This window comes from Zootoca vivipara, chromosome 3 (genome assembly GCF_963506605.1).
Source record: "Zootoca vivipara chromosome 3, rZooViv1.1, whole genome shotgun sequence".
Lineage (NCBI taxonomy): Eukaryota > Metazoa > Chordata > Lepidosauria > Squamata > Lacertidae > Zootoca > Zootoca vivipara.
Window position 1 is genome coordinate 30,135,486 of NC_083278.1, and position 118,374 is coordinate 30,253,859.

At 44.2% G+C, this 118,374-nt stretch overlaps 2 protein-coding genes across 2 annotated transcripts; both read right to left on the minus strand.

Annotated features, from left to right (window-relative positions):
- Nucleotides 1–19,233: 19,233 nt before the first annotated feature.
- Nucleotides 19,234–32,032, minus strand: GCM1 (glial cells missing transcription factor 1). Its single transcript, XM_035110606.2, has 5 exons — nt 31,852–32,032; nt 28,592–28,844; nt 26,967–27,079; nt 24,713–24,832; nt 19,234–19,968 (listed from the first exon to the last, which is right to left on the minus strand). The coding sequence occupies exons 1-5, from the start codon at nt 31,951–31,953 to the stop codon at nt 19,234–19,236; spliced, it is 1,323 nt and encodes a 440-aa protein (XP_034966497.1). The 5' UTR covers nt 31,954–32,032.
- Nucleotides 32,033–49,157: 17,125 nt separating this feature from the next.
- ELOVL5 (ELOVL fatty acid elongase 5) lies at nt 49,158–110,989 on the minus strand. Its single transcript, XM_035109795.2, has 8 exons — nt 110,824–110,989; nt 70,577–70,642; nt 68,689–68,876; nt 62,998–63,075; nt 55,694–55,865; nt 54,752–54,876; nt 53,788–53,922; nt 49,158–51,705 (listed from the first exon to the last, which is right to left on the minus strand). Exons 1-8 carry the CDS (start codon nt 110,879–110,881, stop codon nt 51,574–51,576), a joined length of 954 nt encoding a protein of 317 aa, XP_034965686.1. The 5' UTR covers nt 110,882–110,989; the 3' UTR covers nt 49,158–51,573.
- Nucleotides 110,990–118,374: the final 7,385 nt, after the last annotated feature.

Here is a 118,374-nt window from a genome sequence, read left to right on the forward strand (position 1 = left end):
CAAGGAGAAGTGCTCAGGGTCAGTTTTTTTGACCCATCCTCACATTCAAACCAAGCAGACAGAAGTATTTGCTCAGACTGGAAAAAAAAGTCACTGTATTTTTTAACAATGTTTTGCTCTCTTGGTTGTTAATTTAGAACCAATTTCATGACAAAGGGAAATGTATCCCTGTTAATTCTCCTTGACTTCTCAGCGGCTTTCAATATTATCGACTATGGTACCCTTCTGGAGCGACTACAAGTTTCGGGCACTGACACCACTTTGAGGTGGTTCTGCTCCTGCTTGGACGTTTCAAGAAGGTGATGCCCTTCTGCCCCATGAAGCCTTCAATGTGGGGGTTCCTCAGGGTTCGAGTTTATCACCTCTGCTGTTTAACACCTACATAAAACCACTGAGTGACGTTATCTAGAGGTTTGGAGTACGTTGTCAGCAATATGCTGATGAGACAAAGTTCTACTTTACATCTGCAGGTGAGGCAGTGGATGTGATGGACCGTTGTTTTGCCTCAATCATGGATTGGATGAGAGCCAACCAACTCAAGCTCAGTCCATATAAAGCTTAGGCACTGATAATGGGTGGGTCCCTAGACTGAATGGATAGGAGGTTGCCTCCTCTTCGTGGGGTTACACTTTCTCTGAAGGAGCGGGTGCGCAGCTTGTGGGTACAGTACTTCTGCATCCTTTGCTGTCACTTGAGGCTCAGGTGGCCTCAGCGACGCGGAGTGCCTTTCATCAGCTTCAGTTGGTGGTCCTACACCCCTGTCTGGACAGGGATAGCCTGTTATTTATGCTCAGGTAACCTCTAGGCTAGATTGCTGCAATGTGAAGACTGGAAATTCCAGCTGGCGCAGAATTCTGTGCCAGGCTGCTCACCAGAACAAGAAAGTTTAAACATGCTACATCAATCATGGCCCAACTGGCAATCAAAGTGAAATCAGATCAATTCTGCACAGTGAAAAAGGGCTGTGCTGTGTTATAAAAACACACCTGTTCTAAAGAAGAAATTTGAAGCACTTGAGTTGTACAAATGTATTCCTTTAAAGTGGAGCGTTTTAATTGTGCATGAGTGGAACTGACTTCTGCTCATGCAATGGGACTCCTCCTTTTCCTCCCCCAGCCACTCCTTACATGTCCCCAAAACAGGCAGGTTGGGGCATTTTCTAGAGTAGATTTTGTAAGAAAGAATGGAGAAGGAAGTCCTGTCTGTTCATACATTGGATTCCACCCTAAAAGTAAACATAGCATTTGGAATTAGGCTTTCTTAACGTTCAAGAATAATAGTAGTGGTACTCATCTGTTTTCATTGCATAAGCTGAAGAACTTGAAAAAGCAAGCAAGTAGACCAGTCTTTGAAAAGGGATCATAATAGGATAGAATGTGTATTTACCATTTAATAGTGTTTTCTAGCACGTTGCCCTTGGGATAAGTCTGGTTCTCTCTGATGATAAAATAACTCATTGTGCAATACCTTATCTGGAGGAAATAAACCAATAAATGCTGTGCTGTAGAATTTATTGTTGCATTGAGAATGCAGCCACAGGGCTGTTAACTATGCCCTGATTAAGCTTTTTATCGTGGGAAATTGCCCTGGAAAATTGTGATTTATTTTTATGGATGTATATTTGCTAGGTTGCAAAAAAGAACAACTTCAAGCTACTGTATAATTTAAAAGGCGTCCTTGTAAGCTGTACATAATGTGGAACATACTAGGCTTACTTGAAAATTATAGGGCACTGTTCATCAATTAGTTTTGATAGCAGGCCATGGTGACAATGGAATAGGAAGTCCGTGCTCCACACCTCCATTGTCTGGATGGACCTGCGGTAGCCATCTCAATATTCCAGGGTTTGCCCTTCCACACCCTCCTTTGATAGGACCAGTTGAACTCCTGACTAAAAGGCTGCCAGTTCCTGATCCTTGTTTTAGACTTGAGGCAGATAAAGCCTGCCAGAAAGGATTTTGGTATACCCAGTCACAGACAAGGTATCTACTGAATGACGGAAGAGCTAGAGGGTAAGAAAATGAATGAAGGGTCTATGAAGAGAACTAAGAAGCTTCATTTACAACCATGGACTCAGCTACATTAGTAAAGAAACAACTATTTGCATGCACTATAAACATGCAACACCAGGTGGGGCCAGAGAGCAGGAAAAAACTACATTTTCCTATAGTTTTTTATTTAATTTTGTTATAACTATTTAATTTCTGACTTATTTATAGAGGGTTTTCCCCCCTGTGTTTAGATCCTCCCTATGCCATAGACCAGAAAAATCAAAGCTTTTTCACAAAGTTTTGGCTTTGTGAAGATTCCAACCTTAAGACGTGTTTTTACTGATGAAGAATCTACCGCCAACATTCAAGGTATAAAAGGTGGTGGTTCGTATGTGAAAAGGAACACCTTCCAAGATCAGCCACTGTATCCCTGCCATGACAAGTGCTGCCCCCAAGGCAGCAGTGATAATGGTGTATCCAGTGTTGCATAATAGAGTGTTGGACTGTGAGACCAGGGTTCAAATCCCCACTCAGCCATGAAGTTCACCAGTTGACTTTGGGCCATTAGCCATTAGCTGTGTTCATCCAGCAGTATGAACCAAAAATAGTTTTATTCAACGTTACATGGGGCAAAAAGAGAGAATTTTCTAAGGAAAAACTCTAGATTTTCATCTCACTCCCAAACCACAAGTATTTGGCAAAGTGCCCCATTTAGATTTAGGTAGGTGATTTTTGCTAAGCCCTTAACACTTTGTGGGTGACGTTAAAAGGAACCTTAAAAAGAGTTACGGGGGAGGGGGCCACAGGATGTTTTCCAGAAGCTGTAGACTACAATTCCCATCATCTCTGACAATTGTCTATGCTGTCTGGGGCTAGTAGGAATTGTAGTTCCAGACACTGTTGGCTGCTCCTGCAACGGAGGATCTGTTTTTAAAAACAAAGCCCACGTATTAGGGAAATAAAACAAGAAGCTTAAAATAGAATGTTGTCAAAAGGAAAATGCAAGTTTTGGAAGATTAAAATAGTTTCCTAAAAGAGGGCAGAGAGGAGGCCTGATGGAAATACTGTATAAAGGAAAAGAGTATAAGGAGCTACAATAGAGAGAGCACCCCAAAGGAGAAATGGCACAAGGAAATGGAAATTTAGAGAGAGAGAAAGGTATTTGATTAACAGACAGAATGAGGAGGAAGAATAGTGAACAAGCATGTGGCAAAATCGGAGAGAGGCTTTGTCATTCAAAGAAGTTTGAGTACAGTCAGCAGATAAAGGTGATGGAAAGAAACGAGGTGTAGGGTGATTGTTGTTGTTGTTGTTGTTTAGTCGTTTAGTCGTGTCCGACTCTTCGTGACCCCATGGACCATAGCACGCCAGGCACTCCTGTCTTGCACTGCCTCCCGCAGTTTGGTCAAACTCATGTTCGTAGCTTCGAGAACACTGTCCAACCATCTTGTCCTCTGTCGTCCCCTTCTCCTAGTGCCCTCAATCTTTCCCAACATCAGGGTCTTTTCCAAGGATTCTTCTCTTCTCATGAGGTGGCCAAAGTATTGGAGCCTCAGCTTCACGATCTGTCCTTCCAGGGAGCACTCAGGGCTGATTTCCTTAAGAATGGATAGGTTTGATCTTCTAGCAGTCCATGGGACTCTCAAGAGTCTCCTCCAGCACCATAATTCAAAGGGTGATTAAAGAGTGAAAATGGCATAAACAGAAGAGCTGAAAATAGAGGCCATGCATATGAACAAAGAGACTGGAAGACTAGCAAGCAAAACAGGGGCACAGATGTGTTTGGGTGTCATAGAGGAGCTGTTTTGTCTTGAACGTTGAGTCTCTTTTAACCTGAGATATAAATGGAAATACTTCTTCCTTGCCACTAGGTGGCAGTTGATGATTTGAATATCTTGTTTATTGGCTCACTGAAAATGGAAGACTTATTTTTGTCTCTGGTGGCTGACATCGATATTTAACGTGGAATTGCCTCCTTGGTTCAGTCACATCAAACAGAGCACACACCACCACCACCCAGTGGGTTTTACCTGTGGGTCTTTTCTCAGGCTGCGGAAAGCGTAACCCCCCCCCCCCAAAGAAAGGAAGAGCAATGTCATTTCCATAGCTGTAAATGACACAAGCGAATAATGGGAAATGTTTTTCAATACCCCAGCACAAAAGGGATTTTTGGAAAGCTCTGCAAATCATGCTTGTGTGTGTGTGAAATTAGCAGAATTTCAATTGTTGGGTGGGCATTATATTTTAAATCTATCGAGGGGGCGAGGGAAACAGCAGAATCAGAGTACAGTGGTACCTCGGTTTAAGTACACAATTGGTTCTGAAAGTCTGTACTTAACCTGAAGCGAACTTTCCCATTGAAAGTAATGGAAAGTGGATTAATCCGTTCCAGACGGTCCGTGGAGTACTTAAACTGAAGCATACTTAACCTGAAGCAAACGGGTATTGCAATTTAAGTTGGATTTAAGTTGAATATATGAATTTAATTTTCAAGTTATATCCTTATTGTCAGTATTGTTCTATTTTGATTTTTTTTATTATATATGATTTTTTATGTTATTATTATTATTTCAAGTGTGTGTATGTGTTTATGTACGTGTTTATCTTAATTTGAATTTCAATAAAGTTTATTTTAAAAAAAAGAACTTTCCCATTGAAAGTACCGTAATGGAAAGTGGATTAATCCATTACAGACGGTCCGTGGAGAACTTAAACTGAAGCATACTTAACCTGAAGCGAACTTTCCCATTGAAAGTAATGGAAAGTGGATTAATCCATTCCAGACGGGTCCGCGGAGTACTCAACCTGAAGCGTACTTAACCCGAAGTATGAGTGTAATTGGTTCTGGAAGTCCGTACTTAACCTGAAGCGTACTTAACCTGAAGCGAACTTTCCCATTGAAAGTAATGGAAAGTGGATTAATCCGTTCCAGACGGGTCTGCAGAGCACTTAAACTGAAAGTACTCAAACCGAAGCGTACTTAAACCGTGGTATGACTGTAAAACATTTACTAAGCAGCTATACTGCAAATAGGCCAACTTGATTTGTATCATTGTGCTTCTGCAATGGGAGGGACATGTTTAAAAAGTAATGAAGGTTGCAATGCCATCCACACATACCTGGATGTGACCCCTATTGAACTGACTTCTGAATAGTCACACGTAGTCACACTGAGTCATTTGGAATGGAAAGGTACCTATGGAAAGGTACCTAAAATCATGAGTGGTGGGGACTAAACAGAGAATCTTGTCCTTTGTCCTTACTTCTTGCTTGTTAGGCAAATTAATTGACAGTATTGGTTTCTGCTTTAAACTCACATTGAAGCATTCTTACTTGGGTCCTACTGAAATAGACTCAGGGTGTTGTTTTGTCTAGCACTCAGTGTCGTGAAGAGCAAACCCTGAAAATAAGACAAAGATTTCCACTTTTTTTTCCTGGCAGAACCACCTGCATTTAACAGCTGCATCAGAGGTAAAAATTCAGCAGGTGCTGCTTTCCTCAACAGAAATACACAGAATAGGACATTCTTCTTCTTCTTCTTCTTCTTCTTCTTCTTCTTCTTCTTCTTCTTCTTCTTCTTCTTCTTCTTCTTCTTCTTCTTCTTCTTCTTCCTCCTCCTCCCCCTCCCCCTCCTCCTCCCCCTCCCCCTCCTCCTCTTCCTCTTCCTCTTCCTCTTCCTCTTCATTTTTGCCTGTCATTAAGCCATTAAATTGTTCAAGAGCCTTGAGGCAAGATACCAGGTTATTGGTGCTAATTAATCACAAAGGAGAAAAGTATACAATGAACTACATATGAAAGGTATGTCCATCCCACCAATTACCACACTTGTGTATATCACAACATCAACTTAAATGTGAATCTGCTTGCCCCCTCTTCCTTTCTGATCCTATCTACAAGCACTTATTGAAACCGTATGCACTGTATTATCCTGGGTGCAACCAGACTGACTACACACACACACACACAGGTGAAACTTGGAAAATTAGAATATTGTCAAAAAAGTGCATTTATTTCAGTAATGCAACTTACTATTTTTTATTTTTCTTTTAATTTTTACAAATGCTTTCTTTTGGAAATTCCACAGTAATAAAACAAATACGGTAGTTACAATAATACAAAAATAAAATAAAATAAGCATCACTATTACATTTCATTAATTACATTTCATTTATAATTGACCCGCCTAATGACAAATAATTACAATTACAACAAATAAAGGCTTGACATACCTTGCTTTGCATGTCATGCATCTATCTCATATATTGGTTTCACCTTTTAAATTGTTACAGGTAGGTAGCCGTGTTGGTCTGAGTCGAAGCAAAATAAAAAAATTCCTTCAGTAGCACCTTAAAGACCAACTAAGTTTTTATTTTGGTATGAGCTTTCGTGTGCATGCACACTTCTTCAGATACATCTGAAGAATACATCTGAAGAATACATCTGAAGAAGTGTGCATGCACACGAAAGCTCATACCAAAATAAAAACTTAGTTGGTCTTTAAGGTGCTACTGGAGGAATTTTTTTAATTTGCTTTTAAATTGTGTTACTGAAATAAATGCACTTTTCGACGATATTCTAATTTCCCGAGTTTCACCTGTACTAGATTCTTGGCCCTGGTCCCACATTTTCTTTTAATCTTTCTTGAGACTGAGATTCATCAGAAGCGATCATGCCTCATTCTTTGGGAATTCCTATGCTAATTATTTGAGGGAGCAAATATAAATGGGGGAGGGCGGAAATAAAACCGCAATCCTATATTTTTAATCAGGAAGAATAGATAAGGACTATGGAACCATTGTCACTATCTATGTGTAATAACAGCAAGCGATTTTTGGGTACTCTGTCAGTTTCCAGATATGCTCCTCTTTTGTACTCAATATTCAAAGAGGTTTGATGCATATATCCCTTGATGCTCTTGATGCTTTTCATCCAGTTTCTCTTTAAAAGGCATGATACTGGAAGGAACATGACCTGCCATCGAATTTTCCTTTGTCCAGAAGCATCTGCATTTGCCACACAGCTATTCCTCATCAATCTAGCCTTGGCTATCTTCCCTTTCAAGAGCTTCTCTCCATTCTCTTGCATCAGCTGACCTTGTCCCCTCACCTCCATGAGCTCAGCAGAAGATTGACAGAAGTCTTTTGTACCACACACTAGGGATGGAAGGATCTGCCAGTGGCTGTTCTCGTTTTTCCAACTTTACATTCAGTTATCCACATTTCTGCAGCAATTTGTTTCTTTTTAAATCCTCATGAGAATCCTCCAGCTTTTTAGAGCAAATTTCTCCTAATGAGCACATATGCAGTTTTGATGAACATATTTTTATTTGCAAGCCATTTCTCCTAATACCATGCATTTGTGTGTGTTGTCTTTTACCAATGAGTTCATTTTTATGCATACCTTCCCCCTAATATATGTATTTGTGTATTCAGTGGTACCTTGGTTCTCAAACTTAATCTGTTCCGGAATTCCGTTCCAAAATCAAAGCGTTCCAAAACCAAGGCGCAAGAGAAAGTAATGCAAAATGACTTAATCCGTTCCAGACTTTTAAAAACAACCCCTAAAATGGCAACTGAACATGAATTTTGCTATCTAACGAGATCATTGATCCATAAAATAAAAGCAATAAACAATGTACTGCAGTCACACAATCAATCCATCAGTAGGGTTGCCAGGCTCAATAGAGGACAGGACTTCTGTGCCTTTAATTGCCCTGCTCTCTTTTGAGTCTGGAAACCTTAAAGAGAAACCAGCAGACCCTTTGCTTGGAAATTAAACAAATGGTCTGCTGGTTTCTCTTTAAGGTTTCCAGACTCAAAAGAGAGCAGGGCAAGTAAAGGCACAGAAGTCCTGTCCTCTATTGAGTCTGGCAACCCTATCCACCAGGAGCTGACCTGGGTTCCACACAGTCACACACAAAAAAGCCAGGAAAACAAAAACGCAAAATAAATAGCAAAAACAGACAGACCTCTGCGTAACACTCGAAACGGAAGTGTGGCACTCAAATCGGAAGCAAAACACTCAAAACGAAGTACGTTCGGATACCGAAAATAGTTCGCAAAACGGAACACTTCCGGGTTTGCAGTGTTTGGGTTCCAAGTTGCTTGAGTACCAAGGCGTTTGAAAACCAAGGTCCCACTGTACATTGGTTGGTTGGAGAATTGTATCACAAAATTCAGATTTGTACGAATTTCAAAGGTTGGATGTGTTTCAGTTCTCCCCTTGCTTCAGAAATTGTGGATTTGACATGTTCTGCTTTAAATGTAAGCTGAACTGAATTTCCTCCCTATCCGCACTGCACACACAAGTTGTGACAGAGCAATTGGACACCACCCAGAGGACAGGGAGGAGAACCAGTGGGCACAGCCTTGTTTACCTTCTGCAAGTTTGAGGCGTGTGGAAGGAGATGAAAGGGGCTATTGTTTCCCTGAAGCTACAGTGATACATTAGTTCTATACCAGTTTAAATGTTGCTACTTCCTCCAAAGAATCATAGCCATTGCAGTTTGGTGGCTGTGATGATATAATAATACTAGTGTATTTCAGCCCGTTCAATAACGGGCGCTAGAATCCTGGGGTTCGGAGAAGCGCTTGCGCAGCGCTTCTCCGAACCCTGGGACCTGTCCTTGTTGTCGGCGGCAGGGGGGCAGGAATGGAGGAGGAGAAAGCGCTGCTTTCTCCTCCTCCGTTCCTGCCCCCCAGCCGCCGAGAGGAAGGAGACATCCCAGGGTTCGGAGAAGCGCTTGCGCAGCGCTTCTCCGAACCCTGGGACCTGTCCTTGTTGTCGGCGGCAGGGGGGCAAGAACGGAGGAGGAGAAAGCAGCGCTTTCTCCTCCTCCGTTCCTGCCCCCCAGCCACCGAGAGGAAGGAGACATCCCGGGGTTCGGAGAAGCGCTTGCGCAGCACTTCTCCGAACCCTGGGACCTGTCCTTGTTGTCGGCGGCAGGGGGGCAGGAACCTTCTCCGTTCCTGCCCCCCAGCCACCGACAGGAAGGACGCGGGACACAAATGCCTACCTCGCCGCCGCTGCTTCGCGGCCTCCCGCCGTTCCTCTTACGGGCCAGGGAGGGTTGTGAGGAGGAGGTCTCTGCCGGCCTCCACCCTCGCTTCCCTGACGTGCCCTGCAGTGAGGCGGTGTCCGGCCGGGAGCGGCGGTTGGAGGAGGCAGAGGGGCGGGGAGAGTGCGCGCGTGCAGTCTCTGCTGTCCAATCCCTGTGTCCCTGGGGCACATGCGCAGTAACCCAGGGACACACGGAAAACTTGGACGCAGAGACACTTGCATATTATTATATAGGATACCTTTAAGTACAGTGGTACCTCTACTTACGAATTAAATGTGTTCCGAACGCACATTCGTAAGTCGAGAATTTGTAAGTCGAATCCCATAGGAATGCATTGGGAGAAAAAATTCGTAAGTCGAAGCAACCCTATCTAAAAATTCGTCTTCTAAAAGTCAGATAGTTGTTTATTTCCTTGACATCTGATGGGGGCATTCCATAGGGAGGGCGCCACTACCGAAAAGGCCCTCTGCCTGCTTCCCTGTAATTTCACTTCTCACAGTGAGGGAACCGCCAGAAGGCCTTCAGAGCAGGACCTCAGTGTCTGGGTTGAACGATGGGGGTGGAGACGCTTCTTCAGGTATACTGGGCCAAGGCCATTTAGGGCAGGCATCCCCAAACTGCGGCGCTCCAGATGTTTTGGCCTACAACTCCCACGATCCCTAACTAACAGGACCAGTGGTCGGGGAAGATGGGAATTGTAGTCCAAAACATCTGGAGGGCCGAAGTTTGGGGGTGCCTGGTTTAGGGCTTTAAAAGTCAGCACCAACACTTTGAATTGTGCCCAGAATCGTACATAGCCTCTGAAGGTTTTTTAATATCGCAAAGCATCTCTTTTTGTGCTGTATCTGGACCCCAGAGGATTTAATTCCCTGCTGTATGATCTCATCGGCCCAGATCTAAACCTCTGCCCGGAACTCTGATGGACCAGTTTGCATCACCAAAGCACTAGTACTCGTGACCCAAAGAATATTCTTGAGCATAGATGCAAAGGGCCTTTGGGAAGCGAAAATAAAAACTCTGCAACAGTTGTCCCTGGCTCTCCATGATGCTGGCTTTCTCAGGAACTGTCAACTTCAGCTGAAGTGAGGAAATCTCCTTCTGAGTCCTGACTAGGTTCTGCTTTCAGCCCTTCTTCCAAAGTTAACTATGGGAAGAATTCAAATAGGAAACTAAGTTTAAGGTGCAGCTGATGTTCCTGTAAGGGCCTAAATATTTAAACATGCATTAAAAGTGAGGATATTGTTCCTGCATCTCCCATGCAATGCCCACTTACATCTGAACATGCAGAAAGGTGAAGAAGAATAGGTTAAAACCTCTCTGCCTCCAACCCTGATTTCATCAACAGTAATAGATAATGAAAACAGAGTTGCTATCCTTGATTTCTGATGAGTCTAAATGGAAAACATATCAAATTAAAAAAATAACCAAACTACTTTCCTCTTGTGTGTAGGATTGCCTTCTAAAGACAAATCTAGTTGAACCTGAAAAGCTATAGAAAATATGACGACAGAAGATGAATGCAGGACAGGGAAGATCTCAATCTGGTTTTTCCTCTTTGTTTTGAAGGGGTGCTAATTAAAAGAGCTTTTATGAGTGAAAGATCACCAACTAGATAGTAAATGTAAATGCATATGATTAACATGCTTCTTGGGTGTAAAAATTTCCTCCTCGGGGCAGTTTTTTTTAAAATGTTTCTCTGACTGGGATCTTGAAGTTGAGAAAAACTGACATTTTGACTTATTCCGAGTTAAGAATTGACATCCATTAGCTGTCGAAGTGCAGTTCTGCCAAGGACATTCATCCCCAGTGTCTCTCTGGATGACACTCCTAGAGCCCATTGGTTCTAATGGGACAGTTTCTGACCTTTTTATGTACATTTGATGCACATTCCTCTCCCTTCAAGGAATTCTGGACACCGTAGTTTGTGAAGGGTCACCGGAAATCACAACTCTGTGAGGAGTAAACTACAGTACCCAGAATTCTTTGAGGGAAAGAATGTGCTTCAAACATGCTTTAAAGGTATGGTGCATATCCAGTCATCAACGCGTACTTAAATTTCTCACTAAAATCAATTGAACCTAAAAATGCTGACCTTTGGCAGGATTGTGCCCAATATTTCTTAATAAGGAAGATAATAAATTCTTCGATAAGCATTTGTTTGGCAACATTTACTGGTGACTCCTTTATGGGTGGTATTCTTTGGAATACAAATGATTAATAAGCAGAGTTAATTTATTGAACTTTAGATCACTCATGACACATCCGGTTTAGGTACAGCTGTCAACCGAGAAAGTATATTCAGTAATGGTGACAAGGGCTTTCTTATGCAATGGATGTTACAATCCAGATCCATTTAGATATGTAAAAATTTTGCCTTTGACCTCAGTGGACACTGGCATGAAGCATGTCTGCATATCAGTATATACAGATTCTGATCTTTATAGAATCTGGTAGACAGAAATGTATCTGGGTAACTTCTTACATGAGAAGCCTGACATCATTAATGAAAATACTGTCAATTTAGAGTTAAGTCAAGCAGTTAATTAAGCAAACTCCTTTAATTTGTTGACTGGCCTAATGCTTCTAATCATGCTATTACTAATTGCATTAATTACTTTCCGTACAAAAGCTAGCAGTTCAATGTGTTGCATGTGTCAAGTTCTTCTGTTAATCTTGCTATCATGGTCTGACATCACATCTGGGATATGAAGAACACAGTCTTAATTGGAAACATTTTGGAAAAATCAATAGCATGGTAATACAGGGAAGGTAGGATGATAATAAAGATTAATGGAGCTGAACTCTCAACATCTATTTGTCAGAACCTGTGAGCCGTGGAGTTGACATGCATCCATCTGGTATTCTTAGCAATGGCATAAGAGATCATAATGCTGGCTTAATGTCACGAGGGATTAGTCAAGAAATTGACATAGCATTTCTCCCATTGTGAATCCCAAACATGGGATCGCAAGGTGGAAGTGGAACAGCCAGCCTTAGTCGTCTTTGCTCGAGTGCGAGGAACAGCATTTTGCTATGTAGTACATATGGCAGCCAATGCTTGGTAAGTTGGTCAAGAACAGAAAGTTACCGGCTGTAAATACAAATGATTTTATGTCCTCACTAATTTCTGTTTACGATGGGTTGTCCTCAGGGAAAGAGTACATTGTGTAAGGTTGTGTTTCACAATAAAGAACAATCCCCTTATAGCGTGCAATGAATGTGAGTAATAAACATGCTGGTTGGGGGAAAGGTGCGACTGGTTATGACAACACAATCCAGACATATAAATGAAGCCTTTTGATAGATATATTGCAAAGCATTTTTAAGCTATGGGTTCCGCACAATGACGAGCTTTTCCTTTTGCTGTGGGGAGTACAATAATGGGTATGTACATTCAGCCCAGAAGCAGTGGGACCCCTCCCCATAAGAGGGGACAGGTTGACCTACAGGCAGGGGCAGACCTTGGCAATATGCTTGGTAATATGCTGCCCTGTGCAAGGCCAACATTTGACACCCTCCCCGCAGTCATCTCAGCGCTGGCTTACACAGGGCTTTGGGAAGGTGGTATTTGCTCCGGCGGGGTCTTAGAGCCCTCCTACCTCCTTCCCAAAGCCTGGTAAGCACTTGCCTGGCTTTGGCAAGGGGGAAGGAGGCTGCTAGGACCCTGCCAGAACCCTCCTGCCTCCTTCTCGAAGCTGGAGAAGCACTTTGAGAAGGCGCCCTCCTCAGCTGCTCACTTCGCGCGGCCACACCGCTTGCACTGCTCTAAATCTGCCTGTGCTCCAGGGGTACCAGCTATGACCTGCAATTATGGTTAATCTAAAGGCTCCTCCAAACAGCCTGTTTGTCAAACATTCGTCCCGGTTTGCTTACACGATTCTGCAGAGGTTAGATTATGCCCCGTGCTTACAGGATATTCCTTCTCATTTGTCTGCAGGCTGTTCATATGACAATGAGCATTCACCCTGAATTGCTTGCAGGATCAGTAGCATAGCAAGACTGGGGCAGGCGGGGGGGTGGGGCTGCACTGGGTGCCACGGGGTATTCTGGGAGACTGATGGGCGGCACTGGAGCTGCCAGGGCACCACGGGAGTTGATTGGCGGTACTGGCACTTCAGGGCTGCAGAGCCACTGTCCGCCGCTCCCAAAAATTTCAACAGCAACTTTTGTTGATTTCATAAAAGAAGCTCAACAACTTTGGCAGATCTCCTTAAAAAAAGCTCTGCCCCGGACGCTGCTGTGCAGGGTGTTCTTACTTCTATTTTATTGTAGTAGGGCGACAGAGCAAATTTAAATTATTTTTATATGCCCTTGAATCCTTCATGCAAAATAGCGACAGTCTGGAGGCACTAGCAGTAGGTAGAGCTGTGTTGCTCTCCCTTCTTTCTAATGTTGTGTGTTGATGTTGCTCACCGAGAGGGGCAGGGCGAGCTCATTGTGGTGTGGGCGCAGTGGCAGGAGCGCTGGATTGGCTCTGCCGCTGGGCCTACACTGCATCAAACCCCAGCACCCTTTCCCTCCCCCCCGTCTCTCCCAGGAAACAGAGGGACGTGTGGCATTGGGTAGATTGCAGGGCAGCACAGCCGCACCCGCACAGCCCCGCTGGCCACCACTGTCTGGAGGCACCCTAAGAATAGTAATTACCACTAAATAGTGTTCTTTCAGTGTTTCAAGGGCTGCACATTTGTTCTGGCAGCAATCCTGCAACAACCATATAAAGTGGGCCAATGTGACTTATCTCCATGTTACGAAAGGAGTCCTGAGGCTAAGATATTGTGGCTCACCTAAGGCCTCCCGGTGAATTTGTGCAGCAGGAGCAAGCAGCTAGTCTTTGAGGCACGCCCCTCAACCATCAGTTTTGCTCCATCATATTTCAACACCAGTTCCTTGAATGTCGCTTCTTGGACTCTCCCTGAATAGATTGTGATTTAAGCATGGCAGCCAGCAGAAATTGGAAGCTGCTTTTTGGTGACTTGTTTTAAGATGGCGAGAAGGAACTGACTGCCACAGCATTCTCTCCACTCGCAAACCGACATCTGGAGTCCTGCTGCCACCAACAGTTGAGGTGGAACGTAGCCCTCAAGGCTAGCGGAGTTGGATAGCCTTATTCTCCATGAATTTGTGGACTCCTCTTTGAAAACCATCTAAGTTGGTGGCCATCTTGTGGGAGAGAATTTCGCAGTTTAATCGAGGACTGTGTGAAGCAGTCCTTTCTTCTGACAGTGGGAAAGAGAGCTCTGACCAGGGACAGAGCAAACGGGGGTGGGGGGCAGTCCGCCCCGGGTACCGCCCTGGAGGGGGGTGTCACTCAGGGCCATGTCCCCGCCCCTGCACGGCAGCCCTGGGGGGGGGGGAAGCTGCAGGTGCGGCAGCCGAGTGATTGGGCACCGTGTGGGTGCCTGCTGGGGGGGTGGCACTCAGGGCCGCGCCCCGCCCCACTATTGACGCCTGAGCCTGGACGCTCTGTTTAGGCTCCGTTTGGAAGTCACGGTGTGCCGCTATCCCCCTCTACTTGGCATGCATGTGCAGCATCCCGATGCATATGCGTACAACGTGGAGGGGATCGCACCCCCCCCCCCCGTGACTTCAAAACTGAGCCTAACCGGAGTGCCCAGGCTCCAGGCAGATAGCCCAATGGTGCGGCAGGTGCTATCTACCTGGAGCCTGGACGCTCCGTTTAGGCTCCGTTTTGAATTCACAGGGGGGGGTGATCCCCCTCTACGTAGCGACGCATGCGTTGTTATGTAGCGATGCCGCACCCCCCGGGGGCATGGCAATTTGCCGCCCCGGGTGTCGCGGCACCTCGCTACGCCCCTGGCTCCGACATCAAGATTAGTTGTCACTGATAGTCTTGAGCTCGTCGGCTCAAAAGGTTATATCCCAAATAAATCAGCAGCACTACCCTGGACTCATAGGAGCCAGCTCCTAGGGGCTGAGGGGTCTTCGGCTCCCCCTGTAAAATATTAGAGGGGGCCAGGCACCCCAAATTAATGGGCATTGCCATTCAAATGGTGTGTGTGCACTGCATCATGTGGTCAATTTTGCAGGGCAGGGCTTACCTGCCCCCCCCCTCCAATATGTTATTCAAGTTAGCATCCCTGCTTGGACTGACTTGAATTTGTTGCTCTACCTCCTATTCTTCAGTTAACTCACAGACATCCATGTCTTTGAAAAGAGATGAATGAGGTAGATAAACTGAAGTAATAAGACCAGGGAAATACAACCGTACTTCTTAAAATACAGTGAGAGACTCTCAGACCTTTCCTAGCCGTGCACAAGAAAAATGGTAGCAGCTATAACTTGTTCATGCAGCAATATGACATGACAAGCCATACCTGTCTTCTTCAAAGGGGCCGGAACCTGTTATCTTATGTTACTTTGCTCTTTTCCCTCTGGGATTGTCTGTGCGATGGACTATAACAAGGGTAGCCAAGATGGTGCTCTCATAATATTTTGGACTGCCACCTCCCATCATCCCTGACCATTGCCCATGGACTGATGGGAGTTGTAGTCCAACAACATTGAGAATGCATCCCATTGTCTACCCTGGACTGTAAGAAAGGGCAGAAATATCACCATGTTGGACCTATTAAATTTCACTATGCACTGAGTTCTGCAAAGCTTCTTTTTCACACCATTTCCTTTCAGGCTTTTACAGTTTTCAGAAAAGTGTATTGAGTGACCTGATCAGCTTTGTGAGTATCAACTCATATTACTACTGTCTTTTATTAATTTGATCCAACTATGTGGTGGCAAAGAACTCTAAAGGGCAGTTGTCCTTTTTCAAAACTATGCTCCCTGTGTTGCACGCTGATTTTTAGTGTGTGCTTTCTCGTTGTGGAGTTAAGTGGGAGACTGAATAGTTTTCCTTATTCCTGTTACAAACCATCAGTGATAACATTTAGGCTTCTCATATCTCACTCTTATTTATAGCCCAGCTGTTGGAGCTCAAGGTCGCACAGTGTTCTTCTGCTTCTTTATGCCACACAACAGCCCTATGAAGTGGGTTAGACCAAGAGAGAGACTGACTGCCCAAAGGTTATCCAGTTAGCATAGCTGCCAAGTTTTCCCTTTTCTCGCGAGGAAGCCTATTCAGCATAAGGGAAAATCCCTGTAAAAAAGGGATAACTTGGCAGCTATGCCAGTTAGTTTCATGGCTGAGCAAGGATTTGACCCCTGGTCTTCCAGGTCATAGTCTACACCCCACTGATGTTTCCTCTTGTGCTGTGTCTCAGTGTAGATGAAGGTCATCAAAGATGTGTCCTTGGTAGCTGTTGAACTATGTTCAGTATTCATTAATTGAAATATCATTTGTGTCAGGAGTATGGGCAGGAGTCAGGCTCTGGGGCCTGTAGTGCTTTGCAGGACTGGGGCCTGCCTCAGCTTGTGCTGGAGAAGCAAGGAGTGGTCACTCAGGTGAAGACCTCAGCTTGTGCTGGAGAGGCAAGGAGTGGTCACTCAGGTGAGGCCACTTGATACCTCACTGCACCTGGTGGCAGGAGCTGGGAGGGATAAAAGCTCAGCATTTCCCTTCAGCTCTTTGCCACAGCAATGCTATCCTTGCCTCTGGCCTTTTGCTCCTTGAACCCTTGCCTTGCCGATGCCTTGATCCTCGACCCTTGGACCCTTGCCTTGCCGATGCCTTGCTCCTTGTACCCTCATCTTGCCGACGCCTTGATCCTCAACCCTTGGACTTCGCCCTGCTGACGCCTTGCTCCTCGACCCTTGGACCTTTGCCTTGCCGACGCCTTGCTCCTTGACTCCCAGACCTTCACCTCTGCCTTGCTCCTTGACCCTGCGACTGCCTGCTGCTGGACCCTTAGCCCTGCACCTGTTCCTGCTTCTACATCACCATCTTGCCTCTGGTCCTGACGTCCCCAGTCAGGGCTTCAACCGCCCGCCGACCGGACCGTGACAATTTGCTGGGGTGGGGTGGGGTCCTATCCCTTCCCCCAACAAATCCCCAATACATTGGTTTTTGAACAGCTTAGTTCTCAAACGTTTTGGCTCCCGGACGCTGCAAACCCAGAAGTGACTGTTCCGGTTTGTGAACTATTTTTGGAAGCCGAATGTCCAACGGGGCTTCCATGGCTTCCGGATGCCTGCAGGAGCTTCCTGCAGCCAAATAGAAGCCGCACTTCGGTTTTCGAATATTTCAGAAGTTGAATGGACTTCTGGAACGGATTCCATCCAACTTCCAAGGTACAACTGCATTCGTTTTCTTATCAGTAGCATCAATGCATTTAACAAAGAGTATTAGATGTACTGCTGGATAAGTGTTTGATGGTTCTTGCATTTGTCTAAAAACCAATAAAAATTTGTTATAAAAAGGTGTTTTTAATTTGTTTATTCAATTTAATTATTGTGAGTGGTATCCAACATTCATGTTCTGGTAGTGCAAGAGGTTTTAACATTTTTGGACCCACACAGTTGCAAACGTTTTCATGAGTGGTGGTGTTGGCAAGGGACATATTCGTAGATTTCACAGAACAGAGGAAATTTCACAAAATGTGAGGTTATCTGGAGCTGAGGCATAAGTTGGCAGACTAACCTACATTTCCCTGTGTTGACCTATAGCTAGGAAAAGCCACTGTCACACTGTGAGGCACCTGTTGTAGTTGTGAAACCAATTACAGGCTTGCAAATTGCCGTGAAAATTTTGAAATATCCCATAAATCCAACTTAGCCGGCTCCTGCCAATGTCACTAAATGCTACTCTTGCTGCTGACAGCGTGGTTCCCATAGTAACAAGGTACTTTGGGAGGGAGGCAAAGGGGATCTAAGAAGGCAGAGACCGGCAAACAAAAGACAAATTGTAGTTGACTGAGCCCAATTGAGAACAGCCAAATAATAGCACCCTGTGAGGTACTATAAAGTAGTTTACTGCTGCAAGGTCTGAAACACTCTCATCCCAGACTTGTATTAATAAAACTTTATAGCGTGAGCACACCTCAGTTTATTTGAAAATAGGTATGGTTCCAGAAACTGGGGGAGTCTGAATCTCTTCAGGATTTGAAATGTGCAGCATTTCCAAACCCTCAGAAGTGATTCCTCACAGAGCTACAATTCCTGGCATCTTGAATGAACAACAGTTCTCAGAATTATCTGGGGAAAGTAGTGTGCATTAAATGTGCATTTAATGGATGCACTAGTGGTATGGGAAATGCCCTCAATGTAATCTTGTTCTAACAAAGGGGCTAGAGCATAGTCAAGCTGAAACTGGAAGGAAATTTCAGCTAGAAAGGGCAGTTTCTGATGACGGGGAAGGAGAAACCTCTGGTGGCAAAAATAAAAGAATGGATCTCTCATGCAGTGGGATCTGTGGCCTCTTAAAATCAGGGGCTGCAATCCTAAACTCACTGTCCTGGCCGTAAATCTCTTTGGACTGAAGTATGGGACTTACGTCTCAGTAGACACGTCTAGGCATTCACTCCATATATCCAAACTGATTTAAGGTCATCACACGTTTGTTCGCTCAGCGTAGTTGTGCTTTCTGTGCATATTATTGAGAAGCGAGAATATCTATTTTAGTAAAGTGTGTTGCCAGGTCAGCTCTTTTAAGATCACCACTCAGGTCAAAATAAGGACAATTGTACTGGTTTACATGGCTCTGTTTACGAGCTGCAGTCGGCATTTTCAGTAGCTGACCCAATGTGCTGAAACCATGCAAAACATTGCACCCAAGAGAGGAATGTAAGCGAGGGACTTCACTGGTCCTGCCCTCCAGTACATGAACCACTGAAAAGGACCTGAAGAGCCAATGTATACAGAAGAGCAACTCTCTCTGAGTGTGTTACGCATCTTATAACAGGAATGTGCCTATGCACTGCTATGCAACCTTTGGAGAAAAGGTTTCCTCTATATAGGAAAGGGGACCTGTTCTCTGATGTGACAAACCCAAACCGCCTTCTTTTCTATATAGTGAAGGGAACAGCACTACAACATCAGCAACTTTATTTGCCTCAACTATAAGGATGAGTTTGACCAAACTGCGGGAGGCAGTGGAAGACAGGTAGTGCCTGGCGTGCTCTGGTCCACAGGGTCACGAAGAGTCGGACACGACTAAACGACTAAACAGCAACAGCAAAGCATAAGTAACCACCCAAGGTTCAGGATAGCAGACAATCCGTGGCACTGCCGAGAGGTACAGAGAAGGTGAGCAACAATGGAAAGGTGTCGGTGTCATCGCAAGGGGAATAAGTTAAAAAACATCTCATTGTTGCATTGGTCCAGATTGGTGTATTTCCTTTCTTCTTCAAAGTGCCACTCGTTTCCTTTCAGGGGCAAGGAACTCTGGTAATAGTGGTGGTCAGCATCTGCAAGGAGGCAGGGCTCCTCTGGAGAGATCGGGCAGCAGGAGGAAGGAGCATGGCTGCTGTTATAATGCAGGTGCGGCTTTCCTTCACACATGCCCTCTCCTCCAAATGTGCCCACGTTAGATCTGAAGGACTGGTAGCCAACTTTTGCCATCGGGTCCCACTTGGTTGGGGCATGCTGGATGCCTGCATCAACCGCACTTATGGAAGCCAGGGTTTCGCAGTGTAGACCCGCCAGGGCTGCCGGAGAGGCACTGCAGCATTTCTCTGCCAATGGGTTTCTTCCCAGGCCCATGGTCTTATTCCAGGTTTGTTGCTCTCTGTATTCAGAATATGCAAATACTGAGGGTTCAGCTGGGCCTCTGTAGCTATATTCTCTGCTTCTGATCTGTTTGCACCTGTCCAGGTATTTGCTGCAGTCTACGTCCGGAGTGTGCTCTATTAGATAAGAGGATTTTCTCGAACTGTACCTCTTGGCAAGAGACAAGCAATCGTTCAACACCTGCTCTTGTCCCAAGAAGGTACTTTGTGACATAAGGTCTTCCTGTTTGGAGACTATTAATGGCAAAGTGTCCTGGTTTGGCTTCTCACCTGTCAGGGACTTAAGAGAGAAAAATGCATCATAATATCATGCAGCCAAACAAAAAAGCCCTTTTAATTTCTCAGATTGATACTGTTGAACTAGAAGGCTGCAGCTAAAGGACTTTAGCTGGGTTGTTCAACTCTGAAATCCATCCACCTTGTTTCCTCTTTGCTTCCCCCTTTTTGCCCCCTTGAAGTTGCCAGGTCACAAAATAGCAGACTTCCCTTAGCCCAGGGGTCCCCAAACTTACCCGGCTTTGGGCCGCTTTCTCCGGTGCCGATTGCATGGCAGGCCAGAGGGCGGGGAAACACGCTCCCATACATATGTGCAATCGCTTTTTCTGGCGCGCTGCAGTGCCAGAAATTGCTTCTGCGCATGTGCATGCACGGCACCAGAAATAGCTTATGCGTGTGGGAGCGCGTTCCCCCGCCCTCCGGTCTGTGCGTGCGCACAAGCTATTTCTGGTGCTGCGCCGACCTGGAGATGGGCAACCGCACCATGGTGCACCGATAAGAGCGGGCAGCGGGGGACGCACAATTGGCTCGCATGGGCTGCATCCGGCCCCCGGGCCTTAGTTTGGGGACCCCTGTCTTAGCCTGACATGCCTATGCAGGGCCATCCCAGGATGTTCTACCACTTGAGGCAAAATAGAAAATGGCGCCCCCCGCGCTACTTCCTTCTCTACCCGGAATCATCCACCTCCACTGGAGGCGACCGGAGGCAGCCCAGGGAAGCCCTGGTGAACTGAAGGTGGTGGGGGGAGAAAAAAGGAGTCCAGAGAGGAGCAAATGGAACTGGGGAGGTAGTGGCAGAGGAGGCAGGTGAGAAATGCAGGAGTTAGCAAGCTGTGTGCTCCTCAGAGGCCTGGATCTGTGACCCCTCACAGCTGACCTTAACCTGCCACTGCCTCACTGAGCCTCAGGGGTGGGCCAGTCCTGTCCCTATGTCCTTATGGTTTTCTCTCTTGCAAACCTTATGGTTCTCAATCTTGCAAACAGTGCACAACTCCTCCTATCTCTTAGGCCAAGGATGGGGAACCTGAGCAAAGTAGGCAGTAGCTCTCCAGATGCTGTTACACAAGAGTGCCATCAACCCCAGTCAATAGGGCTAACAGTCAGGGATAATGTAATTCAACAACATTTGGAGGGCCACTCGTTCCTCCTCACCCCTGTCTTCATCTATGGGAGTTTTGCTCCACTTCTACTTGGCCCCTCTCTTATTTCATTTCATGTCTCTGCTGACTATTTTTTTCCTCAGGCCACTGCCTACTTTGCTCAACTGTCACTTAGTAGCTGGGACAGTTGACCAGTTCTTCTAGCACTCTGTTTTCTCTCCAACCAAACCACGCAGCCCCTTCTCACTTTTAACACAGTCATGTTTATCCAGCATCACCTCTCTGTTTTATTAGTTCTTCCTTGCCTTCAAACCCTTTCCTTAAGCTTCATTCATTCTTTCCTTCAAACTGCCACCCCCCCCCCCAATTCCTTTCATTCATTTTCCTTTTCTCTGAGCTCTTTCTTCCCTACAGTGGTCCTTGTTCATCCTCTGTGTGAGACGTTTTGACCTAAATGTATGAAAAGAGACAAATGTCTCACTGCGGCTAGAAACCCGTGTCTGGATTAGGGATAGCCAAGCCTATCAATTTCAGTTCTCATTTTTCTCATTTTTCACATATTTTGCATCTTCAGTTCTCCACATTTCAGGGCAGTCTATATGGTTTCAACAAACACCAGTCATTTGCTAAATACCTCTCTTGGGCACAGAACAATGAATTTGCTTTGATCACCACAGCTGTAGGGTTATAACTGGGGAGAATTTAACCCCCCCACCCAAAAACACACACACATTGGGCCACTGTTAAGATACATGTGGCTATTTTGTATTTTTATTATCATTATTATTCAGTATCAGTGTATTTTGATAATTAGTAGTAAACTACTGCTTGCAGAAGACATAGCGAAACACACTTCTGCTGTATGGGGACTTTGTGAAGACATTTTGCTAGTGGCAAATTCTTTAGAGACCATCCCTTTCTGAGTTAAAAAGTAATGTGACACTCCAAGAAAAATGTTGAAAATCCATCTAATTTTAGCCTGTTCTTTTTTTAGGTCATGAAACATACTAGGGTAGTCGCCTTCCTTGTGCATAATTTTGGGGTGATTTCCCCCACTCCCTTTCCTAAGTTGCTCCACATCGGAAGTCAGTATTCTCTCACTGTGACAGCATTTACCGGTAGATGTCAGAGCGATCGCTCAACTTGCTGCAGGTGCATTAAAGTGCAGTAAAATCCCATTGAAATCAACATAAATATAGATCAACGGGACTGAAGTTAGGTAAAATAACTTAAAACCTGCAGGCAACATATCTACATTGATACGGATATCTTTTTGTCAAGGCATTTGCTATACAGAAACATTTTCCTTCCTTCTCCTCCTGACTGTCTGTCACAGGTCTAAGGAAAGACTTTGGTAGGTTGGAAATGACACGCTGTTTTCACAAAACCGAATTCTCAAACCCAGCCTATAGCTACGCCTAAGCCCGTGTCACTGAAAAGCCAAGTAGGCTTAGTTAGATGTAGGTCAGCCTTCGGCAAGCTGGTGTCCTCCGTATGTTGTTGGAGTCTAGATCCCCCAATAGCATCATCAATGGTCAAGGATAATGGAAGTGGTAGGGTCGTGCCATATCTTTAAAGCACTCTTACACCACCGAAACAGTCGTGGCTGCAGTTTAAGGGTGCTGCCTCCTAGACATACAATTCCCAGCACCTATAACAAACTACAGCTCCCAAGATTCTCCATTCCTGTTAAACGTTGTCCAAGAGTGTTGTGGAGGTGACCACCAAAATTTGGAGGGCCACAGCTTTCCCCACCCCTACTGTATTGCTTCTCTGTTTACCCAATCACTTCTCTTCCTCCGTTGTTTCTCCAGTGTCTGAATTTAGAGTCAAATTTTTTTTAAAAAAAAATTCCTTCCAGTAGCACCTTAGAGACCAACTAAGTTTGTCATGTGTTTATATGTCCTTTATATTGTGCTGTCCGTAAGAATTTATTGCTCCCACTAATTCAAAAAACACCCCGGGCATCTGGAAGATTCTCACTTTGCTTTTTTATTGCAAGACACAAATCCGTTTGCAACTCTACTAATGGCAAATTTTTTGACTTCTGTTATATACAACTTGAAATTCTTTTATTATATCCTTATCTAATTCTGTATACCCTTTAAGCTATTTTACCTTTTAATTGTAAATCAAATCGTGCATGTTTCTGTTCTTGTTTTAGTATGTCTTTGAGCTTAAAGCTGAAATAAAGTGATTTGGATTTGGATTTGTCATTGGTATGAGCTTTCGTGTGCATACACACTTTTTCAGATAAACAGACAAACTTAGTTGGTCTCTAAGGTGCTACTGGAAGGAATTTTTTAATTTTGTATTTCTCTGGATTTCTTTTCTTTTTTCTTTTTTTCTTCTTTTTTCTTTTAGAGTGTAAGCCCCTTGGGGCAGGGAACTGTCCTCCTCTACTCTGTCAATGATTCACAGTTCTTGCACTGTCTATACTAGTATAGGACCCCCAAAAGTGAAGTAATAATAAAACTAGAAGACAAAAAGACACAGATACAAATTGAAATTGCAGATATATGCAGGATACTGGCTTTTATTATACAGGAAAAAAGCTAGTATCCCAACATATATCTGTATCTACAACAACTCTCCAGTGTGACCAAAGAACAGAACCCAGGAAAGGCCTATGGAGAGTCACTAGGGCAGTGATGGGTAACCTTTTGAGCTTGGTGTGTCAAAATTCACCAAAAAACCGAGCATAACTCGGGTGGTGTGTCACTTCGAGAAAAAAACCCATAATTTCACGATATTTATAGTTTAAATCACAAAAATGTATAATTGTAATATGTAACTGTATTCAATAAACCAAAAACTAATTATTTAACCTAACCAAACCAAAAACCCCTTATTTATCACAAAGTGCCCAGAGATGTTGAGCTTTTGGGGGAGAGCTGCTGACCAAAGTTTTGGAGTTTTTTTGGGGTGTGTGTGCAAAAGTTGCTTTGCTTTTTGGGGGGTGATGCCCCAAAGCTGCTGCGCTTTTTTTTGGGGGGGGGGGAAGAGAACAGAAATAAATGATGAATAATACCTTTGCTGGAACTAACACGCAGCACCGACATAGTCTGCCAAAGCGCAAAAACCCCCAGCACAGAACGGGTTAAAAAATTAATGCTGTTACACCCAATCATAGTCTGCCAAAGCGCCAGAAAATAAAACAGCACAGAAAGGGTTTAAAAAACCAATCTCTGGCTACCAGCAACAACAACAACAAAAAAGGATCTGGGTTTTAGTCTCTAGCGGAGACAAGCTGTAGGAGGAGCGGGAGAACAAATGGGTGGGGGGGAACAACAACAGCGCAAATGGGCCGATGGGGCACGTGCCAGTAGTGAGGGTACTGCGTGTCACGTCTGACACGCGTGTCATAGGTTCGCCATCACTGCACTAGGGATAGAGAGCCCTCACTCTACCCCAAATTGCTATTTTCCATATGAATGAATGGTTACTATTCATTCAGATGAGGGAATAGTACACCACTGGGGTTGGGAGAACACTGCTTCAGTGAGGGAGAAACCTGCCTAGCCCTCATTGACAGAGATTCCTCAGGTGAGGTTCAGGCGTTCTTACAGTCTGCATTACCCTCTTTCAAGCCACCTGCCATAATGGCAGACATTTTGCTGCTAGTTTTTTAAAAAACCAAGCATTTACCTCAGCATCTCTGCTCCGTTTAAGTCTCGGAGAACTTGGGGCGTGTGCTTTTTGTATTGATCGTCTTGCTTCGGCTTCTGATTTCGTTTCCGGCTTTGGATGATCGTGAGCCCCCTTGGACTTTATAACAGCAAATGAAGAAGGCATAGGGGCATAAAACCACAAGGTAGTTTTCAACACAATGCTCGCTAGACAAGGGGTGTAAAATCCAAAATGGCTTGCTTGTCTCATTGGAATGCATAGCATAGTCTTTCTTCAGGCAACGCATTCCATTTTAGATTAAAATTTCAAGTTAAATGGAAGTGGATGGCCGAATTTGCTGAAATGGCAAAACCATCTCAAAAGATCCATGCATAGACTATGTTATTCTGCAGGGAAAATCTGGCTTCATAGACTAGTCAAAATTGGTGATTTTATCCTGATACTGGTCATTGACTGCAATAAAAACAACTTTATACTTTATAATTAGGGACCCAGGTGGCGCTGTGGTTAAACCACTGAGCCTAGGGCTTGCTGATCAGAAGGTCGGCGGTTCGAATCCCTGTGACGGGGTGAGCTCCCGTTGCTTGGTCCCAGCTCCTGCCCAACCTAGCAGTTCGAAAGCACATCAAAATGCAAGTAGATAAATAGGAACCGCTACAGCGGGAAGGTAAACGGCGTTTCCATGTGCTGCTCTGGTTTGCCAGAAGCGGCTTTGTCATGCTGGCCACATGACCTGGAAGCTATACACCGGCTCCCTCGGCCAATAATGCGAGATGAGCGCGCAACCCCAGAGTCGGTCATGACTGGACCTAATGGTCAGGGGTCCCTTTACCTTTACTTTATAATTAGTCAAAATTAAGAGCATGGTCACCTATAAAGGCACAGGAATGATAACCTGAGTTTTCTATTTCTATTTTTTACTCCTATTTTCCCCAAAAGGTTATGTGACTAAATTCTGACATAACTTTTTTTTTTGAAATTCTATCTTGCAGGAAAATGCTATCATGATTCCCATGATGAGTCCTATGTGGATGTTTAGTTGCCTTCTAAATATCAATAGTTCATTTTTGCCTGTTTGTGGCTGCAGTGCTCTGCATGCCATGGTGTTGACCTTTAAAGCTCTAAACAACCTCAGCCCTGTGTACCTAAAGGAGCGTCTCCACCTCCATTGTTCAGCTTGGACAGTGAGGTCCAGCTCCAAGGGCTTTCTGACAGATCCTTCATTGTGAGAAGTGAAGTTGCAGGGAACCGGGCAGAGGGCCTTCTCGGTACCGTAGTCATGCCCGTGCTATGGAACACCCTCCCGTCAGATGTCAAGGACATAAACAATTATATGACCTTCCGTAGATATCTGAAGGCAGCCCTGTACAGTCGTACCTTGGCTTTCGGACAGCTTAATTCTTGAACATTTTGGCTTCCGAATGCCACAAACCCAGAAGTGACTGTTCCGGTTTACGAACTGTGTTTGGAAGCCAAACATCCGACCAGGTTCCTGCAGTTTCCGATTGGCTGCAGGAGTTTCCTGCAGCCAATCAGAACCCACGCTTTGATTTCCGAATGTTTTGGAAGTCGAACGGACTTCTGGAACGGATTAAGTTCGACTTCCAAGGTACGACTATATTGGAAAGCTTTTAATGTTTGATGTTTTCTTATATGCTGTTGGAAGCCGCCCAGAGTGGCTGGGGCAACCCAGTCAGGTGGGTGGGATACAAAATAATAATATGTAATACTAATAATCCTAATAACGGTTGTTATTTTATTTATTTAAGAGTAAACACCATTGAACCCAGTGGGACTTACTTCTGAGTAAATGTGTAAGGAATGGAATTGTGACATGTGCTATGGACTTGACCATCTGGTTCAAAAAACTGAGGCAGATGTTTTCCTGGATTCAGCTGAGAATGTTCTACGTGCCTACTATTTTCATGTTTCTCTTTCTTAGTTCTTTTGCAGTTGGTATGGTTTAAAATGGTTGTTTTTATGCAGTGCTATTTTTCTAGAGATGCCGTAACTCATCATGAACACCTCTTAGTGTTCTCTTAGAATGGCAATGGCACCCACCTAAGAGGTGGAAAGAAGGCTTGTTTTTATGTATAAGCATGGTCAACTGGATAACCTTTGTGGATCCCCTTACCTGAGGTGTCATACCTCACTAACAATTTAAATACTCTCTTTAGCTCAGTGTGAAACATTTCCTGGTTTGCTCATCTTCCAAGCACAGTTCAGCTTTAACAGCAGGCCTGCCTTGAATAGATCAGATACTGTTACCAACCTGAAAAAATATGAATGGTCCTTCATGTCTCCAGAAGTTTGTTACAGGGTATCCACCATGACCTCGACAGGGAATAAGCTTCAAGGGCCCATAGCAGTTGGGACATGATTTTCCTGAAACAAGTGTGCCATTAAATATTTTATTTTAAATGAACTTAGTTTTAAGATTATGTCATGTTAGATGTTCATTGTGTAGGGTACAATATACTCTTTTCATGTTGGGTTATTGACAGCAGATGTCTCTGCTTTGTAGCAAAAGTGACTTCCAATAAAAGCAATGGGACTTGTGTCCAGGTAAACTATCTTTGGAAAGTGAAATGTGCTGTGGGCACAAATGAATGATGAAACATAAAACCCAAACCTGTCTAAGGCTGTGAACCTATGTCCCCTTACCTGGAAGTACAGTGGTACCTCTACTTACAAATAACTCTACTTTTGAATTTTTCTACTTACAAATGGAGCTCCGTCCGCCATCTTGGATGCGGTTTAGATAGGATTTTTTCTACTTACGAATTTTTAGATAGGGTTGCTACGACTTACGATTTTTTTTCTCCCAATGCATTCCTATGGGATTCGACTTACAAATTTTTTCGACTTACAAATGTGTGTTCGGAACACATTAAATTCGTAAGTAGAGGTACCACTGTAAGTCCCATTGAACTCAATGGAACATATTTCTGTGTAGAAATTAGATTGCGATGTAGGATTCTCAGCTTCAAATTGTAATATAATATCTTGATCAACCTTACTTACCTCTACTTGAAATAAAGTCCCATTTGATTTTATTGAGATTTTCTGAGTGTGCTTATTACCTTAGACTGTAACCTCTTATGTTTGTTATTACACCATCAAAAATATATACATGTTCACTTAGCCTGAATAATTTTGGTATTCCTCAGTAAAGGACCAATATATGATCCCTCTCATTAGATGTAGATACAATATTATCCTTAGTGGAAGTAATTCACTTTCCACCCCAAATAAATTGCATTCTTTGGGGAAAGTTTCCATTTCAAAGATTGCATGAATATTCTCTCCCCAAAACTTCATCCAATAATTAAGACTTCCAGAAATTAATATATCTTCTATGAGTGTCACAATCTTTCTTCCATGATTGTCCTAATCTTTGTCCTAATCCTTACCTTCCAGGTACAAATTCTATTCTGTACACACCTGCAGATCTGTTTTACTGAATTACACGGGGCTCACGTAAGAATACTCAGGATCAGCTTGTAAACTAGGCTCACTTACGTTAAAGTAAACTCAGTGTACTTTTTTAATTTTTAAAAAGCACATATATTATATATGGGGGAAAGTGTACTTTAAAAAATGCATCCATTTGTGAAAGAAAACCACTTGCAAGATGTGTTTATTAGGGGAAATGTGCACTGGAAAAAAGAGAAACAGAGAAACATAATTGGCCATATCTGTCCATCCCTACAATTATATGTATGTCACGATGTGATACTTCCAACATGTGGCTGGAGATGTACTAGTCTAATGCAAGTCATGTTCTGAACCAGGATTACCCAGTAGATGTTTTTTGTGGCAGCACAATTCCAAACGGAAACCCAAATTTAACTGCAAGAAGTCTAATGTAAGCCCTTTTCAAAGAGGCATACTTACTCTGCTGTTTTTGCCTGGCCTTGTCACATATAGCCGGCCTCAGATACATCTTTCCGCCATCCGAAGTTGAGCAATCATTGCTGCAGACCACGACTCCGAGGCAGGACTTTTTTAAGATGCGCGAGTTGTGATTGTTGGTGTTCCTCATTGCCCAGCTACTTAGGTGCCTCTGAGCATTTTTGTCATCAGAGCTATAGATGCATTTCACATAGGAATCTGGCCATTCCTGAAACCAATCTGTTTGTTTCACGTCCTGTAAGGAACCCAAAGAATGTGATGTTTCAAACCTAGGAAACAAGTCCCCACCACACCACCTCAATTCAAAGACAATTGAATCAAGTCTGCAATACAGAGCTGCCTTATTTGTTTGCATTTATTAAGTCTACTTTACGTTTATTGCAGAAACAATTATCTGCTACCCTCCACCCTAGCAAATATATTAACCTGGCTGAATATTCTTCTATATTTCATGGTAGATTCCACATGACAGCGCATGACCCTTATTTATTTACAGTGGTACCTTGGTACACAAACGCCTTGGTTACCAAAAACCTGGAAGTAAGATTTCCAGTTTTGAGTGTTTTTCGGAAGCTGAACATCCAATGTGGTTGATTGTTACTGGGGTGCCTGCACCAATCAGAAGCCGTTTCAAACATTTCGGAAGTCAAACGGGCTTCCGGAACAGATTAAGTTCGACAGTGGAATTTGCTGCCAAGGAGTGTGGTGGAGTCTCCTTCTTTGGAGGTGTTTAAGCAGAGGCTTGACAGCCATCTGTCAGGAATGCTTTGATGGTGTTTCCTGCTTGGCAGGGGGTTGGACTGGATGGCCCTTGTGGTCTCTTCCAACTCTATGATTCTATGATTCTAAGTTTGGCACTTTTGTTTTTGCTATTTATTTTCCTTTTTTGTTTTTGAGGCTTTTTTGGTTAATTTGTTTTGTGACTGTGTGGAACCCAGTTCAGCTACTGATTGATTGACTGATTGTGTGACTGCGGAAATGTATAAAAGCCCCCCATCCAAACAATGACAATCATCGGTGCAGGTATGAAAAATATTTATTTTTAATTTTTATCATCTACAATACTGTCTTCTTTATTTTATAGTACAGTTCGATTATTGCTTTCGTATTATGGATTAATGGTCTCATTAGATAGTAAAATTCATGCTAAATTTCTGTTTTAGGGGTTGTTTTTAAAAGTCTGGAACGGATTAATCTGTTTTGCATTACTTTCTATGGGAAAGTGCGCCTTGGTTTTGGAAAGCTTTGGTTTTGGAATGGACTTCTGGAATGGATTAAGTTTGAGAACCAAGGTACCACTGTAATGAATTTGGAAATATTTCTATACTGCTCAATGAAACCGCTCTTGAAGAGATGTGCATAATAATACTGTAGACGAAACACTGAAACCCACAAAACTATAAAGAAAACAATTACACATAAAATAATTATCATGCAAAGACAGACACAGTAAGTTAAACTTTCCAAACGAAGGTAGGTCACTAAATTATATGTCTGGGTAGACTTTGCTGAAATTAGAAAAAAGTCTCAGAAGATGTCTAAAATAACATATGGGGGTCTCTGCCTAATGTCAATAAAACTTTATAAACGTTCAGGGCTGATGAATGGCTGAAGGTACATATTTTAATTAGAACAGAATGGAGGAGGATAACTGAGGCAGATAAGGGCTGCGTATACACTCTACCTTTAAAGCATAATTCTTTCTATCAAAGAATTCTGGGCACTCTTGAGGGTTGCTGGGAACTGTAACTCTGTGAGGGGTAAACTACAGTGCGCGGAATTCTTTGAGGGAAAGAATGTGCTTCAATAGCAATGCTTGCTGTTTGGATGTGCACATTTGCATAACACTCTCAACAATTTGTGCCAATGAACCAAAAGCCTAATTCTAGAACATCAAAGATGTCTCCTGGGACAAAACTGATGATTTTCCTTCAATAGGAATGTGCTACAGCTGATCATATATTCTAAAGGAGAGCAGATATGGAGAGCAACAATGCTTGTTGGTGGTTTGTGGATATTTGCATATTGTGCATGATTTGTGCTGAAGGTTACATGTATAACATCAGTTATGAGCAGTTATGGGTGGTAGGTTTTCATGCGCTTCATGCGCCACAATGTCCAGAAGTCCCTGGTGGGATGCGGTCAAAGAAGGTAACACGATATATGTGCTGAATGACCAACCTTTGGTGAGAATCTCATTCAAGCTACCGCCAGACCCATTTTGACCAAATGAATTCAACTCAGTGAAAGGCAGTTGTACCCACCCTATAGCAGAACAACCTGCCCACCAGAATCCATTAGGACTTGTTGCTCTTTCCTTTTAGGTAACAGGCAAAAATTTGAATCTTCAAAAACTTTTCATGAATCTTTCCTTTTCTAGCCTTTTATAAAGCACAGTTTGCCTTTTGACTGGTTCCAGAAATCGTCATTGTTGATGTTCTGTTATAGTAACATGGGTTTATTATTATTATTATTATTATTATTATTATTACTGTTGCAATAAGTAAAAGTGGGTGGCATACTGGGTGGCATGCAACTACATTTTACTCACTCAGAGTAGACCCATGAAAACTAATGCACACAATTAAGCTAGGCTTATCCATTTCAATGGGTCTGCTCTGAGTAAAACTTAGTTGATGACCACCCATGACTTTTAAACATTGAATTGCTGTTGTTTCGCTTTGTTTGTCACCTTGATTTTCTTTTTAAAGGTGGATATAATCTTTAAAAAATCTTTTCTTGGGTTTTATGATAATTCTTTTTTTGTTTCATCATCCCGTTGTCTGTGGATTTTAAAAAAATGTACACCACTTGGAGTTACAAATAATTTAGCAGTATACAAATAACTTAAAGAAATAAATAATATAGTAAAGAAATGAAAACAGTAAGTAATATTGTTATCAACTAGTCCAGCCCCCTGAATATGCAGCTGTCCCACACAGGGATTGAACTTGCAACCTTGGCATTATCAACACCATGCTATAACCAACTGAGCTATCCAGGCTGAGCTAATACTGCTGAACTTCTGACTTAAGTTTCAAGAGTTTTCAACTGCAAGGGAATTATAAAGTACAATAGCAGCAAAGAGGTATCATCTGTTGTGCATACACTGATGGAATTATGCAAATGAATGATCAAGTAAGCAAATCAATAATATATAATAATATATTATAATGACACAATATGATGGTTTTTAGAATAGCTGCAATTTCTACAAAACTCTTGGAATTCTGTATACCTACCTTGGGGAGCTTGATGTCATTGATGTCCCAGCTGACCATTTCACCACTTTGAGAACCCAAGGCTTCCTGTTCCATGCTGACATCCTCTGCAGCTCTCAGCATTTCAAAATCCCTTCCCTAGACTTGGCAACAGCAGTCTCTACTGCCAGCCTTTGAAGCTGTCTGTCTGGCAGCCACTCGGCTCGCAAGTGTTTAGAACCAGGAAGCTGTTTCCTGAAGCCAAATGATAGGCTGCTCAAGCACCATTAAAGATAAAAATCTGTATTCTTTTGCTAGAAAAACTCGTTCCATCCAAAGTTTTGCAAGCGGCAACGATAATGGAAAGTATAGCTTCAAGACAACAAGAGCGTGGCCTTCTGGAGATGTCTGTAGCAGAACTAAAGCAAAGCCCCCCCCCCCAAATGCAACTCCTTGTCCTCGTTCTGAAATTTATGGAGCCAAAGCACACCTGTTTCATTCTAGTTAAACTTTCACATTGTAGTCAAAAGAAAGTACACTATAAAAGGACATTTGTTGTTCTGCTCTGTGCTAGAAATATACCGTAAGAATTTAAACAACAGTTATTTACTCATTCCCTCTGGGTGGGAGGAAATGTTTCACATGCTGGCCTCAATGTCCCGAAAGAAAATTGTGACTAAGGCTACAGTCCTGACCGCATTTACCTGGAGATAAGCCCCGTCGAGTTCAATATGATTGTTGTTATTATTACTCATTGAAGTAATATCTGTGTATCCGAAGAAGTGTGCATGCACATGAAAGCTCATACCAATGACAAACTTAGTTGGTCTCCAAGGTGCAACTGGAAGGGATTTTTTTATTTTGATTTATTAATGGTATTCTATGCAATCATTCCAAAGCAATTTACATATAAGATTATTGCAAGCAGTTAAAAACACAAATACAGCAAATATACTTAAGAGAAGACTAAGAACCTAACAAGTAGAAACTCATGGTAAAGTCCCGTTTACCATCTGGGAAAGCCTGTCGGAATGACAATAGAAAAGTCTTCAGTTGCTTCAGGAAAGTTCAGATAACGGGCATCTGTCGCATTGTGATGGGAATGCTATTCCACAGAACAACAGCAGCCACAGTAAATGCCCTGAGCTGGCTTTGAATCTTTTAGGGAATACTGTCCTACATATTGCAGCAATCTACTGGGAGCATGAGAGATAGGGCAGTAAGTTGGCCCCAAGCTGTAAAAGGCCTTCAATATTAGTCCCGAAATCTTCAACTTGGCCTGGTAGGGAGAGTGGCAGCCCGGGTGAATCCTGCAAGCAAGTTGTTATATGCTGGTGGTAGTAAGCTCACTGTATGTTCTGCACCAGCTGTAGCCTCCCAAACCAACCACAAGGGTAGCCCTACACAGGGTGCACTGTGGTAATCCAATCCAAACTATGGCCAAGGTGTCCTCGTCTAGGAACGGCCACAGCTGTCTAACCAACCAGTTGGTAAAAAGGCACTCCTAGCCACTGAGGACACCTGAGTGGGAGACTTTGTCAGCTGAGGACTCCTGCTTGGCTAAGCTATTGGCAGTAGTGCCAGTGACAGCCACATACCTGCCTGGCCAGTGCACTAGTGACCCACCTCCATGGTCAGAAGCATCATGCCCCTGAATACCAGTTTCAGGGCGTCACAGGTGAGGAGAACCATGTCTTGCTCAAGTTCCACTGGCAGCCTTCCCATCTGACGGGTCACGGTGAGAACGGAGTGCTGGATTAGATGGGTCCTCAGCCTTGGATCACATCAGGGATGTTCTGATGGTCTCACTCACCTTCGGGTGACAAAGATGGTGAGGGGATCTGAAGATCGAGTCCTATGATTTACGGCTTAAGGAGTTAGACAGATCAATTCTGGAGATGAAGTGATTAAAAGGCAACGATAGACATCTTAAAATATTTGAGAGGCTGAAAACCCATCTGTTTACTGAGGACTTTGACGCCTGAGATGTGTGTTTTCAGGGACCCACCCTATTCCCATGAGTGTAACTGGTTTTAATGCTGGATTTTGGGATTGGCCTGCCCTGTGAGAGGTAGGTAATAAATGATTAATAACAGATATGGAGTAGGGAACCTTCTGCCTGAGCGATGTGTTTTCTCATGGGCAATGTTCTGGGCAGCCTAGTGATGGACGGGGCCAGAGGCAAAAGCAGGTGGAATAATGGTTATGAGCACCTACTTCTGTACAGTAGACGTTCCTCACAAAAGTCATATGCTTCTACACCAGGCATAGGCAAACTCGGCCCTCCAAATGTTTTGGGACTACAACTCCCATCATCCCTGACCACTGGTCCTGTTAGCTAGGGATGATGGGAGTTGTAGTTCCAAAACATCTGGAGGGCCGAGTTTGCCTATGCCTGTTCTACACACACACACACACCCCTCTCTGTTCAGCTTGGCAAAAGTCCTCTTAGAGGGCATGGAACTTGGTCTATAAGTGGTGGGGCCCTGGGAGAGTCCTGAGGCCTGGACCTGATGTCCCCAACCTCTGAGATAAATGACCCAACCAATCCGTTCTCTCTTATTCAACAGCAGGCATCCCCAAACTGTGGCCCTCCAGATGTTTTGGCCTACAACTCCCATGATCCCTAGTTAACAGGACCAGTGGTCAGGGATGATGGGAATTGTAGTCCAAAACATCTGGAGGGCCGAAGTTTGGGGATGCCTGTTCAACAGGGTAGGAATGATAGGGGAAAGGATTTTGATTTCCAGGTGGTACAAGCTTTTCAAAATAGGAATCAACCTGCTTTGGAAATTGGAGGGCTCTCCTTTGTTAGAGGTATTTAAGCAGAGGCTGGATGGTGGCCACGTCTCCGGTTTCCTGCAGCAGATTTCTTGTATGGGCTCAAGTCAATGATTCTAAGCAGAAACTCTTTGGAATCCAGGACAAGCAACCTACAGGCCTGGCGATCTTGTAGTGCATAACTATGTCCAGCACTCAGAGGAACTTCAAAGAGATTTAAGCAAGCAAGCAAGCAGAGCGACTGCCTTGGGCACTCTGTACCCTTAAGCGAGTGACCTGGTGTACTAGTGCTGAATGCTATTACTGCCCTGCGGATGCCTCAAGTGAAGCTGTCCTGGGGAGTTTCCACACTAGGTGTGCATATGCACAATGCCTTCAAAGCACATTCGGAGCACATTCTTTCCCTCCAAGAATTCAAAGTACTGTGGTTCACCCCTCGCAAAGTTACATATGAAGTCGTTTTCACATTATCATTCTCCTGTGTTTCTTTTTTTCCTTTCTGGAGCTCACACAATCCTACTTTCTTCTCTTTTTTGCAGTGGAGAGAACCAGAATAGGAGTGCAATCTATGTATACCAGGCATCCCCAAACTTCAGCCCTCCAGATGTTTTGGACTACAATTCCCATCATCCCTGACCACTGGTCCTGTTAGCGAGGGATCATGGGAGTTGTAGGCCAAAACATCTGGAGGGCCGCAGTTTGGGGATGCCTGCTGTAGACTATGGTAGATCATCTCCTGCCTCTTTGAAGATGTGTAGTTTAGAGGGGTGTGGTGACAGGCAGCTGAGCCCTAGTTCATTCACCACACTATTTTCACTTCCGACATATTCTCACTGTGAGCATTTTGGTCTGTGCCAATGTTTATTATAATTCTGATCAATTTAAAAAATAAAAAGTCAGAGAAACTCTGCTAAGCCCTGTTAAGGGCCAAAGGAATAGGCTGTTTACTGCAGCGACCCAATCTCCTTGATTGTATTGGAGCTAAGGGCAAAGGTCACAGTTGTGTTACAGCTACAGGACAGAGCTCCCCGGAAGCCTAAAAAGGCTTTCAGATGGAAGTGGGGTGTGTGTGTGGATAAATGCTGCACTGGAGAGGTCTACACCTGCTCCTTTTGTACTGATGAGTCCAAGGAATAGGAATACAGTATGTCCGTTTCAGCTCCTCATTTTTCCAGACCTCTAGGTTCAGTTCTCCACAGTTTGCAATTTACTTATTTATTTTCAGGTGGTTAGTGTCTGTGCATGGAATGGGGAGGGCACCATCTTATCCTTTGTCTTGGGTCTGTACAACTTCAGATTGCAAGTATATGTTCAAATGATGGAATAGGCCACATTCCTTCCACAAATAAGTGCTGGCGCTGTCGCCTCTACTATTGGGCAACCCACTCTTTCCATCTCACCACATCACCATGATTATGATTATGATTATGCTATTGGTGGCCATTGTTGATGGCATCCCTCATCTCCCTTGTCAATCAGATACTACCTTTAAGATTACAGAGCCAATAAGATTTAAAAAAATTGTCCAGTAGCACCTTAGAGACCAACTAAGTTTGTTCTGGGTATAAGCTTTCAAAGAAGTGTGCATGCACACAAAAGCTTATACCCAGAACAAACTTAGTTGGCCTCTAAGGTGCTACTGGACTATTTTATTTTATTTTTACTGCGTCAGACCAACACAGCTACCTACCTGAATCTAGAGCCAATAAGAATGTTGGATGGGCTCAGGGGATGTTGGCTTGCTGCTGACACTGCGCTGGTGCCTTCATTGGCCTTGTAACACCCATCCCGCCCCTGGTGCCATCTGATTGGCAGAGCTGGCTGTTACTCCCCATCTTTGAGATTGGAAATGATTTCAGTTCAAATGGTGGGCAGCTGAAGCTTCAGCTGCCAATGCAGAGGTTTGCTTGCTACTATCCCGTCATGGTTGTTTGCTGGTTTCAGAGGCCTCCTGGATTGAGGTTGGCCTCTGGAGCTGTTCCTCGCATAGCTGCCAAGTACTCCGTTTTCTCCGGGAAAACCCTGATTTTACTTACCTTTTCCCGGTGGTCCCCCGTATCACTTCGTCTCCCGTTTTTCTCCGTTATTTTCTCCTGCCAGCGGCCATTTTTTTCCTTTCCGATTTGCCCTTCTATGGGCACAAAAAATGGTCGCCACCGGCTTAAAAAGTCGCATCTACGCATGTCCGGAAGTGCATAGACGCGACTTCCGGTGTCGGCCATTTTTGGTGCCCATAGATGGGCGGAGCGACACCGGAAGTTACGTCAATGCAACTTCCGGTGTCACACGGCTGCCGGTCCCGGATTCTGCAGTCCGGGACTTGGAAGGTAAGGTTCCTCGTAGCCTGGGCTTACTACCGATACAAACAAAACTGGTATCTCAGGAGAAGAAGCTGAAATTTTCTGGATAAGTGGTTTTCTGTGCGGAGGGGATGTTTGTGCATGGAGGAGCACTCAGCTGTGTAAAACTCCAACCTGCCGACTGAAATGGAAGCGTTCAGAGACAGGTTTGCCCCCTGAGTGAGAGACCGCATCCTTACGTTTCACCTAGCACCAGCTGGGAATGTTTTTTAAAGTTTAACATCCTTGCACCAAATCAGGATGGCAAAGGCATGTGGTTATTAAAAGAGATCACCTGGACTTTGTCAAAAATGTAACAGCAGGGGGCTTACCTTCCATGTCCCGGACTGCAGAATCCGGGACCGGCAGCCGTGTGACACCGGAAGTTGCGTCGACGTAACTTCCGGTGTCGCTTTGCCCTTCTATGGGCACCAAAAATGGCCGCCACCGGCTTCGAAAGTCGCTTGTACGCATGTCAGGAAGTGTGTCGACGCAACTTCCAGTGTCGCTCCGCCCATCTATGGGCACCAAAAATGGCCGCTGCCGACACCGGAAGTCGCGTCTATGCACTTCCGGACATGCGTAGATGCGACTTTTGAAGCCGGCGGTGGTCATTTTTTGTGCCCATAGAAGGGCAAATCGGAAAATGGCCGCTGGCAGGAGAAAATAACGGAGAAAAACAGGAGACGAAGTGATACGGAGGACCACCGGGAAAAGGTAAGTAAAATCGGAGAAAAACGGGGTACTTGGCAGCTATGGCAGGGGGATGGAACAAGCCTCTCTGTAGTTTTGAATGTCTGGTGTCTGCGGGAGGACATCACTTCCCCAAAGCCAACTAGAACCAAAGGGCAAAATTATTCACTGGCTATGTACAATGGATTTAAAGCCAGATTAAACAACTGCATTGAAAGCAAACCATAAACCAAGGCTGAGTAAAGTCCTCATCTGCTTATGAAATAAATTATTAATGGAAGACCGGGGGGGGGGGAGTATTTCTGATGCAACAAAGCTGACCAGGTTCGAGTAGCCTCCATAAGGCAAAGCAAAGTAGTGTTTACATTGGACCAGCAGTGGCTGGTGAGAATCCTGGGAACCAGTTTGCTAAGCATGCTGGGAATTGTAGCTTTGTGAGGGGTAAACTACAGTCCACCTGCTGTAAGGATTGCTGAGATAATGTAAGCAAAGCACCTGTAAAGATTCAATTTTCATTATTTATTTGCAATAGTTATATACCGAAGTCTAAGAATAAAAAATAGTAGATTATATTAAGAAACCTGTTAAAGAGGATGAAACTCGATACGAGGGAGCTTTAAAATGCAGTCATATCATTTAAAAACATTGAGCATGGGTGAGTGGGAAGTCATTAATATTGTAGAACAGGATTATAATTATTGATTATTAAAATGTAATTTTGAATCTTGAAACCACTCTCAGGAGGATCGCTTCTTTGGACTTCTGAAGGGGCTTATATCAATTTAATTTTAGATGGAAGAACTGATAATTATTGGATTGTATCATGTATTCTCAATAGCCTCTGAAGCCCAAAGCTGGAAGCCTTCCTGTTCCATAAACTAAAAAAGCAGTGCAATGTAAGGCACTCTTTCTCAGCTCTTTCGCAAACATGAAATATTGACCTACTTACTGTATGAGATTTATATTCTTTTCAGAATTACAGAGCTAACCAAACCTCTGTGTGGGAGGATGCACAGGAGGAGGAAAAAGAAATGCTTCACTCGTGGCTTTCTTGCACTAAGCAGGGAGACATACTACATGGCTTTCTAGGACCCTGACAACTCAATTATTCTTTTTGAATGGTATTGGTTGCCCGTGGAGTCTGTTAAGGGCTGTTAATGACACACCCTTAGCAGTAGTAATTTCCCAGCATTATTTATTTATTTATTTATTTAGATTATTTTATAATAATAATAATTATTATTTCCCAGCATTTCTGAATTCGAGTGAACATGCAAATCTTTCAGCACAACATATAAACAAAAGGGGGTTTGTTAATTGAATGTGTGCTTGTGGACTTGAATATACATTTTGAATTAACAAAAACACTCTCGTTTACATGTTGTATTTTTAACAGGCTTTTTTTGAGTAATCAAAACAATTTACAACACAGCAAAACAAAGAACCAAGTGATGAATGACCATTGTAAATCCATAACACAACGTTAGATATTTACATGTTGTATTAAGAGATTTCCATGTTCGCTCAAGCTCAAAAATGCGAGAAATCACCACTGTCAGGGGTGCGTTTATGGGCCACAACAATAAATGCTATTCTGAGTCTGATTCCATTGAATTGACACAGAACTGGTTATGTGAATAATATAAATAAACCTGACAAAGAGTTGGAATATATGATTTATATGGTTTAAGAAAATGTCTGTTGGCAATAAAAGAACCCATTGCAGCCGCTTATTGAAGCCAACAGGAAGAAACAGATGGCGGACGAAAAAAGGTGTTTTTGCAGCCTGATAACTATTTCATAAATACAGGCGAAACTTGGAAAATTAGAATATCGTCAAAAAGTGCATTTATCTCAGTAATACAACTTAAAAGGTAAAACCAATATATGAGATAGATAGATGCATGACATGCAAAGCAAGATATGTCAAGCCTTTATTTGTTGTAATTGTAATTATTTGTTGTTAGGTGGGTCAATTATAAATGGAATGTAATTAATGAAATGTAATAGTGATGTTTATTTTTGTTTATTTTTGTATTATTGTAACTATTTGTTTTATTACTATGGAATATCCAAAAGAAAGCATTTGTAAAAATAAAAATAAAAATAAAAAATAGTAAGTTGCATTACTGAAATAAATGCACTTTCCGAGTTTCACCTGTATTTCTGGTAGTGTGAATCCTTTTGGAAGGATGTTGGTGTTTGTATGTTCTGCAGGATGCAACAAGTTTCTCAGCACGAGAACAGAGAACATGTCCCCCCCCCCCTGCACTGCTGAAGTGGCTACTCAATTAGTTTTAGAGCTCAGCCAGCTGTGAAGAAAAATCACATTGGGAAATATAGGGCAGTTTGAAATAAAGCAAATTAACTTTACCATAAGGCTGAAGGACATGGAGGACTGTGGCCTGTTCGCATTATCAAAGTACCTGAACTAATCAGGAGATAAAGCAAAGCACAGCAGGCATTAGGAGCTACATTAAGCAGCCATTTTGGAACCAGGCCCTGGCAACAGCTGACATTTTCTGCCCAATTACAATCGACGAGGGATCAATTTCCTTGATTTCCTTGGGAACACGGAATGACCTGTAACATACTCTTTGCATCTTTAACTCTCATATCTTCAGATGCACAGTTATTGGCACATTTTTCATTACCAAATTGACTTCCTTTATCAGCTTTTAGAAAGTTGCTTCCTCATGAATTAATCACACTGATGGAATACCATTGCTGCAATGGATCCCTGTTGCCCCACTGAAGCTACTCCTGCTGGCATGCTGATTGTAATAGCTTATGTTCTTTGTGTTTATATTGATTTAAAAAACAACAACACCATGGTGTTTTGGGGCTATGAATACAGAGGCATACAGGTTTTAAATGTTCTGTTACGAATTTTCATCCACGAATCCTCCATCTTGAACAGCCTGGCTTTCAGGCTACAGTCATACCTCGGTTTAAGTACGCTCCGGTTTGAGTACTTTCAGTTTAAGTACTCCGCGGACCCGTCTGGAACGGATTAACCCACTTTCCATTACTTTCAATGGGAAAGTTCGCTTCAGGTTAAGTACGCTTCAAGTTAAGTACAGACTTCCAGAACCAATTACACTCATACTTCGGGTTAAGCACGCTTCATGTTGAGTACTCTGCGGACCCATCTGGAACGGATTAACCCACTTTCCATTACTTTCAATGAGAAAGTTCGCTTCAGGTTAAGTACACTTCAATTTAAGTGCAGACTTCCAGAACCAATTGTGTACTTAAACCGAGGTACCGCTGTATTGCCCCTGACTACATTTCTGCCCCTGTTACCCCTATTTTAGGCACTGATGAGCGTCATCTTCTTCAGGAGTAATCCAAACCTGATATCCACTGGGATGGGCAGAGTTTAGAATAGGTGGCATGGTGGTGAAGACCTTCATCCTGGCTTAGGTGGAGATATGCTGATCTAAATTTTCTACACCAGTTCAGCCAAAGGCAGCTGACCCAAGGCTGGGGTGAGTCTTAGAAGAGAGGTGTGGTGGTGGAGGAATGAGAGGGAGACTTTCAAGAATTCCAAACTCCTTTCGACTCAGTTATGTGACCTACCAAGTCAGCACGAGCATCAAGTGAGGGTGTAAGTCGTGCACTATTTTAAAGACTTGTATTCCCCCTCCGAGACTGGGCCAGATCTGCCAGCGGTAGCCCTACTCCTGAACCAGGCCCCGCAACTGATTTTGTATAAAATTGTGCACTGCAGGGAGAAAGTGGATAAGAGAGAACTTTTTCTCCCTCTCCCATAATGAGCACTCACACTTTACTCTGTGGGTGCACTTTGAGGGATCGCATGCGATGCTTCGGCCCCCGGGGAACATTCCAGTTTGTATAGGCTGGCCTGCCTCTCAGTGTTATTCTTTGGAGGTTCACGCCCAGTCTCAGTAGTCAGGTTACACTGCTGGGAGGTGGGGCCAGTCATATAAGCATGGGGTGGAGCCGGCAGCAGCCCGGCAGTCGACTCAGGAGCTTCACCCACCCTACCCTCCCTTTGTTTAATGTTTCTTGTTTACAGGTTAAACTTTTTCTTCCTGTTTAGCAGGTGCTGCTACGGTCTTTTGACTGGTTGCTGTTGAAGAGCCAGGAAGAAATTCTCCTGCATAGGCAGGTTTTATTTTCCCTGTAGCAATTTGTCACAACGTTGGTGGTTTAAGGCCTTGGGCTTGGGCTTTAGTCTTTTCTTCCCTAAAATGGGGGGGGCATGAAGTGGTGACTCCCCCCCCCACAGCAGCAATTCCAGGGTCCCCTCTTAAAGGGGTTACATAAATGGGTGTCACTGGCCATATACTGAAAGGTTGTCAGTGAACTACCCTGCGTGCGGGGATATAGGGTGGGCTGCCTGCGTAAACATACGACTTGCAGAGTACCCCCATATCTCATTTACCCTGAGGAGCCCCAGTTCCCATGGCTGGGGGGCTGGGAGGGATACAAGCCCAATGCCTAAGCCAAGGTGTTCTACATTTGAAAGTTTAATAAAGTTGTGGCCAGATTTTAATCCATAACACGTGGTCATGTGTCATTATTACTTACTGGTGGTCCCTGGGGGCTGGGGTGGTTGCTGCCTGGTCACGCAATACCTCTTTATCTTTGTCATGTTGTTGAGGAACTTGTTTTCATCACACTTTCCTCCGAAGGACCTCAAGGGACCACTGCTCTACGTACTGACCAGACACAGACCTGTTTAGCTGTAGAAAATGAAGCTGTGTCAGGTGAGTTCAGATGAGTCACTGGAGCAGGACATATGATCACCTCCTTTCCATTTTAGGCACATTGGGTTAATGCAAAGTGTCTGAGCTGCTGCCTTTGAAGGATGCTGTCTCTGTGCAGAAATAGGTGCCCTTCAGATCTGCCCTTTCAAATATTTGCATGAAGCTCAGGCTGGTACCCTATTTGAAAAGTTACATTGGTCCTGTCTCCTGCCAGAAGCAGCTCATCTCCAAGGGCATTAGCATAATGTTAAAGCACTAATAATCTATCAAATACAATGAGCTACATTCCCATTAATTTAAAACAATTCTCTACTAAGATCTTAAATTCAACCGCACAATGGACAGAGGGCCAGAATCCAGCTAATAGGTAAGTATAGAGTAAGTTTGTTAGTAGAGTGTGGAACTCAGAGCTTAGGAGTGTGGTAGATTGGGAAGATCTCCTCAGCTATGAATCTTGCTTACTGACCTTGGGCCAGCTGATTTATATCAGTCTTGCCCACCTTACAGACTTTTTTTTTTGAAGGGCAAGACTGGCAAATTCCACATTTGAAATATAATATTCTGGGCTTCTTGGAGGAAGGACAAATTATGAGTACAATAATTATAATTACAGTTTAAAAAATAGATGATGTGGTATGTCCACTATCAGTTTATAAAGTGGGGAGAGGATTGTGGAGAACCAGTGGGATGGGAACAACCCCTCACTTCCCCCTATGCTTGTTATGACCTATGATGTTTGGAATATCGACCATGGAAGTGTGGGAAGTGTGGTCTGAAGGAACATGAGACATGCCAAAGTATAGCAAGTCTGTGTCTGCTCAATGGCTGAATGGGAACCCAATTTATGCTGCCTCACATTTAATGGATGACAGACAGAATGCATAAGGTCAGGACTGCCCATCAGTCAACACTAGGAACCGCCCGGTTGCCATGGACAATTAATTGCAGGAGAAAAGGAAGAGAGGACTTCTGCCCCCTTTAATTTCCCTCACAGTTCATTGTGTGGGGTCCAGTTTGTAAAACTCATCATCAAAATGTGAACACCCTATAATCTAGTGGCAACTTGAATTACTCTCCTCTCCCCCAGTTTCCCCTAAGAGTTGCTACTGTACGCAGAGGTCCGACGAGGTAGCGAGGAAACGTGTTCTTCATTGTCTTGTCAGGGGACATTATATTCTGGCTGTCAGCACCATGGAGAACTCCTACAAGGGCATATCAAAATTGTTACCTTGCAAATAATTGATGACAGCTTTGTTTGCAGAAAACCCTTTCCCTCTCCTCTGCCAGACAAATTTTAGAAATTCTGGGATGAGCTTCCTACGATTTACAGTGGTGTTGGTGGTGGGGGCAGACCTCCTCCTTTGTTTTGATACCATTCCTCCATTTAGAGTTTTATGTGTTTTTCTATGCATCCTGCTGGCTGTGTTGGATTCATGCCCCCCAGTCCACAAATAGGCCTTCAGTGTAAAGTACAGAATGACTGCATTCATGATAGAGAACAGTTGACCAGCAGAGGCTTCAGCAAAAGATGAGCCAAGCACAGACTAGGTGATGATGTCAGAGAATGTCTTGCAAGGTTCATTATCAGAGCAACAAAGAGAACAGAATATGTGTTTGGATAAGCAACCAAGTCTGGAGATAAAACCAAAATTTGCTCCCTGCTCTCAGGCCCTGATAAAGAACTTCCAGTTGTTTGAAAATGGATCCAAGGATATTCAGGGTCTGTCCCCCGCTCCAACCCAAAACACCACTGCCTTTTTTGGGTGTTAGAAGGGAACCTACTGTCTTAAAAAGTTCAACACGAAATTCAATGGATGCAATGGAAGCTAACTCTCATATGTTGGGATTTTTTCTCAACACCTGAGTTTCAGTAAGTGGATAACAGTCAAACTAGGTGTCACATTATTCACATATTTATAAATTGGCATGAACTGGTGTCAATTGCAGACACATCCCCCACTTCTCCTACCTTCTGTGTCAGGAAGGCAATGGAAGATTTATTCTTCATGCAAATAGCAGATGTGGGATGGACAAATTCAGGACCAGAGCAGAGAGCAAAGGGCTGATGGCTCGCCACAGTCCCTATCCCTTTCAGGATCTGGATCTGGCCCTCCCACCTGCAATTTCACTTTAACAACAATGGCTGATAGTCAACTAAATTGGAGTACAGTGATACCTTGGTTCTCAAACTTAATCCGTTCTGAAAGTGTTCCAAGACCAAGGCGTGCTTTCCCATAGAAAGTAATGCAAAATGGATTAATCCATTCCAGACTTATAAAAACAACCCCTAAACCAGCAACTGAACATGAATTTTACTATTTAACAAGACCATTGATCCATATAATGAAAGCAATAAACAACGTACTGCAGTCACACAATCAATCAATCAGTAGCTGAACTGGGTTCCACACAGTCACACAAACAAAAACGCAAAATAAATAGCAAAAACAGACAGACCTCAGTGTAACACTCAAAACGGAAGCGTAACACTCAAAATAGAGCATGTTTGGCTTCTGAAAAAAGTTCAAAGGCAAGAACACTTACTTCTGGGTTTGCAGGGTTTGGGTTCCAAGTTGTTTGGGTACCAAGATGTTTGAGAACCAAGGTACCACTGTAGTCCTATTGCAATGAATGAGCATGACCAAGTTAGGGCCATTGCTTTTAGTAGGTCTAGAATCGTAGAGTGGGAAGGGACTCAAGAGTCATCTAGTCCAACCTCCTGCAAAGCAGGAATACTTAGTTGAACGCCACTCTATAAATTCAATAGCTAATTGTGCGAACAAATGGTGTAGCATCCAATTTGCTGATTTTAGGTACTAGTGTAAGTGTGTGATGGCGGCTTAGGCTTGACCTAATGAAATAATGATCAATATTACGAATAAGAATCTTTATATTCTGATTTGGGGCAGAAAGAGGAGCAATGAGGATATAACTTCCATAATATTATAAAATCCTGCAACCACTGGGTGTCAAACTGAGAGAACTGCCTGCTTCTGCACGCTTGGCTGGGCTTTTGATGTCCTTCCCCAAAGCATTTTGAACTGTGTTTAAACTTCAGGAGCATTTCCAGCTCCCACACCCTCTGAAGAGTTTCAATAGTAGGTTGTGATAGATGCGGGAGGGGAAGGGAAGACGAGAGGAATGTTGATGTTTAGATACCAGGAGGAACAGACGTCCTATTGAGGGTATGCGATCCTTGGCCAAGCCTCAAGTAGTTGCTGGATTGTGGCCTGGGACTCCTACGTTAAACTTCCATGTTCACAAGACTAGCCCACATCTCTTAAGAAGAATATAGAACAGGAGTGTGCAGCATACGATAAGGGACCTTTCTCGGGACAATTTGCAGACCCTCTGTGAGGGTTAAGTGATGAAAGCTAATGAAGAAAGGAGGAAAGGGAAACCATTATGCAGATATACAACCTGGTACCACAGTGGCTGGGACACGGGTGGTGCTGTGGGTCAAACCACAGAGCCTAGGGCTTGCCGATCAGAAGGTCGGCGGTTCGAATCCCCGCGACGGTGTGAGCTCCCGTTACTCGGTCCCAGCTCCTGCCAACCTAGTTTGAAAGCACGTCAAAAGTGCAAGTAGATAAATAGGTACTGCTAAAGCGGGAAGGTAAATGGCGTTTCCGTGTGCTGCTCTGGTTCACCAGAAGCGGCTTAGTCATGCTGGCCACATGACCTGGAAGGCCAATAATGCGAGATGAGCGCCACAACCCCCGAGTTGGTCATGACTGGACCTAATGGTCAGGGGTACCTTTACCTTTACCACAATGGCTACAAGGGTGGGTGCCTCAGGGGGTTGTTGGAATCTGGTTTTTTTGTATGTTTACATTATTATTATTATTATTATTATTATTATTATTATTATTATTATTATTTGAGAAAGGAGAAGTTTGAACAGACCTGTGGTGGGAAAAATTGAGGTTCTCTTTGTGTTATGAGAAAAGGAATTTAATATACCAGGCAGCAGGCGGCAAAGAAAAATGCTGGGTCAAAAAAGTAACGAAACCTCGACAGTGAATGTTGCAGAACGTTAAGTGATTTGAATTGTGTACCTCTGATAATTTTGAGAAGTTGATCTTTTTTTTAATGCAGACATAAAGTGTGCCATACTGCACACTTAATCACAACACAGCACATTATGTCTAGTTTGTCTCAGTTCAAACTATCGTGGCTTCTTCTCCCAAAGAATTCTGGGAATTATAGTTTGGGGATGGTGTGGAGAATTCTCTACCTCCCAAAACACCCTTAAACTTCCCCATTTCCTAGAAAGATGGTAAATGTTATGCACAGCAATCCTTTATTTTTTATTTTGAAGTCTCATTGGGATATTTGTGTGCGTGTGTTGTGGCAGAAGGATACACTAAAGTACGGCTGCTGAAATGTCCAAACTCCAAACTTCCTTAAAATAGATCTTGCAAAAAAAAGCTCAACCTTTTTCGAAATACGGACTTAAACTCTTATTGCCCCATCTGCCACAGGATGTAATAACGAGAAATCAAACTGATTTTGTTCGGTTTTGCACATCAAAAGTTGTAAAATGGGTGCAACTGAAACTCTATCATGTGCTAAATTATTCCCTTGAATTAGAATTTGTGGAGCGCCTGCTACTGTGTAAGGGGGAAAAAGTTATTTATATTCTAGGTCTCCTGTAAAAGATGCAAGCCATGGTCTAGTTTGCTGTGCTAAAGTAGCCTGAGTGAAGCTTTGGACTCATGCAATTCTTCTCTCTGTTCTGGCCTTTTGCAGACTTTAGTTTTATTTTAAGAGGATCTCTGCTTAGAGTTTGTCTACACCAGAGGTTACTGTGTGTTTGCAGGATTTGCATTCCCATTTAATTTATATAGTCCACATGACCTTATCCCAGGCATTTCCAAACCCAGCCCTCCAGCTGTTTTGGGACTACAATTCCCATCATTCCTGACCATTGGTCCTGTTAGCTAGGGATGATGGGAGTTGTAGTCCCAAAACAACTGAAGGGCCGAGTTTGGGGATGCCTGCCTTACCCTCAAACAACACCAGTCTCAGTGCTTCCCGCCCTGTAAATTTGCTTTTTCCTGATACAGAGATAATCCAGTAAACTGGGGAGAATTGGGCTCTAAACTAGTCTTCTTGAAGTCGCAGGTTGTTTGTTTGATTCGTCTGTTTTGGGGTGGGTGGATTAATTGTCACTTTCTGCTACTCAACTTTCCATGCCCACTTCTTCCCCAATCCTTTCTTTTCTTTTCTTGCATGCTCCTGAATGCAGGAATTTTTTTCTCCATTTTGAACTTTCATATTTGCACAAAACCAGAAAATTGCACATGCACACCTACAACTTCCTGCTTGTGTAGTCTAGCACTCTTCTTGTCTGGGGATTATTATTTTTAAATGATTGCATGCACAGCTATTTGCAGGCATGCATAGTCACTACTGAGTTGGCGTAACAGAATCAACAAATTAGAAGGCAGAGACAAATACAAAATGGGACACCTACTGGTATGAACGAGAAAGACCCAAGTTCCTCCTCATCTATGAATGCAAATACATGCAGGTGTGGACTAGTTTGGTATAATTTGAAAGTGGGGGTGGGTCAACAGCCAAAAAATGATCAAATGTGGACAATCCCTTAGTGTTACGTGCAAACTAGGAATCCTGGTTTATAAAAAGCAGTGGGCTGGTTTCTAAACAAGGCAACTTCAAACCCAAACATTATGAAGCTGCTTGTTTAACTAACCTTTGTTTAAAAGGTAAAGGGGCCCCTGACCATCAGGTCCAGTCGTTTCCAACTCTGGGGTTGCGGCGCTCATCTTGCTCTATAGGCCGAGGGAGCCGGCGTTTGCCCGCAGACAGCTTCCGGGTCATGTGGCCAGCATGACTAAGCTGCTTCTGGCAAACCAGAGCAGCGCACGGAAACGCCGTTTACCTTCCCGCCGGTGCGGTCCCTATTTATCTACTTGCACTTGATGTGCTTTCGAACTGCTAGGTGGGCAGGAGCTGGGACCGAGCAACAGGAGCTCACCCCGTTGCAGGGATTTGAACCGCTGACCTTCTGATCAGCAAGCCCTAGACTCTGTGGTTTAACCCACAGCGCCACCTGGGCCCCTGTAACCTTTGTTTAGTTAAACATAATACTTAGCGGGATGCGGGTGGCGCTGTGGTCTAAACCACTGAGCCTCTTGGGCTTGCCGATCAGAAGGCTGGCGGTTTGAATCCCCGTGACAGGGTGAGCTCCCGTTGCTCAGGCCCAGCACCTGCCAACCTAGCAAGTTTGAAAGCATTCCAGTGCAAGTAGATAAATAGGTACCCCTGTGGCAGGAAGGTAAACAGCGTTTCCATGCGCTCTGGCTTCCGTCACAGTGTCCCGTTGCACCAGAAATGGTTTAGTCATGCTGGCCACATGACCCAGAAAGCTAGCTGTGGACAAATGCCGGCTCTCTCAGCCTGAAAGCGAGATGAGCACCACAACCCCATAGTCACCTTTGACTGGACTCAACCGTCCAGGGTTCCTTTGCCTTTTTTTTTTACCTTAATACTTATGCAAAACTAAACTCAGGAAAATTACTTATGCAAGCCATGAGGCAGAAGGGACTGCATAAGCCCAGTGTTTATAGGCTCATGCAGGCTCACCCATGTAATGCTAAACCATGGTTTAGTGGTCAGTTGATGGCTACATTTGCCTATAGCAGAATGGTTAATAATGAAAAGTTTACTTCCACGGCAAAGCTTCTCAAATCCACTAAGATGCCACTGTATTGAAACGCAGGCACGGGTACTCAATAACAATTTAATGATTAAAAACACAAAACATTGACAATGTCGATATTTCAGACAAGCTAGTTTTTTTATTTTTAGCACACATGTTTAGACAGCATATTTTGAATGATGAAGCTGCTGTATGAAATATGTAAAGACTTTGCAAATCAGTACCTAGAAACCAAGGACACATACATACACACAAGCTTTGAGAACATAAAGCAGACAAACATAAACTGGTTCCGCCTCTCATTTCAAAAACAAGCAAAAAAAAAAAAAGATATGCGAGCCCATTAGGGAAAACACATTAGTTTCCCCAATATCAGCTGTGCAAAAACATGGCAAAACTGATATTTGTATAAATATCAAATCATAATTAATATATAAACTTGGGGTATGGAAGCAATAGGATGGCTTGAGACAAATGAATTTCAATGACCAACAAATTAGTAGGCTAAAACTCCACCAAATTACATAGCATATCCATTAAAGGTGCCTGCTTTACGGCATTGAAGGGGTGGTGGTGGTTCCAACACACTTTATACAAGTTTCTTTATAAACTTTTAACAGGCCGAGGAAGTACAGGTGAAATACACAACACATACTAAGAAACAGACATTCATCACCAACCTTATTTCCAAGGGTTTTCCGCATAACAATAAAAGTCTGGCATGGCCCAATCTGCACACTTTCCAACACACACACACACACACACACACACCTTTACTATAGGCACATTTTTAAAGTCAATGGTTTGGATCCGAAGGCTGACTCCACATGAGTGAAGGGTATCTCTACTTGTTCTGAGGGAGCTCCCCATTTCCCCTCAGCTGTAGCCCCACCCCTTGCTACAAGCCACACCCCTTACTCATCCTTCTCAAGGATCCTCTGAACTCCGGGTCAGCTTTCTGAGAAAAAGGGAAGTGAGGGAAACCCTGTTCTGCCCGTGGGATTCCACCTGTGGCTGCTGGAATCCGACTCAAAGCTTGCTATGCAGACGGCAAGAAAAACACCAGCTAAGAATTGCAAGCTAAGTTTTGTCAAACAATGGAGAACGTGGACAACTTGTGTGACGGTCAGAAAACTGCTTTGCAGTTAAATTGCAGGTATGTCAATGGTTGGCTGGCCAGGAGGCAACCTGGAGATTCACTTTTACATCTTTAAAACTTTCAATGAATTGGAGGGGATGAACCAGCTGTGGCTTCTACACATTTCCTGGTCAGAAGGACTGGGAAGAAGAAATGCTGCAGGTGGTTTATCTCATACTTCTGTGGCAATTTCAAAAGGAACAGGCGACAACCTGGGAATGTTGATTTTTAAAGGGAGTAAGATGTCTCCCCCCCCCACAATTGCATTCTCTAACGCTGAAAGAAGGGGGAGAGCGTCAGCATTCAGGTACGGATGCTGCTTAAGTGCCAATTAACTTCCCCGTCACTTAGGCAAATTAAAACCTATTTGACAAAATCAAACTGAACCACCAAACTGCTGCAGACTTGTGATAATGGAAGTAAAAAGACAGTAAGCTAAAAACTAAAAAGACGATCAAACGTCTTTCTCCTGCACAAGTCGTGACTGAAATGAAGAGTCTAGCTTTTCCAGTGAATCTTTCATTTCAAAAAGATCACGTGTAGGAGAATTACTCCAACTTCAGTGCAACACAGAGCAGACTTCTAGTTGACTCACAAAAGGAGCCCAACTCATCCAGGATGGCTTCTCAATAGTCCATTTTGTTCTTGGGGCCCTCAAATACAGGGGCACCGTTGATCAAGAGTACACATGAGCATGTGCAAGCGGCCATATCCCAGCTGCCACCCAACAAGCATTTTGAAGGGGGGGGGGAAGCCATTCTTTCTACACATGTGCCCCTTTCACAACAGACACCATCGCAAGTCTATTTGGTAACTGAGTGTGAAGTTGCTCCCCGAGTCAAAACATTTTCAAACCAGTATTAAGTGTTGGGCCCTGCTTTACTTCAAATTTAAGGCATGTGTGTTTTTAAACTACTGGGGGAGGAAAACCACCGTAGCACGCACAAAAAAAACCTTTGTTGTACAAATCACAACCACATGCATTATCTACAGTTAAAAAATATGAGTTTGGATTACAGTCTTGAAATTGTGAATCATAATTCAGCACCTATCATATTGACTAGTAAGGCAACTGCAGTGACGAATATATCTATGTATTTATATATAGATATATGCACACATACTACAACAATACTCCCTTCCACAGTTTACACTCGTGTCTGTGACCACCCAGTATGATCAACATCATCAACTTGAGCCTATAGGGTAGTTTCTAGGATGTTTTGCACTTGTTAAGTCCTACATAAATCAACACTATTCTAGGCAGGAATAGCTACAGTAGCTGTCAAGAATTATATCAGTGCACAACACATATTGTGCTTACAATCAGATGATTTTTGTTGTTGTTGTTGTTGCCCAGAATATCAAAATGGCTTCTCAGTTTGGTCTTCAATCCTTCCTTTGTTTTCTTTGCTTCACATTGTTCTCAAGGGAAGAAAAGCTATTTGTATACCCGTTCGCAGCAGCCATGGAACCATTCTGATACTCTTTCCTTCTGGATGCTGCCTTTTTGTTGTAAGTCTAAAAAAAAATAAAAATCACATATGTCAGTAGTGAGCTTTCGCCCCACACAGCAACAATGCAGTAAACTTGCCAATTTCATTTTGTTATTTAACAAGTATCTTTCCCCTTCATATGGACTTAAGACTAGGAAGCATACACCCTATTCTGATTTAAAGACAAAGCATAACATCCCTGTTTGATATCCTGGTAGGGGGGCAAAGTATGGTTTGTACAAACCACAACTTCCCATATAAAATGGAACAGGAAACTACAGTTTGTTTGCACACTAATGTGAGGAATAGTGGCCAAAGGCAAGGCAAGAATGAAACCAAGACTCTTGCCTATGCGCCCCTAAACCATGGGTTAATGTTAACTACAGTTTGTTGAAACAAGCCGGTTTCTTAACCTATAATTTGAAGTTGGCTTGGTTTCAACCTATCATAGTTAAGATTAAGCAGTCTGTGGAGTTCAGACGACACAGAAAGCTGTGTTTAATCTAAAACTGAGGTGAAAGTTTCCTAGCTCCCCGTGTCCTTGGGCAGCACATGAGCTCATTTCTGCAACACTAAACTATGGTTTCATTTCATATGGCCAATGTCAGGGATGAAAGCAGTTGTAGTCTAGCAACGTATGGAGAACATCATTTGGGGAAGGCTTGTTTAGCATTACAGCCAAACAAAACAAATACTCTTTTCCTATTAGAACAGAAGGCCATCGGATATGTCTTCAAGTTGTTTCTTTTCCAAAATAGTTCAGGAAAAAGTAGTTTCCTTCATTAAACAAATTGCTTTAAAGTTATACCTGACCTGATACCACAGCAACCGGTCCCAATCCTGTTTAAGTCAGTTTAAGTCCATTGAAATCATTGGGAAAAGTTAGTTGCAACTAACACCAATGGGATTTAAATGAAAATGGCTTTCTCTGAACAGGGACCACTGTGTAAATATTGCAAAGTACCGGTAGCTGCAGCCACTAGGCTAAGCAGATTTCCATGTCAGAAAAGTCCATTTCATTCATTTGAAATGCTTTTTGGACCAACACCGGGGGGGGGGGGGAGAAAGGGGGGAGTGAGTCAAGTCAATAGGAATTGACTGCCCCTTGTATCTATGAAATAATAATAATAATAATAATAATAATAATAATAATAATAATAATAATTTATTATTTATACCCCGCTCATCTGGCTGAGTCTCCCCAGCCACTCTGGGCGGCTCCCAATTGAATACCAAAACAATACAGCATCAAATATTAAAAGCTTCCCTAAACAGGGCTGCCTTCAGATGTCTTTTAAAATTAGGATAACTGCTTATTTCCTTGACATCTGATGGAAGGGTGTTCCACAGGGCGGGTGCCACTACCGAGAAGGCCCTCTGTCTGGTTCCCTGTAACCTCACTTCTTGCAATGAGGGAACCACCAGAAGGCCCTTGGCGCTGGATCTCAATGTCTGGGCTGAATGGTGGGGGTGGAGGCGCTTCTTCAGGTATACAGGGCCAAGTCTGTTTAGGGCTTTAAAGTTACAGGTAGGTAGCCGTGTTGGTCTGAGTCGAAGCAAAATAAAAAAATTCCTTCAGTAGCACCTTAAAGACCAACTAAGTTTATATTTTGGTATGAGCTTTCGTGTGCATGCACGAAAGAAGAAGTGTGCATGCACACGAAAGCTCATACCAAAATATAAACTTAGTTGGTCTTTAAGGTGCTACTGAATGAATTTTTTTATTTTGCTAGGGCTTTAAAGGTCAACACCAACACTTTGAATTGTGCTTGGAAACGTACATAAGATTCTAGTGGCAGCAGAGAAGGCCAATCCTCTCACACAGCAGCAAGTGCATAAGACAGAGTGCAAGTTCCCATCTCCATTTATTGCCTACGGTTGGCAGTGAGTGCTTCCTGTTGCTGCATTACGGCACCAAAGTAATTATAAAATTGACTATTGGTTGTAGTTCTGGGAAGTTAACAAAGTACGTCTTCTGCTAGGATCCAACTGCCCACTAATTTTTAGAAGTGCATTCTGATACACAAACTTTCTAGTTGTTATTTTCTTTATCGACATTTGCAAAACAAAAACAAAAAACGAAAAAGAGGAATAAATCTTAATTTACCTGAATATAGAAATTTGTGAAAAGGATAATTAGGGAGATCATGTAGCCTATCTGGAAGTACAGCCATCCCAGGGGAAATGGACACGGATAAACCACCCCACAGCTTGTCTGGAAGATTGTCAGGACAAATTGAGTCTGTTAAAGGTAAAAAAGAAAAAAGAAAAATGAAAGGATGAACAAGAAAACAGACAAAGGAGTACATTGAAACCATTATAGCTGGGTATGAATGTGGAGATTTTAAATTGCCTTTTGTGCTTGGCTGTAAGAGATTGGTGGTTGTGGCCCTTGGAAGGGACCCTGTTGCTCTCCAAGTGGGAGATGGGTAGGTACAACCTATACAAGTTTGGCCCCTTAGCTGTGCCATTCAATTAAGCTCAAGTATTTGCAAGTAGAGAGCATGGCGATATTATGAAGGGGGGAGGGGAGAGATTACAAGTTTACTTATGTATCTCAAATTCTATCACCTTCCCAAGGCACCTTACACTGAAAACAAAGGAAGCTACTGCGATCTCTACTGTATGGCCACTGCTTAAAAATATATCATGTGGCTGGTCTTAAGTTCACAAGCAGCTGTTTCTTGTAGGGTTAGACAGTGAAAAGAGACGAGTATTGCTCCCATTCCTCCATGGTTAGGAAAGCATAGTAAAGCTCGACTTACAAGTGGCTTGGTGTACAAGAGAGAGGCTTGTAAGCAGTAGCTAGGGCATAAGCGGTTCTCTGCTTCTGCTATATGCAGCTTTGTCACCTTAAAAAGATTCTGACCTCCAGTCTGAAGGGGGCATTCTATAACTAAATATCCCCCATTAGAATAACACACAGGTCGCCCAACAATCTACAGCACATGGTTCGTCGCCGAAGAGCATTTGATCCTCCCCACACAATATCTGATAGCTTGAGTTAAAAATAAACAGCCGCCATAAGCATATGAGGAAAAAAAGAATGTACAGGTGCACCATTTACTCACCAGCTGCCCCTGCGTGATATACTTCTTCCACCAGAGATATGGACGCATGGATGGAACAGACGATAACCCATAATAGGAATACATGAGGACATGGATAAAGCTGTTAAGGGTGGCACCAAAATAGGCTGGAAACAATAGAAAAGAGATGCTAGTTAGTTGAATACTTTCTTGGAGCAATATGCATTATAGCAAACATGCCTAAACTGTTGTTCTATGCAAGTTTAAACTACTACTGACCTGCTGAACTTTCCTTTTCTTTTTTGCCAATTAATTTTTTATTGAATTTCAAAGATTTTCTAACAATTTAACTTCAAATTTAATACAAATTTAATTAATTAATTAAAATAATAATTAGACTTCCCATCCTTCCTCCCTGGTTTTTTTCCATTCCTGCCCTTTCCTTCTGCAATATATAACACACAGCAGGTAAAACAGTTCTACTGAGGTTGGTTATGATCACTTGGAATCACGGCAGCTCCCATGCACTGTTCTTTGAAGACTTTTGGAGAGCCAGTTTCCCATTGTACTTTAACAAATCCAGCTTGCCAGCCAACCACAGAGCAAGCTTGCAAGTAATATTTGAACAGAGAACAAATTAAAAGGCCATGTTGGAGACCAGGAGCTTGATGGATGAAAGAATTTGGCTTCAAGTTATTAGAAATTTTGTAATGCAACATTGACGGCTTGCTAAGAAAACCCTAAGAGAAGTTGGATAACAGCTGAAAGAACAGAAGGAGATACACAGAACGGACACAGCTTTGAGGAGAAGGTTGCTGTTACAAGTTGCTGCCAAAACAGCACAGCCCTACCCATTTCCAACCAAGGAGACTGTTTTCTCAAGAAGTGAAGGTGTGCATTAACACACCCTCTTCAAACAGAATGAGTCTTTCAGGAAATGCACACACGCACAGGTCTCTTGTCACGAATTACAAGAATACTTACAGTGGCCACAAGGCACCCAGTTCATAACAAACCACCAGATGTTAAGCATTGTTGCATGGTGATAGACGTGAAGAACGGTGATCTGATGGTTATTTTTCCGTAATATAAAGAAGAAAGTATCCATGAACTCGATGAGCTTTGAGAAGTAGTACCACCAAAGGACACGTATGATCTAAAAGGAGGGGGAAAGAGGTCAGACGTATGTTCCAGAGGGGCAAATGGAATAAGACAGATCATGGCAAATTCTACCGACCCAGCAAATAATCTCTCCCTGCCCCACCCCACCCCAGAGATCCTGGTGATCAATAATCATTGCAATATAGCCCTGGTTCAAACAGAATGCTATGTCATTCATTTGAATCCAGCCGAGCATACTAACCATGGTTAGCAACAAACCACTGTTTAAAGCCATGGTTTGGCTGATACACGTGAATTAAGCGTGGTGGAACATGCCAAGCTACAGAGGCACGAGGCAAGAGCAGGAGGTGGGAAACAAAGTTTGCAGAAATAAATCATGGCTTGTCTGGTCTCTGAGGTTCTTTTAACCATGGGTTGTTCAACAAGCCATGAGCAAACAATGGCTTAGTGTTACATGATATCCTTTGCCAATAACAGCACCATCGTTCAGAAATGATGATCTCAGGAAGCGAGCCAGCAGAATGGTTTAGCCAAGTTTGGTTGATGGTCTTCAACAACCATCAGGGGCAACTGAAAATTGGGTTATTGGGTGCTCACCCATACAGTGTGACAGTCATGATCTATCTATCTATCATATCTATCTATCTATCTATATCTAATATGTCTGTCTGTCTGTCTGTCTATCTATCTATCTATCTATCTATCTATCTATCTATCTATCTATCTATCAAACAAAATGTATAAGCCACTTAATTTTTTTTAAAAAAAATAAACCTCTAAGCAAACTCCCACCTTCCTCATCTGCCTGTAACAGCATGATGGCCTACTTGTTGCATCAAGTCAGAAAAAAGTGAGCTGGCCTGGAGCTGCCACTAAGTATTTGTGCCTTCAAGTATCTTTTACGTTTGTATTTAAAGTGGTCCTGGGGATAGTTCAGTCTGTTGAGCATGAGGCTCTTAATATCAGGGCCGTGGGTTTGAGTACCACGTTGGGCAAAAGATCCCTGCATTGCAGGGGGTTGGATTAGACCCCCCCATAGTCCCTTCTGACTCTACAATTCTACGATCTATATTTTATTGTGTTTGCTTAGTTCCAAGTCTGTAGACTTTACTGCTATTTTCTTATGACTACTTTATGTGCAGGAGGCAATGCTGACCGAGCGGCAGAGGAGGCCTCTCCATTCTTATCTCTAGATACTGAACATGGCCCCTTAGATGTTGACTCATGTGCCAGTCACGTCTGAGAGAAGGCTTCGTCCACAAAGATGTATAGTACCACCTGACCAGGGTACCCTGACCAGGGTTTGATGTGCCCACATCCAATGATGTGCTGGGCCAGAGTACACAGCAGATGTATGGGTTGGTGAATGGGATGTGTGGCTTTCTGACACCCTTCTCGGAAGCCTCTTTGTGCATTAGTTACCAGAACAGGGTAATTTGCTCCATGTTCTCAGCAGGGTTTTGGTCTTGACCTGAGAGTTGTTGGTTTTGCTAGGTCGAAGGCAGCTTCCTATGTTGTCCCCAAGACGGGGAAGTTTCGAAAACAGCTTGTGATGCATGTGTGCTGTTCGAAATAAAGTAAAGTGCTTTCTGGAAAGACCCAAGTCCCTGTGCATGCTTTGGATTGTAGCCATAAAACCAAAACGGTGACTAAAGCAAAAGAGGCAGTGATTTAGAAGCCTATTTAAGTGTACCTCAGGTGCACCAAAACACTCAGGGGAGAGGTTTTAATCTCTACACTGCTACTGTGATCTCCGAAGAACAATCTGAGCAACAAACAGAGGATTTGTGCTACTGTATTCCCTAAAAGGAAATTGCTTTCCTCCAGGCTGGGGAGAATGAGGCACAGAAGATTTGGCTGATGTGGAAGGAGAGAAACATTGCTGCAAGCAAGCAACCGCAACGTGAAATCACCAAGAATTCTTGCTCCACAAACATGCCAAAACCTGTGGTAAGATGATGTTACAGGGCACGGAACTGTTCAACCTCATGCCTGACACTGAGAATTTGAAAACCAAACTGGAGTTCAGAAAGGTGAGCAGACAGATATCCACACTGATGGAGAAGAGCTGATTTTTGAAAAATTGGGACTTCTATTTATTGTAAAATCTTTCCCACATTTCTCTCTTCAGGAAGTTGATTTTCAGTCCAATGCACATAAACCTGATGATGATGATGATGATGATACTGCCCCTCCCCATTTTGTGGAATCCCTCTCAACGTATAACATCATCTCCTCCCTAGCATATTAATCTTATTTCTATAATGTCAATGAAAAGAAGAAGGAAGAAGAGTGTGTAGATGCCAGCTAACCTGCTAGTTGGAAGATGAAGAAAACAGCTACCGGTAAGTCTACTTTAATTAAACTGAAAGAACACTGCTGTCCATTTTAAGCCCATACACTTCACACACAAAATCCAAGACACCTCATGCTTATTATTGTTTGGTGCTATGTCTCCTGGTTTGGTGAGAGCCTTTCTGGTTCTTTGGTAAGAGCCAATCACCCTTTCTGGTTTGGATGACACAGAGAACTGTGGTATAAGAAACCCAGACATCTGTTCTGAAGACAATCACCCAAGGAGGTGAGAGAATGTGTACAGGGGACAGCTCATTCCCAAATGAACAAAACATGGTTTATCAGGCCAAGATTGTGACATCTGAACTGGCCCCAAATTTCATAATAGGGAGATTCTGAAAGTTAGAAAGGGAACTCATTGGCATGGTTACATGGACTGACCTTTCAGTGATGTTTCAAAAGGTCTAGGCATGAGAACCCAAAAGGCATGTGGTATTGGACTTCTGGGACTGTGCCAGTCCAAAAAGTCCCAAAGAAACTTAAAGGGCCACATTTGCCCCCCTTGGTCCTCTAGTTCCCCACCCTTGGCCTACTGGGTTTTGGCACCACTAACTAAATTAGCGGTCCAAAATTTAGTTGAGTCAAGTTGGTGTCACCCATAACAGCATCCTAAAGGAACCTGGGCCGATGCGCATCTGAAATATCTTTCATTCTTCTTCTTTTTAAAAAAAGGTAACTTGTAAAAGCATAAGCTTCTTGATTTGCATCAGCTAAAGTAAACTAACATGGAAAACAGGAGAATACAGCTGATTTTCCCGGAATGTCACAAAACAGCTCAGAAGTGGAATCGTCTTGTTGTAGCCTTCATTAAAGGAGATACTCGTTGCTTTTGAAATGCAGACACTTGTAACAGGGTCACTTTATTTCTTTTCAGGTTTTAAAATACTGCTGCTGTCTGTGATCTAATTTCATCATTTTATATAATGAGTTGTGCACTACATCTGTCTCATAGTGTCCTCTCAGAGGATAGGAGATACTTCATTCCTTGTCGCTAGTTATTACTGTTCCTCCATTCAAATTGTCACATGCAAATGTCAGAAAGTGTTTCTTTAGAAGTGTTCAGTACTATAAGAAACAAAGGAACTGAAAATGAGGGAATTAGACAATTAGGATTCTTATTTGTTCACTGGCTATAATGGGAGATGTAATTTTCAGGCATTATGCTCCAAGGGAGAGACAAGTTAAAAATAGTTTCATGGTTTTCCAGTTCTTTTGACTGCAGGCCAATTTCAGATTTGCTTTTATAAGAACATTTTGCTTGCTGGACACTGACAGGTAAATAAATCTGTCTGGGATATCCTGGCAGGATTCAGAAATATTCTAACATGGTTCATACTAAGCCTTCACCATCTAACACCCCAGGAAAGAAAGAGTATGGAGAAACTCTTCCAGGATTCCCAATTTAGCCATGAACTTCACTGACTAATCTTGGCAAAGCTACTACTTATCAGCCTATCCTACACCACATGAGCTTTTTTATTTGCTTTTTATTTAAGAGCATTTCTAAATTGCTCAATATTTAAAAACATCTAAGCGGTGTCCAATAATGCAACATAAAAACAATAGAACAATATCATAAAAACAGAGATTCAAACATAGACAGTCGTATTAAAACAAAAATTCAGTAATGACAAGGTCTAACCTTATTGGTCCAGAAAAGTCTGGGCAAAATTGTATGTATTTATAAGACACCAGAGGAAACTGATGGACGATGCTTCATATATTGAGGTTGAATCCAGACAAGACAGAAGTACTGGGGGGGACAGGGTGTGGGTGGGTGTCGGGGATTTCCTGGTCCTGAATAGTGCAACTATGGCCCTGAAGGATCAGGTGCACAGCATGGGAGTCATTTTGGACTCACAGCTTCACAGCTGTCCATGGAGGCGCAGGTCAATTCTGTGTCCAGGGCAGCTGTCTACCAGCTCCATCTGGTACTCAGGCTGAGACCCTACTTGCTTCCAGACTGTCTCGCCAGAGTAGTGCATGCTCTGGTTATCTCCCACTTGGACTACTGCAATGCGTTCTACGTGGAGCTACCTTTGAAGGTGACCCGGAAACTACAACTAATCCAGAATGCAGCAGCTAGACTGGTGACTGGGAGCGGCCGCCATGACCACATAACACTGGTCTTGAAAGACCTACATTGGCTCACAATACATTTCCAAGCACAATTCAAAGTATTGGTGCTGACCTTTAAAGCCCTAAACGGCCTCGGTCCAGTATACCTGAAGGAGCGTCTCCACCCCCAACGTTCTGCCCGGACACTGAGATCCAGTGCCAAGGGCCTTCTGGCGGTTCCCTCATTTCGAGAAGTGAAGTTACAGGGAACCAGGCAGAGGGCCTTCTTGGTAGTGATGCCTGCCCTGTGGAACACCCTCCCATCAGATGTCAAAGAAATAAACAACTACCTGACGTTTAGACGACATCTGAAGGCAGCCCTGTTTAGGGAAGTTTTTAAGGACTGATGTTTTAATGTATTTTTAATCTTTTGTTGGAAGCCGCCCAGAGTGGCTGGGGAAACCCAGCCAGATGGGTGGGGTATAAATAATAAATTATTATAATTATATTATATTGTAGGGAAAAAGGGTAGAAAATGTTCATAGAAGCAAAATTTCCTCACATATGTGCTCAACCCTGAGCTCCTTAGAGGAGAATTGTGCTAGGTAGATTAGAATTTCTATGGGCATAGTGGCTTCTATGCCACATTGCATTAACCACAAGCTTATGTTTCTAGCAACCATCTCCTAAGTTCCCATTCAGTTACTGCATAACACAAACCAAGTCCCAGAAGTTCCCCTGGTCGGCTGGAGAACATTGGACCCAGCCTGCCGTTTGACCACACTACAATGCTAGGAGTGACGGCCTGCTGCTGGGAACAATGGTTACAGGAAACGGATCTCTTTTAGGAGGAACCGGGTCAATAAGAGAGCCAAGGACTGGATGAAGAACGACTCGACTCTCATGCAAGGGGGTGAGTTGTGTTTTGAATGGTTGCCCTTTCTCCCACCACTACCCATGACAATGGCAGTGGCTGATTTTACTAGTCTAGCATCTCCTTCCCCCTGTGGAGAAGTGGGGCAAAAGGAGGGGAAGTGATGGCCAATAGCTGTGTTGGTCCATAGTGGGCGTGGTTGGAAATCCAAAAACCTACATCAGGGCAGTACCTTTATTAGGTCAACCAATATCTTACAAAACAGTGGGCAAGTTTGGCAATTCAAGCTGGTGAAAATCTTTCTTTCTTTCTTTAAATTATGACTTCGTTTGCAAAAGTTTCTATACCTCCAGCATTAAGAGCTCAAAATGGAAAAACTGCAGAATGCCCAGAAATGTATACATTTCCTACAAAAGAGACACAAACCTTTTGACTCTTGAGTATGCTAAAGCTATCCAATATTAAAAGCGGTGTCCCCCATTTTAGCCTCACAACAACCTGGTGTGGTAGGACTAGGCTTATGCAGAGTTACTAACCCAAAGCATTTAACCACCCTTCATTTGGCTCTATGCTCAAGATGGAGTTAAGCCAGAGATTCATGGCTGGCTAAGCTGGGACAGAGATTTCTATGCCTTGTCTAGCATCCTTTAATGCTAGAGATGAAAGCACCTGACCGAAGGAGAACATGTTCAATTGCCTCCTGAAAATTTATCTGCATGGCTCCTAAACCAATGCAGCAACTTGGTGCAAGCACTGCCGTCGCCATCTCCTTGTTAATGACAGAAGGGATGCACACCAGTTTTTATGTGTGCCAAATCACCTGTGGCACTGCCAAATGATGAATTCAACCAACTAAAGCACAATTTTATTCCAAGAAAGTATCTTTCTTCAGTGCCGGTAAGCCAAATTACAGTTACATGTATTTCCCACACACCATACAAAGATAGGCTTCCCATGAAACTAGGGAGTTTCAAGCTAGGAATTTCAGAGACACCCACTGAAAACATGTGTAAGTAGCAATATACAGAACAGAGTGGGCTGCACTTCTTACGAGCCTTGAGTTAGCAACAATGGGTGCGTGCATTTCAAACTCCTTTATGCAACCAAAATGGTCAAAGGCCTGGAAACAATGCCTTATGAGGAATGGCTTAGGGAGCTGGGTATGTTTAGCCTGGAGAAGAGAAGGTTAAGGGGTGATATGATAGCCATGTTCAAATATATAAAAGGATGTCATATAGAAGAGGGAGAAAGGTTATTTTCTGCTGCTCCAGAGAAGTGGACACAGAGCAATGGATTCAAGCTACAAGAAAGAAGATTCCACCTAAACATTAGGAAGAACTTCCTGACAGTAAGAGCTGTTCAACAGTGGAATTTGCTACCAAGGAGTGTGGTGGAGTCTCCTCCTTTGGAGGTCTTTAAGCAGAGGCTTGACAGCCACCTGTCAGGAATGCTTTGATGGTGTTTCCTGCTTGGCAGGGGGTTGGACTGGATGGCCCTTGTGGTCTCTTCCAACTCTATGATTCTATGATTCTATGTTCAGATATGTCCAGATCAGGGTTTCTCAATCTTGGGCCTCAAGCTGTGTTTTGACTACAACTCCCATCATCCCTAGCTAGTAGATCAGGGATGATGGGGTTTGTAGAACAAAACAAACTGGAGACCCAAGTTTGGGAAACACTGGATGGACTAGAAGGATTCATTGATGATGCATTAACTTTCCTTTCAAGGCACTATCAAACCATGCAAATGACAGCAAAGCCTTTCCTTTGGCAATAACAGAGACGAGTACACATCCTTCCCAAATATGTAAGAACTGTACCGACCTTCACTCCAAATGCAAGAAGCAAAGAAAAACAGTAGAGTCAGCTTATAATGTTACCTTCATATCAGCTTCTCCTCCGCTGTGCGTATCCTGACAGAAGAAATTGTATCCGCCTTCCCATACTCCTGTCACCAGCTAAAGGAAGGAAGAAAAAGAAAGAAGCCCATTGACAACATTGCACATTTTTACAAGACTTTATTTTATAAAAAAAAAACTTAAAAGAATCAAAGTCATATTCACAAGACCTTAGGGTAAAAGTCCCTCAAAAAGCAGTTTTATTACATGCTGGAGGCAAACAACAGCTTTTAAAAGAGTGGAGAGTGAGAGGGGGATTTTTCTATTCTGGCTTGGTCAGACCACGCCTGGAATACTGCGTCCAATTCTGGGTGCCGCAATTTAAGCAGGATTGTTGACAAGCCAGATTGTGAGCAGAGGAGGGCGAGGGTCTGGAAGTCAAGTGCTATGAGGGAAATTTGTATGTTTAGTTTGGTAAAGAGGAGACGTGATAGCCAACTTCATATATCTAAAGGGCTGCCACATGGAAGATGGAGCGAGCTTGTTTTCTCCTGCTCCAGAGGGTAGGAGCTTCAAGTTACAAGAAAGGAGATCCCAACTAAACATCAGTAAGAGCTCTTCGACAGCAGAATGGATTCTCTCACCTTCCTTGGAGGTTTTTAAGCTGAGATTGGAAGACCATATATTGTGGATGCTTTAGTTGAGATTCCTGCATTGCAGCAAGGGTCATCTTGTCCAGCCTCCTGCAATGCAGTCTTTTGTCCAACGTGGGGCTCAAACCCATGGCCCTGAGATTAAGATTATGACCCTCATGGTCCCTTACAACTCTATGATTCTAAGAGTTCACTGGAGGAGGGCACAGAGTAGGGCTTCTGGTGGGTGTTGCCTCCCAAGGGCTGGACAGAGAGGCCTAAAGAGCAGCCTTTGGGATTGAGATTCTCTATCATACACTACAGAGGTTTTGGAAATGTCTGCTATCCAATAGCCTGCAAAACCTATCTACTAGAGGTAAAAGTGAGATACTGTATGTACACATCACGATGCTGAAATAGCCTGCAACTTTTTTGGGGGGGATTGATAATCTTTAAGAGGGGTTTCTATAAAAGCAGAATCAGAGTAGAGTGATTCTAAAACAGTCTTCTTTTACACTTTCCATCAGACTTCTATTTCAAGGCTTCTTGACTTGGCCACAAGAAGCTTCCTTACAAGAAAACATGAAAATATAATTTTAGATTTGACAAAAATACTCTTCAAATCTCATGAGTATTGACTTGGCTGGGCCAGCAAGCAAAACAAAACAAAACTCAACTCAAGCCAAGAGGCCAGGCTTTATAATTTAGATAACATCTTCTGAAAAATGTTTATCTAGAACTTCATGTAATATATCTTCCTTGACCCCCCCCCCCAAAAAAAAACCCACACACAGCATTTTAAAATCAAAGGACTAACATCAACATTTAGAGTGCATATATAGTGAATGTCAACAGGTTTCCATAAACAGTTCTAAATGTGCAAGACTCATTGCTTCAGCATGCTTGAGATTTCTGCATTTTTATGAAATCAGATATAGCTCTTGTGGCTGAACCAGGACTGGGCCAGTTCATATACACAAAGCTTAGTTGGTGGCCTAGAGGCAATCACTTTCTATCAGCCTGGACTACCTAACAGGGCTGTTGGGTGGATAAAACTGGGGGGGGGGAGAGGAAAGATAAAATTATATATGCTTTCCAAACTGTTTGGATGAAAAGGATGGAACAGAAAAATAAATGCAATGTTATAAGCAGCTCTATTTTGGCATTCCCCCCCCCCACCCAACCTCACTATAAAACTACTGCTTTGTTTCCAGTACAAAAATAAAAACACACATTTTGAAAACAAGAGTAGACAATACTCTGTTAAAGCTATGGTTTTCCCAGTAGTGATGTATGGAAGTGAGAATTGGACCATAAAGAAGGCTGATCGCCGAAGAATTGATGCTTTTGAATTATGGTACTGGAGGAGACTCTTGAGAGTCCCATGGACTGCAAGAAGATAAAACCTATCCATTCTGAAGGAAATCAGCCTTGAGTGCTAACTGGAAGGACAGATCCTGAAGCTGAGGCTCCAATACTTTGGCCACTTCATGAGAAGAGAAGACTCCCTGGAAAAGACCCTGATGTTGGGAAAGATTGAGGGCACAAGGAGAAGGGGATGACAGAGGACGAGATGGTTGGACAGTGTTCTCGAAGCTATGAACATGAGTTTGAACAAACTGCAGGAGGCAGTGGAAGACAGGAGTGCCTGGCGTGCTCTGGTCCATGGGGTCACGAAGAGTTGGACACGACTAAATGACTAAACAACAACAACAACACTCTAACTTTTTGTTGGGTATGGGGGTGGGAGTACTACCCAATGATAGCATAATCATTATCTGCAGAATTTCCATTCAAACTTTCTCGAGAAACTCTGGCTTTGGGAATACCACAAACAAGCCGTTCTCCATTTATAGTTTGCAAGTTCCCCACAGCAACCTGCTGTCTATTCCTGTTGCCATTGCATTCAGTCTCTGTAGTTATCTCATCTTACGTTTGAAATGACAAAAAGGCTTGAGCACACATGGGAAAGAGGACTTGACCATTAATTGTTCCCTACAGGATTTCCCACAAGTTCTACAGCAGCAGCAGTTTGGTGTATGTGTGCTTTGTCTTTGCTGTCAAACAAAACAAAACAAAACCCTTCTATACATAATGCAGATTTATGCCCACCATTTAGAAAGCCCCTTACTATTACAGCATCCTAAATTATTATCCGTTCACAGAAGTCAAGATTCCCCCCCCCCTTTTCCAGCCTTGCATATCACTAGCATTATTAACTAGACTACTATATTCTGTCGAGCCTTGATTTAAGGATCTAACCACACATTAGGTTAACAATGTGATTAGCAAGGGATTTTTTTTATAAAAAAAATACTAGGTGGGTGAGTGTCACAGAGGGAGGAGCAGGCAACCGATTTTTATTTTTATTTTGCTTTCAAAAAACACAGAAAAGTACGTTTTAAAATGTACTGTTTCTATTAAGGCAACATGACCTTGAAATCCAAACACAGTATCTGAAGTTATTTGTCCGGCCAGATATTTCCCTTCAAATTAAAAATCAGAAGGGGGGGGGGAATGCATTCCTGTGAGGTTCTAAAGGAGAAAGGATTGCGCAGATGTGTTCATTGTGGGTAAACCTGGTGCCAAAATATTTGATCTAGAACACGCCTACTTTGACACAGCAAGTATGTTCAAGTGGAAAAGTAAATGCAGACTAATGATCTCTAAACAAATAAACTGCTCCTGTCGTATCTGCAATAATTAGGCATTTCCCAAGCAATATAAAAAGTTAGGTATCTAACTCCCTGGGAGAAGTGTTGTTTGTTGTGCAGCAGTGGGGACAAACTGCTTAAGACTGTCATGCCACTTTTGCAGAAGATTCTGAACTCCTATTCTAGCACATTTGCTCCTGTTCCCATTTTAGCCGGAATCGTTTAGAGTATTTCGCATGAACATCCTACTCAGGTACCAACCAAAGGCAGAATAACTAGGCTACAGAGCCTCCAGACCTTTACAGAATGGGAAAACAAACCTTGTCTCCCCAGGTAAGAAAATGTCATTCTGTGCACACCATGCCCCCCCCCGAAAGCAACTGATAAATGAACTGAAGAGCACCGGATGGAAGCCTGGAGAAACAAAATATAGTAAGGGGGAGGAATAACTGAATAACCTAGATTCAGTAACAAGAAATATCGTATACACAACCGACAGATAGGGAGGTGGAGGTCCTTTTTTATCTATTTCTTTCTTCTTTTCCCTCTCTTTACTTTTATCTCCTTTGGTGGTTTATTGTTATTCTCATATTATTATTTTCTCTTATTGTACTTTGGTAAGAACTGTATCCCCTTCATGGAACACTGCCTTGTCGTGGCGAAGGGGATTGAATAACTCCAAGAAACTATGAGCTATGCCGTGCAGGGCCACCCAAGACGAACAGGTCATAGCCGAGAGTTTAGACTAAATGTGATCCACCTGGAGAAGGAACCACTCCAGTATTTTGCCAAGAAAACTCCATGGACATAAAAAAAGGAGAAGCTTTGAGAAGAGAGTGAGTTTCCAAGGCATGCTCTGGTTCATGGGATCATGGAGAGTCGAACACGACTAAGACGACTAAACAACAACAAGAAGAAGAACTGTATACAGATAAGGGGGAGGACAGTTTGAGAACCCTGGGAGAGAGGCGGGTAAGAGGAGATACCACAGGGATGAGGCTGTGGGAAGAGAGGGATGGGGACAGGTGAGAGCTGGGATAGCACACCTTCCTCTGTAGGGGATGAAAGTTACAATATAAGCAATGAGTAGTTTCTTTTTTCCTGTTCCTTCTTCCTTTAGTTTCTTTCTTTTTTGTATTTCCTGTAGATTAGTTGCTCTTTTTATGGTATAGTGAAAATGTCAATTATTCCCCCCCAAACAACAACAACAACAACAACAACAACAACAACAACATGTGTTTCCAATATCGTAGCGTTCTACATAACTATTGTTGAAAGGATGTGTTTGCTAGCGACTCATTTCATGCAGTTTTCTGGTCTTCTGAGCTGCTTGCCGTGGCACAGGAGCAGGTTGTGTGGTCTCCATCACTTAACCACACATCTCCCATAAAATGCAGCACACAAGGGCTTTGTGGCATTCAGCCATGCGTGGAACGGCCCTGCTTGTTCGCTTATTTCAGGAATGTATAAGCCACTTTCTCTGCCAAACTGCACTTGAGGTAAGTGCTACAGTCAAACATGCAAAGCTTTTCAGTAGGAGCTTAGAAGACTATGTTCCTCTGCCTCCAGAAAGGCTTTGGTGGCCTGTAAATGTATGAACTGTGTGACTATAATGGTTAACTTTTTAGGAGTCACAATTGGTCAAAGTTTACCGAAGTTGGGGGTGGGGAGAGAAGGAAATATATTACAAGGATCGAGAGGGCCAAGCTTCCAGATAAATATATCCACTTTGATCACTGATGGGGCATTTGCTGGTGATCTCACATGCCCCTGAGGTTTGATGGGCCTTTTTGATTGATTGATTGATTGATTGATATTGATTGATTGATTCTATTTCTATTCTGCTTTTTATTCAAATAAATCCCAAAGCAGCTTACAAAAAAAGATAAAAATAACATAATGTAACATCACAAATATAGCATAAATTGTATAGAATAGCAACGAAACAAACAAACAAAGCTCTGAATTTGTACACATATGCTCTCCCCTCCACCATGACTCATAAACTTTCATTCTACTCAATGCATTAAAATACACCTGTACATACTGGCAGTTACTCCCTTCTGAAGGATCCTGGCGATGGAGGTGGTCAGCACAAAGACTCTCTCCCTTCACATCCTTTCTGCCACATGACCAGGGACCTTTAGTGTGGCAGGCTCTGCCCTTTGGAACTCCTTGCAAAAACAGAGATTTGGTGGGAGCCATTCCCAACTGCTTTCAGAAGTCTTCTGAAACAGTATTACAGTAATTTTGGAATATGCGGAATGCTTTATCTGAGTGGATGTAGCAACTGAGTAATTTCGTTGTTCCCACAAGGGGACAATGACAATAAAGATATCTAATCTTATCTTATCTTATTATTCGGAGAGGCCTCCTGAACCCGATATTTTGTATGAAAGTATGGTACAAGCAATGTGAGAAAAATACACAGCCTCTTCATTTCTTACCTCATAAAACATATAGAGGGACAGAAGCGTAAGCCCGAGGTTATAGACCACTAGAATACCCCTGAAGGTGAACGGCTGCCTGTTCCGCATGTACTTTGGTCCTAACCATACAATTAATAAGTATAAGACGGTGAAGATGAAGGTAGGTGTGTAATTGGTCAGGAGAAACCATCCTTTTACTCTGGGGTCTGAAACAGAACACAAAGGCAAGATTGTTATCTGGATTAAGGCAATTTCAAAGACTTCTGAGATTTAAGACTGGCAGAATATTCATTGTTAGGAAAGGCAGGTGCACATTTATGCATGTTGTGCAAGCAGATATTCCAGAGCATCTGACCAAATTCAATGCCAACATTTCAGACCAAAGGAAGTTGGGAGGACAATCTGTGCTAGTGGTTTCTGGTGTGTGCGGAGATTTGATTCCCCCTTTAGCAAGGCTTTCCTAAGAGAAGCCAAAGGAACAATAGCTGGGAGATACAGTTAGAAAAGCCTGTTGCTCTGAATTGCACACTAACCCCACACCCGTGGCGAGGTTTTATTTAATTGCCCTGTTGCTAAACAACTAATTATGCTCTCTTTACAAAAGTGCTGCTCCCTGAAGGAGCACCTGACACACTAGCCTTTCCTACTTCTCTCTCAAATCTCGATAGCTGGTGCTTTTATATTCCAAGTTACTTTTCATTCTCTCCTTCCTGACATCTCCATTACTCCCATTATCTGAAATTAGGTGGAGTTTGTGAGAGCCAAGATGCTCACCTCACCTTTCAAGTTTCCACTTTCTCAGTTTTATTGATTCCCACCCATCTGAACTACCAGGCTTTGTGGCAAAATAAGGATAATGTAAATATTCATTCCAACCGTGCAGATAATCCACAACTGATAGAATTCTACAGCCACGATCCAATGGTCCCCAAGCACGGATCTCCAGATGGTGAAGATCTCCTGGTGCTCACTTGGTCGCAAGCGGTCAAAAGTCAGGTGCAAAACATGCCGGGCGCCTGGCTAAATTCAAACACTGAACTTGGGGCTTTCTCCAAGCAGGATTGTGTGTTCTGTCATTTAAGCTGCAATATGAGCTTTTATCTTTCCCACAGATATAAATGAGATTTCAGTGGTTCAGTTTGGATAGATTGCTTCCACAATTATTTAACATACGCCAAATGCAAGAGCAATTTCGTATTTCCCGATAGCTGCAAAACTGTCTTGTTATGTTTATGAGTCTATTAACTGACAGGAGTTTTTGAACATGTGCTAACATAAAAGGGCTGCCTCATTCATGTATTTTCCACCCTAATGTCAGGACTGAATGTCACTACAGAATTCTCACCCCGCAGGGTCATCGGAACATGCGGGCTCAATTTTTGTGCCAGCTCAGCTGATGCAGAGGATGAGATCAGCGATGGTGCCTCAAATGCGGTATGTCTAAGCAAACACACAAAAGGGGCAACTATTTCATTTTGTTTGTGACTCTGCTTTCCATGGGAACAGAACCACAGAAGCGGAGTCTTAAAAAGAGCTATTTTATACACAGAAGAATTCAGAGCGCAGAAATATGCTATTCGCTCACTGACGCTGCTGCTGGGGAGTTTATTTATTAATGTAATTATAGGCCACCTCTCCAAAAGATATAGCTACCTAAAGTGGCATAAATCAGAACATCCCTTGTATTGAATTCCAACAATGATAAAAGTATATATCTAATAAAGCACTTGTATCCATCGCAAGCCAAAACAAAACAAAAAAACCAACCATGCAGGAATTTCAGTCCTCATTCCAGTGACTACTACACAACATCTCAGTTAAGCGTTGCTTTTCTAAAAAAAAAGTCACTGTATTCAGGAACCTAAAAATCTTTGGCAAGTAATCAGGAACTAGATAAACCACCTACCTCGGGGTCCAAGCCAAACGTCCAGATAGCTATTGATTGTTTCATCCAGAGACGTCATTGTGCAACCTATGTGGAAGATGGGGAGAAAACAGTTATTTTGCTCTTTCCTATGGAAATGCTGCTATCGGGATACAGTTTAAACTAGCATGAGATTGTGGGTGTGGGAATCCATGGCTCCCTAGATCAGGCATCCCCAAACTGCGGCTCTCCAGATGTTTTGGCCTACAACTCCCATGATCCCTAGCTAACAGGACCAGTGGTCAGGGATGATGGGAATTGTAGTCCAAAACATCTGGAGGGCCGAAGTTTGGGGATGCCTGCCCTAGATTGTGCTAGACTGCAACACCCATCACCCCTTAGCACTGACTGTGGCTGATGGGAGTTGGAGTCCAGCAACAACTAAAAGGCCACAGGCTCCCCAAGTATTCCTCTGAACACTTGACGGAGTTTTGCAGGAATATTTGGGGGGTTACAGCCCATCTTTTGCACTGAAGGCAAAAGTATACCTCTGAATGCCAGCCACTCAGAATCACAGGGAGAAAGAGGGCTGTTGCCCTCACACCTTGGTATTTACACGACTTTCTGCATTTCCCAAGGCCGGGACACAAATAAGGAGCATATACTAGCTCAAATGTACATTTATAAATGGTACTCTTCCACTTATCGCAAGGGAGGCTTAAAGGAGATTTAGGGAAACTCCGCAAAACGTTATGTTAGATACACATTTCCTTATAGAGTTTTAAATGCTTAAAGCATGGCATAACTTTGTAGGACTTCTCTTGAATTCAGTAGTTCAGAGCTGCAGGAAAGACCACAAATAATGGGAGAAGACACTGACGCTGAACAGAGCACACCATAAAGTTTACATCCCTAAAGACATATTTAAAAAGATCTCCCACCACCTTGAAAGCACCGTACAAGGAAAGAGACGAAATGGAAGCCTGCTTGGATACTGAAAAACAATCTTCACAGGTCAAAGCCTGAAACAGATGCAGCAGGAACTTGTTTTATAGCTCGTAGCTGCACAGGAAATACTTATAATTAAAAAGGGACTCCTCACCTGCCTCCCTCCTCTCCCACTTTATAAATAATCCTGAGTCACCTTTTGGCCTGTTTTTTTTATTTAAAAAAAATCAAAACAAAACAAGTCTATGTACAGCGAAACCATAGCAGCAGCTCGTTTAACCAAAAGACGAGAGTTGCCAAATAAAGCTTACCCACAGTTTAAACACAGCAGAATAAACGGTGTCTTATAATGACTTAATGCCACCTCCCAAATAAGCACAGCAGAACCAAGCTTGCCAAGTAAACCCCTCCTGGGACTTCACCTTTAGACAGTATGCATAGAGGAGGGGTGGCACTGTCAAAGCCATGCAGCTCTGCAGCATCTGAAAGTGGAGATACGCTTTGCTGCCCGCGTCTGCACCAATGTTCAGAGGTGGGTGGGTGTGTTTAAGGGGGCGGGGAGAGAGACCAGGTTGACAACTTCCTAACCGGCAGAGACCAAAGCACAGTCAAGAGCCATGTTACTGCATTCAGAGACTCAATCTTTGGCATCCTCAGTTCAAAGGATCCCGGGCAACTGGGAAAACGTATGCCTTGATGAAGCATTGCTAAGCAGAGTACAGTACATGATGCCTTCCTTGGAGGTTTTTAAGCAGAGGTTGGATGGCATCTGTTATGGATGCTTTAGTTGAGTTTCCTGAATTCCTTGGGTCCCGTCCAACTCTAGAATTCTATTATTCTACTGGAATAGATGGACCAGTATAAGGCAGCTACACACACACACACAGAGAGAGAGACAGACAGACAGACAGACAGACAGACAGACAGACAGAATAATAAAGCACAATCAACACAGAGGTGAATGAAAAAATACTCATCTTTGTAAAGCATTCCGGAACTACATTCTTTCCCTAAAGTAGTCACACTGTATCTCCAAGGTCCATCCCATATACGTATTGTGCAAGTTTGCAATTTTTGAGCTGCTCACACTGCTAGAGTTGCCATATTTGGAAGAGCAAAAAAAGAGGACACGTTTGCAGACTATAGATCGCTATGACGACTCTCATTTTACAAACCCATGAAAAAGAGGGCATGTCCTGGAAGAAGAGGACATATGGCAACTCCACGTCACAGCCACCAATTCCCAGTTACTGCCACACAAGGGAGTCCTGCTCCCACCCTACCCCCCGCCAACCCTGAACTATGCAAAGAACTCACATTTCATGGAGCTGTAGAGTTACGTATGTTACTGAGATCTCTCAGTAGCCAGCAATGATACATTCAGACAAGACCAGGCAGAGCATTTCAAACAGGGTGTGTGTATCAGAAGAAATGGTAAGATTCGCAGCAACAAAAGGTTTCACAGGCCCATGCTGAGATAAAATCAATATTAAATTGTTAAAAGGAAAGCAGCGTATTCCAAGGGCATTTATTGCAGTTGTTTATTCACACATCACAATAACCTCAGCGATGTTCAGCTGCTTCAATCTTTGACACGAACATTTCCATATACAGTGGTACCTCAGTTTAAGTACACAATTGGTTCCAGAAGTCTATACTTAACCTGAAGCGTACTTAACCTGAAGCGAACTTTCCCATTGAAAGTAATGGAAAGTGGATTAATCCGTTCCAGACGGTCCGCGGAGTACTTAAACTGAAGCGTACTTAACCTGAAGCGAACTTTCCCATTGTAAGTAATGGAAAGTGGATTAATCTGTTCCAGACGGGTCCGTGGAGTACTTAAAATGAAGCGTACTTAACCTGAAGCGAACTTTCCCATTGAAAGTAATGGAAAGTGGATTAATCCATTCCAGATGGGTCCACTTAAACTGAAAGTACTCAAACCGAAGCGTACTTAAACCAAGGTATGACTGTAAAGGTAAAGGTACCCCGACCATTAGATCCAGTTGTGGACGACTCTGGGGTTGCGGCGCTCATCTCACTCTACTAGCCGAGGGAGCCGGGGTTTGTCGGCAGACAGCTTCCAGGTCATATGGCCAGCATGACTAAGTTCTGGCGAACCAAAGCAGCACACAGAAACGCCATTTACCTTCCTGCCAGAGCGGTACCTATTTATCTACTTGCACTTTGACATGCTTTCGAACTGCTAGGTTAGCAGGAGCTGGGACCGAGCAATGGGAGCTCACCCCGTCACAGGGATTCGAACCGCCAACCTTCTGATTGGCAAGCCCTAGGCTCTGTGGTTTAACGGTCAGCTTTAACGGCTTTAAAGGTCAGCACCAACACTTTGAATTGTGCCCTGAAACGTACTGAGATCCACTGTAGGTCTTTCGGGACCAGTGTTATATGGTCTCGGCGGCCGCTCTCAGTCACTGGTCTAGCTGCTGCATTCTGGATTAGTTGTAGTTTCCGGGTCGCCTTCAAAGGTAGCCCCACATAGAGCGCATTGTAGTAGTCCAAGCGGGAGATAACTAGAGCATGCACCACTCTGGCGAGACAGTCTGTGGGCAGGTAGGATCTCAGCCTGCATACCAGATGGAGCTGATAAACAGTTGCCCTGGACACAGAATTGACCTGCGCCTCCATGGGCAGCTGTGAGTCCAAAATGACTCCCAGGCTGCGCACCTGCTCCTTCAGGGGCACAATTACCCCCATGTCAGGACCATGACACTTCTAGACTGTCACTAATTTCAGGTAGAACTGAATAACATACTGGCAAATTAAGCTTGGATGATTAAAGGTGATTTGAAGCTCTTGCACAGCTAACCAATTTCTCCTCTTTCCCAACACCCGCCCCAACTTTTAGCTGTAAGGAAAGTGACAGGAAAATGAAGTGGGCAGTGTGGGACAACAACTGTTTTGTTGGAACACTGTCTTAGCCTCCCCACAAACAAATCAGAGTGAATGCTCAATAAACAGGTCATCTGAAAGTACTCCTATGGCTCAGTTGGTAAAGCATGAGAATCTTTACCTCAGGGTCATGGGTTCGAGACCCACGTTTTTTCAAAGAGCATGAACATTGCTGATACGTTTTGGTTTTTTGGGGTACACTCCTGTCCAGCCACAGATAACATGGAAATCCTCCCTTCAACATTAGCTAGGAAGTTTAGATCTGCTACACCATTGACTTCTAGAAAAATGGAAAATGGGACTTTAATTTCCCTCCCTCAATATAATGGACTGGAAGTATAACAAAACAATTAGAGGCATGGAATGTGCAAATTAGAAGACTGTGTGAAACATAAGGTATTTGCACATCTCTCTATAGGTTATGTCACAAAACAGCTCACACCCACAAAAGTTAACAATTGGAATGGGATCCCCCAAGGTGCTTCTGGGGGCAGGGAAGCAGAAGGGGCAGTATTCCAAAACTAAGCAGTCAAAATGCAGAGCATGACATTTTTTTGCCATTGAGACAAGCATTCTAGCTCAACACAAGACCCACAACACACATATATGAGCTGTGAGGTGTCCACTCTCTCACCAGATCCCTGGATCATGGGGAAGGGAGGTGCCTTCTAACAGCAGTGCGTGTCCATGCTTGTGCACAATATAAACTGAATTTACTAGTGTAAACAAGTATAGCATGACATGGTAAAGGCCGCATACAAAAATACATATTATTTGCAAAACAAACTGAGATAAGAAAGTCCTCTTTCCCCTTGTAATTAGAAACTCAGGGGAGGAGAACATTTACAGGTGAGTCATCCACTTGCCACCTGAATCTCCATGTGTTCATCTCACTTGGCTGAATTGACTATGATTGATTTGGTTACATAACACCATTATGGAATAAGCCAGAATCGTTTTGTGCTTGCTTGTGTAAATTTATTTGTATATGTATTAGAGATACAAGGTCTCTAAAGCCATTCAGTGGGGCGGGGCGGGGAGAACATGGGGGGCGGGGGAGATGTCAGGCAAAATAATGCAAGGGTGTGTGAAAATGTATACAGTGTAGTGCATCAAATATACCATTATATACATTTTTTTTATAAAACTTGGCATGTAAAATTCTTCATACCACACACCCTGAATGAATATAAAATATTGTCTTTCAAAGCATTTCGCTCATTCCAAAGTGAAACTACTTTGTTGGAGATTTTTCCTCAGTGTGCCCCCAAAATGTTTTTCTTTTAGAGTTTTATTCCCCCCCCCATAAAATAAACAAAATGTTAGAAACATTTAAAAAGATCATTTTTTTGAGGATGGGGAATGGTACATAGCATCTGTGTTCCTCTCCAAATATGCCTAGGCTTTCACATCTAAATATAAGCAAAACCACTGCTTAAACTGAATTCAGTTATTAAAAAAGAAATAAAACGTTACTTTCAGAAAAAGAGCCTAGGTGGGGGGAAAGTCTAAAAACATGAACTGCCTGGCAGGCTTTGGTGCTCCTGCTTGCCCCCCATTGGCCCTCTCTTTCTATCTCTTTTTTATTTTTTATCTTATTTTAAAAATTAACCTTTACTGAAATTAAAAATAGACAAGTAAAACACGTACAAATAATATAAACAAAACAAAACATACCTATTATACAATATATGCACCTTAAAAACCTAAATCAAATAGATCATGCATATATGTTTATCAAATAAAATAATTTATTTTAACTTCACATACATTCTCCTATAAACCAACTTCCACTTGTCATCATCCCGGGCTAAGAAACTCATACTTTTATGCTGCTTCCCTTCCCTTTCCAATTTTGAATCAATATGGAATATTAAAAGTAAATCCAAGTCTTTATTGAGCCTTTTTAAATAACCCCCCAATTTTTTCCCAATTCTGAATGAATTTCTGGTTGCTGCCTCCTCTGATGGAATTTGTTAATTTGGCCAATTCTACATAGCTTAATAATTTTCCTTGCCATTCTCCAATTTTAGGGGTCTCTTCTCCCCCCCCCAATATTTAGCAATTAGGATTCTCGCCACTGCCACTGCATACAAAAAGACCTCCTCGTCTTGTTTATTTATATCTTCACCTACCATTCCTAATAGAAAGCACTCGGGATTCTTTTTTATATTATATTTAAATATCTTTTTTCAAATCCTCTCTTTCTATCTCAGTTGACTATCCCCACCTTCCTGCATTATACCTGGGTGGGGCTGACTCATGTTTTAAAAATGACTACTACCTACTGTTGTCTTTGTCCATGGAGTTTTCTTGGCAGGGATACTGGAGTGGCTTGCCAGTTCCTTCTCCAGGTGGATCACGTTTAGTCAAAACTCTCCACTATGACCTGTCCATCTTGGGTGGCCCTGCATGGCATAGCTCATAGCTTCTCTGAGTTATTCAAGCCCCTTCGCCACGACAAGGCATTGATCCATGAAGGGGACTGCAAGAAGATCAATCCTATCCATTCTTAAGGAAATCAGCCCTGAGTGCTCACTGGAAGGACAGATCGTGAAGCTGAGGCTCCAATACTTTGGCCACCTCATGAGAAGAGAAGAATCCTTGGAAAAGACCCTGATGTTGGGAAAGATGGAGGGCACTAGGAGAAGGGGACGACAGAGGACGAGATAGTTGGACAGTGTTCTCGAAGCTACGAACATGAGTTTGACCAAACTGCGGGAGGCAGTGCAAGACAGGAGTGCCTGGCGTGCTCTGGTCCATGGGGTCACGAAGAGTCGGACACGACTAAACGACTAAACGACTAAACGACTAAACAACAACACTACCTACTACCAGCATCATATACTGCTGAGGCCTTAGCTAGGCTGTTACAAAAATGTTTTGTGTATGTTTTTCCCTCTCTCTCTCTCAACTTGTGCAAACTCCTGACATCTGCTGCATTGTTCTGAATGGAGAGCGAGAGACTGTCTCTCTCTCTCTCTCTCTCTCTCTCTCTCTCTCTCTCTGTGTGTGTGTGTGTGTGTGTGTGTGTGTGTGTTACGTACATCCCCAAATATGTAGACAATGTTTGGGATCTGAATTAACAAATAAACCAGTTTTTAAAAATAATAATAATAATAATAATAATAATAATCCACCGGCTCAAGTTGCAGCAGTCCCTCCTTTTTCTCTTCATTTTCCCTTTCCAAGAAACTGCAGGGATTTCTGGAAATACAACTCTCATTCTCTTTTTGTAACAGGGAGAAAAATGATATTTTGCTGTCTCCTCCAACTCTGAGGAAACAAAAGCTGACTGTCACGACAGAAATTGCAAAGAAAAACGGGAACATCGCAACAGTGATGGTTCTTTTTATTATCTTTCTTTTTCCAGCTATAGTGTGTGATATTTGCAACAAGGATTGTATTACGTGAAAGCCTACCCTTCTTAAGGAGGCTTCAATGGGAAGCATTTGTCTTCTGACATTCTGTGGATGAGGTAGGGTGAATGCAAGTGTGTGTGCATTGGTGGGGAGGGGACAGGGGGAGAGGCTTCAGCACCTCCTACCTCCACACTCCTTTGACCCTTTACGATACACCCCCACATCTGTGGTGGAGTCCCTCTGAACCACAGGGCAGTCCGCCATGTTGTTTCACATAAACCACGTCCACATTTGCAGGGCTTGATGTCATATATGATATCAGGCATGGGAAAGTTCAAGCCGCAGCTAAAAGGCCCTAAACAGCCTCGACCCAATATACCTGAAGGAGCGTCGCCACCCCCATCGTTCTGCCCAGACACTGAGGTCCAATGAGAGGGCCTTCTGGCGGTTCCCTCACTGTGGGAAGTGAAGTTACAGGGAACCAGGCAGAGGGCCTTCTTGGTAGTGGCACCCGCCCTGTGGAACACCCTCCCATCAGAGGTCAAAGAAATAAACAACTATCTGACTTTTAGAAGACATCTGAAGGCAGCCCTGTTTAGGGATGCTTTTAATATTTGATGAATTATTGTATTTTAATATTTTGTTGGAAGCTGCCTAGAGTGGCTGGGGAAACCCACCCAGATGGGCAGGGTATAAAATTATTATTATTATTTATATTATTATTATTATTATTATTATTATTATTATTATTATTATTATATAAAAGGAGGAAGAATTGGGAGTGCACTCAAAGTCTACTTCCAATTCTTCCTTTGCTGCAAATAAAGTGTTGATTTCCTGGCTAGAATTTTTGTTTAAAGACCACCTTGCATTTAAATGCACGGATGTGTCACTCTCATGTGCTGTTTGGGCATTATTTTTTAGAAAATATATAGTAATAAGAACTGGGACAGGAAGTGTCTCCTTAGAGGTGACAAAAGTCTCGTAAGGATGTAAAAGTAACTTTCAGTACATAAGGCTCCTTCGCTTATTGGCAATGAGCCAAAAAAAAAAAGGGCAAGGGGTGCAATCTCTTCCTTCTTATTGGTTGGAAGGAATTATAAAAGGAGCTTGTCTTCCCCTGGAAACCCTTCGTGCCTTTGCAGGAGGTATGCCTCATATGGAGAATGAAAGCCGTAAGTGATTCTGACAAAGTTAGAGCCTGCTAGCCGAAGCACTTCCCTGAGAATTAAGACGTAATCTGCAGAATGCAGTCCAGATGAACCCAACCAAAAAAACTCACCACATCTCTCCCCATTAAGATGACTTTCGCAATCCTCCAAGCCAAACATCATCTCCTGCCAGAGTTCAAAAGTATAACTATTACACTGGGAAATTCTGCACGGTACAATTAGTCACAGCGCAGAAATGGCAGGCTAGCCTTGCGGAAGAGTTTTGAAAAGATGTCAGAAGCCACATGATCAAAGGATAAATTCTGGCTAGTTCAAACTCGTGTTTGTGGCTCAGACGCCAGTCCAGAACAGACCCACATCCAGGCATGAATGGCTTTAATCTATGCTTGCTGTCTTGTTAGGATTCTTTTCTTCTAGTTCAAGGCAGTGCGCTAGAGATTTTGATACACCAGATCTTCAGTACAGCTCCCCCTAAACCATGTCTCTCCAATATTTCTGCTTGGACGCTTCATTGATGTCTCAGTCTCAGTCTTCTCGAGACTGTACTTCTCATCTTTCCTCCCAAGCCTCCTTTCTTTGTTCGTACATCACCCTGCACACTTTCTTTGTTCGTCAACAATGTTGCCATCTACCCTGTTGAATAGGCGTGTAACCTTGGCTTTTCTCTCCCTCCTTTGTTCCTCATAAGGAGTCCACAGCTACATTGTGTTGCTTTGCAAAAAAATGCAGCCCTTCCCACCTGTCCCTTAGGCAGGAACTCAAGTCTACGCCATGGTAATCTCTCATCTAGACTACAGCCTCCTCCTCTTTGGTCTTCCGCTGTCTCACCTGGGTCCCCTCACATCTGTCAAGCACTCTGCCGCTGTAATAACATGCCTCTGTCACCACTCTGATCATGCAACACCACTCGCTGAAATCTCTACCCCGGGAAGGAATTTGTTTTAGAAATGATAATTACTGATCTATTGTGGATTCGACACATTGTGGAGTAACCTCCCTTGTAGATATTGCAAATGCTGAAATATTGTACGTGCAGGAATTGGCAAGCAGGTGCCGATGGTTAGGGATGAAGTAGTTTAATGGAATGTGTATTAGAAAATAAAGCAGCAACAGGAGGAAACAGGACATATCAAGAATAGAGGGCAGGAAACCAATTTATGGAAAAATTGTATGAAATTTGTTTTAATACAATTCGGCAAGTTTTTCTCTCTACTTCTTTCTGTCTGTTTCCACATTCAGCGCAAGGTCCTTCAACCTCCTCCATAGCCTTGCCCCCGCCCCCCATCTCCTGATACATTCCTGCTGCTCAAAGGTTTCCTGCGTCCTCTAACAGCTCCATCACTTCTCCCTCGCTGCCCTGTGCCTGGGACTGCCTCCCAGAACATCTGTCTAAAAACCAGCTAATGCCCTAATGGAATTTTGAGCATGCACAACTGAAACAAACACACAGCCAAGTTTGCACATCACAATAAGCAGGGCATCTAGCCAGAGAAGCAGAGTGGGGGGGGGAAATCCCTGTGGAAATTATATATTTCTTAAAATTCATTAGCAACAATGAACGGATGCGCCAGCTGAAAATGCAGCAGTAGGCAAGCTTGGCAAGTTCACAGCTTTGTTTACTAAACAAAAGGAAACTGAATGTGCTAAATCCGATCCCTCCGCAGGGAATTGGAAATTTTCTGATGAAAACTGAAAACACCATAATTTGCAAAGGATTTTTTTTTAAAATAAAATGATTTCCCATTCAAAATGCTTTGTAAAAATCCCCATCGCTGTCACTGGGAAAACATGTCTGAACCAGGATATTGGCCAGCTGCTCACCAACGAGCTAGGATATGCAAACCAACAAACCATGGCTTTAAAACACACACACACACAAAAAAAAAACCAGGATTCAATTATGGCTCCGGGTTTGTTTCTCCCACCTGTTCCTGACCTGAAATTTATTTGTGAGCTACTCTTGTACTCTGTAAAATGCCACATAGCCACTGGTGTCATCATATAAAAAGAAAATGCACCTAGTGTATAAGATTCCTATTGGTACAGTCTTCCTTTCAGGTAGCTTGCCTGACACTTTATTCATTCTCTTCCACATTCTTTCCATTGATATTTCTTCTAGATCCTTACCTGCTACTAGGAATAGTTAAGAAGCTCACTGGGTTAGTTTTAGTGTTGTTGTTTTTTAAGTTAGAAAGGTCACTCCCTGCCTCTTTAAAATAAGCTCCCCTGCCTTCACAGAGGACAAGCTACTGAACTAGGTGATTTCTTTTACCTCTACAGTTAAGCATCCCTTGTTTTATGTAAGAGCAACAGCCTCCAAAGAAACACTACTGATAATTATCAAGGTGAGAGGTGCTGAAGCTACACTCACGGGTAACTCAAAAAAGATGCAATATAAGAACAGGTTTGCAAGTTAGAGATGTCTCCAAAGTCATAATTACCCGGTTTGGAATGTGGATTTGCCCTGCTTGTAACGCTGGCAGTATTATGAATCAAGAGTCACTCTCTGGGCACAAGTTCTTCTTTGGCTTGGAAGGTAAAATGAGATTCTCATCATGCAGAGTCAGCATTCAGGCTGACCCAGTGACTTTTGAAGGGGCAAGCACAAAGTCCTTTGTGTGTTAACTCCTTGCCGTCCACAAAGCTCGGCTAATATCGCTGTAAAATATGTGACCCGACAACTGATCAAAACAGTATCATCTGTTCGAGTCCATTAAAAGAAGCTAATCCCAGAGCAGCCAGCTTGCTGCCAACATTTCACATGGCTGTTTTCCTCCATCCACAGGAACACTGAATATTCTACTGAGTTCATCCAGTTTAGTACTGTGTACCAGTATTAGAAACTCAGATATATAAGCTAGGCACCAAATGGCTTCTTAAACCAAGATTGCACCAAAACGGAATGTCTAGTTGCCCTTTTGGGGAAAGACAACTCTAAAGTTCTTCGAATGACAGACTGACTGTGATTGTTAAACATCTGGCTAGCTCAGGTGACAACCTTGAGCTAGGTTAAAAGCTTTGAGAACTTAAAGAAGAAAAGTCACTTGCTCCAGAGACTGCCCACATATATATTGGCCTGTCACCACCTCTTTTTCCTTAATGGTGACACGGACCATTCATAATGTAGGGATATTCTTCACGACTGTGAGCAGGACGGGGGGGGGGGGGGTGGGCTACGTGAAGACAAGCTACAACAATTCACTGTAACACTGTTCACTGCTCCTGCTCAGACGGCAAAGAAAAAAAGCATTTTGGTTCCTGATATTCATTCCGGCTGCGCAGATAAAATATAACGGATAGAATTCTACAGGGTGTGGTATTAGTGTGTGAAAACAATCGAGATCCAAGGATTCATGCAACTACAGATGGTAGAGATGTCAGGCACCTTCCTGGTGCCCAGGAATCTTCACTTGGGTCAAAAGTGGCCGAAAGCTAGATGCAAAATGAGCCTGGCTAATTTAAAATGCTGCTGTGTCCATGGGACTGGCACCAACTCTCCAGAGTTTCAAGCAGGAGGCATACCCAAGCCCTACCTGGAGACGCCAGGATTGGACCTGGGGCCTTCAGCATGCAAGACAGAGAGACTCTACCACTAAGCTACATCTCAGTATAAAACTCTCAGGTTCAACATACATATGCAACCATAAGACACCAGTTGGAAAACAGACAAGCTTCCTGCTCAACACCCTGTCCCAAGAGGCTCACATAAGCAAAGCTAAGTAAAAACTGACCTGACCAGCATTTTTGCCTTCTGATCCTCATAAGCCGACACACAGAGCCTGCCTTCCTAACAGGACTGTCAGATGACAGTCCAAAAGTCTAGCCCCCTTCCTGGCCATTCTTTCGTTTGCTCCCTCTGCTGTCACCAACCTCCTCTTCCAGCAGCGAAAGTTAGCAGATGGCTCTGCTAGAGGTGGGAGCAGAGTGTGCCACTTTCACTCGAGACGTCTGGCTGCAAAGCACTTTGTAAAAAAAAAAAAAGTTTCCCCAGCCAGTGGAAAAGGTGGTGGCGGCCTGCAAATAGAGATGGGCAGGGACAGGCTAGTTTCTCTTTTTTTAAAAAAAAAATCTATTTATTAATTTTCCAATTAAAACACAATTATATCACATCCATTATTTCAAATTATACAAATACATATCAATTAAATTGAATGTTATGCCAAATCATTAAAAAAAAATTGAGTTCCCATGTTCCACACTGCCGTCTTTATTCTAATGTCCAAATCGTCACTCAAAGTCCGTAATAATCCCGATCTTTTCCCTACCGTCACTCTAGATGTTTTCTTTCATTCAATTTTTTCCACAGCTGCTGAGATAAGCATCAAACGAGATTTCACATATATTCATTCTCCTGTGTGAATTTTAATCAGTCCGGCCTCCCCATAGAGGCTAGTTTTCTCTTTAAGGTCAAGTTGTAGGCACATCAAAATGTAGAGGTGAGATCTTTAACTTGATTATGGCAGGGAGATGAGAGCTCTTTAGCTCAAGGGCACGGAAAGGTCACCAATTCATCACTTCATCTAGCATTAATTGTTCTGAATGATAAAATATGTCCAAAAGGTTTCACCGCCTTTCCCAGGTTGGTTCTAGACCTTGATTTGGGTAAACAAGGGCTGGTATAAAGACAGCTTTCCATAGTAATTCAGCAAGCAGCATCCATTTAACCATTTCTTACAAAGTGAGGGACTCCTGTCTGCTCTTCCCCCATTCTTAGTGCACTTCCAGACTGTCACTATTTGGGGGCGAGAGTCAATCGCAGGTTGCACATTTAGAGCTGATTTGGAGCTCTTGGACAACCAACCCCAAGCAACCTTTTTTCAACAAGGAAACGGCAGGAAAATGAACTGAAACATATGATGGGAGAGCAATTGCTTGATGCAACTTTGTCCTTGTGGGAAAAAATCAGGATGACTACTATCTACACATACAAGCATACAGTAATACCTCGGGTTACGAACGCGATCCGTTCCGGATCGCAGTTCGTAACCCGAATAGTTCGCAAACCGAGCGCGATGGGTGCCGCCATTTTGCGCATGCGCAAAGCGCGATTTTCGCGATTTTCGCAATTTGCACATGCGCAAATCGCGCGATCGCGGCGAAAACACTTCCGGGTTTGCGCAGTTCGTAACCCGAACTGTTCACAAACCGAGGTGGTCGTAACCCGAGGTACGACTGTATACAGAGCAAAGCAGTAGGGGGTGGTTAATTTTGATTGGAACAGTGGGGATGCGAGGGGATGGAGGATTTAACCCTTTGCTACAAATGCTGCTTTTCTGATCTAAATCACATGACCAAACCAGTGCTATTTTTCTAGAAAATGAGGTGCCAGAGCTCACCACGAACCTCTCCCTTGTTCTCTTAGAATGGCAATGGTGTCTTCCAAAGCTGAGCTCCGGCTGAGAAAAAGCCCTGTCCCAAACTATCATATGCCCTCCTAGAATATGATGATGATGATGATGGATGATGATGATGATGATGATGATGATGATAAGGAGGAGGAGGCCACAGATTTAGAGCAGCAAGTAGGAAAAGTTACACATTTCCTTCGGTAGCACTGCTATGTCAATCAAAATAAACAAAGGGGTGCAGATGCTTGAAAGAGGGGAGCAGGACTTTCATATTATGTCACCTTTAGCTCTTAAGACCCCCCCCCCACCTAAAAGATATTTTAAAACAGTTCTAAGCTTCCAAGCAGTGGTAGCTAACATGAAGCCGTCCAGATGTTGCTGTTCGCCAACTTTCATCCACCCCGGCCAGCATGGCCAACTGTCTGGAATGAACGGAACCCTAGTCTTTCAACATCTGGAGTGCACTATGCTGGCTACACTGGGCTTAAGGAGGTATACTAGAAAATAAAACTGAATTGCTTGATTTAGATCCCTTGTCATCCTCCTCCCTATCTCTCTCACACACCCCTACCTGAAACTCTTCCAGTTGTTGCAGGTTCTGCCCAAAGGAGAATGTGCAGTTGTACCTGAGCTGGTCTGGCAAGAGGAAGACAGGCGAGCAAACCAAGCAAGCAAACTTTCAAGCCTTCCATACAGCCCTTCTCCTCCTTGGCTGCTTTTACTTCCACCCTCAGCAAGGAGGAAACCAAGGAGGTGGGTTGTGCAAGGGAGCTTCCTTCCCTGCTGTTGCTTTTGTGGCATGGCCTTCTGACCCTTCCTTGTGCTAAAACACAACTGGGCATAAAACTTGCGCATAAACCTTGCACAAGTGGTGCGTAAAACAAATGGGCACCGAATGAGCACTGGGAAGCTTTGGGTTTGAAGAGGGGCCACACAAACACACAAAGGAGCTCAGGAATAGGTGGCTGCAAACAATGGATAATTAAAGGCGCCCCCCCCCAGCAGCAGACACTCAGGGAAAGCCCTGCAATTGCCCACAGGCTGAACGTTGTGCAGGCCCGGATTAAGGAAACAAAATCCTCTATAACAGCATTAACTGTGCACTTCTGCTGTTAAAAAAAAAAAGTGCAGTCAATAATTTCCAGTAGAGTCAGGTGAAGAGTTTTGCTTTCTTCCATCTTAGAGGGGTGTGTGTGTGTGTGTGTGTGTGTGTGTGTGTGTGTGTAACCCACCCAAGAGTACACCAGTGCTTCTGTGTAATTTCCCTTTTTTTTAATAGTTGTAATATCAAACTGAGAATATTATAAGCAGAAGAGCATTGTGGGAGCTTGGATCTACATTTCTAAATGAGCAAGAAATTTGACCCCAAGAGTTCAAGAGGGGGTGAAGTGTACCTGTAAGTGTTTTTCTTCCTACTGTTGGCTGGCTACAAATCACTCCCAAAAGCACTGTCTCTCCCTCTCTCGCCTTGCAATCCCAGAATATTTATTTCCACGTGCTAGCAATCTAACTTACCTTCCAAATAATAAATTTTATTTGATGGAATGGGCAATCCGCAAAGTTCCCGGGGTGGGGGTGGGGAATAAGAAGTTTCTCTCCTTCCCTTGACCCCCAGCCTCCCATCCCCCCCCTTAAAAAAGCACACCCAACAAACAAAGACAACTGAGTATTATTTGTCATCCAGCTCCTGACATTATCTTACATTTCAGCCTCTTGGTAAGGACAATGCTTTCTATGTGATAGATATCGAAGGCCTGAAGGAGAGGCTAAGGGTAGTTGCCAAATACAAAGAACGCTTAGTACCCAAGGTAATAGAAATACATCAACCAGAACGCGGAAACAAGGTGGCAAAAGTAGGACATTGCACAAGCCCTTGAAGGCAGAGACAGAGAGAAAGATGTCCAAGTCCAGTTTGAAGAACATTGTTCTCATGACTGCATGACTGGTTTCAAGAATTCCAGGGATCTGGATTTTGGCATTCTGTTCTACCTCTACAACATGGGTAGGCAAACTAAGGCCTGGGGGTCGGATCCAGCCCAATCGCCTTCTAAATCCGGCCCACGGACAGTCCGGGAATCAGTGTGTTTTTACATGAGTAGAATGTGTGCTTTTATTTGAAATGCATCTCTGGGTTATTTGTGGGGCGTAGGAATCCATTCATTCTCCCCTCCCCCCAAAAAATATAGTCTGGTCCCCCACAAGGTCTCAGGGACAGTGGACCAGCCCCCTGCTAAAATAGTTTGCTGACCCCTGCTCTACACTTAACAAGTTACAAGAGCATCCTAGCATGGCATATATAAGCATCCATTTTGAATATTGGGTTGTTTTCCCAGGCATTCATTCACACCTGGCACTTCAGGCTCTCCCTAATGTAGGACCCACCCACCCCGCCAAGGCATTCTTAAACCCTCTGTGCAAAGGGGTTGCACCAGCCCTGCCCACTCCACACTGACCTTCCTGCGTTGTAATCAAAAGGTGCTTACAAATCCCCTCAAGACCTTTCTGTTAAATGTGGGGAAGGCTGAATTGGTGGGTGGAGAGAGAGGGGCTAATGAGCACTGACCCTCTGTGGACTGTTTAAGAATGCCTGGGAATGGCGTTAAGCAGAAGCTCCTGACTTGAATTTTCAGGATGTGCCAATTGGCTGTTTTAGCACACAAATTCGCTTTTGCAAGACTATGTGTGTATAGGCATGAAACATAACATGGAGCAAGTCTGGAGTCACAAGAAATGAGAGTGAAGTAGTAGATGGCACAGATGCAAATGTGGAAAGAATGAAAAACTGGGGAAGGAATCTCATCCTTTCTACAAAAGGAGCAATGGAGCCCGGGAGAGAATAGTTACACTTCGAAACCACCGGCTGCAAAACTAGAGTTGCTTCAAGGTTGATTTATCTGTGGCAGAGCAGGTTCCTAATGCTAATATTTACGGTATATTTCAGTTAGATTACAATGTTTTTCAGAATATTACAAAGAAAAACAAACTTGGGGCCGGTTTTGAAATACCTTTACACGTCGTGGTCTTTTTTTATTCTTACAATTAAACCAGGCATTACAGTGGAAGCCAAATGAAATAGTGCACAAATTAAGCGTGGTCTGAGGGTCACTCATGCACCACAGCGAAAGGGTTAATACAAACACCAAACAAGAACAAAGATTTCTGTGAAATGCTAGTATGTTAATTGTACATATACAATTTTCAAAAGTACTTATTGTGTTGTAAACAGAAATGTTTACCTCACGACAGTGGGGAAAGCTGTGACCAGGTGAGCTATGGGCACTCTACATGAGCTGCTGCCCAAATATTAACCCCAGTCGGTAGAGCATGAGACTCTTAATCTCAGGGTCGTGGGTTCGAGCCCCATGTTGGGAAAGGATTCCTGCACTGCATGGGGGTTAGATTGGATGACCCTTTGGGTCCCTTCCAACTTAATGATTCTATGAACTCCAGGGTCTCTGCTCTTCCTACTTAGGATTCTTTATCTTGAAAGTGGAGTGGACAGCCCTTCACACAGAGGGCTGTCTCCAAAGCAGTAGAGGTTGATCCGTTAGGGTGAATGAAGTATTGCTTCACCAATCTTGGCCTCAGCCACATTCCTAATTCCAACCAGGAAGTAGTAGGTGGCACTTCCTGCCTTTTGAGTCCTCCTTAGTCTCAATGTTGCCCTTCTAGGACTTCGTAGGCAGAAGGATGGGGACAAGACTAGAATTCTAGATGGCTCTGCTTGCCATTGGCTCTGATTCCACCTACCACTGGGCTGTCCAGACTTCCACCCCAGCAGTCCCAAGAAGCATCCACCATCACTGTTCTAAATGCATGCTAAAAAAAAAATGGCTCAAAGCCCTTTGGCATGCTCACACTTTTAAAAAGGAATTGCCAGCCACTGACATTTTGCAAATGTGATCGTTCAAAACTGACCTTCAGTGGTTCTGCTGGGTGGCAATATCAATGTGCATGGCATGTACATAAGGAAGTTATATTGCCAAGAGGAAGTTCTCTGGATGAAGGCTTCGGAGAACAGGCTTACACAACTTATCTGATAAGTATCTGAGCCAAACAGGTGTTTTGATATAGCTGTCTCAAATGACTCGCTTATGTTTTTATTTCATTTGACGTCCTAGGGAAAGCCACAGAAAGCCACACATATTTTTTATTTGTGATTTACTGTTCGCTTAAGGCCCACGGGCCATTTATGCCGCCAGTTCTGAGTACAGATTAGCAGAAATGAATGACACTTGGTGTCAGGAGACTGTTAAATATTGCAATAAACGCAATATTTGGGGATATACGCAATCTATGCAGAACCGGGGTGGGGGGTGGGTAGGGGTGGTATTTTAAACTAGTTGTGATCCATTCTAAGAGGGTTTTGTTTTTTTTTGATCCACTGCAAAAAGAGCAATACCATTTCAAAATTCTGAATATTGCATTGCAGTTCTATGAGCTCATATGTAGTGTTCCTATCACCCATTCACGAATGGCACTAGAAAGAAATCCTACTGGGGCATCCTCCATGCAGAAGAAGGGGTCAATGGGAGTGTGCTGCTGGTCCTGTTTCCAATTTCACTGGTCATGTCCCCAAGATGCCTGCATGCTGTTGGCTTCGATGTCTCCATAAGACATATCCACTGCTCCTCATGCATAGGCTTTCTGCTATGATGCATATTTGCAGGGGAAACCACTGCCTTGCAGAATGCTGCGGTGGACCAGCAAACATGCTTCCACTAGCCCCTTCCCCATGCATAGCTTTCATCCACAGTAGGGTTGAGCGATGTCTGGATTTCACCATTGTGGTACAGTCATACCTCGTGTTGTGTTAGGTTCATGTTGCGTCTTTTCGGCTTGCGAACCCGGGAAACCCGGAAGTGTATACTTCTGGGTTTCGCCACACGCACGTGCACAAAAGCGTTCTGCGCACTTCACACTTGCACAGAAGCGCCACTCTAGTTGTGGACCTTTTGGGGTGCGAACGGCACCCCAGAACGGATTGTGTCCGCAACTAGAGGTACCACTGTATATCACCAGCTAAACATCACAATATACTGATATATTATGATGTCTGAAATAAGGATGGAACTATGTAGAGGCGAACTGGCAACTGCCACTACTTAGGGGTCTAAAATTGAGACATTTTTACTTACCTTTAACATACTGTTACAACTATAGTGGTACCTCTGTTTTCGAATGTCTCCACTGACAAACATTTCAGTTTTCAGACGCCATAAACCCAGAAGTAAATGCTTTGGTTTTCGAACGCACCTCGGAAGTCGAACATGCCATGTGACTTCCAAATTGAGTTTTCTGTATTGAGGCTTCCGTACCAAGTTTCCGGTTTTTGAACATTTCGGAACTAGAACAGTCTTCCGGAACGATTATGTTCGAAAACCAAGGTACCACTGTATTATTTTATAGTACTGAGCAACGAGGGTGGCAGGAATCATGAGAAAAGTGACGACCGGCTTCACAGTTGTTCCCACATCTTGATATATTTTTTTACATAGCACACACATACACATGATGATTCAGAATATATCACTAAATATTATAAAAGCATTACCACAATGTGGACTTCAGACCACTTTTGGATGACATATCGTTACGTTGCTCAGCTCTAATCCACAAGGAATGTCTGCATGAGGCTATCATGGCCCAATTAAGCCTTTCCTTCCAAAGAATGGAGCTGCTTCCTTAAGGTTCAGTCCGATGCCACTTCAAGCAAACTTGTGTGTCAGAAATAACCAGTGGGGTGGGGGTGGGTGGGACTGACTTACAGGGTTTCTTTTTAAGCAGGCATTGCCTCTTTGCTTGGAAAGGGACTTTGCCGTTGGTCCTGCCACACGGATCTGGCATGCAACCCATTGACAGAGCTACAAGAGAAGCAGCTTTCCCAACCTGCTGCCCTCCAAATCCCATCAGGGGTGGCCTGGGATGATGACAACCCTAGTCCAACAGCATCTGCAGAGCACCAGGTTGGAGAAGGGAGGCAGACTTATGCAAGGAGAAAACCACTGAAATCAGAAGGTTAGGTCTGCACAAAGCTGGGATTGTATCTGTATGCTCTACAGTAGTACCTTGGTTCTCAAACCTAATCCGTTCCAAAACCAAAGTGTTCCAAAGCCAAGGCACGCTTTCCCACAGAAAGTAACGCAAAACGGATTTATCCGTTCCAGACTTTTAAAAACAACCCACAAAACAGCGATTGAACATGAATTTTACTGTCTAACGAGACCATTGATCCATAAAACGAAAGCAAGAAACAATGCACTGCAGTCACACAATCAACTGAACTTAGTAGTTTCACACAGTCACAAAAACAAAAAAAGAGCTGCAAAAACAAAAACGCAAAATAAATAACAAAAACAGACACCTCAGCGTGGCACTCAAATCGGAAGTGTAACACACAAAACGGAGCATGTTTAGCTTCTGAAAAAAGTTCACAAACCGGAACACTTACTTCTGGGTTTGCAGTGTTTGGGTTCCAAGCTGTTTGAGTACCAAGGTGTTTGAGAACCAAGGTACCACTGTACTACAATTTGGACTTTTATTGTCATCTTAGGTGTTGTCGCAGGTAGGTTCAAGTACTGCCCTCCCTGTATGGTAGATTGATCTCTCTTATGTTAAAGCTTTCCCCTTCCCCTGACAAAAAAATAGGGAAGAAGACAATGCTACCCATTCAATTACTACCTTTGCTCAAAGTCAGCAAACAAGGTGGTTTATCAACCACCCCCCCAAAAGTATTTCTTCTGAAGACAGCGGCAGTGCAGGATGAAGCCCACATTTGTGTCGATCGGAAGGTCAGTGGTTCGAAGTCCTGTGATGGGGTGAGCTCCCATTGTTCAGTCCCAGCTCCTGCCAACCTACCAGTTCGAAAGCATGCAGTGCAAGAAGATAAATAGGCACTGCTCCGGGGGGGGGGGGGGGAGGTAAACAGTGTTTCCGTGCGCTGTCCTGGTTTGCCAGAAGCGGCTTAGTCATGCTGGTCACATGACCCAGAAAAACTGTCTGTGGAAGTGGACAAACCCCAGCTCCCTCGACCTGTAAAGCAAGATGAGCGCCACAACCCCAGAGTCGTTCAGGACTGGACTTAACTGTCAGGAGTCCCTTTACCTTTATGCTTGAAAACAGTATGGCACAAAAACATAACTATTAACAGGAAAACTGGGATTGCTCGCCCAAGGGTACCATTTTCTTAAATTCCCAGGCTTTAAACTCACTTTTAAGGAGAAGGAGGAGGGGGGAGGCAACAACATTGAAGTAGCATCTGTCATAAGAAATCAACGTTTCAGCATGCCTACAGAAATGAAGCCTGGTTAGAGGGAAGCACAGCAGGAGAAACACTCTTGACAGGCGTGATCAAAAGAGGCCACTGCGTCTGAGCAAGAGGAAATGCAGAGTTCCTGTAAGCAAAAGGAAAGAAGAATTGTGCCGCCCAGCTCTGTCTTCCCTGAATAATTCAAGGCAAAATCAGCTCTGCTTAATTTCACCAGATTTGTCCTTCGTGTTAACACTCGGGCTTGGGGTGTTACTTGTTCTTCAGAGAGTAACTGTCCCAAAAGAAAAGAGAGATGGTTCCATTTCTCCAGCTAGGCCAGCACAGGTATAGCTAGTAGCTGGGATTGGGATAGCAGCTGGAAAGCCCACGCTTAATTTGCTTGGCTGCTGGGAAGAAGCACAAGACTCTTAATCTCAGGGTTGTGGGTTCAAGCCCCACACTGGGCAAAAGATTCCTGCATCGCAGGGGTTTTGGATGAGACAATCCTTGTGGCCCCTTCGAAGCCTATAATTCCATGATTCTATTATAATGAATACAATCGCCATGGGCTAGATCCAGAGAACAACTAGTAGAAATGTTTTCCTGGTTCTCTGTCAGCAACACTATAGTCTCCTATGCCCCCCCCCAAAGCCATTACAGAGACTTGAGGACCCTCTGGAACAGGGTGGGTTGGGGCAAAGGGTGTTGCAACTGGGAAGGGAAATGGGAAGAAATTGATGAGGCTTCCTTGCAGAAGTGTCTTTTCACTCACACAGGACACCTCTGGAACTCCTATTGAGAGAACCTGGGAACGCCAATAAATAAAATAAAATATAAAATAAAAACAGATACTGTACACAATTTCCATATGTAATAAGTGCAAAACCCATACCTGAATTCTATCCTGAAAAGGGTGTTTTTGAGAGTCTCCATCTAATGCGCATGAGGTGGTTTTAATGAAGAGCCATATGCATATTCAAAAGCAAGCAATTAAAGGCAATGAGCTCGGGGCCAGTCCACGTTAACTGAATTATCAATACTATGCTTTTCCTCTGAGGAAAAAGAATGTGTGCTTCAGCTGACCATACAGCCAACCTGATTGGGCTGTCATGTGTCACAGCGCCAAAGCTCAAATAAATTACTTATTGCATGATTGGCATTTGGATGTGCTTTGAGAATCCCATTTGGTCACATGACTTGGCCAGAACTACCCAGTGGAATAGCCAACTGCTGGATTTATATCAACAACATTTGCAGCTATGGCACCATCCTTAAGACTATAGATTAGTTCTCTGGATTTCCAACAAGATACTCTGAAGTAAAATGCATAGTGAAAACTGAGTAAGAGTACTGCAAAGCAGGAAGCGATATGTTTGTGCTATGAACATGAGCAATATTGCACCCCTGTTTAAAGTCACTACACATCTAACAACTGCAAGAAGACACAAACGCGGCTGTTAAAGCTTCACAGTAGCATATGCCCAAAAGTATCCCAAGTGGCACTAAAGTAAAAATGCGGAACAAAACAATCCACAGGTGCACACCAGTTTTTAGCATACTGCAAAGCTAGGGTTGCCAGACTCTAAATAGAGGACAGGACTTCTGTGCCTTTAATTGCCCTGCTCTCTTTTGAGTCTGGAAACCTTAAAGAGAAACCAGCAGACCCTTTGTTTAGTTTCCAAGCAAAGGGTCTGCACTCTGCTGGTTTCCCTTTAAGGTTTCCAGGCTCAAAAGAGAGCAGGGCAATTAAAGGCACAGAAGTCCTGTCCTCTGTTGAGTCCGGCAACCCAATGCAAAGCGGTCTACTCAGGCCTGCCTTTGGAGACTGCAATATACTTTGCAGTTGTGTTTGGAACTAACTTGGAGCAGCTGATATGAACACCATTCTCCAGTCCTAAATAAACATTCACAGGTGACCAATTCCCACCTCGAGTCAAAAGTGCTGGTGTGTACCTTTAAAGCCCTTTTACAATTTGGGATTTGGATACCTGAAGGATTGCAGTCTGTTATCCAAACCAAACTGGCCATGTGCCAGGATTAACTTTGCCCAAGTGCCCTGCCCTCAGAGAGTAGGCAGAGGACCTCCCAGGTAGAGGTCTTTCAGTTGCCCTTCATATTCCTTCCCCAGGAAGGCGCACCTGAAGCCAACTCACCTTTTTCTGACACCATGCTAAACCCGTGATTGTTAGTCAGGTCTCTTCAAATCCCGTTCAAAGTTAAATTCTGTTGCTTTGCTTTTCCTCTTTTACCACTCTGGATCTTTGTTTTTTTATCTTTGCTTTCTTACTTCTTTAGTATTTTTTATCTTTTGCAAACCTCCGTGAGGATCAAAAATCGGTAAGTGGCACAAATATTTAATACTGGGCCAAAGGAACGAGGCCACTCATATCAGACATTGAAGTGAAAATTCAAGGGTTCCCAACTCTGCTGCTCATATGAAGTAAATTGAGTGCAAAGGTCAACCGAGGGTCTCTGCTCTAGTAAACAGGATTAAACATAAATGAACAATCTAAGATTAATGTGGGTGGCCAGTTACTGTAATCCGGTTAAAAAAAGAAAAAAGGAGAGAGGGAGGGGAACAGCCATCAAAAAGTTCACTCACAGGAAGTACTCTTGTTTGCAGAGCTGCCCAGGCAGCAAAATCTGCTATAGGGGAAGAAAGGAAGGCAAACTTTGGTCCAGGATGGGACTGGCTTGCTTGACTTAGGCCAGACTCTTCCTCCGAAAAAATGGTATCTAGCAGTACTAGGCTTTCCTGTGCCTTTCTCCAAGGGCTAAACTTGACAAATCCATGTTGACAGAAAGCCACACTAGTCATGGCTCCCTTCACACAATTAGCAAGTGCACAAATCTTCCTTTTATAGAGAAAATAGCAGTTGATGGAGGAGCTATTGGATCAGGACCATGCCGATAAGATGGGGGGGGGGCTTTAAACCTTTGTTTCCTGCTCTGACCCTGATCCAGATAGGTGACCCTTATCTGCTATTTACTGTTCTTGAAAACCACAATCCACTGGCACACTTGTTGGTTGCATGAATTGTGACATGTCTAGCTTTGCCCAGAGAGAACAGGAAATGGGGAAAGCAGGGGATGAGTGAAGGCCATGCCAGCGAACAAACAGCTAACAAACTGCTAGAAGAGAACAGCTTTGTCCATCATTACAATCTTTCTGTGCATTATGCAGGAAGGGAAGAGAACATTAGATGTATTCTCTGTTTGGGCAGCAGGAGTGCAAGACCCAATCACAGTTGTTTCTAGATTGCATTCAGAAGAAATCTGGGGTTCTCTGCAAGTTTGGCCATGAGATCAGGAATGACAGACAAGCTTTTCTCCAGAGAAGCTTTTCGACATTATTTGTCTTCCTCTGCAATGTCTGGGAATATGAAAGTGTTGAGTGTGTTCTAAACTGCCTCGCCCCAATTGGATTGTGTGCCCTACAATATGCACCAAAATTATCTGCAACGCAGTGGCAGACATTATTTGTTTCCATAGCTCCGCCAGTGGGCTTTCAATAGAACACAACCTGGAGTTTATTGGCTTAATGAATCAGTTTGGACAATTATGTCTTGACTTAATAAGGCTAGATATGAAGGGCTCATTCCCCAACACATGCAGCCCTTTGTTCTTGCCTTCACACAATTAAACCAGGAAGCCACTAATTAACCAGAGTTTCCCATTTCATGTGAAATAAGGAAACTATGGTTACCAGCTTCATAACAAGCCAGACTATTAAACAAACTCCAAGCCAGGGATAAATACCCTGGCTTGTTCCAAAGCTGGCAACCATAGATCCCTAGTTCAGATGAACTAGGAAGCTAAGATGAATCCTAGTTTAACTGCAACTCACATGGATGGCAAAACAAAGAGGCTGTGTATGTGTGTGAGCAAAAGGCTTGTTCATATCTTGGCTTATTAAGCAGAGAGACAATTGTGCAAACATGGTTCATGTAAAAGCCCCCCCCCCCCAACACAGAAAGGATGAAAACCACTGCTCTAGAATGTCTCAAAATCCTTTGCATCATACAGATACTTCAGCCAGGATACAAGGGTTCCATAGATAAGTGGGAATATGAGGTAAGAAAATCTCAGGATCACTCACGCTCATCACCATCAACTTGGCATCGTTTGCCTGGATAGTTCACATCCACATTTATTCTGAAGTAAAAACACCCAGGATATCGCCAGCCTGTGCACCCTTGTTGTATTTCGATCTGTTATTGCAGGAGACTCTAGGAGCAATGCCTTCGATAATAAATAAATAATATTCGATAATAAATAAATCAGGCATCCCCAAACTTTGGCCCTCCAGATGTTTTGAACTACAATTCCCATCTTCCCCCGACCACTGGTCCTGTTAGCTAGGGATCATGGGAGCTGTAGCCCAAAACATCTGGAGGGCCACAGTTTGGGGATGCCTGAAATAAATAAACGCTTCACATTCAACCCTCACTTCTAATGAGAAATAATTTTACATGCACTGTTGATGCCGATATTTATAAAGACAGCAAGATCATTAAAATGATTAAGGGAGCAAGAAGACTACATTCCAACACGGATTTTCCCATTATCCTCTTGACTAAGCAGTCCACTCACAGGCTAATTTATAGAATGTCCATATACCCACAGTCTTTAAAACAATATGAATCAGCGCTAATTTATCTTGAAAATGTGTGCCAGTGGTATACGTTAGTTATATACTCAGCTACTTATTGAGGAAGCTCATGTTCTAAACATGCCAAGTTTGGAAATTCAGGATTCAGCCTTGGAGTGAGGGCTGGTGGAAGCAGAAGAACTTTTCAGCGTTTAACTACAGCCACTCATCGGCCATTAAAGAAGAAGCAAGACTACAGTAGTTCTGAGAGGGGGAAGTTAAATCAGAGGCTAGACAAATTCTGAGTTTCTGGGGGAAAGGTAACTATGGGTTGATACAACCACAAATAGGATATAGATTTTACGATAGCCAGGAGAGAATGGTGGCCATGATGTGGGTGATGAGATTCCTCCCTCTCACATTTGAAAAATAAAGCAAACCCTCCCTCACAATGTAGGCTGGGTTTAGTGCCAGGAAGCACAAATTGCTGAGCAGGCCTGTAGTGTGGGCAGAGTTGATGCTAACCAGCTGATTGGAGGACATTTCCCCGGTTGAAGGGGCACAAAGAGGCAGTTCTTTATAAACCAAGAAACAACCAGCCCACGAGTTTTCCAGTTTTAATGCTTCATCTGTCCTATCTGGGTACCAAAACTTTTGCTCTGCCTGCACAACTTTTCTGATGACTGGTCGGGGTTTTCCTTTCTGCATGAATGGCGGCTTGTGCCCGAAATGAGAAACGTTCCATGCCCCTTAAATATCTTTGTGTTCCTCCAGCAAGTAAATGTCAGAGTTATTCGCATGCACTGGGGAAAACATATTTGGGGGGTGGGTGGGGGGTGTTTAATGCCTAATATTCCAGAATTCTAATACAGTGGTACCTCTACTTACGAATTTAATGCGTTCTGAACGCACATTCGTAAGTCGAAAAAAAATTGTACGTCGAATCCCATAGGAATGCATTGGGAGAAAAAATTTGTAAGTCGAAGCAACCCTATCTAAAAATTCGTTAGTAGAAAAAAATCCTATCTAAACCACATCCAAGATGGCGGACAGAGCTCCGTTCATAAGTAGAAACATTTGTAAGTAGAAGTAAAATAAAAAAAATCCTTCAGTAGCACCTTAAAGACCAACTAAGTTTTTATTTTGGTATGAGCTTTCATGTGCATGCACACTTCTTCAGATACACTGAAATAGGAGTCCCCAGGCACTTATGTGGACAAGGGGTGGGGAGGGGGAGGGGTGGGGAGGGGGTATCACTCAGAAGGGTGGTGGAAGTGGGTGATTGACTGACTGATAGTGTTGATGGCTGAAAACGACTGCAAATGGTTTTGCATGAAAAAGCAAGGGTTGAGATGGCTGAAGATCGCTTTATCATGTATAATGAGATAAGAATCCAATGTCTCTGTTCAAACCAGGTCCCTCCATGGTTTTGAGCTTGGTGATAAGTTGTAATTTAGCAACTTCTCTTTCCAGTCTATTTCTGAAATTCTTTTGTAGCTGTCTTTGGATTCTTATTTCATTATACATGATAAAGCGATCTTCAGCCATCTCAACCCTTGCTTTTTCATGCAAAACCATTTGCAGTCGTTTTCAGCCATCAACAGCTATCAGTCAGTCAATCACCCACTTCCACCACCCTTCTGAGTGATACCCCCTCCCCACCCACCCCCTCCCCACCCCTTCTCCACATAAGTGCCTGGGGACTCCTATTTCAGTGTATCTGAAGAAGTGTGCATGCACATGAAAGCTCATACCAAAATAAAAACTTAGTTGGTCTTTAAGGTGCTACTGAAGGATTATTTTTTTTTTACTTCGACCCAGACCAACACGGCTACCTACCTGTATTTGTAAGTAGAGCTATTCATAAGTAGAGGTACCACTGTACTGTCAGAGATCAGGAGATTAGAAGGGGAATTGTGTATCTGCCTGAGCTCTGGGGAAACCTGGTTACTGTGATTAAATTTTGTCTGCAGCTAATGACTGCTGTCACTGGCACCATCGCCTCTACCTGCCATCTCTCTCTTCCGAACTGAGCTCACAAACTGACAGCTTGCATCTGTCCAAAGGAAGTGGTGCAAAACAGATGCCTCAAACCACATGCGCCGACCCCACCCTCCCTCCCTCCCCACCAAGACTAGGATGGTGCTTGCACACATGCCACGCAAAGGGAAACATTGTGGATCCATTGCAGATCTTTCACAAATGCCACGTTTTTCACAGTAGAAGGGAGGGGAAAGCCGTTTTTCCCGAGTACATTATTGTGGAATTTTAGCTAAATAATGAGGATGCCGTGTGCCAGAATGCCCCCTCCCCATCCAAGCCCCCCCCCAGCAACTATACCACTTTACATAGTTACGTGGGAAAAGGCCCCAAGTCACACTTCCCCAAAACAAAACATGAACTGAAACACAGCTATCCTTTAAAATTCGCACTTCCCTGAATTTTGCTGGGTAGTTCCTCCAAACAACTGATGCTTACAAGAACAAACATACCAGAGTAAAATGCATACAATCAAGAAATCAACATAGAAAAATGCATTATGTTGGAGGAAAATGCTTCGCAAAAATGGGTTTAATTAAGCCAAACTGCACACACACACACGTGTGTGTATATGAGAATAAATTCGCTCCTGAAAGCGGGTGAGTACAAACAGGTGTGGAAATGTGGAGAAAGTTTGGAAAAATTAGAAACTGCAAGGAACTGAAATGGGCGCATTCACCCATCTCTACTTGCCACACTCTCACCCATGTTTAGGATTTTCAGCTCCTTTAAACTTACGTCAGCTCACTGCTTTACAGAGTAACTCTGGGACTAAAGTATAGATTTTGCAGATAATTATAGAAGAGACTATTTTGATGTCCCCCTGCACTTAACACAGCACACCAGTAACGGGAAGCAGAGAAATCGATAGGAACCAGATTAAAAAGGCAAAGTTTTATTCCCGTTATTAACAGCACTGCTAACTAAGACTGTAGATTAACTCTGTCTGTTGGACTGGATTTCAAGACATTATCTTTTATTCTTAGAAAGGCAATGGAGAACAAAGGAGAGGTAAAGTTTTAAGAAGTAGTGTTGCAAGAGTCTCATTGGTATGAACACTCACAACAATTCACCCACCATACTGATAGTTCTTTGTGGATTGAGCTGGATGTGGGCATAGACCACAGAAAATGTATGGAGAAGATTTCTAAACAAATATGGCTACAAGCCACAAATTTAGCTTGCAATGGTGGTAGCTATCAAAGTGCCCTAACCTTTGGGGCTGCTGTTAACAGAAAGGTCCACGATTTGTCATGACCTTTAGCACACAAAGCAATTCACTGCCTCCACTTCCCGAGGGAGGTCAAGACTGCACTTGTTTTACAGCGGGGGAAAACAATCTGAGTTGTATAACAAGGATTATATAGGGTTAGTAAAATAAATAATCACCTCCAGATTGGTCCCTTCTCCGAAACAGTGACCATTGCAGGGAAATTGCAGGGAAATGCACTAAAAAGTGTGGGACAATGACTTCTTGATACGGTAGGAAGCATAGCTGCTGCAAAAAGTAATCAGGACGAATGCTATATATAACCTCCCAGCTAACAACTCCTAAGGCAGGCTCGGCGATATCATCATACAGTGGTACCTTAGTTCTCAAATGCCTTGGGACCCAAACACTGCAAACCCAGAAGTAAGTGTTCCGGTTTGCGAAGATTTTTCGGAAGCCGAACGAGCTCCATTTTGAGTGTTGCGCTTCCGATTTGAGTGCCACACTTCCGTTTTGAGCGTTACCCTGAGGTCTGTCTATTTTTGCTATTTATTTTGCGTTTTGTTTTTGCGGCTCTTTTTCTGTGTGACTGTGTGGAACCCAGTTCAGCTACTGATGGATTGATTGTGTGACTGCAGTACATTGTTTCTTGCTTTCATTTTAATGGATCAATGGTCTCGTTAGATAGCAAAATTTGTGTTAAGTTGCTGTTTTAGGGCTTGTTTTTAAAAGCCTGGAACGGATTAATGCGTTTTGCATTACTTTCTATGGGAAAGCGTGCCTTGGTTTTGGAACGCTTTGGCTTTGGAATGGACTTCCGGAATTAAGTTTGAGGACCAAGATACCACTGTATAAGATCGGGGTAAGCTTTATGCCAGTGAATCAGGATAAATGCTCAACAAAAAGGTCAACGGAAGGAGGCACAAGAGCCTGAAATCTAGCCATTTCTGTGGATTGATGATGGAAGTGAACTAGAAATCTCTCTGGCCAAAGTGCATCTTTCCGCCGAACCAAACAGTTCAGTGAACACACATTCACAGCAGACAGGAGAAGCATGTGATCAGCAACATCAAGAAATGCCTCTGGTATTGGACGGAACCACGGGAAATTGACAGTGCAAAGATTTAAGGGTTGCAATGCTCACTTGTGCCAGGGGCGGAGGAAGGGGGTGCAGTGGCTGTGGTGCGGGGCCCCCGGGTCTCACCACTGAGGGGGGTGACAAATGGCGGGTGGAACTCACCAGGGGGCCTGCAGTGCACCAGAGCCATGCATCTCTCCTGGGAGAGACACAGTGGCTTGGGCGTGCACAGACTCCGTGCTGTCCAAACGGTCCACAGGCTCCCTCCCCCCCAGCTGTAGGGCAGCTGAGTGGGGGGAGGCAGGCAGACTCCAGAGGCCCTGCAGTGCGCCCACCCCTGGGCACCCCGCCCCAGGCACCTGAGCGGCTTCCTCTGCCGTTGCCTTGTGCCAAAACCAAACAAATGGAAAATTAGCATGTCAGAGAAGGCTACACTAGAACCCACTGTTCTCTCAACCCACTCTCAACCCACATTTCAATTGTTGGCAAAAAGGATCCATTCTCATTTTCGACCCCAACCTACTGCAGTCTCAAGGGACACAGCCTGTCCAGCAGCAGGTGAGGCTATTAATTGCTTAGCTGAGTTATAATAAAGGACAGCCGAGGTTTCTCACGGACACAAGTAAGAATGAAGATGGATGCAAAAGTAAACCAAGCCTTATTTATTTGCTCCAGAGCGGTACTGCACAGAGCATAGAGTTCAGAAAAGACAGTGTCCAAGGTCCGTTCCAACCTCAGAGTTCTCTAATTATTCCAGTCTTATTTTAATCTCCAAAAACAGGGGAGAAAGGTTAAGAAAACCCTGCTTGCATTCCAACAAGTAGAATTAATTACAGTTAGAGGTTTGTCTTACAGCGTTACTCCACAACAGGCATGGAGTAGAGTGGGATTATTATTTTTCGGCCGTAGCTTTTATTCTGGTTTAGATGAGGTATGCAAATTCCCAGGCCTACAGTACTTGCAAGTGGGCGGCTTTTAAAAAGAATAAAAACATGGAAACACAAATGCCAGGCTTGCATTACAGAGGCACAATTAAGGAGGGAAAACATCCACATCTTATTTTTAAGCAGATGATGGGGGGGGGAGAATGGAGGCAAGAAAATAATGCAGGGCGGCTGCTTTGCGGTCCACACGGTGGTTTCCTGTGAAAAAAAAGGCAACCATCTTGTGTGATGTCATTGGAACACTTCTCCCTGATCAACTTACACCTATCCTTTCCTGTAACAGCGGCTTTACAGCTTACCAGAAAACCAAAAGTTGTTCTGCATGAGAGCTCCCCTCCCTCTAGTAGCACAAGCTGGATCAAAGAGGTGAATGCTAACGGAAAGACTAGTGTAGAGAAACCACACCATGGGCAGCTGCAAGGAAGGGCAAAAGCAAGAGAGAGAAGGGTGAGCCTCCTTTTTAACAGGCTTAGCAATACTAGTAGCATCTTTGCAATAAACTCCCCCCAAGCTCTGAAAGACCAGCTCCAAGGAAAGGCTTAGATTTCCCTGCCTAAATTAACTGATCAAATAAAAATTCATGGAATCATCCTGTCTTGCTCCTAATGCACTTTGTATAAGGTTACCAGACGTCCCTGTTTCCTGGGGACAGTCCCCGGATTTACAAATCAGTGCCCATACAAAATCCATTGAAGTTGAAAAGTGTCCCCAGATTCATTGGGAAAAAAAACTGGTAACCTTAACTTTGTAATTACTTGGTTCATAGTACAAGTTTGTCCAGCACATAATGGTTAAATGTCTTCTAAAGAGAATATACCGTAATCCCCACCAACGTTCTTTTCTGGCTGACAACATAATGATTCTTCATGCTTCAAAACTGGTTAGGAGGAGCAAGAATTCTATCATATCAATCCTTTACTCAAACATTACTCGAAGTCACAACCAGGATACTTGTCTCCTGTTGTTTGGAGAGCATCTTGAATTGAATCAATTAGTGCAATTGCTTCTTGCCCTGCCCCATCAAGACCTGAAACCCTTTCGTGCTCCCAGGAGCCTTGTGTGCTTGGCAAAGGTGTTTTGTGTTTGAAAGAAACTATAATTCCAAGGGAGCAATCTGTTATGGCATATGCACACAACCCCATCAGCATGTACGCACCAACATTATAAAACTAGGAGAAGCTTCCCGACTTCCTCCTCTCGGAAAAAAGATCCCAAGGATCCAACAGATTCCAGCCAGGAAAGGTAGGTTTTTAGCTCTTTGTTCACCCAATATTCCCAAGCAAAGGGAAGATCGCCCATCACTGTCCTCAAGGAAGAAGAGTCTCTCCACTTTGAGCAAAAGCCCCGGGGGACCTTCTCTCTATCTTCCCTTTCATTTCTGGACCACATCCTAGGAAAGGATTTAACGCGGTGCTGACAAAAGTGTGGTGCTGAGAACGCCAAGGTTGCAGGTTCGATCCCCGTCAGGGACAGCTGCATATTCCTAAATTGCAGAGGGTTGGACTAGATCAGGCATCCCCAAACTGTGGCCCTCCAGATGTTTTGGCCTACAACTCCCATGATCCCTCGCTAACAGAACCAGTGGTCAGGGATGATGGGAACTGTAGTACAAAACATCTGGAGGGCCGAAGTTTGGGGATGCCTGGACTAGATGATCCAACCCAAGTCTATGGTTCTATGACCGTAAACTACAAAAACCATTTCAAATCCAAATCGGGTAGAGACTGGGATAAAAAAAAAAAATTCCCTCAAAAGGGTGGTTGAAAAGGAAAGGTATTCAATAGGCACCAGAAACAAACAATGGAGATGGTGCCTACTAGATATGTAATAGCAGGGAGTTCTGCGGGGAAGGTGCCACCACAGTAAAGGCCCCGTGCCTACATCGCAGGGCCTCCTGCAAATCTAGTGGTGTGGACTCTACAGGATGCTGCAGAGCAGAGTGATCCGTTGGGTATATAAGGAGTGAGACAACCTTTCAGGTTTCTGGTGCCACTACCTTCGCCTGGCAGCTTACTGGCAAGCACTGCAATTCTTTCATAAGTGGCGTAACATGACGGCACTCGCCTGCCCTAGTGAGCAGCTTGAGGTGCTGCCTTTACCCCAGAAGCAGCTTCCAGGGAAGGCAGCCCATCTGAAGAAGATTACACTGTGGGGTTCCATGTAAAAAGGCAGCAAAATAGTCGTTATATTTTTACTAATATGCAAAAAAAAAAAAAAAGCATTTGAATTTCCTGCCTCAGGCATCAAATTCTCCAAGAACCTCCTGTAAAGGTAGTAAACATAACCCTGCTATATTTAAAAAAAAACCCATTTAAGTCTGTTGCTTCTCTGGCAACCATTTAACACCAATTAAGGCCTCCACTTCCTTTCCTCCCTCCCATTTCCTGCCTTTATTATCCATCTTTGCTTCTGCTTCCCTCTCGCACCTTCAGAACTACGAAACACAATTCTGTTGCTGATGTAGATTTAAAAACATATTTGCATCTTGCTCTCAGCACTGGACCATTTTTAAGTATTGCTTTAAAAAAAAAAGCAAAACAAAAACACATTAAAAGCAATATCAGCTACCTGAGGCATTGCTATTGCCAGCTTCCTGCATCCTTAGCAGCCGGAAGGGAGAGGAGCTTAGTTCTCCCTTCGTTCAGTATCCCTCCTGCAGCGATTCTAAGGGCCACTTCCAAAATGGCACCAGGAACCTTGACATGCGAGGCTGTGGGGTGTGTAATGGGAACTTAAAAGCCCACATTGGCCAGAATGCCCATTTGTAGTACAATTGCCTCTTGTTCACTTCCTGTTCTGCTTGGGGATCAATAAGTGCTTAAATTGCCTCTTCTAAAGTTCTGTTCTTTTTGTGCTGAAGTTTATAGGTGCCTGTAATGCACACAAACGCTTTGGAGACTATAGGTTTTAGATTCATGTTTTAAAAAAATTAACAACAAAAATAGCCTCTTGAAGATTTCTGTGTAGAAGCACTCCAAGGAGTGGGGTGGTGGTGGGGTACCTCAGGCCTGGGGGCAGAATACAGCCCTTCAGCTGGCCCTTGGCCACAATAAGATCAATAAGCAACAAAAAATTGCACATAAAAGTGCACAATAAGAGCCTAGCTAGCAATATCGTGTGTGTGTGTGTGTAAAGGTAAGATAAAAGTTAAAGAACCCCTGGATGGTTAAGTCCAGTCAAAGGCGAATTATCTATAGTGGTACCTTGGTTTGCAGCTGTTTTGGATTACAACCGTTTTGCATTACAACCATTTTGGATTACAACCACGTCAAACCCGGAAGTGCGTGTCCCTTTTTTTTGGATTACAACCAATTTTGGAGTGCAGGCCCCATTGGCAAAAGCGCACCTTGGGTTACAACCTGTTTTGGTTTACAACCAGACCTCTGGAATGGATTATGGTTGTAAACCAAGGTACCACTGTACTTGCACATGCTTTCAAACTGCTAGGTTGGCAGAAGCTGGGACAGAGCAACAGGAGCTCACCGTCACATGGATTCGAACTGCTGAGCTTCCAATTGGCAGGCCCAAGGGGCTCAGTGGTTTAGACCACAGTGCCACCCATGTCCACACACACACACACACACACACACACACACACACACACTTGTATATATGTCACACACATACATATACTCTCCATGCAAACATACCAGGATTCTAAACACTCTAAACACTCCCTCCAACTTTTTATTTAAGCCATTTTGGAGGGCAAGGTTTTTGAATGTTGTAGTGTGGGAGAAATTCAAAACATGGGCAAAGCTGTTTTGTGAATCTTAGAGAGGAGCTACTAGCAGGTGTGAGGGCCAGTCAGGATGGAGAAATCCCTTCACCCTCGGTTATGCTACCTGGAAGTTACAGCCCCCGATAGCAGCCATGATGAGGCTCAGAGATGATAAGGATCACCAACTTTGACTCCGTTTAACCAACCTCAAAGGCTTGTGGTGCAGATGGCAGGAGAGCAACGTTTGCCTCCTTGAGCTCCTTGGAAGAGAGGTGGGATGGAAATTCAAACAAACTCTGCGCCCTTCACAATAACTCAAGGCTCCCATGGGAGGCTCACTGCAAGCAGCAGTGAAAGCAACACAGCACCGTAGAAGATACATTGACAACAGTTAAGCAGCCTCTGATGGAAAAGCCCTGGGAATAAGACTAAGGAAGGCTTGGAACCAACGCACATCACAAGAGGAATATTTATTTGCAACAGCAATGCAAATACGGCAACTATTCCTTTCAAATGAATAACAGGCCAGACTGCAGCATGCACAGGGAGGCCGGGTTTGTTGTGTGCACTGGCAGAAAAGTGCAGGTGTGTTTTATAACACTTCTTAATAGGGATATACCCTCCCAACCCCAAAGACAAACAGAAGGAAAAGCAAAACAAATCACTCAGATTAGTACACACACTTGTCAAATGCTGTGTCTCGTCTTCACTCCAAAGCATTGCAATGTTCTAAGGAGTATCTGTAATTCACACAATCCTTCCAGTCCAGTCCAAAACAGCCTTGTGCATATTAACCAGACAAACCCCCCAGATGAGCACAGCAGATGCGCAGAATAAATAAGCACTGACATGGTAGCAAACATGCCGTCGCCAGCCTTACAGGACTGCCTACCTACAGCTAATCTCTACTGATGCTACCCATATCTCCCCATCCCCGACCACAGACAAACCGGCATCCCATTCTTTCATGCAGGCAAACATGTCTCTCCCAGACTCCTTGCAGTGCCATGCCAAGCTCAAGGGAGTGCAGTACAGCGAATGCTACCAGTGAGAAACCAGATACTCCTATGTACAACTGCCCACTTCTTCCTGAGCTCCTGTACCTTCCCCAGAAGGAATGACAGAGTGACAGGTTCCTCTTAGAAGGAAGGTGCTATAGCAGAAGTTCTCCAGCTGTAGTCCATTGCCTACTGAGGGTTCATTCCCTCCATGTGGGGGGGGCTGGGGAAAGGTTGCAGAACAGTTGAGAATATCTGCACCCTGCATTTGACTTTTCTGCCCCCACCCCACCCCACTGGCAATGGAGATGGAGACTGTTTAAACCAGGGCCAGATTATCAAAACAGGCTAGCCAGACCCCTAAGCTAGGGCCAATCACTTTCATAATACAGTGCCTCTAGGAAAAATGTACGTTAAAGGCAAGGCTACAGTTATTAAGGTATAAATATATATTGTTACAGAGATTATGGGGCAGATGGAGGTCAATTTGGGAAGGTAGTCCATCTAGGAGAAGGGAAACTGATCCTAAACCTCTGCTACTTTGAGGGATATCTTCAGGAGAAGAAAAGGCTAAGGAGTAAACCCTACACAAATTCAGACTGTTACTATACTTTGCTTTGGACCATGTCAGGCCAGGGGCCAAGAGGGGAGTCTTGTTGCCTGGGCAGCCCAGGACCTCCATACACACTGCCCAGGCTTGCACCCTGGAGACGTTACTTCAGGGCTGTTAATGCAGAGGTTTGACTTCACACACACACACCAGAGGCACACTCCATTGTCTCTTGGGACAGACAGATAACAACAACAGGAGTTATTAATGTAAGAGTTATGTGCATGCTTTGATTTGTAGGACAAAAATAATAGTGTGTTAAGTACTCCACACCAAGATTGCAGCAGTTTTCAACTGATCCACAAGGAAAAAGTGAGAACTGCTGCTTTGGGTCGGGTGACCTCATCACAGAGTTCACACTCCAATGTGCTGACTGGTGTCTTTCAATCAAGTCGCCCATGTGCAAGATCATTGACTGATGGATGGGCTTCAGAACTGTCAGCCGCTGTGATGTGTCTGTTGCTACTGCTACCTTGGCTCATTGCTATGGCTATTCTTGTGCATTCTGCCAGCAGCAACAAGGTTACATTGATGCTAGGCCTAGTGTAGGAGGACCATAGGATCAGACTGCCAGGCAAGACCTTGCTGTTTCTCTTCTTCCGGGTGCGGTTGAGTGCTTTGTACTCAGCATATTTTTGCCCTGGGAAGGCAGGATTTTGTGTCTCAAGATCAAACCTCCTTGCTGACTAAGCAATGGTGTTGCCTTTCCATGTCAACAAAAAGGTGATCTCTGCAATACAGAATCTTTTTGTTTTCAAGAGCATACTTTCAACTCAGCTCCATCCACTTTCTCAGCTAACATAGGAACATGATTAGGCACTAAGGAAAGGCAGTTGATGAATGTTTATAAATCCAACATCTAATCAGACTCAAGTTAGAAGTGCATATTCCCTCCCACCCCCTGCCAAAAAAATATATATTGAAAAAATCACTGCCTTAGGGATGCCTTATCACCAATACATTTGTCTAGTCAAAAGATTCCAAGCTGCTTTGCATAATTCCCCAGAGTGGGGGGGGGAGACAAGCAACTCCTATTTCAGCTGCTCTGGAGTTTCCCCTGCCTTTTCCAAGGCACAGAACCACAATCAAGTGGGATTGAAGAGTTCCATAAAAACAACTACATTCATTTGCTTTTGTGGGGACAGATAAACTTTGCTTCCAAACTCTACGTCTAATCAAGTCACCCTTGATTGAGATAAGAAGGAATGATCCTTGATTGAAAGCCATTGGCAATGATGTTATGTGACAGGTAGGCAGCTGTGTTGGTCTGACATAGTCGAAACAAAATTTAAAAAATCCTTCTAGTAGCACCTTAGAGACCACCTACCGTAAGTTTGTCATTGGTATGAGCTTTCATGTGCATGCAGATAAGTGTGCACGCACACGAAAGCTCATACCAATGACAAACTTAGTTGGTCTCTAAGGTGCTACTGGGAGGATTTTTTAAAAAAATTGTTTCGATGTTATGTGAGCTGGGAGAGTTTTTTACACCTTCCTCTGAAGCACAGAGTACAGGCTTGCCCAACTCTTCAGTGCATACCAGCAAGTCCCTTTGGAGTTCAAATGGAATCACTCAAAGATAAGCAGGCGTAAGATTACAGCCTTAGTTTATATTATTTAGGTGTAGCACACCTAAACACTGGGCCAAAAACAAATGAAGCAGTTTAAGCAGCCTGTTGCCCAAAGAACATTGGTTCCCATCTAGCTCAACAAAAACTGAACATAGAAAGTTCTCCAACTGAACTTAAAAAGTTCTCCAATTTCTAACGATGTATAAAAAGTAGCATCAAGGCAGAAGGCTGCCCTTCACAGTTTAACAAAGCAACTCTATGCATGTTTACATGGAACCAAATCTCACTATGTTCAGTGGGGCTTACAATGGGGGTGGGGGTGGGGAGAGCATGGGACTGCACTATATCCAGATTTTTTAAAAAAGGTGGGGGAGGTCAGTTTTGTGATAAGAGTGATGGGAAGATCCACGGGTGTGTGATTGCTTAGTGGAATTTTTATACCCTCAAACAAATGGGAAGGAATGCTGAATGAAGTGCCAACATTGTTTCACCTCCCTGCAACTTTGTGCAAACAAATAAGAATCAATGCTTCAATAAACAGGTCATATGGAAGGGATCCAAATCTCCCCTAGGAACAGGGATGGTTGCCAGGGAAAATTAATAAAAATAAAAATTATTATTCATTGGACTTACAGTACTCATCATATGGGGGGGGGTGCTTTCTAACCCTCTAGAAGGCAGAGCTCAATGAAATGTTTAAGGGCAAGAAGCATGTTCTTCTCTGGTAGTTTTAATGCTGGTCTCTCCTTCCTGAGGAAGGACACACTGTTTTCCTGTAAGGAAGTGGGCCTTTGGGATTGCACTGATTGCTGTTGGCAGGAGACATCAGCCACTTGGCTACATAACTAGGCTACACAGCCTTCCAAGTGTCGAGTGGGAATCCTGAGCAGAAAGCCAAACTGGAGCAAACTTTCCATTGCAAGCCTTCCTTTCTAGCCAAGATTGCTTATCACAGAAGGGCCCCAGAAACACGTTGCTCAGCGCAATACAAGGCAGGGGACTTGCAGCACCCCGGCAGCCAAGTTAAAGGACCCCTGACCATTAGGTCCAGTCGTGACCAACTCTGGGGTTGCGCGCTCATCTCGCATTATTGGCCGAGGGAGCCGGCGTATAGCTTCCAGGTCATGTGGCCAGCATGACAAAGCCGCTTCTGGCAAACCAGAGCAGCACATGGAAACGCCGTTTACCTTCCCGCTGTAGCAGTTCCTATTTATCTACTGTACTTGCATTTTGACATGCTTTCGAACTGCTAGGTTGGCAGGAGCTGGGACCAAGCAACGGGAGCTCACCCCGTCACAGGGATTCGAACCGCCGACCTTCTGATCAGCAAGCCCTAGGCTCAGTGGTTTAACCCACCACACCACCTGGGTTCTACTAAGTTAAAGGACCCCTGACCATTAGGTCCGGTCGTGACCGACTCTGGGGTTGCGCGCTCATCTCGCATTATTGGCCGAGGGAGCCGGCGTATAGCTTCCAGGTCATGTGGCCAGCATGACAAAGCCGCTTCTGGCAAACCAGAGCAGCACAAGCCAAGTTAAGCTAGATCAAACAAGCTACCTAGGTTTATTGGGACACTTCACACAGCACAGACCCCAGATTCCCTGGAAGCATTTCGTTTCTGTGCAATTAGACCGTCCCAGGCCGAGTGTGCACGCCTATTTTCGACATGGATACATGCGGCCGGAAACGGCTTCCCATGGCGGCGAGATGAGCGCTCGTCACACGTGAACAACGACCTGCATCCACAAGAGTTTTCCTGCACGGGGTGGGAAAGAGACCTGCTTGCTCCGATGACGCGGGACCGGGGCTGCAAAGTGACAGCTGCCGGCACACACACCAGCACCTCCTTCCCCCGCCAGAAGCGGCGGATGATGTTTGTACAAACGCGGAGCTTTCGCAGCACTTGTTGCCGATCTCTCCCTCTGCCTCTCCCTCTGCCCCTGCTGGGCAGAAACCGGCTAGCAGGGAGTTGCTCCGCGAGCCCGAAACATTCTCAAACTCGAGACGGAGCCGCCTCTTCCGCTGATCGCCCGCAGCAATAACGGGGAAGCGAAAGGCGAGGATGCACGTGGAGCCGCCATCGGGGGGCCCGCCCTAAACCGGTTCTCTCTCCCCCCACCCCACCCCGGTGTGTGTGTAGGATTGGACGGCGGGGACATAATCAATAGCAACAGCCCACCACATCCCCCCGCGCACTGCCATTTGCACGAACACTGCCTAGAAACACCACCCAGCTCCCTCCATCCTCCCCAGCCGACAGCACTTCGGAGTCTACCCCTCGGCAAGCCCAGGGCGTCCGTCAGCTGATTCCAGCCCGGGCTGAGGGCGTGCGAGATCCCAGTCCCCGGTCCTGCCCCGCGAGCAGAAAGGAAGGTGAGCCCGCGCCCTCTCGCTCTCGCTCTTTCCTTCTCTTTCCCCTTACAAGGGCAATGGGAGTCTGGGGAGCATCCGCCCTGGAAAAGCAACAGCTTCCCCACCCACTTCGCAGCCGGCGGAGGCCCAGCCTCGCCAACGCTGGCCAAGCGCGGATCCCTTACCTTTTTGCGCGCACTCAGCAGCAGGCAGTTTTAAGGTGGCGATAGATCCCGGCAGCATTAAAACCAAAAAATAAATAAAAAAATAAGGGAGGCGGGGAGATAGCGGTAAGCAGCAGCCAGCCGGCTCAGTCACGCTGCAGAGGCGGGGGAAAGGGGCGGGTTCGAGCCTCGGCGCTCAGGCACCGCCAAGGAGGGGGGGAAAGGAAGGGGGCGCGATCTCCGGCTAAATTGTGGGCTGACTGTGACGTAACAATCGCGGCGGGAGACAAATGGGAAGAGCTCTGGCAAGAAGGGGCGTTGTGACGCCACGGGGGCAGGGTTGGGGGGGGAAGAGGGTTAGGGAGGGACAATGGAACGCTCGGCCGGAGGAGGGAAGGCATGAATGGGGAAGGTTAGAGCCGCCGGGCAGCGCCAGTGCCTGACCTTGAGGCTATGCTCCTGCGCATATTTGCATTCGCGCAGTTGGCAACAACAAGCCCGCGTTTGTGCATATTTCTGTGCAGGCGAGTCCATAGGGTTTCCTCCCAAGTAAGGCTGCCGTCCTTCCCATGCAGAGCTAGGCGCGTTTAAAAGCGCGGATTTCTGTGGGTTTAGGCGCGCCTAACTCCGGATAGGCTGCGCGTGGGAATGAGGCCGCCGCGGTGGGTCTCCTGATTTCCAAGCAAACACGCGCGGAATCCCTTGCTCGGCTTTTTCTCTCCTCTCCTTTAAGAGAAATCCTAAGGTTGCGGGCCGAGGGACATCCAGGGGAAACCCCGAGTTAATTGTGTGGAGGCAGAGTTCTGAATCAACGCCCGAGTTTGCGCTCGAAACCTCCCGCGGCATCTGGCGACAGCTCCGGGGGCTAGGGCGGTGAGGAGCCTAAAAGTTTCCAACAGCTACCGTATTTGGAGGGGGATTAGCAGCTCATAATAACTACGAAAAAGCAGAGGAAAGGAAAAGCAAAGCGACACCCTCTTGAAGCGCCCGCGGATCCTAACTAAACAAGTTGACGTGGCAGCGCTGAACTTAAGGGCTATTTTTGCACCCTCCTGCTTCGCCTAGGATCAGACGCGCGGCATAAGATGAGCGGAGCGCAAGCGGGTTGAGCGGTCCTGTGGAAGTCAGAGGCCGGCCAGCGGGGTAGGCGGACCCTCACGACAAGTGGGGAAAGGGGAGGGCGGAGAGTTGAGGGGGAGGGGAGTTGGAGGCGAGATTCCGCCACTGGAGTGCGGAGCTCTTCCGAAACAGCTGGGCCGATGGATGCTGGTCGCCTGGAAGGCGCGCAGGTTGCGCTGACCCGCCTGCGTAAAGCCTTGCTCTTCACATCCCCCCCCCGCCTCCACCCGGTCCCTTCCACGCTGGCTGCAGCCTTGCCCTTCGGCCCCGTGGAGGATGGGTGGGTGGGTGGCGCTCTCGCCCTTGAATTCCCATTTGGGACAGATACCTACGGGGAGGGGGGGGGCAGGGAGGAAAAGGAAGACTTGGCTCCCCTTCCTCCCCACCCCACCCCACCCCGCCTGCCGCCGCCGCACCTCCGCCAGAGCGGAGGGCGGGCCCCGGCTGACTTCGCTTGTTTCTCCAATGCGCTGCACACCCTTGCCCGGCGCTCACCCTATTTACCCGGCGGCGGAGGTGTCCAATCGGAGCGGCGAGGGGGAGGCGCCTCGGGATTTCGGGGGGGGGTTCGAGCGCGCTGACCCGGCTACCCTGCACCCGGTTCAGCGGACTCTGGGGCGGGGTGGGGGAATGATGTGGATTTTGGCTAAGGGCGTTTGTGGTGCCTGAGAATGAAATAGCTTTAAAGCAACAAAACTACATCCCCCCCCCACACTTTTTTTTTGTTGCATTTCCTGCTTTTGCAAAGCCGTTGTATAAAAGCCCCAGACTCGATCCGTTTCAAACCAGGACATTCTGTGCAACGTTCACAAATGTCACAAAAGTTGGAAGTGTTCACACTTGCAGTGAAAAAGCCGTTGCCTCTTCTGTGCCCTCGCCCCAATGATGCATCTCTTTTCAGTTGCGCTGTTCAGGAGAGATAAGGAGGAGGGCTCTTGCATAATTTTACCACCACAACCAAGATCCGAATGAGGAAATGGAACAGAATATCCTCAGAGTCAACTAAGCCCCAAGGCCTGACATGGCAACACTCACTGCACCATTCAGACGAGAATCCTTCAAGCAAGAGAACAGAGTGGCTTCGAAGCTTCTTTTCTATCCTAGGACTGGGGCGGGTTATACAGTGCCAGGGTTTGCCAACTTTTCTGGGCTCATGGGCACATTTGCAAGCTACAGAAACTGTTGTGGGAGTTGTTAATGTAGATAATATTGATGTCATGTAGTGGCTGGATGCAGAGCAGTGGTAGGAGGACCCCAGCTGGCAAACCGCCAAGGGAAGAAGGCTCAGAGCCCTGGGCTTGGTGGTGGGGCGATGGGCAAGTGGCAAGAGGGAGCAAACTGGGAGGTGTCAGAAGTAGGAGAGGTGACAGGGTTTAGTGAACAGGAAGTGGCTGAGACAGATTCTGGCTCTGAGGTTCAAGCGGAGGCCAAGAGGCAGAGTGGAGACAGGCTATGGAAGGATCCAGGGAGTCTCTCCCTCCTGCTGCAACCAGCTACCTTTCCTTCTGGTCCCCTCAAACTCACAGAGAAAGGAAGCGGGCAGGGTGGTTGTGCACAGACGCAGCCTGAGACTGCATGGGAAAGGCCCTGGAGAGGAGCAGTCTGACCTAGGGGGTCACTGGGAAGGTGGGGACCACCAGTCCTCGCAACTACAAGACCTCCTAGAAAGAGTTGCTGAGGCCACTAGGCCAGAACTGTGGTTGTTTCCTTGAATAAAGAGTTGAGTTCACTGGCCTTGGGTGAGTTACTGCTTTGCTGATGACCTGCGCCCGACTCCAGCCCTGACAATGGAGTCAGATGGGCCAAAGCGGCTTCTTCTGTTCTTACGCCTCTGAGGGTGTATGAGCAGACAGCATATTGGAAACCTATGCAATATGCATAGACCCATCATTACCTTCACAACCAGTATCTGTGGCTCGGTCAACATCACCCAGGCCACTTGAAGGTAAAGATTTTAATCTTGTGCAAACACAGCCATCTCCAAAACTATCTCTCTGTTGCAAACCTTTGCTGAATCCTAGGAAATCAAAGGGCCAAAGTCTCCAGCTTGCCCTGCAAGAAAAGGGCAGGGGACCAAAGGGGACATGTGGCACTTACATAATGTCATGCTTTTTTAACCTCACTTTTAAACCTGCCAAAGTTCTGCTGACCATAAGCACTGATTAAGCACAGAAAGACCTTTTAGGAAGGACGAGAGGGAGGGGGAAAACCTCCACTGGAGTTCCGTAACAAGTGGAGCCATGTTCAATGTGCCCTTTTCGTCCACAAATCGTGCCTAGATGAAATGGAATTGCTAGAAGTCTCAGCTTCATGGATCTTAAAACTACTGATGGAAGGAGCCCTGCTGGATCCGATCAAAGGCCCATCTAGTCCAGCATTGTGTCTCCCACAGTGGTCAACCTAATGGCTATAGGAAGCCCATAAGCATAGGAGCCAACTCATAGGGGTTGAGGTCCCTTCAGGCCCCCCAATAAAATATTTTAGGGGGCCGAGGATCCCCAAAGGTGATGGGCATTGCCATTCAAATGGTGTGCATGCCCCGTGTCTTGTGATCAGTTACGCAGGGTGGGGCTTATCTGGGCCCCCCTCCTCAGTATTTTATTAAAGTTGCCACCCCTGCCCACAAGCAGGACCTGAACACAATAGCACACTACGCATTGTGATCACCAGCAGTGGCAGACTCTGGGCTCTTATATTTCAGCAGTGCCCTGTGTGATGCTGATATTCAGTGCCCCTTGCCTCTCATGCTCCATTCTACATCACTGTTGTGGCTCCACCTGCAGCACAGCACCCAGTGCGGCCCAATCAGTCACACTACCTTAAAACCACCATCACTAGCAACTGGTTGTGACATGGAGGTAATACAGTATAAAGCCATCAGACTAGTATCCTCCCTGAATTTGCCCTGTACTAAATTACTTTTGGTGCCTGGTATTGTCACCTGCAGTTATTCTGTGCAAGGAGTCCTGCCCCTTCTGAGATTTCTTGTTTGACGCTCTGCTGTCTTTGATCTACAGTCATACCTCGGTTTAAGTAGTTTGAGTACTTTCAGTTTAAGTACTCCACGGACCCGTCTGGAACGGATTAATCCACTTTCCATTACTTTCAATGGGAAAGTTCGCTTCAGGTTAAGTACGCTTCAGGTTAAGTACGGACTTCCAGAACCAATTACACTCATACTTTGGGTTAAGTACGCTTCAGGTTGAATAGTCCGCAGACCCGTCTGGAACGGATTAATCCACTTTCCATTACTTTCAATAGGAAAGTTCGCTTCAGGTTAAGTACACTTCAGTTTAAGTACTCCGCTGACCGTCTGGAACGGATTAATCCACTTTCCATTACTTTCAATGGGAAAGTTCGCTTCAGGTTAAGTACAGACTTCCGGAACCAATTGTGTACTTAAACCGAGGTACCACTGTACAGCACAACACCGTCCCCAGAATGTCATCCCCTGTCCTTCTAGAGGAAATGGTAGTCTCTTCTAGGGATTATGGCACGCGTTTTTTAGGTAGAATTTATATGTAAAAATCAGCACCTTCAATTATGCCAGAAAGGTGACAGACAGAGTCAGTGCAGATGTGGAGCTCCTGCCTCTGCACTTCAGCTGCGGCTTCTGGTTAGTCATCTAGAAAGCTTTATAGACAGCATATGGCAGTCAAAGAACAAATGGGGGCTTGGGGCTTGCTGGCGAACAGAGATTGCAGCCTTTAATTCTAGCCAGTGTGGTACCCTCCAGATGTTGGACTACAACTCCCATCATCCCTGATCATCTTGTCTAGGGCTGATGGGAGTTGTAGTCAACCAACACCTGGAGGCTACCTCTTTGTCAAACCATTAGTCCATCCAGCTCAGCATTATCATGCTGAATAGCGATGGCTCTCCAGGGTTTCGGACACTGAGACACTTCCAGCCCTATCTGAAGATATTGGAGACTGAGCCAAGGACATTATACATGCCAAAGCAGAGGTTCTACCACTGAGCTGTGGCCATTCTGTTGAGCAGTGATTGCCACATCTTGGCTATAAAAATGGCATGAAACTGACACTGGCTACACTTTGCAGCTGGGAATTTGATCTCTGAAAGAACTGTGGCCGGTCCAGATCATACCATCTGTAAATTGGCTATCTACATATTATTTTGTAGCAGGATTTGCACAGATGCTGTGAGTGATAGCAGCAGCTGCCCTTTTCTCTCACATTGCGAGTAAGTTAAGAGGATTTAAAACAGTGTGACCTTCAGGACTGATATTTGCAGTGAAGTCATTTCACTTACTTTGGAGACTCTCTAGATATGTGAAATAAATTAGTACCGATGGAGTATTTCCATTAGCACTACAATTATGAAGTGCCCTTCAGAGTCGGTTCTTAGGCACACTCTCTCAATCATGTCTCCCGGCTTGATGAAGTTAAATTACATGCACCCGGTTCAGCGGACTCTGGGGCGGGCTGGGGGAATGATGTGGATTTTGGCTAAGGGCGTTTGTGGTGCCTGAGAATGAAATAGCTTTAAAGCAACAAAACTACACCCCCCACACACACTTTTTCTTTTTTGCATTTCCTGCTTTTGCAAAGCCGTTGTATAAAAGCCCCAGACTCGATCCGTTTCAAACCAGAACATTCTGTGCAACGTTCACAAATGTCACAAAAGTTGGAAGTGTTCACACTTGCAGTGAAAAAGTCGTTGCCTCTTCTGTGCCCCCGCCCCAACGATGCATCTCTTTTCAGTTGCGCTGTTCAGGAGAGATAAGGAGGAGGGCTCTTGCGTACTTTTACCACCACAACCAAGATCCGAATGAGGAAATGGAACAGAATATCCTGAGAGTCAACTAAGCCCCAAGGCCTGACATGGCAACACTCACTGCACCATTCAGACGAGAATCCTTCAAGCAAGAGAACAGAGTGGCTTGGAAGCTTCTTTTCTATCCTAGGACTCGGGGCGGGTTATACGGTGCCAGGGTTTGCCAACTTTTCTGGGCTCATGGGCACATTTGCAAGCTACAGAAACTGTTGTGGGAGTTCTTAATGTAGATAATATTGATGTCATGTAGTGGCTGGATGCAGAGGAGTGGTAGGAGGACCCCAGCTGGGAAACCGCCAAGGGAAGAAGGCTCAGAGCCCTGGGCTTGGTGGTGGGGCGATGGGCAAGTGGCAAGAGGGAGCAAACTGGGAGGTGTCAGAAGTAGGAGAGGTGACAGGGTTTAGTGAACAGGAAGAGGCTGAGACAGTTCAGATTCTGGCTCTGAGGTTCAAGCGGAGGCCAAGAGGCAGAGTGGAGACAGGCTGTGGAAGGATCCAGGGAGTCTCTCCTTCCTGCTGCAACCAACTACCTTTCCTTCTGGTCCCCTCAAACTCACAGAGAAAGGAAGCGGGCAGGGTGGTTGTGCACAGACGCAGCCTGAGACTGCATGGGAAAGGCCCTGGAGAGGAGCAGTCTGACCTAGGGGGTCACTGGGAAGGTGGGGACCACCAGTCCTCGCAACTGCAAGACCTCCTAGAAAGAGTTGCTGAGGCCACTAGGCCAGAACTGTGGTTGTTTCCTTGGATAAAGAGTTGAGTTCACTGGCCTTGGTTGAGTAACTGCTTTGCTGATGACCTGCGCCCGACTCCAGCCCTGACAATGGAGTCAGATGGGCCAAAGCGGCTTCTTCTGTTCTTCCACCTCTGAGCGTGTATGAGCAGACAGCATATTGGAAACCTATGCAATATGCATAGACCCATCATTACCTTCACAACCAGTATCTGTGGCTCGGTCAACATCACCCAGGCCACTTGAAGGTAAAGATTTTAATCTTGTGCAAACACAGCCATCTCGAAAACTATCTCTCTGTTGCAAACCTTTGCTGACTCCTAGGAAATCAAAGGGCCAAAGTCTCCAGCTTGCCCTGCAAGAAAAGGGCAGGGGACCAAAGGGGACATGTGGCACTTACATAATGTCATGCTTTTTTAACCTCACTTTTAAACCTGCCAAAGTTCTGCTGACCATAAGCACTGATTAAGCACAGAAAGACCTTTTAGGAAGGAGGAGAGGGAGGGGGGAAACCTCCACTGGAGTTCCGTAACAAGTGGAGCCATGTTCAATGTGCCCTTTTCGTCCACAAATCGTGCCTAGATGAAATGGAATTGCTAGAAGTCTCAGCTTCATGGATCTTAAAACTACTGATGGAAGGAGCCCTGCTGGATCCGATCAAAGGCCCATCTAGTCCAGCATTGTGTCTCCCACAGTGGTCAACCTAATGGCTATAGGAAGCCCATAAGCATAGGAGCCAACTCATAGGGGTTGAGGTCCCTTCAGGCCCCCCAATAAAATATTTTAGGGGGCCGAGGATCCCCAAAGGTGATGGGCATTGCCATTCAAATGGTGTGCATGCCCCGTGTCTTGTGATCAGTTACGCAGGGTGGGGCTTATCTGGGCCCCCCTCCTCAGTATTTTATTAAAGTTGCCACCCCTGCCCAC

What these genes read in the sequence shown, in the direction of transcription:
- ELOVL5 (XM_035109795.2), bottom strand. Translation starts at nt 110,881, where the DNA reads ATGCTGCCGGGATCTATCGCCACCTTAAAACTGCCTGCTGCTGAGTGC. An exon ending in CCCTCTATATGTTTTATGAG is followed by an intron (nt 63,076 to 68,688) that starts GTAAGAAATGAA and finishes TCCTTCCTTTAG; the next exon opens with CTGGTGACAGGAGTATGGGA. An exon ending in ATATCACGCAGGGGCAGCTG is followed by an intron (nt 53,923 to 54,751) that starts GTGAGTAAATGG and finishes TACCTTTAACAG; the next exon opens with ACTCAATTTGTCCTGACAAT.
- GCM1 (XM_035110606.2), bottom strand. Translation starts at nt 31,953, where the DNA reads ATGCTGAGAGCTGCAGAGGATGTCAGCATGGAACAGGAAGCCTTGGGT. An exon ending in ATGACATCAAGCTCCCCAAG is followed by an intron (nt 28,845 to 31,851) that starts GTAGGTATACAG and finishes GGTTCCTTACAG; the next exon opens with GACGTGAAACAAACAGATTG. An exon ending in GGCCAGGCAAAAACAGCAGA is followed by an intron (nt 27,080 to 28,591) that starts GTAAGTATGCCT and finishes CACTTGTTTCAG; the next exon opens with GAAAATCATGTCCCAACTGC.